Below are 104,337 nucleotides of genomic sequence, written 5' to 3'. Positions count from 1 at the left end.
CAACCGAAGACGGGCGGGTCATGGTGGAGAGATCTGACAGAATGTGGTCTACTGGAGGAGGGAATGGCAAACCATTTCAGTATTCTTGCCTTGAGAACCCCATGAACAGTATGAAAAGGCAAAATGATAGGATACTGAAAGAGGAACTCCCCAGGACATTAGGTTCCCAATATGCTACTGGAGATAAGAGTTGACTCACTGGAAAAGACTCTGATGCTGGGAGGGATTGGGGGCAGGAGGAGAAGGGGATGACAGAGGATGAGATGGCTGGATGGCATCACTGACTCGATGGACGTGAGTCTGAGTGAACTCCGGAGTTGGTGATGGACAGGGAGGCCTGGCGTGCTGCGATTCATGGGGTCGCAAAGAGTTGGACACGACTGAGTGACTGAACTGAACTGAACTGAACTGAACTGAAGAGTTTTAAAGCCAAGCAACAAAATGATAAGGCAATTGTTAATTCTAGGGAAAACAAAACTTTAGCAAAAAAAGTAGAGTCACAGTAAAATACCTGATTTTGCGGTGAATAAATCTAATGCTTTACATTTTGAGTACTTTGATCAAAGTTTTGAAAAAAATTGGGAGGTTGGAGCAAAAGGAGGAAAAAATGGTATGAAAAAAAACCCCTAAATCCTCATCTTTATAGGACTAAATCAATAAACAATATCTACAACTTTTAAATGAAGACATCAGAGTGTAATCATGTTACTCAGAAATATGGGGATAAGGACCTAAAGACATCTAGGAGTTGAACGGGACTCCATCAGTGTGGAGGGATAGAGCAGTAACTGATTTTTTACATAAACTATCTGACTTTTGGGTTTCCCTGGTGGCTCAATGATAAAGAACCTGCCCACCAATGTAGGAGATGTGGGTTCCACCCCTGAGTTGGGAGGATCCTCTAGAGAAGGAAATGACACCACCAGTATTCTTGCTGGGAAATACCATGGACAGAGGAACCTGGTGGGCTATAAAACAGCCCATGGGGTCGTAAAATGTGGGACAGGACTTAAAGACTAAAATAACTAAATAACAACAACATTTGACTTTTAAGGCTATTACATCTGTAACCCTGAAAAAAAAATTAAAAATTATGGATTAATAACCAGTTTGTTTTTTAAATGATCTATTTTAACTAGAGATGCAAATAAGCAAAAAAGAATGGGATATTTTCCAGTTTAGTATCTTCTGACAATTCTCCCTAGATGCTACTCGCCACCTCTCTTAGAAAATACTATGCACATTTTCACAAAAATAAATATATATATTTGGTCATCTTGATTTATATAATTGCTATGAATAAAAACTGATTCTGTTTTTATTATAGATAAGCTATTAAACTATGCATGTGAACATTTGAAACATATACTAATAAAAACTACAAGAGCAAGAAGGTTTAAGTAGCATTTTTGAAAAATGGTGAATGGTCATTATTTGAGATGCACTTTCAAGATTTTTAGCTCTACTGTGGTTTCTGGCCTGTAAAAATGATTCATCCATTTAATTTTTTCATGTAATACACTTTTATAAATATCCTTTTTATAATCAAGGCAGCATGCTAACTTCTGAATTTCCCAAAATCTGTAATATTCTCACTTGTACTTAATGATCTTAAATACTGTAAAGTGCTTAATCCAGCAACATATATCTTAATCTGTTAACATTTGCAATTCTTTTTCAGGGAAAGATTCTAATTTGAACGATAGTATTTATTGCTTATGGACTGACATGGAGACCAAAAACACACAAAAACTCCTAAATTCAATATTCTAAAGAAGCTTTCTATTCAGTTCAGTTCAGTTCAGTCGCTCAGTCATGTCCGACTTTTTGCGATCCCATGAATTGCAGCACGCCAGGCCTCCCTGTCCATTACCAACTCCCAGAGTTCACTCAAACTCACGTCCATCGAGTCGGTGATGCCATCTCACCTTCTGTCGTTCCCTTCTCCTCCTGCCCCCAATCCCTCCCAGCATCAGAGTCTTTTCCAATGAGTCAACTCTTCGCATGAGGTGGCCAAAGTACTGGAGTTTCAGCTTTAGCATCAGTCCTTCCAAAGAACACCCTGGACTGATCTCCTTTAGAATGGACTGGCTGGATCTCCTTGCAGTCCAAGGGACTCTCAGGAGTCTTCTCCAACACCACAGTTTAAAAGCATCAATTCTTCGGCGCTCAGCTTTTTTCACAATCCAACTCTCACATCCATACATGACGACTGGAAAAACCATAGTCTTGACTAGACGGACCTTTGTTGGCAAAGTAATGTCTCTGCTTTTTAATATGCTGTCTAGGTTGGTCATAACTTTCCTTCCAAGGAGTAAGCGTCTTTTAATTTCATGGCTGCAATCACCATCTGCAGTGATTTTGGAGCCCCCCAAAATAAAGTCTGACACTGTTTCCACTGTTTCCCCATCTATTTCCCATGAAGTAATGGGCTCTCTATTATCTCTTCTAATTTTCCTCTTTGGCAAGAGTTGGATAAGTATCATAATATTATGCCACTATAAAAAAGGTGGAAGGAACATCATTTCTGCAGGAAATAGTATTTCCCAAGCAAATATCAAAAACGTGGCAATAAGAAAAAACATTAGATAGTAAACAGCAAGAAGATGTGAACCCTTCTTCTTATTTACCAGGCATCCCTAGTGCCACAGAATTCAGCAATGTAATGGGTACTGAAATATGTTAAATGAGTGAATGAAACACTGCTTAGTAACTTTGTCTATCCTCTCTAATCAAGAGATACAGAAAGACCACATTCTGTTAGATACCAGGAACTGATACATCTGACTAGGAAGGAAGATATGTCTTGACATTTTCGGATCCCCATTACCTAAAGAATGTTGAAAGGCAAAAAAAGAAAAAAGCCCCTGTCAGGAACAGATCACAGATCAGAGTAGCACCAGCCTACTTTCCCCTCTCTGAAAACTGAATGTCCTTAAGAGGAGTAGACCCAATAGAAAATTGACTTTTTCTGACACAGGCACTTCCCACTCCATGCAAAATGAGGCCAAGTTAAAACCGCAAAGACTTGGCTAATGCAAGCACAAGTTAATTTATTATGATTGGCCCAAATCACCCACTTTTTTTTTTTTTGCCGCGCAGGCCAATATCCACAACCGCACTGACGCCTCATGTAGAGCGAACGTTTTCCCCAGTAGCTGATGAGGAGGAGGGTGTTTCTCAGCCAAAACCGAGAAAGACTGGAAATTGTGCAGTGTAGTGCACCTTGAGTGGATCCCAGCCTTTAAAATTTACATTTCGTAAGAAATTCCTTCAATTTTCCATATTACAAGCTGGGGAAACAAATCTGAGCTTTTCAGGGACGAGTTCTTTTCCAAATACTACAACTGCTGCCAATTCCCCATCTGTCAGCCCCAGGCTGAACCACACACGACTCAGGTCTAAATGGTCACACCCGAGCTGACCGCCTCCCCGCTGGCCTTTAAAGAAGCCGCGCGCGGTCTAGCTGCCCCGGAGTTCAACTTCCGGCCACAAAATGAGAGGATGTTTTTCTCCTGGCCACGCCCTCCTAGCCACGCCCTCCACGCCCCGCGCTGGCCAGAGCGCGCGGGCGCGCCGGCGAGGCGGAGCCCCGTGGGCGGTCGCTGTGAGTGTCCCTTTCACCCGGCGGCGCGCAGGCACGCGCAGGCACGCCCAGGGCCCACGGACAGCGCGGCGGCGCGCGCGCGCGCTCCCGGAGCCCTCCCCTGTGACGTGCCTGGCCGAGGCCGCGCAAGGGCGCTGTAGCTGCCAGTGCCGCTGTCATGGCGTCTGAGGCGCTGTCTGAGGAGATCCCGCCGTGGTCTCTTTAGAGCGAGGGGCGGGCGGCTGGGTATGGAGAGCGGCCCCGAGAGCCTGCAACCGCTAGAACACGGAGTGGCCGCCGGGCCAGCGCCAGGGACAGGTTCTCCGCAGGAAGGGCAACAAGAGACCAGGCTCGCCGCTGGGGATGGTCCTGGAGTATGGGCGGCGGAGAGCAGCGGCGGGAAGGGGCAGGGGGCGGCGGCCGGCGGGAGGAGCCTCTCGGACTCGGCTTCTCCCGCCGGCTCTCCTCAGGTTCTGGTACCCTGCAGCTCGCTTCCGAGGTTGGGCTTGAAGGAGAGCGATTTGGAGAGTCCTGCTGCCCAGAAGGAGCCTGTAAGAGGACAGCACAAGGTGACCGCCTCCCCGGAGACAGCCGAGGCCGGAGCTGACCATGGGCTGGGTCCAGAGGGAGATGGGGGCGCCCGGCCGGATCCCGCCGGCACCTGCCAGGAAGAGTCGGCGGCCGCGGGCTCTTCGGAGCCCAGCAGCGGCGGCGGCCTCAGCAGCAGTTGCAGCGACCCGAGCCCTCCTGGGGAATCGCCGAGCCTGGACTCCCTGGAGTCGTTCTCTAACCTACATTCTTTCCCCAGTAGCTCCGAGTTTAATAGTGAGGAAGGAGCTGAGAACAGGGTCCCCGAGGAGGAGGAGGGCGCGGCGGTGTTGCCCGGGGCTGTGCCCCTGTGTGGAGAGGAGGAGGTGGAGGAGGAGGAAGCCCAGGTGCTGGCGGCCTCCAAGGAACGCTTCCCGGGACAGTCTGTCTATCATATCAAGTGGATCCAGTGGAAGGAAGAGAACACACCTATCATCACCCAGAATGAGAATGGCCCCTGCCCTTTACTGGCCATCCTCAATGTTTTGCTTCTGGCCTGGAAGGTACATTCCGCAGCTTCTATTTCCTACAGCTTTTGGGGAGGGGTAAAAGAGGGGTGAGAGAGTTGCTGCATTGTCAGCTGATACCTTCCTTTCTTTCCTCATTCATCAATAATCCCCGTTTCTTCCTACACGAAACTCACTCTGAGATTGTCTTGTTTAAGGAATATTCCCATGTGTATGTCAGAAAGAACTGCCGGCAACCTAAGATCTCTCTTGTCGCTTTCAACAGCTGTGCCTGATGCACTTGAAAACAGCCAGGTCTTAGAGCATCCTAAATCTTTTGATTACTTTTTAACTATATTTTTCTGTTATTCCTTCTTACTGACTTTATCCTATATGCAAAAGCGTGAAGAACTGGACAAAATCATCTTCAGAAGTTATCATCAATCCATTATATCAGGGAGCAAGTTTTGATGGTTATGTTTATGCTCCATTTGGGTGTGGATACTTAAGGACGTGGTAATAGGGAAGATGTGGCCCCTTAGACAAATTCCATTTATGGAAAAGTAATGGTCTGAGACCTAATTACCATAACTTCTTGGTTTTCAAAGATTGTTTTTATTTTATGGATGGTTTTTATTTGCCTCATTTCTTTGACTCTTGTTAAATAGTCTAGCATTATTACCCATAACCACACAGAATGTGTTAAGAGAGCTAAAATTATAATAACAAATAAGAAAAGATATATTCAAGATAAAGGAGCAAAAGAGGAAAGGACCCTTCAAAAGTAACTGTACTGAGGACTCAGGAGTGAGTTACCTGTACATGAAGTGTCTTATTTAAGCTTGCAGTTTTAGAGTGCTGAGAAGATGCATTTTAGAGCACATATTTTAACTGTCAAATTGAGAGCTGTATCTATAGATAAAATGTTCCCTAGAAAAAAATAACCTGGATTATTGTGACCAGTTAGAAAGAAAATCAAGTAAAGGGAATAGTGTTTATGAAATTCCCTCATCTTGCTGTCTAGCAAGGGATAATGCAAAAGAAATAAGATTAGAAATCTTACCACTATCAAGTGCATAATGGCACTCAAATGTTTTTAGTGGAGATTGCTTGCTCTTGAAGAGCTGTTGAGCTATTTGGAACTGCAGCATTGACTCCTTGAAATTACTAAAGAACAATGCAAGACAATATACTGTAAATACTAGGTTATAGGAAGCAGATTGAAATGCATTAGACATCCCAAGAGGGGAAATTTTCCTTTAGTCTGGTGTAGTTCCAGAGAGCTTCATGAAATTTTTATATCTTGAAGGAAGCTTTTAAGGAAAAAGTAGGATTTAAAATAACAGAAAAATGGGAATCCTGAGAGAGGGAAGGATATAAACAAAAACGAATGAAAACAGAATGAATAATACATGTGTGTATGTGTTTTGGATGACAGGAGTGGAAAGTTCATATTGCAAGATAATAGAAAATAAGATTGAAAAGGTGAAGAGCCACTTGATGAAGGACCTTGAATGCTAGACTAAGAAGTTAGATTTCATCCTCTAAGCCAAAGTCTCCAATCTGTCTGAAGGAGTAACTGTTTCCTTTAGGCTTTTCTCACTTCCTAGTTTCTGCATAGTCCTGCAGAAGCTCAAAGGAAAGAGCAAGTGCTGTGGTCTCACATATTTGAGGATAGATGAGCATTGGATTGGTCTTTGAAAGACAGCTTCAAGTGAATGACCGTAACGTTTGGGTTCCCACTTTGTGTGAGATAATAGAATACAGAGATGAGTAAGATGCAAGAGTGCCCTCATGTAGCTTAGTATTGATTCAGAGACAGACATATAAACCATAACCCCAGTGCAGTGTGGAATTATGCTATGGAATTACAGAGAAAAGTGTAAGTGAGAGTGGAATGTGTCAAGGGAGAGCTTCATAGAAGAGGTAACCTATGTACTGGGTCTGATGGGTGAGTAAACGAAATTCCTTTCAGGCCGAGGGAGTAGTATATTCAAAGATGCTGAAGCAGAAAAAGGTTTGTTCTATTTGGGGATTCTAACCTTGGTTGGACTGCGGCGGAGGAGGAGAAGGAAATGGCAGTAGCAGGAAATAAAATTGATGTTAGGTCAGACTCTGAATGAGAAAGCATGTTAAAGAGCGTTAAGATTATTTTATAAGTCTTTGGTTCTTACCTTTTTTTTCTTTCTACCTTAAGGTTATTGATGCACACAAAAATTACTTAGTAATCGTCAGTGATAAGGAGATGTATTAAGAGAAGCAAGGTTGGATAGAGCAGTGTCCTAAAAGTGAGCCAGGGTTTCTGAGGTCAGTACTGTTCAGAATAGTACTTAGTTGTTTTTTGCCTTTTACACTATCATTCTTTCAGTGTTAATAGAGTTTTCCAAGCTGTATGATGTGTGATGACATCCTTGCCCTGACGGTTAATGGAATGTGTGGTCTGCATTCTTGTGTTTAAAATTTTTCCCAATTTTTATTTTTAGTATAGTAAATGTTGATAGAATCCATTTAAACTAGAGCTTTTTAGGATCCTCAGTGATTTTTTAGGACTGAAGAGGGTCTTGAGACCAAAAAGTTTGAGAAATGCAGTTGTAGAGAAAAATAGTAATTAGAGTATGAAAGTTTTCCCTGGTGGCTCAGTCAGTAAAGAGTCTGCCTGCTATGCGGGAGATCTGGGTTCCATCCCTGGGTTGGGAAGATCCCCTGGAGAAGGAAATGGCAACCCACTCCAGTATTCTTGCCTGGAGAATTCCATGGACAGAGGAGCCTGGTGGGCTAGAGTCCTTGGTCACAAAGAGTCGGGCATGACTGAGTGACTTAACTTTCTTTCAGTGTATGAAGGTAATTGTCAGATTTCAGAGGACCCATCACTAGGCTTGTTTAGACTTTATATATAGTTGATAATAGGAAGCTATTATAAATTATTGGATAAAGGAATGACATAATGAAAGAGATCTTTTCATTTGAGATTAAACTAGAAGTCAGACTGTAATGAGTGTAGCAACAGGAATTGATGAGATTAACTCTTTTGGATGGGGAATTCTTTACCCCTTTTCTTTTAAGAGGATAGTGCCACACAGCCTAAATGATGAATTGACTACTAACTGGATATAGGAAATTAAGGATGTGATACTTTTTCCAATTTGAGTAATAGAGAATTGCTTGGATCATTCAAAAGATAGAGAATGTGCTTTTGATGGGAAAGTTGATGCAACATTTGGTTGTGTCAGATTGGAATTGTCTTACTAACAGTAAGTCATAAAAATATAAATGTTTATTATACCTTCAGAAGAATAGAATGGGCCTCAGAAAAGAGGTCAAAATTATGGGAAAAATTGAGTTGGAGAATTATTGCATAGATTTAAGTATGGTATCTATGAGAATAAATTAATTCTCCATAGTAAATGGTGAACAGTAGTTCTCAGCTATTCGGGGAGGGACTTCCCTGGTTGTCCAGTGTCTAAGACTCTGCACTCTCAGTGCAGAGGAGCCCGAGTTCCATCACCGGTCAGAGAATTAGATCCCACATGCTGCAACTAAGAGTTTGAATGTCGCAACTAAACATACTGCATGCTGCAACTAAAGGTCCTGCATGCCTCAGTGAAGACCTAGCACAGACAAATAAATAAATATAAATAAATAAAGGCGGTGGGGAGAAGGGAATGTAAGCAGTAAAGATGAAAGAGTATAAAAGAAACCAGTATAGGCCCAATTTGAGATGTAGATGAGAACTAGAAATGGGACAATGTCATAACAGTTGTCTGGGAGAGAGACTCTTAATTTTTTTTTTTTTTAAGTGACTTATTGTCAAATGCAACAGCGTTAAGGAACTGGTGAAGTAGGAAAGATTGTTGCCAAAAAGGACAGGTTTGAGAATAGGGCATTACAAAGTTAGGATATTGTGGAATCCTCAGAGGTGGTAAAATTCTCTTCAGAGGAAAAGAACAACAATCTTTTTTTTTTTTTTTTTTTTGCCCTGAAGTAATGGAAAGAAGATACAAAGGCAAGGTTATGTTAATTAAAATGGAGAGAAAAGTGAAAATTGAGGCCTCATTCTCAGTTTTGGCAAAGTAACAGTTGATCTCATCAGTAGTAACTATTGAACTTGCCAGTAATTAAGAGGAGAGGTTGCAAAGCTTCAAAGTGTGATTTTGTGAGAATATTATGTTGTATTTTAAAGAAGTTCTCATCTCATTGGAAATTATGCCTAGGAATTGAGGCATAAGTAGAAAGTTGTAAGTGGCCCTGGCTAAATTGGCGTACTCTGAAAACTTCTAGTATGTCAGTTTTGCTCCTCCCCCCATTAGTTCTCTTATCTCTGGAAACAAGAGGGGGAAGAATGGCTGTTTAGGATTATCAAGTATTGGGTTTTTCAAGGGTTGATTCATTGTGAGTCAGTGGAGTTAAGGGTTGAAAGTAAAAGAGTTGATCATCTTTTTGGGGGGAGAATGAAGCAATGAGAAAAATCAATTTTTTAATTTTTCTGCTAGGGAATTCTCTAGCAGTCCAGTGGTTAGGGCTCTTCACTTCCACTGCAGAGGGCACAGGTTCTGTCCCTGGTTGGGAAACTTTAAAAAAAAGAAAGAAAGAAATCAATAAACTGAATACATTAGGAGGATTTGAGTGATTCAGAGGAAGGAAGTACCATGTTTCTGAGTGAGAGATGACAGGTAAAATTATCAAACATGATAAGTACTGATTTGGAAATGTTGGAGTTTTAATTAGATGTGTTGGTTTAGGACTGATGGAAAATAGATGATCATTAATAATCTGTAAAATAGTTGAGCTTTGATAATCCAGTAAATCAGGAAAGAAGGAAATCTGTTCATTAATTTAATTTGAGCTCAAATTTTCTAATTCTCTTAACTGACACCAGGTAAATTGACTCAAATTTATGTCTTAGAACAAATATTTTCATTTGCTTCTTTAAAAGAGACTGGTTTTGGTTGTTTTTAAATAATTTTTCTTTAGTCTTTCATTTTATCTATCAAAAACAATGCCATTTATAGGTTTACTTGAGGACTATGACCCAATGAATCAGTTATGTTTATAAAAATCAACAAGTCAGAAGAAATGTAAAATTTACTTTCTTATGATACTGGCCTATACTATAAATGTTGAATCTGAGTGATGGGTATTTGTCATTATGCTGTTATTTTTTTCTACTTTTGCATATGATTTAACTTTTGCATTATAAAACAGTTTTAAAAGCTTCTGCATTAATATTTTTATATCATGAGACATGTTTAATAACAGAGGGAGTCCCTCCTTTGTCACACTTTTGTTTTCTTATAGAAAGAATATAGGTTTAAGGCCCACATACTCAAATATATATGTATGTGTGTGTGTATATATATATATATATATACATAGACATAAGTGAAGTGAAAATCACTCAGTCGTGTCTGACTCTTTGCGACCCCATGGACTATACTGTCCATGGAATTCTCCATGCCAGAATACTGGAGTGGATAGCCTTTCCCGTCTCCAGAGAATCTTCCCAACCCAGGGATCAAACCCAGGTCTCCTGCATTACAGGTGGATTCTTTACCAGCTGAGCCACAAGGGAAGTCCATATAGACATATATGTATATGTAACTTATACTGTACTTGTAGTAGAGGACATATAGTATTGTAATACCTAATTGGTATGTAACATGTTAGTGGAAGCCTAAATGCACTATTCTGATTTAAGATGTGCTTCAATATCTTGTATTTAAGATGTGCACATATTCTCTCCTGCCTAGCCCTTTTGGGTGGAAAATTCTTTTCTTTTTGCTTAGCAGGAGCTGAAGTGATCTCCCACTCCACATCAAGGGAGGAACACCAGGATTCTTAAGTTTGTTTATATTAGGCGGGTTGCTTCTAGGTTTAGACATTAAATCTAGAAACTGTAAAAGAAGAATTGATATATTTGATTCAGTAAAAAAAGAAAAGAGCTTAAGGTTAAAAAATAGACAAAAATATACCCCTTCGCCCAAAAAACTTCACCAGGAACTAATTCAAAACACACACTACAAACTGAGGGAATTATCTGCGAGACTACTGTATGTGTCTAAGGGCTAATTTCTCAGTTTACAAAGAACCCATAAATTAGAAAAGGAACTTCCTTGGTGCCCCAGTAACTAACACTCCATGCTTTCAATGCAGTGGGTACAGGTTACATCCCTGGTCAGGGAACTAGATCCCACAATCTGCCAAATAAATAAATATTCAAAAATAAATAAATTAGAAAGAAAAAGATGAGCAACGCAATAGCAAAATGAGCAGAAGGCCATTGGCAGAAAATTCAGTGAAGTTCAAATGGACATATCCTCTGTCTCATTATCACCTGCAGAGGCTGTGCTTCTTCCCAGAAAGCTTTTGCTCTAGTTCTCCTTCTCTCCTGGTGACTTTTCTTTTCTTGGACCCTTTTCTTGCTTTTGACTAGGTTTTATTTTCTCTTTATTACTTCCTGACTTATAGGAATATTGTAGCCACACAAATATTCTCATATTCCACTTTTCCTAAAGAAGGTACAAAGCTCTTTTGAGAATTTCCAAGTGTTCAGTTCAGTTCAGTTGAGTCGCTCAGTCGTGTCCAACTCTGCCACCCCATGAACTGCAGCACGCCAGGCCTCCCTGTCCATCACCAATTCCCGGAGTCCACCCAAACCCATGTCCATTGAGTCCATGAGGCCATCCAGTCATCTCATCCTCTGTCGTCCCCTTCTCTTCCTGCTGTCAGTCTTTCCCAACATCAGGGTCTTTTCCAGTGAGTCACCTCTTTGCATCAGGTGGCCAAATTATTGGAGTTTCAGCTTCAACATCAGTCCTTCAAATGAACACCCAGGACTGATCTCCTTTAGGAAGGACTGGTTGGAGTTCCTCGCAGTCCAAGGGACTCTCAAGAGTCTTCTCCAACACCACAGTTCAAAAGCATCAATTCTTCGGACTTAGCTTTCTTTATAGTCCAACTCTCACATCCATACATGACTACTGGAAAAACCATAGCCTTTAAAAAATAAAAAAAAAATAAAAAAAATAAAGACTACCTAAAAAAAAAAAAAAAAAAGATATAAATACCCTCCCAGTAAAAACTGTCAAAGTATTCTTGTTATAATTACCACGTTTTTATATTTAGGTTGGTAAAAAAAAAAAAAAGAAAAACCATAGCCTTGACTAGACGGACCTTTGTTGGCAAAGTAATGTCTCTGCTTTTTAATATGCTGTCTAGGTTGGTCATAACTTTTCTTCCAAGGGGTAAGCATCTTTTAATTTCATGCTGCAATAACCATCTGCAGTGATTTTGGAGCCCAGAAAAATGAAGTCAGCCACTGTTTCCACTCTTTCCCCATCTATTTGCCATGAAGTGATGGGACCAGATGCCATAATCTTAGTTTTCTGAATGTTGAGCTTTAAGCCAACTTTTCCCCTCTCCTCTTTCACTTTCATCAAGAGGCTCTTTAGTTCTTCACTTTCTGCCATAAGAGTGGTGTCATCTGCATATCTGAGGTTATTGATATTTCTCCTGGCAATCTTGATGCCAGCTTGTGCTTCATCCAGCCCAGAGTTTCTCATAATGTACTCTGCATATAAGTAAAATAAGTAGAGTGACAATATACAGCCTTGACGTACTCCTTTTCCTATTTGGAACCAGTCTGTTGTTCCATGTCCAGTACTTACTCTTGCTTTCTGACCTGCATACAGATTTCTCAAGAGGCAGGTCAGGTAGTCTGGTATTCCAGTCTCTTTCAGAATTTTCCACAGTTTATTGTGATCCACAGAGTCAAAGACTTTGGCATAGTCAGTAAAGCAGAAATAGATGTTTTTCTGAAACTCGCTTGCTTTTTCCATGATCCAGCGGATGTTGGCAATTTGATCTCTGGTTCCTCTGCCTTTTCTGAAACTGGCTTGAACATCTATAAGTTCATGGTTCACATATGGCTGAAGCCTGGCTTGGAGAATTTTAAGCATTACTAGCATGTGAGATGAGTGCAATTGTGCGGTAGTTTGAGGATTCTTTGGGATTGGAATGAAAACTGACCTTTTCCAGTCCTATGGCCACTGCTGAGTTTTCCAAATTTGCTGGCTTATTGAGTGCAGTACTTTCACAACATCATCTTTCAGGATTTGAAATAGCTCATCTAGAATTCCATCACCTCCACTAGCTTTTCTCATAGTCATGCTTCCTAAGGCCCACTTGAGTTCACATTCCAGAATGTCTGGCTCTAGGTGAGTGATCGCACCATCGTGATTATCTGGGTCGTGAAGATGTTTTTGTACAGTTCTGTGTATTCTTGCCACCTCTTCTTAATATCTTCTGCTTCTGTTAAGTCCATACTATTTCTGTCCTTTATTGAGCCATCTTTGCATGAAATGTTCCCTTGGTATCTCTAATTTTCTTGAAGAGATCTCTAGTCTTTCCCATTCTATTGTCTTCCTCTGTTTCTTTGCATTGATCGCTGAGGAAGGCCTTCTTGTCTCTCCTTGCTATTCTTTGGAACTCCGCATTCAAATAGGTATGTCTTTCCTTTTCCCCTTTGCTTTTCGCTTCCCTTCTTTTCACAGCTATTTGAAAGGCCTCCTCAGACAGCCATTTTGCTTTTTTGCATTTCTTTTTCTTGGGGATGGTCTTGATTCCTGTCTCATGTACAATGTCACAAACTTCCGTCCATAGTTCATCAGGCACTCTGTCTATCAGATCTAGTCCCTTAAATCTATTTCTCACTTCCACTGTATAATCATAAGGGATTTGATTTAGGTCATACCTGAATGGTCTAGTGGTTTTCTCCATTTTCTTCAATTTCAGTCTGAATTTGGCAATAAGGAGTTCATGATCTGAGCCACAGTCGGCTCCTGGTCTTGTTTTAGCTGACTGTATAGAGCTTCTCTATCTTTGGCTGCAAAGAATATAGTCAATCTGATTTTGGTGTTGACTATCTGGTGGTGTCCGTATGTAGAGTCTTCTCTTGTGTTATTGGAAGAGGGTGTTTGCTATGATCAGTGTGTTCTCTTGGCAGAACTCTATTAGCCTTTGCCCTGCTTCATTCTTACTCCATGGCCAAATTTGCCTGTTACTCCAGGTGTTTCTTGACTTCCTACTTTTGCATTCCAGTCCCCTGTAATGAAAGGACATCTTTTTTGGGTGTTAGTTCTAAAAGGTCTTGTAGGTCTTCATAGAACTGTTCAACTTCAGCTTCTTCAGTGTTACTGGTTGGGGCATAGACTTGGATTACTATTATATTGAATGGTTTGCCTTGAAAACAAACAGAGATCATTCTGTCGTTTTTTGAGATTGCATCCAAGTACTGCATTTCGGACTCTCTTGTTGACTATCATGGCTACTCCATTTCTTCTAAGGGATTCCTGCCCACTGGTGCTGCTGCTGCTAAGTAACTTCAGTCGTGTCCAACTCTGTGCGACCCCATAGACGGCAGCCCACCAGGCTCCTCTGTCCCTGGGATTCTCCAGGCAAGAATACTGGAGTGGGTTGCCATTTCCTTCTCCAGTGCAGGAAAGTGAAAAGTGAAAGTGAAGTCGCTCAGTCATGTCCGACTCTTAGCGACCCCATGGACTGCAGCCTACCAGGCTCCTCCGTCCATGGGATTTTCCAGGCAAGAGTACTGGAGTAGGGTGCCGTTGCCTTCTCCGTCCTGCCCACAGTAGTAAATATAATGGTCATCTGAGTTAAATTCACCCATTCCAGTCCATCTTAGTTTGCTGATTCCTAGAATATTGATGTTCACTCTTGTCATCTCCTATTTGACCACTTCCAGTTTGCCTTGATTCATGGACCTCACGTTCCAGGTTCCTATGCAATACTGAACCTTGCTTCTATCACCAGTCCCATCCACAGCTGGGTGTTGTTTTTGCTTTGGCTCCATCCCTTCCTTCTTTCTGGAGTTATTTCTCCACTGATGTCCAGTGGCATATTGGGCACCTACCAACCTGGGGAGTTCATCTTTCAGTGTCCTATCTTTTTGCCTTTTATACTGTTCATGGGGTTCTCAAGGCAAGAATACTGAAGTGGTTTACCATTCCCTTCTTCAGTGGACCACATTCTGTCAGACCTCTCCACCATGACCCGTCTGTCCTGAGTGGCCCCACACAGTATGGCTTAGTTTCATTGTGTTAGACAAGGCTATGGTCCATGTGATCAGATTGGCTAGTTGTCTGTGATTGTGGTTTCAGTCTTTCTGCCCTCTGATGCCCTCTCTCAGTGCCTGCCTCTTACTTGGGTTTCTCTTACCTTGGATGTTGGGTAGCTCCTCCCGGCTGCTGCCCCTGACCTTGGGCGTGGGTAGCTCCTCCTGGCTGCTGCCCCTGACCTCGGACTTGGGGTAGCTCCTCTTGGCCAAGTTATTACTTATAAAAATGGAAAAACAGATGGTGAGCCAAAGATTCCATTTTAGCCTCTGCCCACCCTATTTGTTCTTAAATATAGATCCTTTAAGGAGAGATAAAAACTTCACACAGTGGTGGAGTTTGTTTACACAAAAGATGCAAGCAGCACTTCTGAAGTTTTCATTTCCAGTCAGTCCTAAAAATTAGGGTTGGTGTAATATCTCTGGATTTGTGAAATAAAGTGGAAATGGGCAGATGATATTATGAATACTCCCTGTGGTGGTTGTCCTGTTAGCGATGTCCTCATTTTTTCTTGTCCCTTTGCTATGAGTAGTCCTTCAGTGGAAAACTTTCCCATTTTCCTTCCGTCCTTGTTGATGTTGAGTCCCAGGTAGCATTTGCACACAGGTAGTATCATAATAACCCTAAGTACGCAATTATTTTTATGTCCAGATACTCTGCTAAGTATTTTATATGTATTGTATGCATTTTCTGTTTTAATTTTCTCAACCACATCATAAGATCCTTGTGTAGTTATTGTTCCTATTTTACATACAAAGAAAATTGAGGTACATAAAGTTCAAATAACTCACCCAAGGTAAGTTGATACCCACTCCAGAACCTGAGCTCTTAGTTCAGATATTTGGTTGGAAAGTTAAAGATAACACCTGGTGGACAATAGGCCTGGAACAAACCAGGGTGGAAGAAGAGCTAGTGCTAAAGTCAGAGAAGCAGAAACAGACATCATGAATCATGATTCCTTAGAACAAATCCTAGGGATCTACTCTTTGCACAGATTTGTTCTGTTTTCAGCCCCATATGTTTTATCCCATGTCCTGTGAATTCTCTGTCACTTCCAATTTCAGAGCCTTTCTTGAGTTCTGTGGTGAGTGAGCTTGCCTTAACCATGAAAGTTTATTGACTGTATTCTTTAATATTTTCAAAAATTAGTAAGTTTTCTCTGTCCTGCTACTCTCCTAATTCAAGCTACTTTCCATCTTCTGTACCTTCTAACTGGTCTCTTACCTTATCCTATTCTCATCTATCTTGCAAGCAATTAATATAAAAATTTCACTGTTACTTTTTCTTTAGTAGGTTTTTCAGCATTGATAAGCTTGCTGAGCTGCTTAAGTATAAGTCCAGTGAAATTTGAACTAAAGATGTCTTCTTTTACTCATGAATCTTTTACTGGGAAAATTCTCTGGAACAACATTCTTCACTGTTTTATAATCCTTTGAATTGCATATTAAATAGGACATTCTTGAAAATCTAATACATATGGATGCATCTATAATTTCTGATGTTAGGCATTTTTAAATAGGCCTTGATGTTGTGGGGTTTGAGTTATGATAAACATCTGTGGTAAAAGTGTTGCAAATTGCTAGAAGTTGAAGCTTGTCTCTTATTAAAAGTTCCTGATTTGAAATACTGATGGCAAGTAGAAAGTTAAATATTTAGTATTTTTAAGTACAGTAATTATTTTTAATAATAAATGAATATTACCTATAAGAAATTAGAATGTAAAACATGATTTACAGTAGCTTGTAATACATGTTTATTTGCTGGAACCAGAATTAAAAGCATGTTGAAAGGATCCTTAAGTTTTTTAGCTCTTATTTTGAAAAAAACCTACATTCTTCTCTTTGATTCCAGTTAACAGTACTTACAGTATAATTATTTTACAATTTGAACTTAAAAACTCATCAATACTGTATGATTTACTGCATATTCAAAATCAGTGAAACTTGAACTGAGAAAAAAAATTTTTTTTTTTAGCCACGCTGCATGGCTTGCAGGATCTTAGTCTCCCAACCAGGGATCTGACCTGTGCCTCCCTGTCCTGGAAGTGTGGCGCCCTCACCACTGGATCACCAGGGAATTTCCAAGAAATTGTATTATTTATGTATTATTTAGTGATCCATTTTACCATAAGTAATGAAAAATAGACTGCAGCATAGGAATCAAATAATTCATGGACAAATTAAAAATCTTTGTCTCCTGAGTTCCATCTCAACTTTCTGTTTGAATGTCAAACTAAATTTCACAGTTATGAAGCAGATATCATTTCTTATACAAACTTACCAAATTTTTTGTTTTCAATAGGTATAGGGATCTTAATTTTTGGAGTTTCCTAAACCTTAGAGTCAACTTTAGAGTTAATTTTTCTTTTCCCATTATCCTCCACTTTTCATTGGTCATAAAGTTCTGTCAATTCTTCATTTAAAATATATTTCAGATGATGTTTTATATAAAACTTCATTGAAAGTGTTACTGTTTTTGGAAGTCTGTATATTAATTTTGTATCCTGCAATTTTATCAAACTCATTGATGAGTTCTGGTGGTTTCTTGGTGTTTTTAGGATTTTCTGTGTATAGCATGTCATCTGCAAACATTGATAGTTTTACTTCCTCTTTTCCAATTTGGATTCCTTTTATTTCTTTTTCTGGCATGGTTGCTATGATTAGGACCTCCAATACTATGTTGAATAAAAGTGACGGAAATTCCCTGGAGGTCCAGAGGTTAGAACTTTGTACTTCCACTGTAGGGGACACAGGTTCAATCCCTGGCTGGGAAACTAAGGTCCCAGAGCCACATGGTACAGCCAAAAAAAAATGTGTGAGGGAGCATCCTTGTCTTCTTCCTGATCTGAGAAGAAATGGTGAAGTGCTTTTCACCACTGAGATGATGTTAGCTGTGGACTTGTCATAAGTGGTCTTTATTATGTTGAGGTGTGTTTTCTCTATACCCAATTTGTTGAGAACTTTTATCATAAATTAATACTGAATTTTGTCAAAAGTTTTTTGTGCATCTGTTGAGATGAACATACAATTTTTATTCATCAGTTTGTTAATGTGATGTATCACATTGATTGATTTGCAGATATTGAACTGAACCATCCTTGCATCCCTGGGATAAATTCCACTTGATCATGGTGTGTAATCCTTTTTATGTATTGTTGAATTCGGTTTGCTGATATTTTGCTAAGGATTTTTGCATCTATGTTCATCAGTGATATTGACCTATAATTTTCATTTTTGTGTGATATCTTTGGTTTTGGTATCAAAGTGATAACTTGCCTCGTAGAATGAGTTCAGAAGCATTTTTTTGTGTGCGATATTTGAAATAGTTTGAAAAGAATAGGTATTAACTCTTTTCTAAATGTTTGTTAGAATTCATCCTATTTTTTTAATAATTATTATTGTACTAAACATCAATAGGCTTGGAAACAAAGCTGTAAAACAACAGACAACACACACACAATTGTTTGCTACCGATGCATGGTTGACCAATGTCCTACCTAATCAATAGGTTTTTTTTGTTTTGTTTTGTTGGGTCTTCGCTGCTGTGTGGGCTTTTCTCCAGTTTTGGAGAGCGAGGGCTACTTTCTAGTTGCAGTGTGCTGGCTTCTCATTGGAGTGGCTTTTCTTGTGAAGCACAGGCTCACAACTGTGAGCGCTTGGGCTCACAATAGTTATGTCATGTAGGCTCAGTAGTTGTGGCTCCCAGGCTCTACAGCTTAGGCTCAATAATTGAGGCACACGGGCATAACTGCTCTGTGACATGTGGGATCTTCCTGGATCAAGGACAGAACCTGTGTCTCCTGCATTTGCAGGCAGATTCTTGACCACTGAGCTACTAGGGAGCCTGATCTTGGACTTTTATTTGTTGGGAGTTTTTTAAATTACTGATTCAGTTTCATTACAGGTAATTAATCTGTTCATATTTTATTTTTTTTCCTGGTTCAGTCTTGAGACATTATACATTTCCAGAAATTTGTGCATTTCTTCTAAGGTTGTCTGTTTTATTGGAGTATAATTGTTGGTGTGTGCTTAGTCACTTCAGTCGTGGCTGACTGACTGTGACCCTATGGACTACAGCCCACCAGTCTCCTCTGTCCATGGAATTTTCCAGGCAAGAATACTGTAGTGGGTTGCCATTTCCTCCTCCAGGGGATCTTCCTGACCCAGGGATTGAACTTGTGTCTCTTGTGTCTCCTGCATGGGCAGGCAGGTTCTTTACCGCTAGTGCCACCTGAGAAGCGTAATTGTTGGTGGTACTCTCTTATGATCCTTTGTATTTCTGTGGTGATAATTGTACCTTCTTTTTCATTTTTATTTTTATTGATTTGGGCCCCCTCTCTTTTTTTCTTGATGAGTCTGGCTAAAGGTTTATCAGTTTTGTTATATCTTCTCAAAGAACTAGCTCTTAGTTTCATTGATTTTTTTTTCCCCCCCTGTATTCTTGGCTAGCTTTCCCATAACATGTTTTTGTGTGTGTGTTTTTTTTCCTTTAATAAACTCTAAAGAGACAATGGAAAGAAAGTCTTAGGATCATTAACAAAATCTTTGGCATTTGCTTTTGTGGTGATGGTGGTAGAGGGAAGCAAAAAGAGAAGGAGCTTGCAGGAAGATCCTTTTGTGGTTAAAAAAAATTAAAATCTGTTGATGGTTCCTAAGTATTGGTGGGAAGCAAGTATTTCTTCACTGTTGTACTCTTTAATCTCTAGCTTTAGTGAACATCCAGGATTTTTAGCTGGCTAAGATTCAGGAACTGAATATACTACTGAGTATACTTGGGAATAGTCAGTTAAAATATTTACATATTTGTTGTCGCACGTCTAAAATCTATATAAAGATTGTCATATCCTGTTTCAAATACTTGAAGCAAGATGTGGTAGGCGGTTGTTATTATTTGGAAATTGCAAGACTAAAACCTGAAATCATCTATTTGCAGAAATCTAGGATTATAGAATGTATTTCCCAAATACATACACTTGTTAGTACTTTGCTTTTTTATTTTGACAATTTTATAGTAAGATCACTACATTGACCAAAAGAGGATAAGCTGTTTGTTTATGGGATTTTCTAGTAAAATATATATATTTATTTTACTTTTGGCTATTCTGGGTCTTTGTTGCTCTGCAGGGGCATTCTCTAGTTGTGGTACACAGTCTTCTCATTATGGTGGCTTCTCTTACTGCAGAGCACAGGCTCTGGAGTGTGTGGGCTTCAGTAGTTGTGGCTTGCAGGCTCTGGAGCACAGGCTCAATAGTTGTGGCTCACAGGCCTGTGTGCTCCACAGCATATGGGATCTTTCCAGACCAGGGATTGAACCCGCCGTGTCCCTTGCATTGGCAGGTAGACTCTTCACCACTGGACCACCAGGGAAGCCCTCTAGTGAATCTGTTTCTGTACTGGATTTGTCTGGAATAAAAGAATGTATAGGTCTTATTTTTTTCAAAAAGCATTGTTAGGTGTAAATGGGACTTTCAGATTGGTCTGACAATTATTCAGAATGTAAATATTCACAGTGTATGTAAACTACTAGTTTAAATATCAGACCTTCAAAGTGGTACTGAAACACCTTGATGAAATATTACCTAAAAGCAGTTAAAATCATCTCAAGCAGTATTCTGCATACTTTTCCTGTAAAGGTACGTGCGTGCTAAGTTGCTTCAGTTGTGTCCAACTTCTGTGCGACCCTATGGACTGTAGCTTGCCAGGCTCCTCTGTCCATGGGATTCTCCAGCAAGAATACTGGAGTGGGCTGCCATGCCCTCCTCCAGGGGATTTTCCTGACTCAGGGATCGGAACCACGTCTCTTACATCTGCTGTATTGGCAGGCCAGTTCTCTACCACTAGTGCCACCTGGGAAGGCCTCCTGTAAAGGACCAAATAGTAAATATTTTTAGGCTTTATGGGCTGTACCTGGTCTCTGCTGCAAAGATTCAACTTTGCTATTATAGTGCAAAGCAGCCAGAGACAGTACATAAACAAATGAGAGTGACACCCAATAAAACTTTATTTAGAAAAGCAGGGGACTTTAACTTGCCAATGAATTTCAACTTAAAAAATAATATTTATGGGAACTCTCAGTACTTTCTGCTCAGCTTTTCTGTAAACCTAAAACTGCTCCAAAAAAAGTCTATTACAGTTTCTGGGACTTCCTTGGCAGTCCAGTGGTTAAGACTCTGTACTTCCTCTATAGGGGGCATTGGTTCAATCCCTGGTCAGAGAACTAAGATCCCACATGCCACATGGTGCAGCCAAAAAAAAAAAAAAGTTTATTACAATTTTTCTAAATGTCCTAGAAAATAAAAATTATTTAGAATGATCAAAACCTCCATGACATCTGTTGGTTTTCACTGAGTGATAAAGCCCCCGGGTGACTAACTCATCCGTTTCAACTGTCAGGTATGCTTTCAGAGGGTCTAAAACCATCCTGTTTTACAAGGATTTTTTTTAAGACTTAAAAGCAAACAAAGAGGTAGAGGTGTCACATACTGTTACTACATTTGATAGCATAAATACTCAGAGCACTTTCCTCAACACTTGTTGGAGGAATTGCTGATTTAAATGATTTCCTTGGTTGAACAGAAAATAATTGCTAAAATATTAATTCTTGAAGATTTTTGAATTGTGCTGCTATTCTATCATTGATATGTTAATTACTTTGAGTTTGCATCCTATAGTATTTATTTTTCTTCTATAAATATACCAGGGAGTATCCTTTTTAGTAAATCAGCTAAAATATTTACAATCATTGGCTGTAATATCTGTATAACTCAGCTGATAATTCATTTGAAAAATTTAGACTTTGTTGCAGCTGAATTAACTTTTGAAATTTAGATGTGACTATAACATATATATGTACTTTTAAACTTTTTATCGTGACATGTAGCACAGAAAATACATAAAACAGAGATGTCCAGTTTAACAGACTAATTATAAACCAAACAGTGGAACTACCATGCAAGTCAAAATATAAAGCATTGCCAGCACCCCAGAAGCCTCTTGTATGTCTCATTCTAACTATAACCCCTTCCCTTATTCCTAGGGTTAACTACAGTCCTGATTTTTATAGTATCCATTTTCTTTTTTTAGTACATGTGCAGCTCTAAATAGTGTAGTTTGTTTTGCCTGTTTTTTAAAATTTTACAGATGGGCTCATATAGTATGAATACTTCGGTTTATGACCAGTCCTTTATACTGTATTCATTTTAGCTATTCAACGACAACAATAAAAAATGGTCAAGGTAGACTGAAGTGATGGGATATTGAGCTGTGTTCCAGCCTGTCTTCAGAAAAATTGCTTCATGGGTGATCTGTGAAAACATGTTTGGTGCCACTTCCTGCCCTTTAACTGCATTTTCTGTCACGCAGGACACTGTTGCATGTGCCTAATGACAATCAGGATGGGTGATGAAAGGCATAGCGCTTGTTTTTGAAAACAGATTTCTCAGTGACTCTGTGAGATCTTGAATTTTATGGTGATAGGATTGTGTTAAACTAATCTTTAATACAACAAAGCTATTGTTGTATTAAAGATTAGTTAAAGTGAGTATGGTATACATATAGTAGATACATATAATATAGATACATACTTGTGTTTCTGACTGAAGAAACACTTTAATTACCTAAAACATTTGATTTTATAGAAAAAATACTTTGTTTTTCAGGTGAAACTTCCACCGATGATGGAAATCATAACTGCTGAACAGCTGATGGAATATTTAGGTTAGTGTTGAAAAGTGAATGGTTTTTATATCTCTTTCAAGATAAAACAAAGTTTTCAAAGCTAATATTATTACCAGATTTCACCTTTTTGAAGCTATTTTTAATCTCGTAACTAAATAATTTTATTAGTGTGTTTCTGTTCTTGGATGTTACAGACTTCTTTCTAACCAGCGTTAAAATTTTTTAATGTAAATAAAGAGACTAGTGACATCTAGAAAACAACAAGGTATATATTAATTCCAATAAATTACAGAATGGGAAATGGCACAGAAACTCTTAACACTGCATGTAGAGAGTGTTTAAAAATATTGAATAGACTTGAATTAAAATCCAGGAAGTGATTTAGAGCAGTGCTACCCAAAATATGGTTCACGAACCTATGCCAGTCAATAAAATGTTAGACCAGTCTGCAGTGAAATAGAGGGTTGTACTAGCGTATAAAACATTTACTTTAGGAAGCACACTGTTTAGTCCATCTGAAATATTTTTATAGCGAGTTTTTCTTGATGAAGGAAGGAGCATATTGAGTTGCATTCTTATGCAAGCTTCTTATTTTAAAACAGAGCGTAATACACAGTTTGCAGATCAGCTGCATTCAGTAGAACTTGTTTACAGAGCAGGTAGTTATTTATTACACTGAGGTCTTTTACAACTTAACAAATAAGAAGTTATATATTTGCACTGTTACCAAATGAGAAATCTTAATCCATATTCTTATTTTTAGTAATTAAATTTCTATTAAAAAGATCTTATTAGCTGATTAGTTTGTCTGTGCTCTTCCAGACAACTAGCTAACTGATTTTTTTGTGAGATGTAAGTTTAGTGAAATAATTGAGATTACAGCTTTTGGAAGACCTTTTTACTTATATAATTAATATAATTTAATCTTATTCACTGGCTAGGGAACCTCATCATTAAATGTAGATTACTTCACTATCTAGATATCTGAAAATAAAGTTTCTGTTTATACCTCTTTTTACTCTAGCTTGGTGATTCTTAAACTTTGTGATTTCTAAATTATATTTCATAGAAAAAGGCTGAAATATGCTTAGTGTTTTTGAGGAACAGCCAGAAGGACTGCCCAGGACTGCAAAGGGAAAGTGTCAGGAGATGAGGTTAGAGACAATGGAATCATATCATATGGAGTATCCTAGGCCTTTATAGCAACTTTGACTTTTGCTGTGGGTGATCTGAGAAGCCATTAAAGTATTTTGAACCGAGGACTGACATGATCTGACTTTAAGATTCTTTAACAAGAATTCTCTGGCTTCAAACAGGGTAACAGAAGTGAGATTATAAAATATGGTCAGATTCTGAGTATAGAGCAGACAGAATTTGCTGATTAGTTGAATGTGGAGTTAGAGTGAAGTCAGGAGTTACCCAGTGATTTTTGGCTTGAACAACTGGAAGGATGGCATTAACATCAACTGAAACGGGAACAAATGGAAGGAGTATGTTTACGGAAGAATATCAGGATTTTGGTTTGGGGATGTTTATTACTCCTTGGAAGGAAAGTTATGACCAACCTAGATAGCATATTCAAAAGCAGAGACATTACTTTGCCAACAAAGGTCCGTCTAGTCAAGGCTATGGTTTTTCCAGTAGTCATGTATGGATGTGAGAGTTGGACTGTGAAGAAGGCTGAGCGCCGAAGAACTGATGCTTTTGAACTGTGGTGTTGGAGAAGACTCTTGAGAGTCCCTTGGACTGCAAGGAGATCCAACCAGTCCATGCTGAAGGAGATCAGCCCTGGGATTTCTTTGGGAGGAATGACGCTAAAGCTGAAACTCCAGTACTTTGGCCACCTCATGCGAAGAGTTGACTCATTGGAAAAGACTCTGATGCTGGGAGGGATTGGGGGCAGGAGGAGAAGGGGACGACAGAGGATGAGATGGCTGGATGGCATCACTGACTCGATGGACGTGAGTCTCAGTGAACTCTGGGAGTTGGTGATGGACAGGGAGGCCTGGCATGCTGCAATTCATGGGGTCGCAAAGAGTTGGACACGACTGAGCAACTGATCTGATCTGATCTGATTGACTTTCCAGTGGAGATATCAGGGAGGCAGTGGGATATATAAATCTAGAGCCTAGAAGACAGGTCTAGATCAGCACTGTACAGTGAACCTTTGTGTGTTGATGGAAATGTTCTTTATCTGTGCTGTCCATTTTCTTAGCCACTAACCACATATGGCTCTTGATGTAGCGAATATTCAGCTACATTTTAAATTGTAGGAAAATTGAATATTTAATTTTAATTTAAATTAATGTAGCCACATGTCACTACTGGCTGTCGTGTTGGACAGTGCATATCTAGCCTGTAAATACCCATTTGGGAACAGTAACTATCATATAAAGGATCATTACACTGAGTCACAAATAATATATCCGTAGACAGAGAAGACATCAGTGGACTGAATCTGGGACATGCCAGTGATTAGAAGCTGGAGAAGAGGAAGAATAGATAGAAACTCAGCTATGTAGAAGAAAAACTGGAGACTGATTTCCTAGAATCTAAATGAAGAGTTTCAGTAAAGAATGAGAGACTATCTGAGTCAAATGTTGCTAATAGGCCTTGCAGGGTTAAGACTAAAAATTAACCACTGATTGAAGCCATACAGAGGTACTTGGTAACTTCAGTAAGTCCACAGGATGAAAACCTGACTGGAGTAGGCACAAGAGAAAATCAGAAGTCCTAAGACATAACCAATAGGAATGGAACATAATTCAGCCACTGTGGAAAACAGTTTGTTAGTTCCTTAAATAGCTAATATAGAATTACCATATAACCCTATAGCTTCCCCCAAGAGGAGTAAAGACATATGTCCATACAAAAACTTGTATAGGAACATTCATAGCAGCATTACTCATATATGCCAAAAAATTGGAAACAATCCAGATAGCCATCAACTGATGAATAAACCAACTATGGTATATCCATATAATGAAACATTATTCAGCCATAAAAGGAAATGTACTGATGTATTCTGTAATATAAACCTTAAAGATGTTGTGCTAAGTCAAAGAAGCCAAGTCATGAAAGACCACTTATTATGTGATTCCATTTATATGAAATGTTCAAAATAGGCAAATTTAGAGACAGAAAGTAGGCTTCATGGTTGCTTAGGACTGGGGATTATAGGGGGGAAATAGAGATTGACTGCTAAAGGGTATAGAACTTCTTTTGGGGGAGCCAAAATGTTCCAAAATTAGATCATGATGATAATTTCACAATCCTGTTAATATAGTTCAAAAACATTGAACTGTACACATTAAATGGGTTAATTTTATGGTATGTGAGTTATGTTTCAATAAAGCTGGTTTTAACAAGAGAAAGTTGGAGGAAAGGAATTGAAAAATACACTTTAGATAAATGAAGAATTAGTCTTAGGTATACAGGTAGTTCATCCTTAGCAATAGAAGAGAAGATAGACTGTTAAAAATAGGTGCAGGTTGGAATTCCTTAGTGGTCTAGTGGTTAAGAATATGCCGCCAATGCAGGGGACATGGGTTTGTTCCATGGCCTGGGAGGATCCCACATGCCACAGAGCATGTGTGCCACAACTATTGACCTTCCTACACCACAGCTACTGAAGCCTGAATGCTCTAGGGCCTGAGCTCTACAACAAGAAAAGCCATCACAATGAGAAGCCCACACACTGCAACTGGAGAGTAGCCCTCGCTTACTGCAACTAAAGAAAGCCCACAGGCAGCAGCAAAGACTCAGCGCAGCCAAAAATAAATAAATACAAAAATTTTTTTAAAGATACAGGTAGATGGGTAGATGTGGGTATGGTAGCTTGTAGAAGGTCTTTTAAGTACTTTTATTTTCTCAATAAATGGGAAATCAGGTCATCAGCTGAGAGTGAGAATGAAGGAGGAGTTATTGAAGATGAGAAGGAAGGTATAAAATAGTTGCTTAGATAAGTGGGAGAGTGAATGAGGAGATGCAATATGATTCCTGAGTTTTACCCTGGGGTTAGTGAGACCAGCCAGCATTGGTGGTATGATTTCTGTAGTCACATTCTGCTGCATGAGTATAGGCCTGAATAGTGGAGAAGCAGGGTTTAACCAGAGCTGGGTTTTTGCCAAGTGAGTATGTTGAAGAGAGTCTAGGGAATTGAAGTTATGTGTAGATATACCTGTGATATAATAATGAGCCATAATATTTAAGTTACATGAAGAGGAGATGCGGATATAAATACATTGAAGAAAAATGTGACAGGATTTAGTGGATTGTAGGCCCTAATACAATCAAAGAATTTTTGGAACCTGGTAGTAACAAAATTGTATGATCATAGGGAATGAGTTTCTGACATAAGGTGGAATATATGATTTTTGTTGGAAAAGAGGTCAAGGAACAGAAAGGCCAGAATATTAGGTGGGTCATCTCTATGAGCATTAAAATTATCAAAAATTACAGCAGGATTTGTATCAGAGAGAGATAGTGAGCTAGGAATGAGAGAGATTGACCTAAAAGTTTGTAGAGAACTATAACCAGGTGGGTGAATAATGGGTAGTAGTATATCATGGCATAGGTTTTAAAACAGTTTTAGGGAGGATGGGGGGAAAGAATGATCGTAAGGAACAAGTAGATATCTGCTACCAGCAGACTCACTGGTAAAGAAGTATAAGCGAGAAAGGAGCTATCACTTAAAAGGACTGCAGTGTCATCAAGGCAGAGCCAAATTTCATTTAGGCAGAAGGCGAAGGAAACATTAAGAAAAAACATTTAGCAGCTTTGTTGAGAGACCATGAGTTCCAGAAGACGTTGAAATTCAAAATAGGAATTTAGAAGTCATGGATGGGAAGATCCCCTGGAGAAGAAAATGGAAACCCACTCCAGTATTATTGCCTGGAAGATTTCATGACAGAGCCTAGTAGGCTACAGTCCATGGGGTCGCAAAGTGTTGGACATAACTGAGTGAATGAGCACACACAAGTCTAAAGATTATATTTAAATCTGTGGAAACATGAGATCATTAAGAGAGAAAGAATAAAGAGAGAAGTGGGTGCAGGATTGTCTCCTGAAGTTTCCCAGCATGCCCAAATTGGGTAGAACAGTGTTTCTCAACCTTTTTTTTCAGTATTGTCCCCATAAGCCTTTGAAGACATCTTTGTCCTAATCACTCCAGGAAATTTTAATACCACAGACATACTGTGTGTCTCTTCGTGCTCTATGGCCCTTTGAAGGCCACAAGCGTTTATAATATCTAAGATATTTTTGCCCCTACCCTCCCAGAATCAGTTTTTGCCCTCTTGTGGGGGCAGCATCACCCCTACTGAAATATATAGGTTAGAGGACAGAATGGTAAGGGAAGAAGTAGCCACTAAGAAAGGAGAAAAGCCAGAAGAGGGTGATTCAGTGAAGCCAAGAAGAGAAGAGTGCTAGGAGGGAGAATAAGAGAGTATTGAATACTGGAGAATATTCTCTACATAATTTGGCAACATGGAAGTTATTGTAACCTTCACAGAAACAATGTCAATAGAGTGACGGGATGGAAATGAAATAGTGAGTTGAGGAGCATCTAAGAGATAAGTAAGTGAAGACTCAAATGCAGATAACTTCTGAGAAGTTTGTCTATGGATGGGTATGAGAAGTAGGTGAAAAGTAGGAAAAGGTTTAGTAGAGAACATGTGACTTATCTTGGTTTTGTGGTATACTTAGAATCCTGGTAAAGAAGGTGGTATACTTAGATCCCTTGTGAAAAAGGAGGAAGATCGTTTTAGGGCTAGGTGTAAACTATTTTAAGCTCAAGCTCAAGGTAAAAAAATGTAAGGCATTTTTTTTACCTTAATTTTATTTATTTTTTGGGGTGGGGCTGTGTGTGTCTTTGTTGCTGTGCAGGGTTTTCTCTAGTTGTGGTGAGTGGAAGCTATTCTCTAGCTGTGGTGAGTGGGCTTCTCATTGCAGTGGCTTCTCTTGTGGGGCATAAGCTCTGGGGCATGCAGGCTTCAGTAGTTGTGGCACATGGGCTCAGTAGCACAGGCTTAGTAGTTTTGAGGCATGGCAACTTCCCAAATCAGGGCTCGAACCCCTGTCTCCCACATTGGCAGGCAAATTCTTTACCACTGAGCCACCAGGGAAACCCCTGTAAGACATATTTGGAAGAAGGGTGATTTGAGTACAATTTGACTGTGGTTGGTAACTCTGCATGTTACAGAAAGTTGGATTGGAGATTGGATTAGTAGGCTACAGCTAAACTGAGGAGTTTTGGAAGCCAGGCAGAGAAGTTTACTATGGTAGGCTGCTTCATGTATTTTAGTTCAAGAGGAGTAAACAACATGTTAAGTGTAGTTTTTAGGATTGTCTGGTTGAGACCGATTAGGAAATAGTAATAGCAACTCAGATGTGGTCAAATATCAATAGATTTTTGAATGCCTAATATATATAGAAAACATGTATTTTTGAGCCCAGTTTCCTATCCATTTCTTCCATATCCAACCACTATCCGTCCTACTTTCTTTGTTCTCATATCATGACTAGAATCACCTAAACCTACACCACCTGGCATAGTAGCCACTGGCCACAGGTGGCTTTTGAGCACTTGAAATATTGCCAGAGTGAACTGAGATTTTCTGTAAGTGTAAAATATATACTGGATTTCAAAGATTTAGCTCAAAAAAGAATATAACATATCAGTAATTTTTATAATGATTATGTGTTTAAATGATAATATTTTTAATATACTGCACTAAATATATTATTAAAATTACTTTTACCTAATTCTGGGACTTCCTGGTGGCTCACTGACTAAGACTCTGCACTCCCAATGTAGGGGGCCATGGTTCGATTCCTGGTCAGGGAATTAGATCCCACATGCCACAACTAAAGATCCTGTATGCCACAACAAAGATCAAAGATCTCAAGTGCTACAACTAAAACCCGGCACAGCCAAATAAATATTTTTAAAAATTTTTTACCTATTTCTTTTTACTTTTTAAAAATATGGCTACTAAAAATTTGAGGTTGCATATGGCTTACATTATATTTCTATTGGACAGTGCTAACCTAAACTGTGATACGTCTCCACAGCGTCTTATTTCATCCTGGCTCTGCTCTCTGTGCTACGATAGACTGATATTGTTTACCTAACCTGTTCCTGCTGTTATTACCATCAGTCTACTTGCCTTTTTCTGTTCTGTCTTCTGGGACAAAATAAGCTCTTTTGCTGTTGGTTCCCGTAGCTAAAGAATGCAGTTGTAATGGCAGAGACCCGTGAGCAGAAGCAGAAGGCATATGAATGGACGTAGGAAAAGATAAGACTGAAGTAGCAATAAAAGCATCATAAATTATAGTACCTCTGGATTTTATAGATGAGGTAACCAAAGCTCAGAAAGGTTAAATAATACGTGCTCTCTACCTGGGCACCTTCTAGTATTATTTTTTAAATGCTGAAAGGCTAGTATTCTCAAAAGTGTATCTCTTCTCCCTTTCTACCACTCAGGTGTGTATTTTAAATTTGTACTACTTGTTTCTATCTTCCTTTTTCTTTTTTCTTACCCAGCAAATATTTACTGATCACGTACTATGGACACATTGTTTGGAGTTGTCAACAATACAGTCAGTGTAACTGCACAAATGTATTCCACTGAGAAAATGTTAACATGGTATTTTTCTTGGAAAGAAAATAATTAGTACATCTCGGTATTTTAAATTTATCCAACTGCTATGTTTTAAAAAGTCCTAAAGAAGCAGGACATAGAGATTTTTTTAAATTATAGGGAAAAGAAAAATTGATGAAGAAATGTTTAGATCTGGGGTAGGTGAAGAGGTTTGGAAGTCCTGGGTGAGGCTGGGTGAGGGTACTCATCTACTAGGAATAGCATGAAAGTAATATGATCCTAATGGGAGGTGGGGGAGAAGTGAGCAAGAGTGATGTGAGACGAGAGCTTCTGGAAACTCTGCCTTGCCAAAAATAAAATTTATTCAAGGCCATTTCTGCCAGAACTAACTGTTTAGTTTTCTAAGCTATTTGGATTTTGTTCTCTTGAGATGACTGAAGTTCTCTGGAGGAACCAGAGACATTTTGCATAAATAAGCAAGCACTAGTAGAAATATAATAAAAGAAAACATTGAAGACTTTCCTGTACCCAGATGAAGAACCATGGGGAATGGGAATTTTGACCTGTGGGTCAGGAATCTGACTGTGGCTGAGTGACTCTCGTTTAAGGTCTCTTACACAGTTGCAGTCAGTGTGTCAGTTGGGGCTGCAGTCTTATCTCCAGGCCCAGCTGAGGAGGATCTCCTTCTAAGCTTACTTACTTGGTTGTTGACAGGATTCAGTTCCTCACAGGTCGTTGGACTGAGGTCCTCAGTTTCTCACTGACTGTGGCCAGAGGCCTCCTTCAGTTGCTTGCCATGGCCTCTCCCATAAGGCAGCTCAGAACATGACACGTGGCATTTTTCAGAGTGAGCAAGTGAGAGAGCACCATAATGAAAGACACAGTATTTTCTTTTCTAATTTTGTAAGTGACATTTTATTAATTCTGTTGTATTTTATTCACTGGAAGTGAGTCCAGTCCACAGTCAAGGGAGGGGATTATACAGAGGTATGAATACCAGGCAGTAGGGTCCATCAAAGAGGCTGCCTCCCTTAGTGAGGCCATTCTTTTCTTGTCAAAATCTTTTCTGACCTCAGGAAAAGAGAAGTTGCTTATCTGAGTCTTTCCCAATAATTATTATACTCTTAACAAAAAAGCTTTAATCTATGATAGCATACCTAGGGTCATTTAGTATTGAATTATATAATATTCTGCATCCTGACCCTGCTAAAATGTTAGAAAAACACACACTACAGTGTTTTATCAGGATAATTACAGAACTTACATGAAATATAGGATCAAAGTATAGCAAATATGGTCTCAATTATTTGCGTAAATAATGTATAAAATTTACTCAATGTAGTTTTCAGTTAAGTGCTATATTAAAATTTCAACATGTAAATATACAGTGTGCCAGTTATAGTAAGGTTTCAAAAATATTTGTTAAATATACTTGCTTATATATTTCTGTGAATGAATGAATTTAGTATTTTTGGAGTTCCTTTACCTATGGTGGAATAAAATTGTTATTAGATTTTGCTGTCTTAAAATTTTAAATAAACCCACAGATAATAATATATTGATGTTTATAGGAATTCTTTGATTATCAAAATTGGAGAGATTGAAAGAGTACTGGCTACAGTCTTTGGAAGTTTATTTTGAATTTGAAAATAAAAGTTATATAAAAGCAATTTATCAACTTGTTAGTGGTTTGGGAGGCTGAGAAGCTGGTTATATCACTGTTTATATAAAAATTAATTCCAGATAACGTAAAGACTTAAACATAAAAAAAAAAAACATAAAATTACATGAAGAAAGTATATGTGAATGTTCGTATACTCTGAAGAGGTGAAAATCTTTCTAAACATAACGTCAAGCTCAGAAGCTGTAATAGAAGACTGTGACTATATTAAAATTAAATATTTCTATGCAGTGAAAAATAGGCAAAAAACACCATCATAAAGTCAGAAGCCAATATGGGGAAAAAAATAATGTACCACACATTTAACAGGAAATGTTCTCATTTCTCTAATTGAAAAAGAGCTTTTATAATTCAACAGTTCAGTTCAGTTCGGTCGCTTAGTCATGTCCGACTCTTTGCAGCCCCATGGATTGCAACACACCAGGCCTCCCTGTCCATCACCAACTCCCAGAGTTCACTGGACTCACGTCCATCGAGTTGGTGATGCCATCCAGCCATCTCATCCTCTGTCGTCCCCTTCTCTTCCTGCCCCCAATCCTTCCCAGCATCAGAGTCTTTTCCAATGAGTCAACTCTTCACATGAGGTGGCCAGAGTACTGGAGTTTCAGCTTTAGCATCATTCCTTCCAAAGAAATCCCAGGGCTGATCTCCTTCAGCATGGACTGGTTGGATCTCCTTGCAGTCCAAGGGACTCTCAAGAGTCTTCTCCAACACCACAGTTCAAAAGCATCAACTTTTTGGCGCTCAGCTTTCTTCACAGCCCAACTCTCACATCCATACATGACTACTGGAAAAACCATAGCCTTGACTAGACAGACCTTTGTTGGCAAAGTAATGTCTCTGCTTTTGAATATGCTATCTAGGTTGGTCAACTTCCAAGGAGTAAGCGTCTTTTAATTTCATGGCTGCACCATCTGCAGTGATTTTGGCGTATAGGCAGGCAATTTGAAGAAAAGTATATATAACTAATATATATTTTAAAAAGCAAAACATAGATCAAAAGGTACTGCATATATTAAAATGATGCTACATATATTTTAAAAGTGTCACGTATACTAAAAGTCATTTATATATTAAAAAGGTGATACCAAATAAAAATACATATATAAAAAGATATCAATTTGGAGGGGTGAATAGTTGGTTTACAACAGTTTCAGATGTACAGCCTAGTGATTTGGTATCTTTACAGATTATACTCCACTTAAAATTATACAATAGTGGCTATAATTCCCTGTGCTATACAATATATGCTTGTTGCTTATCTATTTTATACATAGTACTTTGTATCTCAATTCCATACCACTTTCTTGCCTTTCTCCTTTCCCTCTCCCTACTAGTAATCACTAATATATCAATTTCTTAAACGCAAAAAAGTTTTTGTTTACTTCTAAGAAAAACAACATTCAGAAGACTGATAACACCCATTCTTGGAAAGGTATTGGGGTAACAATTATATTGCTGATATCCGTGAAACTTTGTAAAGCCTTTTAGAGTTTTATTGTAGTGATGTGGAAAGATGCTCATGAAGGAAGAAAAATAAATTCAAAACATAGGATGTACACTGAGAAAAATATAAGATCTTAGCTAACAGTTAACATTGATTTTCTCTGATAATCTTCTCTGAATAGAATTGGGTGGGGGCTCTTTTTTATGTTACTTATTGTTACAGTTTATAATTTAAATACATTACCTTTATAATTAGAAAAAAAGTGATGTTTTTAAAAGGCAACTTTACAATTTCTTTTTACAGGAGATTACATGCTTGATACAAAGCCAAAAGAAATTTCAGAAATTCAGCGTTTAAACTATGAGCAGGTAACAACCCAATTTTTGTTATATTAAAATAGGTAATTTGCCCTTATGCATATATTCATTGGTCACTATCAATGGCTTTTCAGGCATATTCTTTGTTTTCTTTTTTTTTTACGCACTTTTAAAAATGTAAAAACCATTTTCAGCCCATAGCCATATTTGACCCACAGGCCATACTTTGCTGATCTCTCTTTTATATGAACCTATATACAGTCCATGGGGTCACAAAAGTTGAACACGACTTGGTGACTAAACCATATAACATGAAGAAAGAAATATGGACACCATTCTACACACCTATGAAGAATCATGACTTAGTATTTTCCTTGAAAAAATTGACTTTCAAGTGAATTTGTTATTGATGCATCTTCCCTCATTTGTTTATATTTTACAATTAAGTTATATTTTGGAAATCATCCAGCAAATGATGTCTAGAGTATGCCATTAGGACTAAATCTTCTATTTCATAGTTTCAGTGTGTTTGCATTGTTTGGCACATTCTTTTGAGATACTATTCTGTAATATAGGTGGGGACCACTGGGCTCAAAATTATTGGAGCTGGAAGAAAGCAAGAAGAGCTTCATTTTCTTCAGTATTCTTCCTTTGTTTGACAAAAGAAGGCAAGAAGAACACAGGTTCTTGCAGTGGAAGAAGTATCAGCCAGGGAAGAAACATATCATTGGAACTTTTGTTTGACTGTGTTTAAGTTGTTTGGCATGTTCTTTGGAGATACTATTCTGTAATACATGAGGGGACCACTAGGCTCAAAATTACTGGAGCTGGAAGTAAGCAAGCAGAGCTTCATTTTCTTCAGTATGATTCCTTTGTTTGACAGTAGAAGGCAAGAAGAACACAGGTTCTTACAGTGGAAGACGTATCAGCTAGGGAAGAAACATATCACTGGAACCTTTATATAAGTTCACTTTCAAAGTAACCCTTATTACATACTTTCACCAGTGTCCAGATAGCAAAAAGAAAACTCATTTCAATATTGCAAAATTTCTTGAATTTGAATGTTAGATAATCTAGTTCTAATAAGATCGAAAAGCTAGTATGTTACATTGAATCACTGTGTAAGGTAGGAAATCTGTGTGTGTGTTAAGTCGCCTCAGTTGTATCCTACTCTCTGCAACCCCATGGACTATAACCTGCCAGGCTTCTCTGCCCATGGGATTCTCCAGGCAAGAATACTGGGGTGGGGTGCCATGCTCTCCTCCAGGAAATCTGTAGTTAAAGCCAAATAGGTATACTAAGTCATTTCAGTTCTATTGGAATTCGTTACTTAAAGCAAGGATTTCCAAACATTTTTCACAGTAGAAACTTGTTTTCAAATGAAATCTTATGTTAACCTTCAATTTATAAAGCCAGTGAATATTTTATAAGTGTAAAGTGATATGGTTAAACTTGTATCATTTATCAAGTTTGTATCAGTTCTTATTGAAATCGGTAAGGCTATTGTAATTAATACAAAAACTTGAAATTAGAAATTACAGATCATAGTTGCAGTTTCATATCAACCTCAAAATTTAGTTCATTTCTGTTGCACAGACTTGAGAAAATCTTGAGTGCAAAGTATTTGCAAATAATACCAGCACTTTGTTTCAAGTCTTGTCTTGCAGTCTCAGGATGTGCTTCCATTGAGATGATCTAGACTCTTGAAAAATGACTGGAAGTTTTGTTTCAAAGTTGAAACAAACACTGACAGCCACTTGGATTTCTTATCAACATGTCAGACAAAAAGTACCGTGTTTAAAATAAGTTCTAAAACTATAAGGTATTGTGATTGAATTACCATTCATTTTGAGAATAGTATGTTCAGTTCAGTTCAGTTCAGTTGCTCATTCATGTCCAACTCTTTGCGACTCCGTGAACCACAGGACACCAGGCCTCCCTGTCCATCGCCACCTCCCGGAGTCCACCTAAACCCATGTCCATTGAGTCAGTGATGCCATCCAACCATCTTATCCTCTGTCGTCCCCTTTTCTTCCTGCCCTCAATCTTTCCCAGCATCAGGGTTAGTGCCAAGATGATAAAATTGAGTCTAAGCTGGTATTTAATGCTCCACAGGTATGATGTAACAATAATCTTTTTGTATAATTTTGTGTGAGCAGAAATGTTCAAGCCTAAATTTTAAAAGACCAGTGCAGAACTTCAGTCTTCCTGATTTAAAATCCTTACCAGAAGTTGCAATATAAACAAAATACTGTGTGTTTATGACAGATTTTTATATGACTGCAAATATATTTTTTAAATATATCTTATGTTTAAATTTAAAATTTCACCACATTAACAGTACGTTTAAGAAAAATTCTAAGAAGCAGTTGAACTATTGGCTTTAAAGAAGTAGTGATCCTTTTATCAGCACCCTTCCCTAATTTATATTTTATGTTAATTATCATAATATGAATTTAGGAACAAAATGGCAAAATACTCTTTCAAACTCTTTGTTTATAGATTTATTTATATCAGTTTTATTCTTTATGGAGATTATTAGTTATATTAATTTAGTGATTTTAATATTATATAATCTATTTTAAATGTAGAAGATATATATAGGTATAAACTTGAAATTATACTCCCCCTTGAAGAAAATTGGGTGATTGGCAACCAAGAATTTAACAAATAGCAGAAAAAATCAGTAGTAGTAAAACTGCAGTCCTACAGTGGCTCATATTCATTCATATTTTCCCACATTCATCATTGTTATGGCTTTAGGCAAAGTTTTAAAACACAGAAAGGAAAAAAATGTGAGGTGATTGTTTTCAAAGGTTCAACTTTAGGGAAGACTGAGAAAATAAGTGTTTCAGGGTATTACAATTGTTAGAAAAAACCCAAAAACTCTATGATAGTGCTATCCTGTTGTAAATTCCTCACTCATAAATTTAAAACATTTGATTAATTTCTGTTTTTAGTCTGTGTTGTCTCTTATGATAGAATTTTGTAAGTTAACTGGTAAAACTTTTCTTATGACCTAAATTTGTCCTTTCCAGATTTCAGAGAGTCCCTAATTGTAATATAAAAGGGTTTATTTCACGTTCAGCCATTCTACTATAAGCCCTCCAGTAGGCTATAGTCTATAGCCTATTTTATATCTTTAGTATGTAGCACAGTATCTGATTAACAGTATAGATCTAATAAAATTTTATCAGATTTTCTATATTGAATTTTATTTGTTCCATCAAATATACCCTCTATACTTCTGTCCATATTTAATATATTAAAATGTTTCAGTTCAGTTCAGTTCAGTTCAGCCGCTCAGTCGTGTCCGACTCTTTGTGACCCCATGAATCACAGCACACCAGGCCTCCTTGTCCATCACCAGCTCCTGGAGTTCACCCAGACTCACGTCCATCGAGTCAGCGATGCCATCCAGCCATCTCATCCTCTGTTGTCCCCTTCTCCTCCTGCCCCCAATCCCTCCCAGCATCAGAGTCTTTTCCAATGATGGCACCCCACTCCAGCACTCTTGCCTGGAAAATCCCATGGATGGAGGAGCCTGGTGGGCCGCAGCCCGTGGGGTCGCTAAGAGTCGTACAAGACTCAGCAACTTCACTTTCACTTTTCACTTTCCTGCATTGGAGAAGGAAATGGCAACCCACTCCAGTGTTCTTGCCTGGAGAATCCCAGGGACGGGGGAGCCTTGTGGGCTGCCGTCTATGGGGTCGCACAGAGTCGGAAATGACTGAAGCGACTTAGCAGCAGTAGCAGCAACTCTTCACATGAAGTGGCCAAAGTACTGGAGTTTCAGCCTTAGCATCTTTCCTTCCAAAGAAATCCCAGGGCTGATCTCCTTCAGAATGGACTGGTTGGATCTCCTTGCAGTCCAAGGGACCATCAAGAGTCTTCTCCAACACCACAGTTCAAAAGAAAAACATGTTTTAAAATAGTCTTCATTACACACTTACATGACCATGTTTAATGAGAAACCTGGTGTGGACAGAATGACTCTGATTTGACCAATAAGCCTTTGTGATTGAGCCTTTTTTTCACAGACTTCACCTCCCACCGTTTACACTGATACAGAATTATTACCCAAAGTCCATAGTTTACATTAGGGTTCACTCTTGGTGTTTATACATTCTTTGAAAGTGTCTCAGTCATGTCCGACTCTTTACATCCCCAGTGGACTATATAGTCCATGGAATTCTCCAGGCCAGAATACTGGAGTGGGTGGCTGTTCCGTTCTCCAGGGGATCTTCCCATACATTCTTTGGGTTTTGACAAATATATAATGACGTGTATCACCATTATAGTATCATACAGAATAGTTTCTCTGCCCTAAAAATCCTCAGTGCTTTGCCACTACATCCCTCCCTCTTCCACTGATCTTTTTACTGTCTCCATCGTTTTGCCTTTTCCCATTGTTTTGTGTCATGTGGAATCATACAATACATTTCATATTGGCTTCTTTCACTTTGTAATGTACATTTAAATTTTTTCCATGTCTGTTCATGGCTTGATAGCTGATTTCTTTTTCTTTCTTTTGTTTAAATTGTGGTTAAAAAAACATAAAATTTACTCTCTTAACCATTTTTTTTCTCTTAACCATTAAGTGTAATGTTAACTGTATTTATATTCTTGTGTAACAGATCTCTAAAATAGTTTCATCTTGTAAAACTAAAATTCTGTAATAATTGAACAATTCCCCAGATCTCCCTCCAGCCCCTGACAACTACCATTTTACTTTCTATTTCCATAATTTTGACTACTCTAGATATCTCATCTAAGTGGAGTCACATAATATTTGTTCTTTTCAGTGGCTTATTTCACTCAGCCTAATGTCCTCAAGTTTCATCCATGTTGTAACATGTAATAAAATTTGCTTCTTTATTCCATTGTGTGTGTGTGTGTGTGTGTGTGTATATATAAATAAAACATGTTTCCTTTATCCATTTTTCTGCCTAATGGACATTTGAGCTACATGCACCTCTTGGCTTTTGTGAATACTGCTGCAGTGAATATAGGTGTACACCTATCTCTTTAAGATGATGCTTTTGATTCTTTTAGGAATATACCTGGAAATAGGAGAGGCCTTTCTCTTTGACTAGAAACTTTTGTCTTTGAACTTCCTGGTCTAAACATAGATCCCTCTCCCCTCTCACTCTGTATATCTTTATCCTATCCAATTCTTCTTACTAATACTTAACTTTATATTATAATTTATGTATTTTTCTCTCAGTAGTAGACTGTTAGTTCCATGAGATTAAGAACTTTGTTTTATCCACTGTTTTATCTTTAGAACTCATATTTAATGCCTGTAACATAGTTCAGTGCAATCGCTCAGTCCTGTCCAACTCTTTGCAACCCACGGACTGCAGCATGCCAGGCTTCCCTGTCCATCACCAACTTCCGGAGCTTACTCAAACTCATGTCCATCCAGTTGGTGATACTATCCAACCATCTCCTCCTCTGTTGTCCTCTTCTCCTCCTGCCTTCAATCTTTCCCAGAATAGGGGTTTTTCAAATGAGTCAGCTCTTCACATCAGGGGACCAAAGTATTGGAGTTTCAGCTTCAGCATCAGTCCTTCCAATGAATATTCAGGACTGATTTCCTTTAGGATGGACAGGTTTGATCTCCTTGCAGTCCAAGGGACTCTCAAGAGTCTTCTCCAACACCACAGTTCAAATGCAAAAGCGTCAATTCTTCAGCTCTCAACTTTTCTTTATAGTCCAACTCTCACATCCATACATGACTACTGGAAAAACCATAGCTTTGGCTACACAGACCTTTGTCAGCAAAGCAATGTCTCTGCTTTTTAATATGCTGTCTGGGTTGGTCGTAGCTTTTCTTCCAAGGAGCAAGCGTCTTTTAATTTCATGGCTGCAGTCACCATCTGCAGTGATTTTGAAGCCCAAGGAAATAAAGTCTCTCACTGTTGCCATTGTTTCCCATCTATTTGCCGTGAACTCATAATCTTAGTTTTTTGAATGTTGAGTTTTAAGCCAACTTTTTCCCTCTCCTCTTTCACTTTCGTCAAGAGGCTAGTTCTTCTTCACTTTCTGCCATGAGGGTGGTGTCATCTGCATATTTGAGGTTATTGATATTTCTCCTGGAAATCTTGATTCCAGCTTGTGCTTCATCCAGCCCTGCATTTCACATGATGTACTCTGCACGTGAGTTAAACAGGATGGCAATATACATCCTTGACGTATTCCTTTGCCAATTTGGAATCAATCTGTTATTCCATGTCCATGTCTAACTGTTTCTTCTTGACCTGCATACAGGTTTCTCAGGAGGCAGGTAAGGTGGTCTGGTATTCTCATCTCTCTAAGAAATTTTCACAGTTTGTTGTGATCCACAGTCAAAGGCTTTGGCATAGTCAAACCAGGAATCAAACCTGGGTCTCCCACACTGTGGGCAGACTCTTTACCATCTGAGCCACCAGGGAAGCCCCTTAAACATAGTAGGTACTTCATAATAAAAATGGAAAAGATGAATAAATTGGATAAAGTGGAAAATTTATAGTAAATGTGCCTGTATTTAAATATCTTTTTTTGTCGTTGTTTTTCTCATTTTTTTCTCTTCCCCTTTCTATTTTCAGAATATGAGTGATGCTATGGCAGTGTTGCACAAACTACAGACAGGCTTGGATGTAAATGTAAAATTCACTGGTGTTCGAGTGTTTGAATATACACCAGAATGCATAGTATTTGATCTTCTTGATATTCCTTTGTATCATGGATGGTTAGTGGACCCTCAGGTAAGTACAAAATCTTAAATTATATGAACACAAATATAGTAAAAATTTATTAATTTGGCAAAGGAATCTAGGTTTACATTTTCTGATATTTATATTTTTGTGTTTTTACATGGAATTAGCCACATTGTGAGGTTAAGAGCACAGTCCCCTAGACTGCTAAATCTGCTCAAGACTTCTGACTATAATTTCATGGAGTTAGAGGCCAGCTACAGAGCTGAGTGCACATCCTCAGCAACACCTGTTATTGTCTATGTTTTTGATTATAGCCATCCTAGTAGGTGTAAATTGTCTCTCACTTGTGGATTTGTTTGCATTTCTCTAATGATTAATGTTGTTGATTATCTTTCCATGTGCTTATTAGCCATTTGTATATCTTTAGAGAAATATCTGCAAGTCTCTTGGCCATTTTTAATTGGGCTATTTGTCTTTTTGTTACTGGGTTCTAAGAGTTTTTTCTGTATTTATAATATATAAAGTATGTAAGTATAAAGTATATACTTTTAGTGCTTACATTTAGGAGTTTGATACATTTTGAGTTGATTTGTGTATGTGGTTTGGGGAAGGAATCCAACATTCTTTGGCATGTGGATGTTCAGTTGTCTCAGTCTCATTTGTTGAAAAGATTATTCTTCCCCACAGTGAATTGTCTTGGCACTCAGAATGATCTTTGTGAAATAAACCCTCCCCTTTATCCCTGCACCCTACTCCTTTCATCAGAAGCCTCCATTGTAACTAGAATAAGATACAAAATCTTTTTTTTTTTTTTCAATTTTTATTAGAGTATAGTTGATTTACAGTCTTGTGTTAGTTTCAGGTTTACAGGGATGTGTAGTCAGTTATACGTATATCTGCTCCTTGTTAGATTCTTTTCCCATATAGGCCATTATAGAGTACTGAATAGAGTTCTTTATACTATACAGCAGGCCCTTATTACTAATTTATTTATATAAAGTAGTGTACATATGTCAGTCTCTCAGTCTCCCTATTAATCCCTCCTTCCCCTTCCAGCCCTGGTAATCATGAGTTTGTTTCCTACATCTGTGACTCTCTTTCTGTTTTGTAAATAAGTCAATTTGCACCATTTTTTTTTAGATTCCATGTATAAGTGATATCATATATCTTTCTCTATCTGACTTACTTCACTTAATATGGCAATCTCTGGGTTCATTCATGTTGCTGCAGATGGCATTATTTCATTCTTTATATAAGATATAAAATCTTTATTAGAATTTTTATGATACACTGCATAATCTAAACTCTGCCTCATGTCCAACTTCGCCTCTTATATAATTCTCTCACCTCTTTACTGGCCTCCAACAACACCAGCTGCCTTGCTATTTTTGAGATATACAGAGTCGTTTCTAGCTCAGGTTTTTGTACTAGCTGATTGCCCACTGTGGAACACTGTTTTCCTGCCCTAACACATTGTTCTCCCAGATCTTTCCATTTCTGGTCTCATTATCCAGGTCTTAGATCAAATATCATCTTGTTAGAGAGGCCTTCCCTTGTTGAAGTTAGTCACCCTCCTTTTCCCAATTCATTATCTAGAACTGTTTATTTACTTGATTGACTGTCATCTCCCAGTAAAGTGTATGTTTTGTGAAGGCTAGGCTCTTATTGTTAAGAACAGTGCCTGGCACATAGTAGATTCTCAGTAAATATTAACTGATGAAACATTCATGCTTGTACTACCTACAGAGACAGAGAGATCATATAGCAAAGATTTGGTAGTGTTTCTTCATCCCTGTCCTTTGGTAAAGATAACTGGTATTTCTGAGCAGTGAAAGGCTTGCTGTAAGCAGACATCTGTTTATTTATTTTGGCACTCTGACTCTTGAGAACATCACTGAAAAGTCTAAACATGTCCAGCATCTGAATCCTCCAAGGTAAATCATGTCCTGGCAAATGGCAGTGCCAGGTAGCCTAGATTCTTGACAAAAATGAACTTAGGGCCTAAGGAACTTAATCAACTGGATTCAAATCATCCCTCTGACTGTATAGCTGCATATTGTCTGGCAAACAGTTGAATTCATATGCTTAAAGAAAAGTATACTCTAAAAAAAAAAAAAAGAAAAGTATACTCTAATGTAGGATACAAATTGTTCATCAGATTTTTCTGGTCTGCACAAAGCTGTGCTTTTTATCTATTTTTACTTACTTGTTTCATGACTGAAGGATTCTAATGCTGAGAAAGAAAAAAGAACAAGGTAAAAGCTTAAAATCCATAGGCTTCTGTGAAATATCTCTTCGCACTGGCTGATTCTTTCTATTCTTTGAATATGTGTACTGCAAATAATTATCTTGCAATAAATGTGATTCTCTGGATGGTTCAGTTCAGTCGCTCAGCCGTGTCCGACTCTTTTTGACCGCATAAATTGAGCACGCCAGGCTTCCCTGTCCATCACCAGCTCCCGGAGTTTACCCAAACTCAACTGCATCGAGTTGGTGATGCCATCCAGCCTACTCGTCCTCTGTCGTCCCCTTCTCCTCCTGCCCCCAATCCCTCCCAGCATCAGGGTCTTCTCCAATGAGTCAACTCTTTGCATGAGGTAGCCAAAGTACTGGAGTTTCAGCTTTAGCATCAGGCCTTCCAAAGAACATCCAGGACTGATCTCCTTTAGGATGGACTGGTTGGACCTCCTTGCAGTCCAAGGGACTCTCAAGAGTCTTCTCCAACACCACAGTTCAAAAGCATCAATTCTTCGGCATTCAGCTTTCTTCACAGTCCAATTCTCACATCCATACATGACCACTGAAAAACCATAGCCTTGACTAGATGGACCTTTATTGGCAAAGTAATGTCTCTATTTTTTGGTTGGTCATAACCTTCCTTCCAAGGAGTAAGCGTCTTTTAATTTCATGGCTGTAATCACCATCTGCAGTGATTTTGAAGCCCCCCAAAACAAAGTCTTTCACTGTTTCCCCGTCTATTTCCCATGGAGTGTTGGGACCAGATGCCATGATCTTAGTTTTCTGAATGTTGAGCTTTAAGCCAACTTTTTCACTCTCCACTTTCACTTGCATCAAGAGGCTTTTTAGTTCCTCTTCACTTTCTGCCATAAGGGTGGTGTCATCTGCATATCTGAGGTTATTGATATTTCTCCTGGAAATCTTGATTCCAGCTTGTGTTTCCTCCAGCCCAGCATTTCTCATGATGTACTCTGCATATAAGTTAAATAAGCAGGGTGACAGTATACAGCCTTGATGTACTCCTTTTCCTATTTGGAACCAGTCTGTTGTTCCATGTCCAGTTCTAACTGGTGCTTCCTGTCAGGAGGTCAGGTGGTCTGGTATTCCCATCTCTTTCAGAATTTTCCACAGTTTCTTGTGATCCACACAGTCAAAGGCTTTGGCATAGTCAATAAAGCAGAAATAGATGTTTTTCTGGAACTCTCTGGCTTTTTCCATGATCCAGCGGATGTTGGCAATTTCATCTCTGGTGCCTCTGCCTTTTCTGAAAACAGCTTGAACATCTGGAAGTTCACGGTTCACGTATTGCTGAAGCCTGGCTTGGAGAATTTTGAGCACTACTTTACTAGCGTGTGAGATGAGTGCAATTGTGCAGTAGTTTGAGCATTCTTTGGCATTGCCTTTCTTTGGGATTGGAATGAAAACTGACCTTTTCCAGTCCTGTGGCCACTGCTGAGTTTTCCAAATTTGCTGGCATATTGAGTGCATCACTTTCACAGCATCATCTTTCAGGATTTGAAATAGCTCAACTGAAATTCCGTCACCTCCACTAGCTTTGTTCGTGGTGATGCTTCCTAAGGCCCACTTGACTTCACATTCCAGGATGTCTGGCTCTAGGTGAGTGATCACACCATCATGATTATCTGGGTCATGAAGCTCTTTTTTCTACAGTTCTTCTGTGTATTCTTGCCACCTGTTCTTAATATCTTCTGCTTCTGTTAGGTCCATACCATTTCTGTCCTTTATCGATCCCATCTTTGCATGAAATGTTCCCTTGGTATATTTAATTTTCTTGAAGAGATCTCTAGTCTTTCCCATTCTGTTGTTTTCCTCTATTTCTTTGCATTGATCGCTGAGGAAGGCTTTCTTATCTCTCCTTGCTATTCTTTGGAACTCTGCATTCGAATGGAAATATCTTTCCTTTTCTCCTTTGCTTTTCGCTTCTCTTCTTTTCACAGCTATTTGCAAGGCCTCCTCAGACAGCCATTTTGCTTTTTTGCATTTCTTTTCCATGGGGATGGTCTTGATCCCTGTCTCCTGTACAATGTCATGAACCTTCGTCCATACTTCATCAGGCACTCTGTCTATCAGATCTAGTCCCTTAAATCTATTTCTCACTTCCACTGTATAATCATAAGGGATTTGATTTAGGTCATACCTGAATGGTCTAGTGGTTTTCTCCATTTTCTTCAATTTCAGTCTGAATTTGGCAATAAGGAGTTCATGATCTGAGCCACAGTCAGCTCCTGGTCTTGTTTTTGTTGACTGTGTAGAGCTTCTCCATCTTTGGCTGCAAAGAATATAATCAGTCTGATTTTGGTGTTGACCATCTGGTGATGTCTATGTGTAGAGTCTTCTCTTGTGTTGTTGGAAGAGGGTGTTTGCTATGACCAGTGCATTCTCTTGGCAAAACTCTATTAGCCTTTGTTTGCCCTGCTTCATTCCGTACTCCAAGGCCAAATTTGCCTTTTACTCCAGGTGTTTCTTGACTTCCTACTTTTGCATTCCAGTCCCTTGTAATGAAAAGGACATCTTTTTTGGGTGTTAGTTCTAAAAGGTCTTGTAGGTCTTCATAGAACTGTGCAGCTTCTTCAGCGTTACTGGTTGGGGCATAGGCTTGGATCACTGTGATATTAATGGTTTGCCTTGGAAACGAAAAGAGATCGTTCTGTTGTTTTTGAGATTGCGTCCAGGTACTGCATTTCAGACTCTTTTGTTGACCATGATGGCTACTCTATTTCTTCTAAGGGATTCCTGCCCACGGTAGTAGATATAATGGTCATCTGAGTTAAATTCACCCATTCCAGTCCATTTTAGTCCCCTGATTCCTAGAATGTCGATGTTCACTCTTGCTGTCTCCTGTTTGACCACTTGCAATTTGCCTTGGTTCATGGACCTAACATTCTAGGTTCCTATGCAATATTGCTCTTTACAGCATCGGACCTTGCTTCTATCACCAGTCACAGCCACAGCTGGGTATTGTTTTTGCTTTGGCTCCATCCCTTCCTTCTTTCTGGAGTTATTTCTCCATTGATCTCCAGTAGCATATTGACACCTGCCAACCTGGGGAGTTTATCTTTCAGTGTCCTATCTTTCTGCCTTCTCATACTGTTCATGGGGTTCTCAAGGCAAGAATACTGAAGTGGTTTGCCATTCCCTTCTCCAGTGGACCACATTATGTCAGACCTCTCCACCATGACCTGACTGTCTTGGGTGGCCCCACATGGCATGGCTTAGTTTCATTGAGTTAGACAGGCTGTGGTCCGTGTGATCAGATTGGCTAGTTTTCTGTGATTATGGTTTCAGTGTCTGCCCTCTAATGCCCTCTCGCAACACCTAACCTCTTACTTGGGTTTTTCTTACCTTGGATGTGGGGTATCTCTTCACGGCTGCTCCAGCAAAGCGCAGCTGCCGCTCCTTACCTTGGACAAGGGGTATCTCCTCTCAGCCGCTGCCCCTGACCTTGGGCGTGGGGTAGCTTGTCTCAGTCGCTCCTGCGCAGTCGCAGCTTGGCGCTCTCGGTCACTGCCCCAGATGGACACTAATTCAGCCACTGAGAAGGTATTTCTCCATTACTGATAATTAATTCTTTAAATGCAACATTGGAAGCCAGATGATAGTGAAAATCATACATTCAGTGTGCTGAAAGAAGGCAAATGCTAGCCTATTTCCTGTTCCCAGAAAAATTATCTCTCAAGAATGGAGAGAAATAAAATCATTTTTAAGATTGGCTTCATCTTTTTAAAAAAAAAATTATTTATTTATTTGTCTGTGCCAAGTCTTAGATGTGGGATCTTTAGTTGCATCATGCGAACTCTTAATTGCAGCACATGGGATCTAGTTCCCTGACCAGGGATCTAACCTGGGCTCCCTTGTGTTGAGTTGCATTCTTAGCCACTGAACCACCCGGGAAGTCCCTAAAGTCATTTTTAGATTAATTGAATTAAGATAGTTTCCTGCCAGTAGACCATTATTTATGGAAATTCTGAACAAGGATTTTGAAAAGAGAGAAAGTTATCCCAGATGGAAGAGTGAGTGGAGAGAAAATAACATGATAAATTAAAATCATTGTTGATTATATTAAATAATATCATCTTTTACAGTTTAAAAACATTAGCATATGCAAAAATAATAATATAAGCTGGGAGAAGGGTAAAGTTTTCTAAAGGCCTAGAATTAATTGATCAAGAAGAGAATATTAAGTTCTAAGTTTGATATGATAAGGGTCGATATTATAGTTCTTATAACTTCTCTGTCCAATATGGTAGCCAAATATGGCTAGTTAAATTTAATTAAATATTTACTTCCTAAGTTTCGCTAGACACACTTTAAATTGCTCAGTAGCCACCTGTGACTAGTGGATTTCTTACTGGGCAACAAAGATTTAGAATATTTCCATTATTACAGCATGTGCTGATGGATAATGCTCCTTTAGAGTAACCATGAAAAGAATAGAAAACATAGTACGTAACTTCTGGATTAGTAAAAGGGGGAAGTTAAATCCAAAAAGAAGAAAGGAGAGGTAAAGAAATGTAGAGCTGATGGGAAAGAGAGAACGGTAGATTTAATATATTCAAATATATGAATAATTGTAATATCAATAGGACTAAATGCTCTAGTTAAAAGTCAATGATTCTGAGGTCAGATTAAAATATATATATTTGCTGTTACAAGAGACATATATAAAATAGTCTGAAGTTACACAGAATAATTGCAAATAAAAAAGAGATAAAAGAGATGCCATACATTGCTAATCTAAAGAAAACTGATGTACCGATAGTAATATCAGAAAGAATAGACTTTTGAGTCAAAAAGTATTACTATTGACAGAATGTTTAATTTGCTAAGAAGATATAATCATTTCAAATGTGTATGTGTCTGGAGACACCTGGAAAATAAATACTCTGATTGACTATTCCTTGAACTCAGTGGGAATCGCCACAGAGAGTAAAGGTCAGTTTTTAACAATGGAAAACAGAATTTGTATGCAACTAATAACATAAGCTCCAAGTACATAAAGCAGAATTTAATAAGAAGAAATAAATTTGTCATACTGGAAGCTTTTACAATACTTTTTACTGTAATTGATAGAAGCAGAAAAGATAACCTAATAAACATATATTCTTTTCAAAGAATTAATGAACTTTTTATTTTTGACTAATTCTAGGTTTACAGGAAAGTTGAAAAGATAGTATTCAGAATTCCCATACATTCTTCACCCAATTTCTCCTACTCTTACATGACCATAATACATGTGTCAAAACGTAGAGATTTAATGTTGATACATTACTATTAACTATATTACAGTTCTCACATTTCACTAATTTTTTCACTAATTTTTTTTGTGTTCCAGAATCCAATCCAGGGTATTATATTGCATTTTAATCATTGTATCTTCATAGTCTCCCCTTGTCTATGCTGCTTTCTCAGCCTTTCCTTGTTTTCTATGAACCTGACTATCCATTCTTTTTATGTACTAATGAAATTTATAAAACTTGACCTAATGCTGTTATAAAGCCAAGTTTCAACAAATTTATAAGGATTTAAAATAAACAAAATGTAAAATAGTCTCTGACCACAATGTAATTAATCTAGAAATCAGTAGAGAAAATCAGTAGAGACTGTTTGAGTCAAAAACTCATAATGAAACAAAGTGTATTTTAAACTACACAGCAGCTAAATCTTTATCAAAATTTGTGAGATTTAGCTAAAACAGTTTTTAAAGCCCTAAAAGTCATATATTAAGGAATAGTAAAAGACTGAAAATTAATGAGCTATATATCTATCTTAAGAGCAAAAGTATTAAAATAGAAAATATATAATAAAGAAGACTAGCAAAGCTAAAATTCTTCAAAACCGGCTTGAAGAAACACTTCAAAAAATGGATACCCAAATGACCAGTGAACATATGAACTAGTCATCAGGGAAATGCAAATTAAAATCAAAATACACACATCAGAATGACTAACATTTAGAAGTCTGACAATACTAAATGTTGGAGAAGATATGCAATATAGAGAATTTTCATTGCATGCTAATGATAATATAAACTGACTACCTCCTTTGGAAAGCAGTTGGGAGTTATCTAGTAAAGTTGAGGATAAGACTCGGGAATTTGACAAGGCAAATTTGCTAGAGAAAATCTAGATTTGTGAAACAGGATAAATGTACAAAGAACGTTCATAGCAGTGTTATTTGTCATCACCCCAAACTGAAAGCAACTTGAATATCCATCAAAAGATGAATGAATAACTGTTATATTCATACTATGGAATGCTATAGTACAATGAAAACAAAGAACAGCTTCTTATCACTATATACGATTACTTAGTATATTATATATTTGCTAAACCATCTATTTTATTCACTGCTTAGTCTTCAGTTTCTCTAATAGCACCTGGTACATAGTAGTACATAAAAGACATCCAAATGAGTTAATTGATAAAATACTAATTAATGTAGAGATTCTGCCTATGAAAAGTTGAAATCTTTGTATTGTTCATCACTAGTCTATAGAAGTACAACTGATTTTTATATATTGATCATGTATTATTCTAGGTGTATTTTTGTGGATTTCTTAGGATTGAAAATTCAGTACTTTGGAAAGACTTAATGAAGTTGAATACTAAAGATATTTGCTGTAATTAGTAAAGATGTTCCAAAAAATAATGAAAATCTAAAGAGATTATACTCTCAAACTGCTTCTTAAGGGCCTAGGTTTTCATTTTAAATAAATTAAAACTGGAAGGCATATTCTTGTGTTGTTTATATAGAATCATAGCCAAAAGAGCCACTTTCAAAGAAACAGCCTTATTTTGGCTCTGCGTCAGAAGGTTGACAAGTGAATACAGTTGTGTTTTAAGTTAACGTGAAATGTTTAAGATATGTATATAACATTTTCACAGTTCTCTGCTTTAACTTATTCAATTAACTTATCTTCAGCCAACCATTAGTACACTTGCATGATTAAGAGGCTTTTACCACCCTTAAATTTTGCAGAAATAGAGGAAATAAATTATAGCCTAAAGAAGTTGTTCTCAAACTTTGCTATACAGCAAAGGAATGAAAACTTAGATACAGCAGTGGAATGAAAACTTAGATACTTGAAAAACAACTTGAGTCTCGTAATCTTTTAACTTTTTAAAACACTCTGTTTAAAAACCACTATTCTTACTGTTACTTGTGCAAATCTGTCGGTTCTTGGTGATATTCAAGAAGATCATTTGGATATGGAAAGAAAATATTGCCCCTGTTATTTTTTATTTCATTGTATAAATTTATGTTAATATATTAATTAAGTACATGTAAATAACTTACAAATATATTTTAGGAATGGGAGTGAAATCAAAGTAAGTTGTTTAGACAGCAGAAATCTGTTTTTCTTCAATAGTCAGAGCAAAGTATAATGGAAGGAGAGTAGCAATGCCCAGTTTTATTGTTCTGTACTTTAAAACTTTGAATTTATTTTTCTGCTGTACCTTCACAGACAAAATAAGAATCATGAGGCAAATATTTTCCCTTAAGAATGTATATTAACTTTCCTTTAAGGAAGTAACATTAGTTATGTTTACTTGTATCTCCAGTATACTTTGCTAGGAACTAAGTAATAAAATGGGAAAGCCTTATTAACCCATAAATTAACATCTTTTAGATTTGCCTTGCTTTAAATACAAAACATTTGTTTTTTCAATTAAAAAAAATGAGATTTTCTTAATTCTCTTCCTGAAATAGATTACTTTTAAAATTTTAATCACTTAAATACATCTTTACAATCTTTAGAAATAAAGTTGTATATAATAATTCCATTTTATAATTTTTTGCATAATTGAAATATAGCTAAGCAGTATTTTTCATACTATGCTATAGTGAGCTATAAACAAATTTGAAAACTGTTGGGTGTTGATTTTAGTGATGATTTTTTTTCATCAGTAATAGTTTTTAATTTAGTATTGTATTAGAATAAAACTCTCAAGAGTGATGTAAGTTTTTTTGTAACTGTTTTTATAATAACTTTATCATGATTAGTGAGACAGTCATTTGTTTTCTAGATTGATGACATTGTAAAAGCTGTTGGTAACTGCAGCTACAACCAGCTAGTGGAGAAGATCATCTCTTGTAAGCAGTCAGAAAATAGTGAGCTGGTTAGTGAAGGTGGGTGAGTGCTGCTAATACCTGATTTATTCTTGGCAGAATAACTTGTCTTATAATTTAATATCTTTTAAATGTCTTAAATACAACTTCTAAAAATAAAAGTGATGCTACCTGTGGGAATTAAAAGAAGTAATTATTTAAAAAAGAGAAGTAATTATTCATAAAGGTGCCAGTGAAAGGTTTTTTCTAGAACGCTTTTTACTTGCCTTGTAAAATCAGGCCTGGATTCTAATAAAAGTCTTTGGAATCACTTGGCTATCTTTGATATGGCCAATTACCAGGGGTTACTGATAATTGCTCTTTTAAAAAAGGGTTAATATTTGGGAGTACTGAGGGAACTTTATAATTCATCCTGAACACTTTAGTTGACTGAGTGAGATGTGTGTTATGGTACTCATGTTCATTTTGGTAGAGCTCTGCCTTATATTTCAGTACAATATAGTATGTTAAAGTTCTGTTCTGGATCAGAGTACACTTTTGATCATCAGTTTTCCTAATTCTTAACTAAAAGTAAGTATTGTTAAATTCATCAATATAGAAATGATTTATTTTTTCTTTTTTAAAAACTGTGTTCCAGTCAGTGAAGGGAAGAGCAGATTTGAAACCAAAATGCTGTCAGGAACCATAGCATTTGGTATAATTTCCCCAACACCCACTTCAGTTTTTCATAAATATACACAAATACTAAGTCTCCTATTCTCGGGTTGAAGGATTAACAGAAGAAAGAGAAATAGTGAAAAGTAGGTGATAAGCTTCATCTTTCTGTCTCAGACACAGTTCTTTCACATGAAGTATAATAAAAATCTATTATAATCACTACATGTTAAAAAATTAAAGCCAAGTGACTACAAGAGTACCTAACAACATATGAAAGAAGATATGTAAGTGAATCTCAAACTATATTGGTTAATAAGAACCCAACTAATTATTGCTAAATTATCTAGGCATAAATATTCAGGGATATTGATGATTGATTTGTGTGACACCTCTTTCACTACAGCCTAAGGCAGCAAAGTTTAAATTTTAGGAGAGAGAGGAGCAAGAAAAGTTGTCACAAAAAATGTCTTCCCTTAGTTAACAAAATTCCACTCACTAGAAGATTCCATTCTTTATCCATGCTCTGTAAATATTCTTAGAAAGCAGGCTACAAAGAAATTATCTCTGTGGATTCCTACTTTCTCAGTAACTTTCAGTATGTTATTCAATAATAATTGAGAGAACAATTGGATCTAGAAAGTGTTAACAGATACAATGATAGCCAATAAGTGATATTTGGATGAATATATTTATGAGGTAAGAAACTATAGGAAACACTATTAATGGCATTTTCACCAAGTGAGGCTGCATTGTAACATGGGTACCACTTATTACACTTGCAGAATGAACAGCAACTGAAAAACAGTCCTTCATCACTAAAGTGGTTTTACAACTATTCAATATTATTATTTCTCTAGCATTGATTTCTGGGATATTGAAAAAGGTAGCTAATTTGTATAATATTGATAACTTGAGAAGAACATCTTGGTAAAAATAAAAAGGAATCTTCCTCTTTAGCAGTACAGAATTTCCAGGTAATATATACCAACCTGATTAATTCCTTGATATATAAATTTTGTAATGGTGAAATTGTGCTTATCAGATTTCCATTTCAAAGAAAAATTGTATATGGAATTCAGTACAATTAAAAAGCTCAACTAGTTTTTTGTTTATAAGAAATTACAAATATGTAGTCTGATTGAAATAAGTATTCAATCCCAATGGCTGCATGTATAAAGGCACTATAACATCAGTAATGAAATGAAAGACCACGATGGACCTTTTTACTTATTTAATGTAGCAGTTAGCTTTTTTCCATTTTCTTCACCATATTTTCTTGGGTATGTTATTCAGCTGAAGAAGTCTGCTTTCTTTTTCTATTTAGCCTTACAACTGTAACTTTCCTTCTGAATCATAAATTATCCCAAAATGTTTTATTATTTCTAATCCTGTATTAAAAATTATTGAACTTTGGCCTTAGATGGTAACTGCTTATTTTTTTTTAATTCAAAAGTTTCATTTCCATAAGATGCAGAATACAAGAAATGCTTTTACTATCATTCTTTTTTGATGAAAAAGAAATATTATTTAGTGATTGGTCAAATAGAATTAGACATTCTTTCAACTTCTTTTGGAAAATATTTGTTTTCTTCTGATGGCAGTATCTCATAAGTAAAAGTTCAGAACTTTTCGTGTACATAGAATATTTGTTATTTGCTGCCTCTTTTGGATGTTAATATTTTTTTGATTCAAGTTATAATGATGGGTTGTAGCATGGCAGCAAAAATCAGCAAGGAAAAAACTAACTCAGTACTAGCTGCCAAACTCCACAGAGTTTGTCATTAATTCCAGGTGCTCTCTCAGGAATAATTTCTTTAACAACTGTTTCTAGATTAAAAAAAAAAAAAAAAGCTTAAAGGAAATTTTTCTAGCATATTCACTTAGCCAAGTACCTATTGAGCCCTTATTATGTGCCATAAACACTGAAGGTTATAGTTTGAGTTCATATTATTTTTGATTAAATAATATTGATTTCCTTTTGTTTTTCTTTCTCTTTCGTTTTGAAAAAACTCCAACCCATGAAGTTGGAAGAGCACAATGAATATGTGCATATGTACATACATATATATGTTTCATCTAAATTCACAAATTACTAATATATTCAAGTTTTACTTTCTTTCTGTATTCACACACACACACAATTTCTTTCCTAAATCATGTAATAATTAATTGCAAATATTATAAAACTATCCATTAGCTCCCCAGTATTTGTCTTCTAAGAACAGAGAATGTTCCTCTGTAATCACAATACAGTTATCTCAGGAAATTTAGCATTGATACACTACCAGTATCTAACTTACTATTTATTTTCAAAATTCCCCAGTTATCCCAATAATGCCCCTTATAACTTTTAAGATTTTTCAATATAGGCTTCAATCAGGTATCATTTAATTATCATACCAACTTAGTCTCCTGTAATTTAGAACAGATCTCTATTTTTCTTTTTGGTCTTTTGTGGTATTTAATTTTCTTTATAATCCAGCCTAACTGTTTTATAAAATAGTCCTCAATTTTGATTCATTTGATTGTTTCCTCCTAAGTAGACTTGTGTTAAATATTTTCAGTGGGGTTACCACATAGGTGACATTGTGTCTTTCCTAGTACCTCAAATCGAGTGGCACATCATGTCTGACTATCCCATTGTTGGTGATGTTCAAATTTAATTAAGGTGATATTTACCAGATTTTTTTATTGAAAAGATGCCCTTTGCCATTTGTAATTAATAAATAATCGCTGATATTATGCTTTGAAACTCCATAAGTTGTTTAGCTATGAAAAGTTAAAACTAGATTAAGCTTTTGAATATGTCACTGTTTGTAAGTTGGTAGAAGAATTAGGAAACATTTATCTAAATCTAAATTAAGCTATGCTCTGTGGTTCAGGGAGAAATAAAGTTCAGTTTACATTTATAATGCAATAAATTTGCATTTATAATGCAGTAAATTTTTTAACTTAATACCAGTTAAGTTCCAGTCTTCACCTTGCCATAACTAGTTTTATGTCCTTAAGCAAATTGCTTCTCTCTAAATCCATGTCCTGATTGCTAGAAACAAATAGCTGAGAAAGACTATTCTAGGGTTAAATTTTGGAATTTCATATATGAAAGTAATGTTGTGCTATAGCTCCACTGAATTTTTGTATCTTTTTGAAACGGTTTTATAGAGAGGATGTTGTGTGAGTGTGGTAATGGAAGGGACATTTAGAAACATCTTTCTGAAAGAAGTGTTTAATTACATGGATATTCTAACAGCAATGGTACTTCTCAGAGATATATACTTACATTATAAATGTTAGATAATAGTAAGTGCTTTAGTATATGACTAATACGTTTCACTCAGTAACTTAGTACTTAGCAAAGTAATGATAATAATTAAGGGGAATCTTATTTCTAAATGTATAAAACCCAAGAAGTTGCAGATGTGCTATAAGTTTCCTTTGGCTGTGGCTTTCTGTATAACTTTTTGCACTTCCCCTCCTACCTTACCAATTCCTTGGAATAGCATGGTATATTGATTACTTTTTACAACCGGTTTGTAGCTGGAAGTGCTATGGTTTGACGCTGAAAATGAGGGACGGGCCCTGTCAACTATAAATTGACACTTGCCTGTCAACTACAAATTGGCACTTGCTGAGAGCATTTGCCAGCAAGTGAAGAACAACAACAAGGGCATTTGCCATCTGTCTGTGCTGCTGCAGCTGCTGACCTTTGACACTCCCTGAAGGGAATTCATTGTGGAGAGTGAGGCACTCTGTGCTCCAGGAAACTGGTGTAACAGGTCTTTAGATAGTAAGATATTTTCAGGAATGATTTCATGATCCCAATCTTTGCATCTCCTCATATCTAGAAAAGCACTAAATCCCTTCATGGTGACATCAGCTCCTTGTGACTAGCAGAAAACCTTTTGTAAAATGAGTGCTTGATTGCATTGAACTCCCCCTTCACCAAAATATTATTACCTTCCTCCACTAGCTCTTTGGACCAGTCACTCAGAGCTATCTGAGGTGCTGTCTCTTGGGCTGCAGTCCTCATTTTGCCCCAAATAAAACTTAACTCAAAATTCTAAAAAGTAAATAAAAGTAAGGGATGATAAGGGAGTGGAATAAACCTATATTATACAGCTGCCTCTGGCCCTACCAAGTTTCTACCAACTTTTTTTTCAATTTTTTGTTGAGGTGTCAGTTTCTTAACACAGATTCATCTTTACTCCCAGTATCTGCACTTCCCTGCTCACTTATAAAACTTTTTAGAGCATTCTCTTCCCCTCCATTCCTTTTTAAAGAAAGGGAGCAAAGAAGAAAGGAAGAAAAAGAAGGAAAGAGAGAAATACAGGCTTTTAAAATATTTATACAATTGACTTTCATTATTACTGAAAGTTATGTCCTGTAAAGTTGCTGTGAACACTGAATTAGCCAATACCAAACCACTACTCTCAAACAAAACAGAAGATTAGGTAGCTGTGAGCTTCTGGTCACATTTTCATCAGCTTGTCAAGAGATAACCTTGTTTTTTGTGTGTGTTTCTGTTTCGAGACACCTCTGTTGACTCATAAACATTAAACTCATAGCCAACAGCCTTGTAACTCTTGCCTGACCGAAGCTGTAAAAAATATGTATTGTCTTCATAAGGCACATCACAACCTTTGTGTGCTTAGGAACACTAACTTCAACATTATACTTAGGAACCATTTTACACATTAAAAATCACCCCAAAAAGCACAAAAATTTCACAAAATGTGAAAAGTGTGGCATTAAATAGAACATGAAAATGACACTTCTTCACAGTATGAGAGCTGAAACAAGAAGGCATAGTGTTGCTTATTTTGTCTTCAGTGGGGAATGTGCATATTGGGTAACTCAATTTTTTTGATATTTTGTACATACTTAGGGATGCAATAAGTATTTATTTTTGGAGTTATAAATTTTAGATAGACAAATTTGCAGATATGAACCCATGTGAATAATGAGGATCAACTGTACATACATATCTTTTAAATTAAACCCCAGAAAGCTTCTTTGTATTTCATTATGTTTGAAAAGAAAAGAGATTATTTCTATTTCTGATCTTGATATATCTATATAATGAGTGGCATATGTTGAAGAATAGGATAAAAATGTCATTGGTTACCCCACTGTTTTCTGTTAGGTTTTATGCCTACTTTTAGTTTTAAGGCAAGAATTGAACAGTTTGTGAATTGAAAATTATCTGAAATCTTTGTCAAAATCTTAAGCAACTCAGTTTCTTGAAGCTGCTTTTAATTTCTAAACACCTGTCCTTTGGGGAAGTGGTTGTTAACACACAACTTTTGCTCCTACCCACTTTTTAAATTGCTAACCCTTGCCTTCTCATTTGTTATATTGGGTTTTAATTTTATTGTGTCTCTTTCTTTTATTGAAATTCTTTGCAAAAGTAGGTGTGGTATAAGTAAATGCATTTATTAATAAAAAGAATTTCAGATAATTATTTCTTTAGCCTGGAAATGTCAGATACATCTTCCATAGCAGAATAAGAAAGAAGAATCTCCAGTTTGGCACCATCATGTTATAATAGAAAAGTCTTATTTTCATTGGCCTTTCTTCATACTTGGAACACAGTGTAAATAGAAAAACTTTTAAATTTTGAAATTATTCTTCCATTTAATATTATGCATTGGTTCCTAGGCTTTGTAGCTGAGCAGTTTCTAAATAACACAGCCACTCAACTGACATACCATGGATTATGTGAACTAACTTCAACGGTTCAGGAAGGAGAACTTTGTGTTTTCTTTCGGAATAATCATTTTAGCACCATGACCAAATACAAGGTATGATATAGAAATAGCTATTGTTATTCTGAACTAAAGGAGCTTGATTTAGAGGTGTCTTATGATCTGCTTCAAAATAAAAAAAAAAAAATTAGCATGATATTCTTTAACCATCAAATTACAAGGTAATTATTAATTCTTTAGAGTGGAAATCAGTTTTTTGTATTTATGTAGGTCTCAATTCCCTTTGCACAGATTATTGCATTAAAATGTATGTATTTTCTTTCTAAGGAAAAAGAAGATAAACCCTAGAGATAGAACTAGGATGACTGCTGATGATGGATATTTACATTTGAGATCTAAAGGACTTTAGAGGAAAGAATCAAGATTTGTTTGCATGATAGTGTTTTCTATTATTATAGTTATCAGTGTGACTTTAAATTCTTTTTATTGTGCCATTTATGGCTTTGCCAAAAAAAACTTACTGATTCATCCCTCTTGTTATCTCTTCAGCTGTTCCATTTTTAGAGCTGCCACTTAATTCAGGAGTTTATCAACTTATCTCTAGACTTCTGTGCAGAATATTGCTCTGATCATGTCAATAATGTAGCAAAAATGTTCAGTAGAACACAGTTCCTAGAGGATAAAAATGCAAGATATTTTCTACTGTCCCGTTGTGCCAACACTTTGCTTCAGCCATAATGATCTGTCTACTCATTAATAACCCTTCATCCCCTTATACACTTTATGTTTTCCCATTTATGCACTTTTATTGCCATTTCTTACTCGTTAATCCCTTTGTTTACATTCTCACCCCTCTTTTCTTTAGAAGATTTATTGATTTTTTAAAGATTCAATACTTTGTTTATTTCTATTTTAGCTGTCCTGAGTCTTTGTTGCTGCACATGGGCCTTCTTTAGTTACAGCGAGCAGGGGCTACTCTCTGGTTGTGGTGCTCAGGCTTCTCATGGCAGTGCCTTCTCTTGCTGCTGAGCACAGGCTCCAGAGCGCCATCTCAGTAGTTGTGGTGCATGGGCTTAAGTTGCTCCACAGCATGTAGGATCTTCCCAAACCACGGATCAAATCCATGGCCCTGCATTTACAGGTTGATTCTTTACAACTGAACCACCAAGGAAGCCCCCATTCTCACCCGTTTTTGCCTATCCAGTTTTCACCTATTGTTTAAGAAGCATTTCAAATACTAACTCTTCAGTAAGCTACTTCTTTTCTCCTTAAACCAGTGGTTCTCAACCCAGATTGTATACTAGAACTGCCTAGCATACAGTTTTAAGGGAACTCTTAAAAAAGTCCCAATGCCCAGATCCCAGCATGATCTCAATTAAATCAGAATCTGTAGAGGTGGGACTTGGTGCTGCAGCTGCTGCTAAGTCGCTTCAGTCATGTCCAACTCTGTGCGACCCCATAGATGGTTGAGTATTTTTAAAAATGCTTTCCAGGTGATTTTTTTTTTAAGTTTTAAAAGTTTATTTTTGGTTGTGCTGGGTCTTCATTGCTGCCCATGGGCTTTCTTTAGTTGTAGCGAGTGGTGGCTACTCTTCCTTGTGGTCATGGGCTTCTCATTGCAGTGGTTTCTCTTGTTGCAGACCATAAGCTCTAGGTGCTCAGGCTTCAGTAGTTGTAGTGCATGGGCTCAGTAGTTGTGGCATGCAGCCTCAGTAGTTGAGGCATGCAGGCTTATTGAAGTCAAGAATCTGACTTCATGTTTCCTTCAACACATTAATCAGTGAACTGCAAAAAGCAGTATAAAATAATTATTTGTTTGCTTATATAGGAATAGCTTGTATAGTCCTAGCTTTCTTACTCTGCTGTTTGTTATAGCAAGGGTTTATTTGTATTATTGTCTTATTTAAGCTAGATATGTGATAGGTATGGACCCAGATTTATCCATATTCCTCAGAAATCTAAGGCCAAAGAACTACAAAATCAGAATTATTGCTACATAATAAATACTGCTAGGTCATCTTGCTTTATTTTACCTTATCTCCTCAAGTCCACATTTTGTTAATTCATTTAATCAAATATCTATTGGGCATGATTATGACTGAGTGCTCAGCTAAGTACTAGGACTGCAGCCTGAGCAAGGCAGCTCCTGATTTGGCAAGGGAAGCACGTTAAATAATTGCACAAGTAGTTATCATTTCTACTGAGATTTACTCTGTAAAGGCTGCATACGACATGCTGTGAGTACTTTTATTAGACTTATAACCTATTTGAGAATGTCAGGAAAAAGGGGGGTTGCAGTTAACTAAGCAGGTAGAGCATGTGTGCAATGCCCTGAGGAGGGAAATAACCTAACTTTGTAAGGAATTCAAAGAAGGCCTATGCCAAAGACTAAAGCATAGAAAATAGGAGGCATGATGTAAGGCTCAAGAAATAGATACCAGATCTTATAGAGTTCTCAGTTAAAAGGAAAAATAGGGAATTCCCTGGTGGTCCAGTGGTTGGGACTTGGCACTTTCACTGCCAGGGCCTGGATTCAATCCCTGGTTGGGGAACTAAGATCCTATAAGCCACAGTTCAGTTCAGTTGCTCAGTCATGTCTGACTCTTTGCCGACGCCATGGACTGCAGCTCACTAGGCTTCCTTGTCCATCACCAACTCCCAGAGCTTACTCAAACTCATGTCCATCAAGTCGGTGATGCCATCCAAAAAGAAAAGGAGAAGTAGACCTTGGTATCCTAATGGCCTAATGATTCCTTTTGTTTTTTTTCTCTCTCTTTTTTCCTTTTGCTTATTAGCAGGGGTGAGATACTTCAGTTGAGAAAACAAGGTCTCTGGTGTTGTTGGTGATTGTTTTACAACTTCCCAAAATTGAACTTTAGATGTTACCTTTTTTTTTTTTTTAATCAAGGCCATACCCCCAACCTATAGGTCCTTTAAATGTCATCTAGGTATTTGCAGTTTTCCTATGTGGTTGGAGAAAGTGTCCCTCTCCTAGAACTCATTGTACATTAGGTCTGTTTCTGGATTGAGTATGCATTTCTGTGAGATAATGGTAGCTGAGGGAATGTGTGCATCCTGCTATTTCTCTACTTCTAAGTTTTCTCAGTGAACCTTATTTCATGGCTGAACAGTATATCAGAAGTGGTGATACACCTGCCCCTTATATAACATTAACACATTATTGACTGAAAACCTATTAATGCCATAGGCATTAGTTTCTGCAAAAATCCCCTGGTCAATAATGTGTTGAGATGCTTTGGACTTCAAGGCAAGAGTGGACATGTATTTAGTTAGGAGACTATTGTAGGAAGGCAAGTAAGAGATTGTAATAACTTAAACTAAGATTGTAAAGAAATAGAGAGTAGACAGATTCCATAGACATTTAGGAGATATAGTCAACCAGATTTAGTGATTAAGATGGATAGAAATTATTTCAAGCATTTTTTCCGACCACAATGGTATGAAACTAAAAATCAGCCAAAGGAAGAAAAATGAGGGGAAAAAATTACATGGAGGCTAAACAATATGCTACTAAAAAACCAGTGAGTAACAATGAAATCAAAAAGGAAATTACAAAACACCTTGAGACAAATGACAATGAAAACAACTTACAAAATCTATGGGATGCAGCAAAAGCAGTTCTAAGAAGGAATTTTATAGTAATACAGGCTTCCTCAAAAACAAGAAAAATATCAGACTACTGAACCTTCCACCTAAGAGAAGAAAAAGAAGAACAAATAAAATCTGAAGTCAGCAGAAGGAATAAAATAATAGTGATCAAAGAGGAAATAAAACAGAAATTTTAAAAAATAGAAAAAAAATCAGTGAAACCAAGAGCTGATTGTTTGAAAGTATAAACAGCAAAATTGACACCTCTAGCCAGGCTCACCAAGAAGAAAAGAGAGAGGACCAAAATAAAATAAGAAATGAAGGAGGAAAAATAACATCCAATATGGTAGAAATTTTAAAAACTCATAAATTCTGTGAATATATGCCAGCAAACCTAGAAAAAAATGGATGCTGCTGCTGCTGCTAAGTCACTTCAGTCGTGTCCAACTCTGTGTGACCCCATAGACGGCAGCCACCAGGCTCCCCCATCCCTGGGGTTCTCCAGGCAGGAACACTGGAGTGGGTTGCCATTTCCTTCTCCAATGCAGGAAAGTGAAAAGTGAAAGTGAAGTCGCTCAGTTGTGTCTGACTCTTCATGACCCCATGGACTGCAGCCTACCAGGCTCCTCCGTCCGTGGGATTTCCCAGGCAAGAGTACTGGAGTGGGGTGCCATTGCCTTCTCCAAGGAAAAAAAATGGATAAGTTTCTGTAAACAAGTTTGTCAAAACTGAGTCAAAATGAAACAGGTAATTTGAAAAGAATGATCACTAGAAATGAAATAGAATCTATAATCAAATAAACAAACAAACCCCCAAACCAAAAACTGGCAAACAAAAGTCCAGGACCAGATGGCTTTACTGGAGAATTATACCAAACATACAAAGAAAAACTTATCCCTCTCAAAGTATTCCAAAATATTGAAGAGGAAGAAACACTACCAAAGTCATATTGTGAAACCACCCCTGATAGCAAAACCAGACGAAGATACCACAAAAAAAGAAAATTACAGGCCAGTATTTTTGATGAATATAGTTGCAGAAATTCTCAATGAAATATTATCAAACTGTATCCAACTATACATAAAAAGGATCATATACCATGATCAAGTTGTATTCATTCCAGAATTGCAAGGATGGTTCAAGATATGCAAATCAATCGAGATGACAGCCACCTGATCGTCTAAATAGGTGCAGAGAAAGCATTTGATAAAATTCAACACACATTTCTGATAAAACCTATCACTAGGAGCTTACCTGGTGGCTCAGTGGTAAAAAATCTGCCTGCCTATGTAGGAAATATAGGTTCGATCCCTGATCTGGGAAGATCCCACTTGCTGTGGAACAGCTAAGCCCAAGCAACAGAACTGTTGAGCCTGTCCTCTAGAACCTGGGAACCACAACTGCCAAGCCCACATACCACAGCTGAGCCTGTGTGCGCTAGAGCCTGTGCACCACAAGAGAAGCCCATGCACTGTAGCAAACAGTAGCCCCTGCTTGCCACAGCTGGAGAAAAACCTGCGTAGCAACAAAGATCTAGCACAGCCAAAAATAAATAAATAAAATTATTTTTTAAAAAATCTCAACAAAGTGAGTATAGAGGAAACATATCTCAACATGATAAAAGCCATTTTTGACAAACCCATAGCCAATATAGTACTCAATGGTGAAAAGCTGAAAACCTTCCTGCTGAATTCAGGAACAAAGCAAGGCTGCCTGCTCTCATCACTTCCATTCAACATAGTATTGGAAGTTCTAGCCACAGCAAACAGATAAGAAAAGTAAATAAATGGTATCCAAATTGGAAGGAAAGAGGTAAAACTGTCATCCTATGCAGATGACATGATTCTTTATACAGAAAACCCTGAAGCCTCCACACAAAAACTATTAGATCTAATAAATAAGTTCAGTAAGGTAGTAGGATACCATATTAATATACAGAAATGTGTTGAATTTCTTTAAACCAACAAGTATCAGAAATATTTTTTTAAAAGTCCTGTTCAAAATTTTATGGAGAAACCCCTCCAAACAAACAAACCTAGAAATAAACCTAACCAAGAAAGTGAAAGACCTGTATACTGAGAACTATAAAACATTGGTAAAGCAAATTGAAGCCAATTCAAAGAAATGGAAAGATATCCTGTGCTCTTGGATGGAAGAATTCATATTATTGAAATGGACATACTACCCAAAGCAATCTACAGATTTAATGCAATCCCTTTCAAATAACCCATGACATTTTCTGCAGAATTAGAACAAACATTCCTAAAATTTCTTTAGGACCACAAAAGACTCAGAATTGCCAAAGCAACACTGAAGAAAAAGAAGAACTGTAGGCATAATCCTCCCAGACTTTAGAATACCACAAAGCTACAGTCATCAAAAAGCATGGGGGGCGGGGGGAAGCATCGAATTGGCACAAAAACAGATATATGGATCCAGATATGGACAAGATAAAGAACCCACGAATAAACTCACACACCTCTGGCACAAAAACAGATATATGGATCCAGATATGGACAAGATAAAGAACCCACGAATAAACTCACACACCTATGGCCAATTAATCTTCAACAAAGGAAACAAGAATAGACAATGGAGAAAAGGCAGTTTTTTTAGGAAGCAGTGTTGGGAAGGTCGGACAGATGGCATGTAAATCAATGAAGTTAGAACATTCCCTCACACCATATACAAAAATAAACTCAAAATGACTTAAAGACTTAAATGTTAGACATGTCGCCACCAAATTGGGACAACCTTGAAAAAATGGACAAGTTTTTATAAACCTACTGCTTGCTAAAACTGAGTAAGAAGAAACATACTTTGAACAGACTGATCACTAGAAGTAAAACAGAATCTGTTAAAAAAAAAAATTTTTTTTTAAACAATGACAACACCAAAAAACTCCCCAGAAGCCCAGACTAGACAGTTTTACTGAAGAATTCCACCAAACATACAAAGAACTTAATCTTTCTCAAACTATTCCAGAAGACTGAAGAGGAGGGAACATTACCAAATTCATTCTACGAGGCCATTACCTAGAAGAACACATAGGCAAAACATTCTTTGATATATCACAGCAGTATTTTCTTAGATCAGTCTCCCAAGACAAAAGAAATAAAAGCAAAGATAAACAAATGGAACCTAATCAAATTTAAAAGCTTTTGCACAGTGTAGGAAGTCAACAACTAAAAGGCAACCCACTAAATGTGAGAAAACATTTGCAGATGTTGTGTCATATAAGGGGTTAATTTCCAAAATATACAGAGAACTCATACAACTCAATTAAAAAAAAATAGCCCAATCAAAAATTAGCAGAAGACCTAAATAGACATTTCTCCACAAAGACATGGCCAACAGGCATATGAAAAGATGCTCAAAACTGCTAAATATTAGGGAAGTGCAAATGAAAACCACAATGAGATATTACTCACACTGGTCAGAATGGCCGTCATCAAAAAGCTTACAAATAATAAATGCTAGAGAGGGTGTGGAGAAAAGGGTAAACTGTGGGTGGGAAAGTAAATTGGTGTAGCTACTATGGAAAACAGTATGAAGATCCCTCAAAAAACTAAGAATAGAATTACCATATGATCCAACAATTCCACTTCTGGGTGTGTACCCAGAAAAGACGAAAACCCTAGTTGAAAAAGGTACATGTACCCCTGTGTTCAAAGCAGCACTATTTATAATAGCCAAGACATGAAGCAGCGTAAGTGTACATCAACAGATAAATAGATAAGGAAGATGAGAAAGGATAGACATTTTCATAGGTGAAAGGGATTGACTTCTGATTTAAAAAGAGACCTCTTCATCATAAAGAAGGGAAAGAATAGACTATGAGTATGACTATAGGTTCCTCTGCCTTTTCTAAATCCAGCTTGTATATTTGGAAGTTCTCGGTTCATATACTGTTAAAGCCTAGCTTGAAGGATTTTGAGCATTGCCTTGCTAGCATATGACATGAGTGCAGTTATATGGTAGTTTGGACATTCTTTGAGGGATCAAAGCGCCAGCATTCATTGGATCATAGAGAAAGCAAAGGAATTCCAAAAATACATCTACTTCTGCTTCATTGACTATACTAAAGCCTTTGACTGTGTGGATCACACAAAAAAATGAAAAATTCTTAAAGAGGTGGGAATACCAGACCACCTTACCTGTCTCCTGAGAACCTGTATGCAGGACAGAAAGCAACAGTTAGAACCTTACATGGAACAACTGTCCAAAACTGGGAAAGAAGTATGTCAAGGTTGTATATTGTCACCCTGCTTATTTAACTTATATACAAAGTACATCATGCAAAATGTCAGGCTGGTTGACTCATAAGCTGGAATCAAGATTGCTGGAAGAAATATCAACAACATCAGATATGCAGGTGTTACCACCCTAGTGACAGAAAGCGAAGAGCTAAAAAGCCTCTTGATGAGGGTGAAAGATGAGAGTGAAAAAGCTGGGTTAAAACTCAACATTCAGAAAACTTAAGATCATGGCATCCAGTCCCATCACTTCATGGCAAGTAGATGGGGAAACAATGGAAACAGTGACATTTTATTTTCCTGGGCTCCAGATTCACTGTGGATGGTGACTGCAGCCATGAAATTAAAAGACTTGCTCCTTGGAAGAAAAGCAGTGACATCGCTTTGCCTGCAAAGGTCCATATAGTCAAAGTAGTCACATATACATGTGAGAGTTGAACTGTAAAGAAGGCTGCACACTGAAGAATTGATCCTATGGTGCTGGAGAAGACTTTTGAGAGTCCCTTAGACTACAAGATCAAATCAGTCAATCCTAAAGGAAATCAACCCTGAATATTCATTGGAAGCACTGATGCTGAAGTTGAAGCTCCAGTATTTGGCCACCTGAATGCGAAGAGCTGATGCATTGGAAAAGACCCTGAAGCTGGGAAAAATTGAAGGCAGGAAGAGAAGGGGGCGACAGAGGATGAGATGGCTGGATGGCATCACCAACTTAATGCACTTGAGTTTGAGTGAACTCTGGGAGATAGTGAAGGACAGGGAAGTCTATGGTGCTGTAGTTCATGGGTTTGCAAAGAGTCAGATACGACTGAGCGACTGAACAACAAATAACAACAATGGCTATAGGTAGGTTTATAGATTTGATGACAGGAAATAGAGAAAGTTACTGTTTCAAAGTTACTTCTATTTTCTATAACGTGGAAGGCAAGATCATTTACTGAATAGGAAAAGGAAGGTTTCTAACATTTCACTTTTGAAGGACCCTGAGATTTTTAGGGCCATTTGCATTTGTATTTAATGATCACTTTATTTTGTATCTTCCTGCTTCTGTAAACTCTTTAGAACACCTAGAGTAGAAACACAGTTCACTCCATGGAATTCTAGATACACTTTCAACAAAAAATAAATTTAATATCTGGATAGAATATTTTCTCAACACTGTATAGATAAATGGTATCTATAACTAGGGACCTATAATAATAATAAACTACCAGTCTATAATAAATTGGCAGTCAGTCAAAAGTATCTGTAAGTGTATTATTCCATTAATGGGGCTTATTTTTACTGTGATTTGTAGAAAAGATTTTTATGTTTTCTGGTACCCATATCATTATCTCATTTAATTTTCACAACTCCCCTGTGAGGAGTGGATATTATTATTCCCACTTTACATCTGAGAGACCAGGCTTTAAGTAATTCAAATCCAACCTAGTTAACCAGGACTAGCAGTGCTTTCCTCTGTACTTTAAAGGCTGGAATTACTTAACTTTTGTATTACAGTATTATTAGATTTTCTTCTGTTTTGCCAATTTACAAAATGTGATGGCTTTATGTATATTGTTAATACAAATAATATATACTCTGTATGAAATTATTAGAGTATTTTACATAGAATAGATTTTTGTTGAGTCTTTAATAGTTAAAATTGCCCATTAAAAAAAATAATATATTTTCACATAATAAAATGTACATTTTATATATTAATCTATGAATTTAATAATATATGTATTTTGTATTTTTTGATGAATTTAATATTTTAGAGACTGGTGAGTGAGATTAGGAAAAAGATTTAAGGTTAGGGAAGCAAACTTTGGCTAGACAATATAACAGCAGTGCTGGAATACAAAAGCAAGAAATTTTTTTTTCCTTTTTAGCCACAGCACATGGTTTGCAGGATCTTAGTTCCCAAACCAGGGATTTAACTCAGGCCACAATAGTGAAACATTGCTTCCTAACCACTGGACGGCCAGGGAATTCCCAAGAAATATTCTTAGTGGTGATCTAATTGTAGACTGTCAGGAACAAATGAACCTAAAGTATTCAGTACAGCATGGATACATGCTTTGCTATTTTACACTGCAGTTATGTCAAGGAACTGTTAAGTAATAACCAGCATTATTGTCAGTGGACCAATTATAGACTTTTTTGATAAATGTCAACATCTAAAAGAGGAAGAAATTGAGGCTGGTGTCCATAAGAAGATAGGTTAGATATGCAAGAAATGACTACCCTTTTAATTAAAACTTTTAAATATTCATGTGCTATGGATAGTAATAGCTTTCATAAAAACCCTCCTAGAATTTACCTTTCCTAAAGAGTCATTTGGAGAAAAATTATTGATAAGATTATAGTTCCTTCCCAACAAACAGCCAATCTAATAATATATGACCTACATAGAATAAATTGTAAAACTTATATATTGTATAATATGTTGAAATGCATTGTGATAAGTATTAAACAAAAGGTCAGACTTGTTCCGTGGAAAATTAAGTTTTTGCTCTTAAATTTTCCTAGAACAAGGTAGACCCCAACTGGGTATTAAAAATATGTTAGGTCAAGCTTGAAATGTATTAGTAGAGATAAGTAAGTAAACAGACAATGATAATTCAGTGTATGAAGTGCTGTAATAGTGTTAAGTCCAGAATTCTGTGGAATCACAGAAAAGGAGAAGCTAATACCAGAGTAAGGTGGGATCATTACTATCCATGATATGAATCCTCAATCACTTAGCATAGTGCTGAGTATATAGCAGGCACTCAGTATTTGATAAATTGGAACATACCTGATTTTTAAAAAAATGATCCTGGACTTAATTTTTGCTTAAAATAGTATCTTTAAACTTTATACCAAAATGCTTTTCTTTATAAATACTTTTCATGTTGCTGTAGACATTTCAGTGACCTTATAAATTAATCAATGTCTACAGCTGATTCTTGAATGTAACTGCTACTAGACAATAGGAAAGACTGTACTCTAGGAAGAGCTGTGTCTCACAGTGCTGGACACATAGTAAATGTTCAAGAGTAACTACTTAGTTTTTTTTTAAAGCTTCAGAATTTATTCAGTAATTTTGCTACTTGTACCACAAGTCTTTAAAAGAATTTCTTATTATTAATTATTAAGATTGTGTATAAGTGAAAACTTGAAAAGTATGATTCTTGTGCAATTATAAACACTATATTAACCAGTGGGAATTCTAAGTAATTGAAAGTCTTGTCCTTGGCAAATCTGAAGAAAAAATTGCTTACAAGCATTATACTAGGGACCCTTTACATATGATTGGAATTAGAACTGATGCATATGAACAGTTAGAGATCAATGCTAAATTCTATGATAATGACTATAAATACATTATGAATACATTGATTCAATAAATATTAGACTCCAGCTTTATGATACAGCCTACAGTAGGCCAAGAGATAGACTATATAGTCTGGAGAACAAGGAGGAAAACATAATCATTGCATAGCATGATTCGGTGCTACAATAAGAAAAGTACAAAATACCATTGGTGTATAAATTAAGAGCAGCAAATTGATATGGATTGGATTAGTGATATAGGCTTAATTTTTTTTAAGAAATACGCAATATTATATAATTTTTTTGTACTATGTCTTGTTATTGGATGTATTTTTTACGGACTTATTGTCTAGTATTTTTGTATTTTGTGAAAGGAGATTAAAAAACCCCAAGGGGCTGTTTATAAGTTATGAATTAGTTGAGACGCCAAGAGCTCCTAATTCTCATTATACTATGGTGTAGCAATTACAAACTATATTCAAAGTCAAGTGGATATAACTCAGGGAGAAAGTTATCTACTTGGTCTACTATTTATTATGTCATACAGTAGGATGACATAACAGGAAATTAGTAGGAATAATTATATTTTAAACAGATTATAGAATTTCTTTTAAATTATAAATTTTTTAAACTAGTTTTAATCAACAGTCCTTTTTCTTATTTCTTATTAAGGGTCTACTATATTTGTTGGTAACAGACCAAGGATTTCTCACTGAAGAAAAAGTTGTTTGGGAAAGCCTACACAATGTTGATGGTGATGGAAATTTCTGTGACTCAGAATTTCATCTTCGGCCTCCTTCAGATCCTGAAACTGTATACAGAGGACAACAAGATCAGATAGATCAGGTAAATATGTTTTATCTTCATATAGTTTTATTGATAAATGCTCATTCCTTTCAAATATGAATTTAGTTATTCAGAATTTTGAACTAAAGATTTGTTAATTAATATATCAATACTTGTGAAATTCTATTACTTCCTAAATAGGGAAATGATTATTCTACATTAATTGTACACTTTGGTTCAGAAGGTCTGATTATATTTAACTGTGAAGGTCATGGTAAAGAGTTTGAATATTATTCTAATTGTAGGAGGGAAGATATGCCAGATATTAAACATGGAAGTGACAATGATCTACTTTATCTTTTTTTATTATTATTTTTTTTTTACTTTATCTTTTTTTAAAGTGAGGTAACATTAGTTTATAACATTATATGTTTCATATGTACAACAGTAGATTTCTACTTCTGTAAAAAATATGGAATGCTTCACAAATGTATATGTCATCCTTGAATAGGGGCCATGTTATTCTTCTCTGTGTCATTCCAATTTTAGTATATATGCTGCCGAAGGAAGTACTGCTTTACCTTTTTAAAAACCTGCTACGTGGCAAATGCATAGGAAGGACACTGGTATAAGCAAAGTAGCAATTTGTTTAGCTTTAGTGGTAGAGATGAAGAGATGAGTACATATTTGAGATCTATTTTGGTTAGTCAGAAAAAAGAACAGAGGGAGTCTTCAAGATTGCATGCTCTGGGTAAAGAGTAGGGGCTGTTCTAAGCCTTAGAATCCAAGGTAAGGAGGACAGACACTTTTACAGCGGGAGCTGCACTGCTGGTAGAATTCTTATTTAGAACTGAGATAGGTGAAATTTTTGCTTGTTGGTGGGTAGGCTTAGAGCCACAATTGTGTTTATTACTAGAAGTCTAAGAGTGATGTGACATTTTCTTTAACTTAGGCGGAAATATGATTATGTTAAACAGTTGGCACATGTTTTGCTGATAACAATTTAAGTGCATAGAGACTGTGTTCATTTAGCCAGTATTCACTGAGCAGTTGTATTGAACACTGTAACTAGGTCCTGGGGACACAAAGATAAATCATTCTGTCCTGTTCTCAGAGATTTGGCAGTCAGTTGGGGAGGCAGGTGTTTTACCAACTAATATATAAGTTCTGTAACGGCAGTTTGAATAGCAAGCTGTGAATGGACAAAAGAATACTTGATTCAAACAAATGCTAATCTTTCTAGGACTCTCAACTTTGCTTTGACAGCCATAGTAATCCATACTCATTTTCCTCCAGAAGGTATACAGGGGCATTTAAGAGAAATATACAAGATTTTTAAACCACTGTATATAAAAAATATTGGCACAGAGGGATTGTAGTAAAGCAGTAGATTGCCACAGTAATCTAGTCATAAGATCTTGAGAATATACGTATGATATTGTTTGCAAAGTAACAAAGAAGGGAGTCTTTGCTGATGGTCCAGTGGCTAAGATTTCACGGTCCCAAGGCAGGGGGCCCAGGTTCAATCCCTGCTTAGGGGACTAGATCACACATGCTGCTACTAAGAGTTCACATGCCACAACTGAAAAATGATCCTGCATGTCAGATCAAAGATCCCATGTGCGTCAACTAAAGATCTCCCTTGCCACAACTAGGACCCAGTGCAGCCAAATAAGTGAATAATTTTTAAAGTATCAAAGACTTGGCAAAGAGTGGAGTTTGAAGAATCGAGGAGAAAAATTTGAAGGACAATTTCTTGATGCCTCTAAGATGATCGATAGTATAAGGTGTTCACAGGCAACAACCTTTTACATACCTTCTGTGATTATTTATAATTCTCTTACCTTGAGAGTGTGCTGGGGGAGGTGCACAGAATAGTCAAGTTTCATTCAGCACTAATTTGTAATAAAAGTGGATAACTTTTGAAATTAAAAGACGCTTACTCCTTGGAAGGAAAGTTATGACTAACCTAGATAGCATATTCAAAAGCAGAGACATTACTTTGCCAACAAAGGTTTGTTTAGTCAAGGCTATGTTTTTCCTGTGGTCATGTATGGATGTGAGAGTTGGACTGTGAAGAAGGCTGAGCGCCAAAGAATTGATGCTTTTGAACTGTGGTGTTGGAGAAGACTCTTGAGAGTCCCTTGGACTACAAGGAGATCCAACCAGTCCATTCTGAAGGAGATCAGCCCTGGGATTTCTTTGCAAGGAATGATGCTAAAGCTGAAACTCCAGTACTTTGGCCACCTCAGGCGAAGAGTTGACTCATTGGAAAAGACTCTGATGCTGGGAGGGATTGGAGGCAAGAGGAGAAGGGGACGACAGAGGATGAGATGGCTGGATGGCATCACTGACTCGATGGACGTGAGTCTCAGTGAACTCTGGGAGTTGGTGATGGACGGGGAGGCCTGGCGTGCTGCGATTCATGGGGTCGCAAAGAGTCGGACACGACTCAGCGACTGATCTGATCTGATAACTTTTGACCAAAGATGCATCACTTTATCTCATAGGAAATAATCTGAGTATGTGTATAGGAGGAGGAAGAGCATGATTAAGTAATTGAATATGATTGTTTGATGGATAGCTACGTTGGCTTTAAAAATTGTCTTTGGAAGACTATTTAATAATTTGGATCTGTGTTTATGATTTTTTTAAAACAGAAGACTCTTATGACATTAAATAGAAAAGAAAACAGATTATGATAGTTTCAGGAATTGGAAGATGTGTTTGAATCCGTATGTGAATATAGAGAAAACCAAGATGAATTATGTATTAATTGTTAACAGTAGTTGACTCTGTGATGATGATATGGTAATCTTAACTTTCCTATTTATGCTTTTTTATTTTGTATCAATTTTCTATAGACATGTGCTTCTCTCTTTTATAAACTTTCTTGAATGCCTTATATACTGCTGCTAGAGAGAATTTTGAATGAATTTTTAAAATATTGGTAACAATGGCAGTATTGCTGAAATTACACTATTTCTCAAACAAATAGTAAACTTTTATTTTTATATTTAACATCTAGTATGTTTTTAAAAATCCATTTTCATAGATTTGTAGATATAATCTCTGTATTTATACACATTAGTTCTTGGGTAAAATCTCACAGCTAAAGATGGTTGTCATTTAATTTCTTAGGACTATCTTATGGCTTTATCTTTACAACAAGAACAGCAGAGCCAAGAGATCAATTGGGAACAAATACCTGAAGGAATCAGTGATTTGGAACTAGCAAAGAAACTCCAAGAAGAAGAGGATCGACGAGCTTCTCAGTATTACCAGGAACAGGAACAAGCTGCAGCAGCTGCTGCTTCTGCTTCTGCTTCTGCTTCTGCTTCTGCTTCTGCTTCTACACAGGCCCCGGTAAAGACTAGTGTTCTGACTCTTAAATATACGGATCATTTTAGCAATAAAGAAATGTGTGCTGAGATTAAAACTTTTAAGTTAGGTATTGACTCTGTTAGCATTTTAGCATCCATGGGTTTTATGACACAGTCCTAAGTTTGTGATTATCTTAATATATTTCTAATTTAGTTAAATTAATTTTTTTCTGAGGTTTTGATGGCAAGATTTTCTAAATTAAATTCTTAATAGCTTCATACAATATAAACCAATTTGAACAAATCTTTCCTATCAATTAGAAGGCAGTATGAGGTACTGCTGGAAAGAATGTGGACTTTGGAGCCAGATAAATGTGGATTTGCATTTTCTGCTTCTGTCTCCCCTTACTAGGTACACCATGGACAAAGTCCTCTACCTCTCTTAGCCTCGTTTTCCCTATTTGTAAAGTAGAAGATAATACTTAACTCTTAGGTTTGTGGTTAACAGCAAATAATGTTAGCACTTAATCCAGTGTCTAACATGTGCTGAGTATTCAACAAAGGTTATTAGCACCTTTCCACTTTTCCCTTTTCCCAGTTAAATGTTGTAAGCACTGGAAATGTGACTAGGGTGTTTCTATTAGTTAAATCTCATTAAATGAGAAAAATATTCTCCTTCTTTTATGTTTAACAGTACCATGTTATAACTGTTCCTTTGATTTAGGTGTACTAGGAAGCATGATGTCTTTTAAGTTATGATGAAACTTTAAATATAGAGGTCTCTATTAACATAGGTATAACATTTCTATTTCTAGCTCAAATATTGATAACTCCAAGCTTAAAAGTTGAAACCTACCATCTTATGGTTAGCTTTTCACTGAAGTTCTCTCATTTCACAGAATACACATTTCACACCGAGTCCTCAGGTTCTTTTTCCCTCCTTTTAAAATCTGTTTGTTATAGTATGTGTAATAAAATCTTGGATAACTACTATAGTTTGCCTAAAAGGTGTCACTTTCTTTAACTTTCCCAAGCTTTAACATAAATTGTCTTCAATTTGAGTCTTCAGGCAGTATAATGCTACATGTTATTTATTGTTTATTTACTTACAATAATGGATACATTAATTATATCTATTCTGAATGATAGAGGCAATTATGCAGGTACCATATAACATTAAAAATTTATATACCAGTAGCCTTTTTTCCTGGAGAAGGCAATGGCACCCCACTCCAGTACTCTTGCCTGGAAAATCCCATGGACGGAGGAGCCTGGTGGGCTGTAGTCCATAGGGTCGCTAAGAGTCGGACACAACTGAGCGACCTCACTTTCACTTTTCACTTTCATACATTGGAGGAGGAAATGGCAACCCACTCCAGTATTCTTGTGTGGAGAATCCCAGGGACAGGGGAGCCTGGTGGGCTGCCGTCTATGGGGTTGCACAGAGTTGGACATGACTGAAGCGACTTAGCAGCAGCAGTCATTTTTCCATTAATGATTCCTTTCACTCTCATGGTTTTTCTTTTTAGGTAACTCTGCTTAAGCATCTTAGAAAAATTGTGATAATTTCTTCCTGTTTATTTTCCTTAAAGCAAAGCCAGCCAGTGCAAGCTTCTCCATCAAGTGGCAGACAATCTGGAAACAGTGAACGTAAACGAAAGGAACCACGAGAAAAAGATAAAGAAAAGGAAAAGGAGAAAAATAGTTGTGTCATTTTATAACAAGTGTGGGTTCTGTTGGAGCCATCTGTATGTCTTCAAAAACAACCATAGGAGGAAAGGAAGAAAAACCGATAAATACCGTCTGTGCCTGATTTACCAATGGATTTTGTTCATGTTTATCAGGGGAAAGGTTGTTACTTAATTACAATCAGACTTTTAAAAATCACAGAGTACACTCTTTATGAGCTGGAGTTTCATGTTACAAGTTGGAAATGCTGTGTTGTTATTCATGAAAAATAATGCACTTGTAGCCAAATAAGTAAATAACAGCAAATTTTGTGTCATAGTGACATTCATAACTCATATCAGTTAGTAAGCTATTTCATCTTCTGTTCTAACAATGAATAGAGATAATTGATTTTGTCTGATTCCTTCCTCAAATCTAAGTATTAGCACAATAGTTTCTGAAATTAATTTTTACAATGTTAAATTATGATCTGATCCATGAGAAACCAGGGGTTTAATATAGATTTAAAAAGAAAAAAAAAAGACAAAAATAATAAGAATAAATAACCCTCAGTTGTATATTGGACTAGTTCAGCCCTTGAACAGCTTTACCTTTGTTTAGGAATGTACATTTTAGATATACCTTGAGAAACTGATAATGGAACTTGGATTTAATTTAGATAGGAAAAAAAATATAGATTTGTATTTCTTTTCCAGTAGCAAAATTATGTAACACTAATACTCATCAAAATCAGATCTTAATAACTTTGTAGTGTTGTAAAATTTTGAGGAGTTTTAAAATCTTTAATATAGGTTACTTGGACCACAGTTACTATTTATTCAGTGTGACAAGTGAGTATAAAGAGGAAACCACAGTGGATGCTAGCCCTTGTAAATATAGGGATGTACAAAAAGAGATAGTTCAGTGTCTACCTTTTTCTATAATTACCTTGAACCTTAAAATTTAAATCATGTTTATTTTGTAGAAAATTAAGTATACTTATTAAATCAAAAAAAAGCACATTTCTGAAGGGATGTTAGACAGAGATAATCTCTGAGTCTAGTAGAAAAGCATTATTAAAAATCTGTTTGATGATAGATAAGAATTTGGAGGAATTTATGTAGAAACAATCAGATTTTTCTAACTTATAAGAACCAAATAACCTATAACATCTTATAGTGTTTCTAGGATTCAGAAAGAATATTTATTGAACTTTATTATGAGGCAACACATATTTTCCTGTATTTCTATAGTTTGGAAAACTATCCTTGATAGTCCTTTTTATATGCTTTATATTTAAAAGTTTGTTTTAGTCATTTTTGAAAAGACTATTGCTGCTGTAAGTAGTTACATGATTTACATTCTAAGCCTCAGTAAATTTGTCTGTTCAAGAGCATCTTAATTTAACCTGAGCATCCACTTAGAGAATGCTTTTTGTGGTCTGGGGGACGAAAGACTACAAAAAAACCCGTCGTCTTGATTTCTTAAGCTATGTCCTTCACATTCTCTGTGATCCAAGACCAGTTGTAGGATAAATCTATATATAAAAAGTAAAGTCTTATTTATGGATGAAGTTATTCTAAGAAATATTCAGGGTCAAGCTGTATCTTTTGTGTCTGCCTGTATCGCATGTTTCTTTATGTTATACCATTTGTTATTCCTTCAAATTTCACATGCTAGCATGATAAGTCATCAGAGAACCTATTTGGCTTATAAAACTTTCATACAAAATATTTGGTGAGCCTCTTGACCGTTACCCAAAATATGCAAATATTGCTCAAGTAATCAGATATAAGATGTGCTACACAGTTCTCTGTTAGCTCAAACAAGTTGAGTTTTAGGCCAAGTTTATTCTTCATATCACTCTGTTGGTTAAAGGAGGAAACACAGTGTCGGTGCATTATATTTTATTAGGAAACAAAACAATAAATCCTGAGAAATTTTTAAAAATGTATTTGAGGCATACTTTTCCATAATTATATTCTTAACTATTCATTGCCCTTGAAAAACATATGTGTAGAAGTTATTCCTCTGTTAGTTGTTACTGTCTTCTTAATTTATTCCAAAGACAACACTGCCATTCTGCATTCCCATTGAAGGAAAAAAAATTTACTCAAAACCAGCAGTACTGCTATCAGATAAGTAAATGTCAATGTATACTTATAAGAAATAAGTAAGAAATATAATGTGTTTGTTAATTCAGCCTTTTTCTATGTAATATTTCCCAGTTGGGCTTTCTTACATTCCTGGAATTCAGTTTGGTATACCAAGAGTAATAATGATAAAATGTTTACTTTGAATACTGTGGGGGAAAATTAAATGTTCTGTTAAAAAAATTTCTTAGAGATCTGGTTTTGCATCCTTGAAAGTAAAAAAGAATTTAGAGCAATTATGTTTTTATTTTGCTCAAGTCAACAAATTACATATTCAGACGTTTCATTGTTGGTTTGGGTATATTGGAATTTGATAGTGGTGTATTAGTCTTTCCTTCACAGTATTTTGTAATGCTTGAAAATTGTTACATGTATAAGACTAGCAGAAATTAGAACTTAAACATTTTTGTTTTTAAGATTTATAGGCTAGATTAGAGGCACATTTGCATCAACCAGTCACCATTAGAGCTAGCAAAAGAGGCAGATGAATGAATGGATATGGTCATTGAACTTTCTCGTACTTTCAAAGACTATTCCTTAATGTTAGTGATCAGTCTTTATTAACAGTAGGAAAATTTTCTCATGCCAATCCCATTGAATCGAAAATGTTCTCATACCAATCCCATTGAATCAACAGTGCTGTGATTTACAGTGTTATCAACACTTAAAAATTGTTTTGTGTGTGTGTGTGTGTGTGTTTCTGAAGCAAGGATCTATGACTTCTAATAGATTCTCAAGGGAATCTGGGAATGTTCCTCAAATTTAAGAATCATCATTGTAAGCATACACATACCAAGCTATTTGAGACAGTTAAAACTGGGATTTGGCTGCTTCCTGTAAAATGCTAGTTCAGTGTGCATAGGTAAAGTAACTTACTTCATGTTTCAAGGTGTCCAGTAAGTAGTTGAATGAGACATAGATTTAAGTATTAGAATTAGGCTTTGGAATATATTTTTTGTCTTACATCTCTAGTATTTGACTACTTATCCCACATTATGTTTTGAATTCTTCCCCATACTTCTTGATCTTAGCTTAATTAACAAGCAGTTTACTATCAGATTGATTGAATCCAACATTAACCATTTTATACTTTCACAAAACCGTAACATTTTGTTTTCAATGAATAACCAGCTCAGTTCACTGAGCAAAACATCTCAAGAGGAAAGAGGACTAGAAGTCAAATATATATTTAAGAAGAGAACTATATTAATGTTGGCCTCTCAAGCAGATACTTATAAAATTCTACTGGACAAAAATCAAGGCAAGAATTTCTAGAGCTGTCCTAAAACAAATCATTTGTTTTTTTTAAAAAAGCAAATTGATGGCATTTCATTTAACTTTCCTATTAAATGAAGTTATAGTAAAACATGATGGAAAGGCTTTTACCTATCACAAAATATTTGGACATACAACTTAAACCCTAATAATAAATTTACTAAAATTTGATTAAAATAAGATGGCATTAAAGATAGCATATAATTTGTATTTTAAGGAATGGGAAATGTGAAATTCTGAAGCATTTTGTCTGAAAACCTGGCTTTTATCCTGCCTTCAGCAAATTTACTGTGCCTCAGTTTAAGTATCTAAAGAGTGCTCATTTTTAGTGCTTTGCACCTTCGAATATAGGGCATAGTATAAGCACAGGGTATTATTGAAATAATTATAAATATTACACATCTTTTGCTCTTGAATATGTAGATTTTTTTTCCCCAATGGCAATATTTCTACAGCCAGTCTTTTTCTGAATACTGTTAAAGTGTGGAGAGTCGTCTTGTGTTTAAGTATGGTATCATCTCCTCCCCAAGTGTGTGTTTTGTTTTGCTGCACTGCACAGTATGTGGGATCTTAATTCCCAAACCAGGGATCACACCCGTGCCCCCTGCAGTGGAAGTGCTGAATCTTAACCACTGGATGCCAGGGAATTCCCTCTTCCACAAATGTAGAATTTTACAGTTGCTTTTGTGTTCTGTAGGGCTACAGAATCAAAACCAAGAGTACTTAGGAGTATAAAAGGATTGAAAATCTATTTTTTCCAGTATCTTTAATATATCTAAATATTTAGATTCTGTTCCTTCATGGAATAAAGTACAGTGGGATCAGATTACTGATACATATATGTAAACTTTTTTGCTGGATGAAATTCATTTAGATCTCTTATGTGCTGTCCTTTTTAGGATTATTTATTTTTTTTTAACTATAAAATGTTATTTGATAATATACAGTTAAATTTCTATTAGAAAGTAACCAAAAATAGTAAAAGAACTAACTGGAACCAGAGTTCAGTTCTTAGGTCCTCTAGTTATTGAGTGTCATTTTTACAGATGTCCGACACTCTTGAGAAAACATGAAAAATTGTGGTTACTCTTTTGGAGTGACACTTTAAAACTAAAATTATAATCAAAGGCTTCTTGAATAAAATATACTGTAATACAGAGATAATGCAGTCTAAAGGGACAAATTGCAGGACCCTGTTAATTTATTTTGAAGATTTATCTAAATTTTAGCTCATGCATGTCTCTTTCTTAATCCCATTGTTTCTACTGTTAGAAATTAGAGTTTAGTAAATTGTGATATGCATATATGTATTTTACATGATGGATTCTAATGTCTAACTTTCCTTTTCTGATCTCAAAAAAAAAATTCAACTCATAATGCAGGGCAAAAGTGTTCAACTGTTCCCTCAAGCTTAGCTTTATACTGTTGACCTGAGAAAGAGTGAGATTTAGACTTGTCTACTTATAAAAATTTTTTTACAGCATAGGACTGTCCCAGAAAAGGTGTTAAAATACCATGGCAGAAACATAAAACCTAAGCTTTAAACCACTGTAGATTTAAAGATCAAAAAGTTGTAGTACTATGTTACAATGTCTCTACTTAGTCTGATATTAATTCTAAGAATTCCTTCAAACCACTTAATAATTTGTCACAATTAACTTTAAGGATTTTGTATCTATCCTCACTGCAATATCCTGACAGGCAGAGGCACCTCCTAGATTAGATGGTAGACAAAGCAAAATTTTTCTGAAGGTGATCCTGGCTTCTTCAGCGCTAATGTACTTATAGCTTTAAATAAGAATTCAGGAAACTGAAATACCTATTTAAATTCTCAAATCAAAGACCTGTCCAAATGAGCATTATAACTGAAATACCCTGCAGAACAGTTCTAACTAATGAAATGCGTTTTAAGACTAAGATTGGCATTTAATCTGTCCTATATGTTTCTCAATTTTGTCTGTTTTTGTTGTTTTTTACATGGTAGTTGAATGAAATAGCCATTTTTTTCCAGGGTATATAGGATATCCTAGAGCTTTGCAGATTTTTAAAGATGAGAATTTGAAAAGCTTCCAGTGGTTTTTGTTAAAATGCTATTTTCTTAATAAAATGATAACTATTATTTTCACAGATCTGCACATTACAAATAGGATAATATGATCGGAGATTGATGTGTGCTTGCTACCCAACAGTCAGCAAAAGGGATAATCATCACTTGTGAAACTTCAGAGGTACCCTGAAAGTCATTTCCTCAAGTTAGTGCGTGTGTCTTTTTTCCTTGAATTGTGCAGAATAATTGGAATGTCGCACGTATTTGGGGGCCTAGCAAGTGAAATGGTGTAACGACCACAGAGAAAGTGATCTTGAAATACAACAAGAAAAAAGGTTTTCTTCTTCTTCCACTTTATTGTCCAGCTATTTGGGTCCGGAGGTTGCTATGATAGATCTCTGTACCAGGCCAAGACTGGCCAACTGAAATAGAGTTCTCAAAAAGTTTAAATACATAGACTGTGTATGAGTGCCTATTTTTTTCTCCTTCTTTCCTTTACTATCTTAATGCCCTTTCTGCTTCTGAAATAATTTATCAGTTTTACTTTATGACCAGCTTGAATTCCATTTGTAGAATAATAGCAGCCCTAGAGGTTGATAGAAAAGAGCATTGAAATACAGTTTTTGAATGAAAACACCTAAAAGCATCTCCCCAGCTTAGGGTTGAACTGAATTTTTAAGAAAATTATTGTTTTATATGCTAATTATGCTAAAACTATTTGAATTTAAAAACTAAGTCTTAAGTTTCAGAAGTTTCACTTTTGGAGGATACTCCTATAAGGGGCATATTGAACAAAGATGAGAAAGTATAAAATATTTCTGAAGGAATTATTCAGTATTATTCAACTTTTAATTTCATGTTTGTTATTGTACCACAAAGATAGTGTCATTTTTGGATTAAAATGCTAGATTTTTGTTAATACACTTAAATCTGTAACCAGTGGTAACACTATTAGTATTTTTTATTATAGATTATATTTTATTTCAATAAACTTTGATATTTAGACCCAAAAGTATTTCTGCTATGTATATTCATCTCATTAAGCTACTTCTTATAAACTTAAAATAAGTGGGAAAATGGGGAATTAACATTAATTCACATTTACCTAGGATTGTTACCTCTTAACATACTTGGACCAACTCTTTTTTTTAAACTTTTTTTTTTTAAATCTTTTCCAATGTGTCTCTTTTTGTGCCAGTACCATACTGTGTTGCTTACTATGGTTTTGTAGTATAGTTTGAAATCTGGAAGGGGAATACCTCCACCTTGTTCTTTTTTCTCTGGATTGCTTTGGTTAATCAGGGTGTTAGGATTGTTTTCCTGTTTCTGTGAAGAATGTCATTGGCATATTGGTGGGTAATGCATTGAATCTGTGAATGGCTTTGGGTAGTATGGCCATTTTAACAGTATTAATTCTTCCAATCTGTAAGCATGGGTTATCATTTCATTTGTTTGTCTTCTTCAATTTCTGTGAAGTTTTGTTTTTTTTTTTCTGTGAAGTTTTATAGTTTTCATTATACAGATATTTCACTTACTTGGTTAAATTTCTTCCTAAGTACTTTACTGGTTTTGATGCCATTTTAAATGAGATAAGTTCATTTCTTCCTCAAATACTTCATTGATTTTGTATGTTGATATTTAGCATAGCAAGGCAGCCATGCTCATTACTATATACCAGTGCTGCACTGTATATTGATTTATATATCCTGCCACTTTACTGAAATTATTGACTAATTCCAAGATTTTTGAATTAGTTGGGAATTTTGAATTCTTGAGATTTTCTATATATAGGATCATAATCCTATATGACATTTTAACTTCTTTCTTTCTGATTTGGATGCCTTTTATTTCTTTATCTTGACTAGTTGCTCTAGTGAGGATTTCCAGAACTGTATTGAAAAGGTGTGATGAAACTGGGCATCTTTGGCTTATTCCTGATCTTAGGGAAACATTTTCACTTTCTCTCCATTCTGTATAATATTAGCTGTGGGTTTGTTGTATATGGCCTTTATTATGTTGAGGCATGTTCCTTCTATATCCAGTATGCAGTATCATAAAATGATAAAATGCTTTTATCAAATGCTTTTTCTGCATCTATTGAGATGAGCAGGTGATTTTTACCTTTCATTTTATTGGTGTCATGTATTACAGAGGTCCTAAATCTTTTTGGCACCAGGGACCAGTTTCATGGAATACAGGCTTTTCATGGTCCAGTGTGGGGGAGGATGGTTGCCAGATGATTAAAGCACATTACATTTATTGTGTACTTTATTTCTATTATTACACTGTGATATACAATGAAATAATTATACAAATCACCATAATGCAGAATCAGTGGGAGCCCTGAGCTTGTTTTTCTGCAACTAGACAGTTCCCTGTGGGAGTGATGGGAGACAGTGACACCTAAATTATATTGCTTATGTCCAGTCTACTCTGTAATCTCATTTGGTCACTGTCACTACAGAAAACCCTGCTTTATAAAGATGGGATGTGCGGAAATGGAAGGATTTTCGGTGCTTTTGTGGCAATATCAGGATATTCTGCCTTGACTTTAATCCAAAATGTATGGAGAGCTGAAGTTGTCACAAATGTAATTTTAAGGCCACGGTCATTTGCATTCTCAAGCAGTGGATCCTCTTCTAGCACAAAGTTGATTCACCTGGCTTAATAAAAAAATGGGCCACAGATCCAGTCTTTCCCAGTTTGGGGGTCTTTTGTAGTTGGAAAGTAATGCTCAAACTCTTTTGAAAGCTGAGATGGGTGATCATGCACCAGCTGGGAGAAAGAAGGCCCTGGCTCAGTCTCTTTCTAAATCTCTGGTGATGTTTGAAATGTCAAAAATCCCAATGTTCATTTGTCTCCTCCACAGTTCCAGTTTGGCTTTGAATGTACCTTGAAAAAAGTTGTTGCTCTCCCCTAAAGTGACAGATTGAGTTTGTTGAGCAGGTTGAATATGTCACACAAGTAAGCAGGTTTTGTGACCTATTATATGTCACTGAAATGTGCTGTCAGTGGTAACTGGTTTTCTAGAAGAAATCTCTGGAGAGGCTCTTGTAACTCAAAAACTCTGGCCAGTGATCTACCTTTAGAAAGCCATCTCACTGCTGTGTATAAGAAATGTATGTGTCCATCTCCTTTTAGAGCTGTGCAAACAGACATGGGTTAAAGGCATGTACTTTCATATGGTTGACAATTTTAGTCACATCCTGAAAAACACTGTTACGTTCAGGTGACATTTTTCAGCTTGCTAGCATTTCTCTGTGGATGACACAGTGTGTAGATTCACATTCTGAAGTAGTGAAACCAGAAAGCCATCCAGTCATGGCAGCCGCTCCATCTGTGCATATACCGATACAAAATGACCAATTCAATTTTCCTGATATGTAATCATTCAAAGACTAGAATAGTTCTACAACTGTGATGTTGGTTGGCAACAGAAGTGCACACACCTATTCTCATGCACATCCTTCTGAAAATAGATCACACAAAAACCAGCCTTGTTGCCTCCTTGTCAACATTGAGACACTCATCAACCTGGATTGCACACCACAGTGACTCATTAGTCTTTCTAACTATTGTGTCTCAATATCCTCTGCTGTTTTATCAGTTTGTCTAGTTACTGTGCTGGCCAAAAGAGGAACATGTGCCACCGTTTCAACTGCAACGTCTTCTAAAAATTCATAACAAATGTCCTTAGCAGCAGGCAGGATCAACTCTTCAATAGTAAAGGGCTTCTTAGCTTTACCAATGCGGTTAGCCACTAAGAAGGATGCTTTTGGCAGACACATTTGATGAAGTGGTGGCCTTCAATAATTGCTTCCATTCTTTGTGTTCACAGTTTTTTTCTTTTGGAAAACTCCAAGGGCTTATCTTTTGATGGAGAGTGCTTGGTCTCCATGTGGTGAAGCAGTTTTAAAGGTTTCATGGCTTTGTTCAATAGCTGGTCACCACAGATTATACAAAGCAGACTTGGAGAAGTGAATCACCTGTTGCAGTGAGCCCATAATTTAAGTAGGACTCTTAGTATTTTCTTTTAAATGTAGCTTTCTTTTTGTTGGCAGTCTTAGAGTCTTCTGCTGTCTCATCATTGGGTCTTTCCACCTTTTCAAAGAAGCTCTTCAGCAACATTAGTTTTTCATTCATTTTCGCTAGGGTTAGCTTGTGGGCTTCGATTTCCCAGGTAGCTCAAATGGTAAAGAATCTGCCTGCAGTACGGAGGACCTGGGTTTGCTCCCTGGGTTGGGAAGGTCATGGCAACCTACTCCAGTATCGTTGCCTGGAGAATTCCATGGACAGAGGAGCCTGGTGGGCTACAATCCATGGGGTTGCAAAGAGTCAGAGACGACTGAGTGACTAACACACTCGCACAGCTTTTGGACTTAGCAATACTGTGGCTGAGACAAGTATGCAGTGCAGGAAAGAGGCACAGACTGAAGTGGCAAACAGAATAATGGGAGGGCCATGCATGGACTAAAATAATTGTTGGATCTGATTTCAAGTCAGGATCATCATCTGCCTGTCACCAGATACAGCTGTACAGTTGAAGTACATCAACTCAGTTGCCACTATAAAGCCTGCCTACCAGATATAATTTAATTGTCACTTGTCACTTACTGATAGGATTTTGATATGAGTCTGCAAACAGTTCATTTATTATGGTCTCTGTGCAGTCAAACTTTTCTGCTAATGATAATCTGTATTTGCTAATGATAATCTGAATTTCCAACTTCAGGGTAAATTTTAATGCCATTTATAATTTAGTTGCTTAGTATATAGTTACATTATCACTCTAGCTCTGAGATTTTATTTATATGCTGAGATACATATCAATCAAATTGATAAAAATTTTTAAAAAATATTAAAAGCAACAATAGAAAAGCAACAAATAACATCAAAGGGACTCTTGATAAGGTTATCAGCTGATTTTTCACCAGAAAAAGCTCAAGCTCAATAGATACAGATAAAGCTTTTGATAAAATTCACTATCATTTATAATAAAAACTCACTGGAAAGTGTAACCTACCTTAACACAATAATGGACATATATGACAAACCAACAGCTAACATATTCAGTGGTAAAAAGCTCAAAGCATTTCCTCTAAAATCCGAAACAAGGCAAGGATGTCCTCTCTCTACTTTTACCCAACATAGTTTTGGAAGTCCTAGCCACAACATTCAGAGAAGAAAAAGAAATAAAAGGAATCCAAACCGAAAAAAGAAGAAGTAAAACTAACTGTTTTTAGGAAATCTTAAAGACACTACCAGAAAAGTACTAGAGCTCATCAATGAGTTCAGTAAAGTTGCAGGATACAAAATTAATACACAGAAATTCCTTCCATTTCTATTCACTAACAATAAAAGATCAGAAACAGAAATTAAGGCAACAATCCCATTTTCCATTGCATCAAAAATAGTAAAAATAACCTACCTAAGGAGGCTAAAGACCTGTACTCTGAAAACTGTAAGACACTGATGAAAGAAATCAAAGATAACACAAAGAGATGGAAAGATATACCAAGTTCTTGGATTGGAAGAATCAGTATTGTCAAATGAATATACTACTCAAGACAATCTATAGATTCAGTGTAATCCCTATTAAATTACCAGTGCAGTTCCCTCCCATACCCACTCCCTCTAGTCACTGTGATTTCTCTTTTTTTTCTTTTTTGCTGTGATCTCTCTTTGGTGAGAGCAGCTAGTCACTAGAGCCACTCACCCACTCACTGCCTTCAACCTCCTCCTCCTCTGATCCCCAGTGAACCAACTTCTACCTTCTCTGCCATAACCACCTCTGCCACTGCTGGCTCCACCACTACTTCCCTCACTCTGCGGCCTCCCCTCTATTCCAGTCCACTCACTTTCATGCACACACATGGATGGATCTCTCAGATGTCCTGCTATGCAGTGGTTTTTTTTCATGGATATCCAATTTGTGGTTTAGAGGGTAAAGCGTCTGCCTGCTGTGTGGGAGACTTGGGTTTAATCCTTGAGTCAGGAAGATCCCCTGGAGAAGGAAATGGCAACCCACTGCAGTACTCTTGCCTGGAAAATTCCATGGACAGAGGAGCCTGATAAGCTATAGTCCATGGGATTGTAGAAGTCACACACGACTGAACAACTTCACTTCAAAAGGGAAGGAAAAAGGGAACAACTCACACTGCCATGAGGCTGACTTCCCTCAAGTTAATTTTTCTATGTGGTGTGAAGTAAAAATCAAGTTATTTTTTGCATACAACCATTCCATTATTTCAGCCTTTCTTGTGGAAAAGATTATCCTTTCCCCATTTTCTTGTATTGGTACCTTTGTCAAAATCATTAACCATGAATGTTTGAAGTTTTATTTTCTTGATCCCATTAATCTATTATTCTATCTTTATGTAAATATCATAACATCTTGATTTGGCTATACAAAAAGTCTTGAAATCAGGTAGCAGGTGTAATTGAATTTTTCTCTGCCATTTTCAGGTTGTTCTGACCTTTATAGATTCTATATAGTTGCATTTTTATATAATTTTAAAAATCATTTAAAATCAATCTGCCAATTTCTACAAAAAAAAAGCTCTATAGAATTTTTATTTGTATTGTATTGAATCCATAGAATAATTTCTGAAGCAGTGACATCTTAATATTTAATCTCTTAGTCTGTAGACATCATTGTAAATAAATTAGACTTCATCGAAATTTAAAACGTTTGCTAGGGTTACTTAAGAAAAAGCAAGTGAAATACTGAAAGAAAATATTTTCAAAGCATATACTGTCAAAGACTTGGATTAATACATAAACTTCTACAACTCAAGAGAAGGCAAAAAAATTTTTTACGTTGGCAAAAGTTTGAATAGACACTTCACAAAAGAAAAGAAACAGATGGCAAATAAGTACATAAAGAGACTCAACATCTTTAGTCATAAGAAATTTCAAGTTAAATTATAATGAGATACAACTACACACCCACTAGAATGGGTCAAATTAAATAGACTGATAATACCAAGTGTTCATAAAGATGTGAAACAATTAGAACTCTTAGACTGCTTGTATGAATATAAAACAGTATCACATTGGAAAAAAGTTCGGCAGTTTCTTAAAACATTAAAAATATACCTACCATGCAACCTACCTATTTCACTCTTAACAAAGAGAAGTGAAAGCATATGTGCACATAAAGATTTGTACACCGATATTCAGAATAACTTCATTTGAAAGAGCATAAAATTAAAAATAACCCAGATGCCCATTACCAGCTGAATGCATAAACAATGTCATTCATCCATACAATGAAGCACTGCTCATCACCATAAAGGAATGAACCATTGATACATGCAACAATGTGAATGAATCTCTAAGTATGCTGAGTAAAAAAAGCTAAATAAAAGTCTAATTTGGTCTTATTAGACCTAAGTGATGAATGAGTTTTTATTCCTACTGATTCTCCATTTGACAGCCCAGTTTTTCCTTGTTCTTAAACCTAGAAAAAATCATGATGTCTCAGAGTGGCTTACAGCAGTCTTAATTCTTGTGATCCCATCCATTAAGGCCTGCATACCCAGTACTGAATATTACTTAAATTACTAATGCCATCCAGAGTGAGAAGGCAATGGCAACACACTCCAGTACTCTTGCGTGGAAAATCCCATGGGCGAAGCCTGGTAGGCTGCAGTCCATGGGGTCACTAAGAGTCGGACACGACTGAGTAACTTCACTTTCACTTTTCACTTTCATGCGTTGGAGAAGGAAATGGCAACCCACTCCAGTGTTCTTGCCTGGACAGTCCCAGGGACGGGGGAGCCTGATGGGCTGCGGTCTATGGGGTCGCACAGTCAGACATGACTGAAGCGACTTAGCAGCAGTAGCAATAGCAGCCATCCAGAGACTGGTAATTTAGCTACTAAAGATTTGACTAGCATGTTCTATTTGGTGCCTTTTTACACAGCTTCTCAACCACAATTCACCTTCACCTTTGAAGGAACATAATACACCTTTACTAGGCTACCCATGAGGTCTCTCAACATCTTTGCCATCATACAAAATCTTTTCAAACAACATCTTAACTGCATTCACCTTTCCCCAGGAGCATCAGTATTAAACACATTGATGAGGTCCTCCTTTCAGGAGTTTCACTTGATAGATTCATTAAGGACACACAAGTCCAACATCTTTTAGTCCCTTTAGAGAGCTCTAAAGACAATGTATTACTTAATTACAAATTTTACTTAATCTCACTGATGCCACTATTTATAAATCAGGCCATCTTAAATGGGGCTCCCTTCAACAAAAGTCCCTAAAATCTGTCCAAACTAAAATCAAGGGCACTTCCGTCAGTGCTTTTAGAGACTCATTTACTGTAGGGGCTTTGACAGCTCCCTACATGCACCCTGGAGTCTCTGGACCACCTATGATGACCATAAATTACCAACAGACTAACCTTCTCAGATCCATGCTATATATCATTAGAGCAGAAATTGCTGGTCACATACTGGGATATCCTGGAAATACCAGCTCTCACACACCCCAAGCCTGTGACCGTCTGTACCCATCTGCCAATTATGCCTTGAGCCTATGGAAGCAGCATGGCACAAGCCTGGCACTGCTACTGAGGCCTCCTTGATGCAGGGTGGAGCCAAACCTGGGCCGAAGGGTATGTTCTGCCTCAAAGAGAATTGGCCTCCTTTGCTCTTAGTTCCTTGCCAGATGTCACGACCCCTCCAGATCCCTTGACCCTCTGAGGAGCCATTTGAGATTAACTGAGTGAACAGCAGTAGGGGAGCTCATAGAGTTTACGGCATTGCCACCATCATAAGTGAAGGAGCTCAGGGCAGTGTTGCTGTTTTGTCTGAGATGTCCTTGATGAAGGATGGTACACAGGGGTCAGCAAAATTGGCCAAACTGCGGGTAGTTATCTTAGCACCAAATGCCCTAGTCAGCCAGTTGCCCCATCTGCACATTTTTATAAACATTTGTAGTCTTATTGAGCAAAGAACTATTGCAGGTGTCTTTTATAGTCTTCCAGGGAATTGAAATTTTTTTACATTAAGAGAATTTTGTAAAGACTAAAATAAATGGAAATCCAAAGGTGCAGTGTTTGGTGAGGATGATGGAGGAATCAGAACTTCCCAGCCAAGCTATAAGTTTTTGCCAGGTTATCAAAGAAACATGCAGTCTCCTGTTACCCTGATGGAAGACTGTGCATTTTCTGTTGACTAATTCCAGACGCTTTTCATGCTTTGACTTGGTCTAACTGAGAGCAAGACTTGTTGGAATTAATCATTTGGTTTTCCAGAAGGAGCTCATAATAGAAGACTCCATTCCAACCCTTCTATATACACATCACCTTCTTTGGATGAAGAATGGCCTTTGCTGTGGTTGGTTCATTTCACTTGCCCCATGATCTCTTCTGTTCCAAATTATTGTACGGTATCCACTCTTCATTGCTTATCACAGTTTGTTTTAAAAATGGGACATTTTTGTTAACATTTCAGTGGAGAATTACATGTGGGAATACAGTCAACGCTTATTTTGTTTTGCTTAACTTAAATGGAACCCAAACATCAAAACGATTCACATAACCAAGCTGGTACAAATGACTTTTAATGCTTGATTGGGATATTTTGAGTATGGTGGCTATCTCTTGTGTGGTATAATGTTGATTGTTCTCAATTAATGTCTCAGTTTGATCACTATCAACTTCAACTTGTCTACCCAGCTGTGGAGCATCGTCCAGCGAGGAATCTCTAGCATGAAACTTCGCAAACCACTTTTGACACATGCAATCAGTCACAGCACCTTTGCCATACACCACGCAAATCTTTTTTTGCATTTCAGTTGTGTTTTTTCCTTTCTTAAAGTAATAAAGTATAATATGCCCAAAATGTTACTTTTTCCTTCCATCTTCTATATTAAAATGGCTACACAAAAATCACCAATTTTGATAAGCTTTTTAAACAATGCACAGATATGACAGCTGTCACAATACAATCTAACAAAATTGTTTCAAATGAAGTTAAAGACAACTGAGTGCTACTGGAGCCATCTTAATGGAAAAAAGTGAACTTTCTGTCCAACTCAATAAATGATGTTATTTTCATTTTATTGTCTTATGTACTAAAGTAATAAAGTCCATTTTTTTCAAAACCTTGTATCATGTTAAATATCAAACTTTACTTAATGATTAAGTTCCTGCTGATCTTTTAAACAAAGAAATAAAAATATTTAACTGCTGCAAAGTCCTAACCACCATCTGAGCCTTCATTGAGTTGTAGTAGCAACATCAATTTCACTTTTCACTTTCATGCATTGGAGAAGGAAATGGCAACCCACTCCAGTGTTCTTGCCTGGAGAATCCCAGGGACAGAGGAGCCTGGTGGGCTGCCATCTATGGGGTCGCACAGAGTCAGACACAACTGAAGTGACTTAGCAACAGCAACATCAAAGATCATTCACCACAGATAACCATAACAAATATAATAATGAAAAAGTCTGAAATATTGTAAGAATTACCAAAATGTGATGGAGACAAAGTAAGCAAATGCTGTTGGAAAAATAGCAGCAACAGACTTGCTCAATGTACAGTTGCCATGAACCTTTAACCTGTAAAAAAGCAGTATCTATGAAGCATGATAAAATGAGGCATGCCTTATGTAATAAAAGTGTAAATATTATATCCCTGGAGAAGGAATTGGCATCCCATTCCAGCTTTCTTGCCTTGAAAATCTCATGCACAGAGGAACCTCATGGGCTGCAGTCTGTGGAGTTGCAAAAGAATTGGACACAACTTAGTGACCAAACAACAACAAATATATATGTTCCCACCAATTCCACTTCTACATATTTACTCCAGAGAAATGAAAACGTGCACAGAGAATTGTACACAAATATTCATACCAGTTTTATTCATAGTAGCCAAAATCTCAACTCAAATTTTCATCAATAGGTAGATGCATAAAAAATTATAGTACATCCATACAGTGCAATACTATACAGCAACAATAAGGAACTACAAAACAACATGGATGAATAGCAGAAACATTACACTGAACACAAGGAGCCAGATACAAAATTAGATATTATTGTGTGATTGTTTATATGAAACTCTAGGAAGCAAAATCTCCAGGTGACAGGAAGATCAATGACTGCGTAGGGCTGAAGATGTGACTTGTGATGACCAGAAAAGGGCACAAGGAAGACCTTTGGTGATGAAAATATTCTGCATCTTGACCATGGTAGTGGTTACTTGGGTGTATAATATGTCAAAACTCATTATACTGTACACTTAAAATGTGTGCATAGTATTATTTCTAAATTTTACTTTAAAATTAAAAAAAATATTATTTCTATGTACTAGCAACAAATGACTGAATATTGAAATTTTAAAATTCCATTTATAATATATCAAACATACTAAATATAAATTTGACAAAATATGTATAAGACCTATTCACTGAAAACATAACCTTGAGTTACCTCATTTCTGTCTTTGTCCATGTCCACCTTGAGATTTTAACATTTAAAGTTTTAAAGTTAGTTACACAGAGTGAGAATTGTAAAGTGTAATATTTTTGTTTCTTAAGTACAAATTTTAGTTACTGCAAAAAATATTGAACTGTAGTAATATAAATTAAAAATTCATTTTTAATCACTTTAAAAACTAAAGAATAAAGGAAATGCTTATTACAGAGAATAATTTTGTCATACAGAGAAGGAAGTGTTTAGAAATTATTTGCTTTGTGGTATCATATATATTACATATTAAGTCTTATCTCCCCTACATGGATGAAATGACTTGAACTGATCTTTTTTTTTTTTTTTAAACTTTACATAATTGTATTAGTTTTGCCAAGTATCAAAATGAATCCGCCACAGGTATACATGTGTTCCCCATCCTGAACCCTCCTCCCTCCTCCCTCCCCATACCATCCCTCTGGGTCGTCCCAGTGCACTAGCCCCAAGCATCCAGTATCGTGCATCGAACCTGGACTGGCATCTCATTTCATACATGATATTTTACATGTTTCAATGCCATTCTCCCAAATCTTCCCACCTTCTCCCTCTCCCACAGAGTCCATAAGACTGTTCTATACATCAGTGTCTCTTTTGCTGTCTCGTACACAGGGTTATTGTTACCGTCTTTCTAAATTCCATATATATGCGTTTGTATACTGAATTGGTGTTTTTCCTTCTGGCTTACTTCACTCTGTATAATAGGCTCCAGTTTCATCCACCTCATTAGAACTGATTCAAATGTATTCTTTTTAATGGCTGAGTAATACTCCATTGTGTATATGTACCATAGCTTAATTATCCATTCATCTGCTGATGGACATCTAGGTTGCTTCCATGTCCTGGCTATTATAAACAGTGCTGCGATGAACATTGGGGTACACGTGTCTCTTTCCCTTCTGGTTTCCTCAGTGTGTATGTCCAGCAGTGGGATTGCTGGATCATAAGGCAGTTCTATTTCCAGTTTTTTAAGGAATCTCCACACTGTTCTCCATAGTGGCTGTACTATCACAGCAGGATCCTCTATGACCCACCTCCCAGAATATTGGAAATCAAAGCAAAAATAAACAAATGGGACCTAATTAACCTTAAAAGGCTTCTGCACATCAAAGGAAACTATTAGCAAGGTGAAAAGACAGCCTTCAGAATGGGAGAAAATAATAGCAAATGAAGCAACTGACAAACAACTAATCTCAAAAATATACAAGCAACTCCTACAGCTCAACTCCAGAAAAATAAATGACCCAATCAAAAAATGGGCCAAAGAACTAAATAGACATTTCTCCAAAGAAGACATACAGATGGCTAACAAACACATGAAAAGATGCTCAACATCACTCATTATCAGAGAAATGCAAATCAAAACCACTGTGAGGTACCATTTCACACCAGTCAGAATGGCTGCGATCCAAAAGTCTACAAGCAATAAATGCTGGAGAGGGTGTGGAGAAAAGGGAACCCTCTTACACTGTTGGTGGGAATGCAAACTAGTACAGCCACTATGGAGAACAGTGTGGAGATTCCTTAAAAAACTGGAACTGATCTTCTTTTAAGTACGTGCCTATGTTTGAATCTTGGTTCTACCACTTGCTATCTTGGAAAAACTGTTCCTTAGCTTCCACACATTAAAATGGGAATAATATTAGTACCGACATCTAACTTATAAGCCTGTTTCTGGAAACTAAGTGAATTAATGCATGTTAATTAGGTCCATACCAGTTCTAAAATGTTATTGTGCCAGAAATTACATCTTTTGCAACTATTTGAGTTTATGGTGAAAATTTTGAGATGTCAACTTTAAAATGTATGTGGGGATTTGTAGTTTTTCAAAATCCTTTGTAAGCAGTTGAAGAGTCTGTAAACCACTGTCCTAGACTTCTGCATGTGTGTCTCCCTGAGTGATGTGCCCAGAACCACTGAAAGAGTTGATGGGGGGTGGGGTGGGGAGTGTGTAGTGAAGCAGCTAGAGCAGCTTCTGTCATTACCCTGAAGAATCTTGGGAAATAACTTAAAGGAAAATCAGAACTGGAGACTTTATAGGTTAAAAACATATGTGGAGCTCTCTGCATTTCCAAACGGATGAATGCTGAGATCTCCAGCTTCTTGATTCAGTAGTTTCCCACCCCCCAGAGTCTGTGGATGCCGAGTCAGTGGCTCCATTGCCATCTCAACTTGTCTTCTCCCTCTCCACTTTTTTTTTGGCCAAGCAGTGCAGCATGCAGGCTCTTAGTCCCCCGACCCAGGGACCACACCTGTGCCTGCTGCAGTGGAAGCTTGGAGTCCCGACTGATGGACCACTAGGGAATTCCCTCATCTCCCCTTTCATATTTACTTGGTTTTCTAAATATCATCTCCTCAAGTTCTAAGTGTTAGATTTACTCTGGGATCAACATAGCTATAGGGAAAAAAAAAAGCCAAAAACTCATTCTGCTTTACCAGGAAGTCATCGAGCCTTTCTCTTCTAGGGAACCAAATGAACATTCTAGTATAAGCTTCATGGTACATTGAGGATACAATACGAGCTGGGAGGTAGTTCTAAGACTGGGCTGATGGACTAGTTGCAGAAGTGAGGCAGTGAACAATGGCAACAAAAAACCTACCTGATGCAGGAAAAAGGTGCTTGGTAACTTACCCAAACTGATTTTCACAGTCCATCAAACTCATGAGCTGTAGCTTAATGTTTCCTCTTAGAAAACAATATTCTCTACTTCACAGGGATAAGCACAGTAGTTCTGTGATCTCTCTGGAATCTAGTCTTGCCAAGAGTGAGTTAAGAAAGCTGAAACAGGTTGTTAGAATGTAGTCTGATTGATAGCTCTTAAGTTGTAAAAGTGCTTCTCAAGACTGGTATAAGGACCACTTCACTTTTTCAGCGATTTTTTCCTCCAAATGTTGTTTATGCTAATAAGAGGCAAGGTAGGGAAAACTTTAATAAATAATGTTTCTTGCTCTATGAAATGTGATGAAAGTCACTCAGTTGTGTCCAGCTCTTTGTGACCCCATGGAATAAACAGTCCATGGAATTCTCCAGGTCAGAATGCTGGAGTCAGTAACCGTTCCCTTCTCCAGGGGATCTTCCCAACCCTGGGATCGAATCCACGTCTCCTGCCTTGCAGGCAGATTCTTTACCAGCTGAGCCACCAGGGAAGCCCAAGAATACTTGAGTGGGTAGCCTATCCCTTCTCCAGGGGATCTTCCTGACCCAGGAATTGATCTAGAGTCTCCTGCATTGCAGGCAGATTCACCAGCTGAGCTACCAGGAAAGCCCATTTCTTGCAATGATTCCTTCCAAAATTAGTTTATTTACTTATTTGGCTGTGCCGGGCTTTAGTTGTGGCATATGAACTCTTAGTTCTGGCACGTGGAATCTAGTTCAATGACCAGGAATTGAACCCAGGAACCCTGCCTTGGGAGTGCAGAGCCTTAACCACTGGACCATCACTTACAAGCTGTGAAGCTTGGCCAGTGCGGAGTAGTGCTGACACTTCCTCCTCACAGAACCGCTGTGAAGAATCAGCAAGGTCATGAGGACAAAGAGCCCAGGACAACGGGACACAGTAAATGGTGGTCAGTATTATCAGGATCATCACTCTCCTTTTGATTTGTAATTCGATTTCTAGATTGACTGCAGGAAAAAACCTTATGTAGAAGACTGATACAAGTCTTTGGGTTATTTTTTCTCTAGTTAGTCATGAGAAATTGATATTCTGGTTTCAAATCACTACTGATAATTTAGTTACTGAAATCATTTCATCTGTTTGATTAACTATTTGAATGTAAAACATTTATAAGCATAATCTCATTTAATTCACATAAAAACCTACGAATCAATCAAAACGAATACTATTAATTTTTTTCCCATTTAGGGAAGTGAAAAGGCACATGGAGAGATATTAAATAGCTCATTTTTACTTTCCATTTTTCTCTCTAGAAACTAAGTGCTCTAATCCCACTTCTATACACTAAAATGCCATGCATTCATGCAGCCCATTTTAAGCTTTCCTTTCCCCTTTTCAGAAGAAAAGAACTCCATCTTTTCTGACCTTCTCTAGCACTCAAAGGGTGAACCATATAATTTAGCACTGTATTCAGTTCAGTTCAGTCGCTCAGTGGTGTCCGACTCTGTGACCCCATGAATTGCAGCACGCCAGGCCTCCCTATCCATCACCAACTCCCAGAGGTCACCCAAACTCATGTCCATCAGTCCGTGATGCCATCCAGCCATCTCATCCTTTGTCGTCCCCTTCTCCTCCTGCCCCCAATCCCTCCAACATCAGAGTCTTTTCCAATGAGTCAACTCTTTGCAAGAGGTGGCCAAAGTACTGGAGTTTCAGCTTTAACATCAGTCCTTCCAAAGAACATCCAGGACTGATCTCCTTTAGAATGGACTGGTTGGATCTCCTTGCAGTCCAAGGGACTCTCAAGAGTCTTCTCCAACACCACAGTTCAAAAACATCAATTCTTCGGTGCTCAGCTTTCTTCACAGTCAAAATCTCACATCCATACATGACCACTGGAAAAACCATAGCCTTGACTAGACGGACCTTTGTTGGCAAAGAAATGTCTCTGCTTTTGAATATGCTATCTAGGTTGGTCATAACTTTTCTTCCAAGGAGTAAGCGTCTTTTAATTTCATGGCTGCAGTCACCATCTGCAGTGATTTTGGAGCCCCCCAAAATAAAGTCTGACACTGTTTCCACTGTTTCCCCATCTATTTCCCATGAAGTGATGGGACCAGATGCCATGATCTTCATTTTCTGAATGTTAGCTTTAAGACAACTTTTTCACTCTCCTCTTTCACCTTCATCAAGAGGCTTTTGAGTTCCTCTTCACTGTCTGCCATAAGGGTGGTGTCATCTGCATATCTGAGGTTATTGATATTTCTCCCGGCAATCTTGATTCCAGTTTGTCCTTCTTCCAGCCCAGCATTTCTCATGATGTACTCTGCATATAAGTTAGATAAGCAGGGTGACAATGTACAGCCTTGACGCACTCCTTTTCCTATTTGGAACCAGTCTGTTGTTCCATGTCCAGTTCTAACTGTTGCTTCCTGACCTGCATATAGGTTTCTCAAGAGGCAGGTCAGGTGGTCTGGTATTCCCATCTCTTTCAGAATTTTCCACAGTTTCTTGTGATCCACACAGTCAAAGGCTTTGGCATAGTCAATAAAGCAGAACTAGACGTTTTTTCTGGAACTCTTGCTTTTTTGATGATCCAGTGGATGTTGGCAATTTGATCTCTGGTTCTTCTGCCTTTTCTAAAACCAGCTTGAACATCTGGAAGTTCACGGTTCACATATTGCTAAAGCCTGGCTTGGAGCATTTGAGCATTACTTTACTAGCGTGTGAGATGAGTGCAATTGTGTGGTACTTTGAGCATTCTTTGGCATTGGCTTTCTTTGGGATTGGAATGAAAACTGACCTTTTCCAGTCCTGTGGCCACTGCTGAGTTTTCCAAATTTGCTGGACTATTGAGTGCAGCACTTTCACGACATCATCTTTCAGGATTTGAAATAGCTCCACTGGAATTCCATCACCTCCACTAGCTTTGTTCATAGTGATGCTTTCTAAGGCCCACTTGACTTCACATTCCAGGATGTCTGACTCTAGGTGAGTGATCACACCATAATGATTATCTGGGTCATGAACATCTTTGTACAGTTCTTCTGTGTATTCTTGCCACCTGTTCTTAATATCTTCTGCTTCTGTTAGGTCCATAACATTTCTGTCTTTTATCGAGCCCATCTTTGCATGAAACGTTCCCTTCCTATCTCTAATTTTCTTGAAGAGATCTCTTGAAAGTGAAGCCGCTCAGTCATGTCCGACTCTTTGCGACCCCATGGACTGTAGCCTACCAGTTTCCTCCGTCCATGGGATTTTCCAGGCAAGAATACTGGAGTGAGTTGCCATTCCCTTCTCCAGGAGATCTTCCTGACCCAGGGATTGAACCCGGGTCTCCCGCATTGTAGGCAGACGCTTTCCCATCTGAGCCACCAGGGAAGTCATGAACAGATTTCTCGTCTTTCCCATTCTGTTGTTTTTCTCTATTTCTTTGCATTGATCGCTGAGGAAGGCTTTCTTATCTCTTCTTGCTATTCTTTGGAACTCTGCATTCAGATGCTTATATCTTTCCTTTTCTCCTTTGCTTTTGCTTCTCTTCTTTCCACAGCTATTTGTAAGGCCTCTTCAGCCAGCCATTTTGGTTTTTTGCATTTTTTTCCCATGGGGATTGTCTTGATCCCTGTCTCCTGTACAATGTCATGAACCTCTGTCAATAGTTCATCAGGCATTCTATCTATCAGATTTAGTCCCTTAAATCTATTTCTCACTTTCACTGTATAATCATAAGGGATTTGATTTAGGTCATACCTGAATGGTCTAGTGGTTTTCCCTACTTTCTTCAATTTAAGTCTGAATTTGGAAATAAGGAATTCATGATCTGAGCCAGAGTCAGTCCCTGGTCTTGTTTTTGCTGACTGTATAGAGATTCTCCATTTTTGGCTGCAAAGAATATAATCAATCTGATTTTGGTGTTGACCATCTGGTGATGTCCATGTGTAGAGTCTTCTCTTGTGTTTCTGGAAGAGGGTGTTTGCTATGACCCGTGCATTCTCTTGCCAAAACTCTTATTAGCCTTTGCCCTGCTTCATTCCATATTCCAAGGCCAAATTTGCCTGTTACTCCAGGTGTTTCTTGACTTCCTACTTTTGCATTCCAGTCCCCTATAATGAAAAGGACATCTTTTTTGGGCGTTAGTTCTAAAAGGTCTTATAGGTCTTCATAGAACCATTCAACTTCAGCTTCTTCAGCGTTACTGGTTGGGGCATAGACTTGGATTACTGTGATATTGAATGGTTTGCCTTGGAAACGAACAGAGATCATTCTGTCGTTTTTGAGATTGCATCCAAGTACTGCATTTTGGACTCTTTTGTTTGCCATGATGGCTACTCCATTTCTTCTAAGGGATTCCTGCCCACAGTAGTAGATATAATGGTCATCTGAGTTAAATTCACCCATTCCAGTCCATTTTAGTTTGCTGATTCCTAGAATGTCGACGTTCACTCTTGCCATCTCCTATTTGACAACTTCCAATTTGCCTTGATTCATGGACCTAACATTCCAGGTTCCTATGCAATATTGCTCTTTACAGCATCGGACCTTGCTTCTATCACAGCTTTGTCTAATTCAATGAAACTAGCCATGCCATGTTGGGCAGGTCATGGTGGAGAGGTCTGACAGAATGTGGTCCACTGGAGAAGGGAATGGTAAACCACGTCAGTATTCTTGCCTTGAGAACCCCATGAACAGTATGAAAAGGCAAAATGATAGCATACTGAAAAAGAACTCCCCACGTTAGGTGCCCAATATGCTACTGGAGATCAGTGGAGAAATAACTCCAGAAAGAATGAAGGGATGGAGCCAAAGTGAAAACAACACCCAGTTGTGGATGTGACTGGTGATAGAGGCACTGTTTTACTTTCATTTCTTCCCAATGGTTTCTGTTTTTTGTTGTTGTTGTTTGTGTCATTGTGTGTGTGTGTGTGTGTGTGTGTGTGTGTGTGTGTGTGTGTGTGTGTGTGTATCTTTTTAATTTTAATTCAGGCCAGCAAGACAAGAAACCTGTCAAAGCTAGGAATCGTGGAACTTAAATACACTTTGGGTCTCACTGCCCAATTCCCTTCCCTTCACCCCTTCACACTCCTCAGCCTGGAACTGGACTCAGAGCAAGTGCCTGGTGCATATTTGATTGATTCACAGATAATTTCCCTGAAATGATGACCTAGAAAATCCATTGCAAGATAAAAATGGAGAATCACTCCTTGGGGACTGGCATCTAAGAAACAGGACAAAAATGCTCCTGCTGGGAAACTGAAATGCAAAAAGCAAACACAAGCAGCAAACACATCACTTTATACAACTTCTGGTTCTGATTCTGGCAATCCCCTTCATATCCCTCTAAGTTTATATGACCAGAACATGCCTTTAGTCACAGTGTCCCCTAGTCATAGCACTGTGACCGTGTGTAAGTGGGGACATCCTTCTTTGACTTTATGACACTCTGTTCTCCCTTCTGTGGTGATGAGAATCAACTCCATTGTCTATAGAAAAATTAAACAACTCTTAACCAAGGGAGGCTAAATAGCAACTGATATTTTTGGAGAGTCTCTTAAATTAGTACAGCTGAGTTTAATGGAAAAATAAACATGTTTCGTACTGAATATCTGTCGCATATTTGCCTGCTGAATATCAGCCTAGAGAGAATTTTCCCATTTGTTTCTTCCTTTTAATCACATGTCTTCCTGGTTGTTTATATGAGTTGTTATATAATCAAATAGATATTTCTTATAAATTCCAAATGTCAAGACATCAGTAGGATTCTTTTTGAACACAAAATTCTAGATTTTTTTCCAGTGGTTCCAATGACCAGGGTTCCTGCCTCTTGAACCACTGTTTCTTATCCAGGGAAAAAAACAAAGGTCTTCAAGAATCTGATTCTGATGGAGTCATGTTGCCAGACAAATGCTTCTCAGTGTTTGAGATACATGTGAGTCAACTGGGAATATTGTTAAGATGCAGATTCAGTTTCATAGGCATGTGGATTTCCATTATAACACAGAAATGGTGCTGGTGCTCCTGGTGCACAGACCCACTTTGGGTAGCAATGTCTAAATAGAGTTAGGTCTCTGTGGAGAGGCAGGTCCTTGAAAGCTTGACTGAAGTTTCTTGTGCGCAAGCAGATGTGGTCCCTATGATTGGAGGTCAGAAAGGTCCTTAAGTTTTAGATGGCCCAGTTTTTTCTTTTTTTTTAATTGCCATTAAAAAAAAAAGGAGTATAGCTGTTTTACACTGCTGTGTCACTTTCTGCTATACAGCAAAGTAAATCAGTCATACTTACATATTCCCTCTTCTGTGGATTTCCTTCCCATTTAAGGATAGCCCTGTACTGAAAGCAGAACAAGCTGAGGAAGACCTGAGTTTCTGAAGGAAAATGGGTAGCTTGTTCTTTAGGCAGAAATGCCTACTGGCTGGGAGCTCTCCCTGGTGCTGCTTGAGACTTCTCCCAAGTCTCCTTTCCTTGCAGGATCCCCTCCTGAATTTTAGCTCTTATCCAAAACATCAATCTAAATCCTTGTTTGCAAATGTGCCCTTCTTGGACTTTGATGCTTGACTATCCCTCGTGGCTAACATCTGGAGCCTTTGGTCCTGCCTGGGGAAAAAATATTGAGGTCTTTAAGCTCTTTCCTTGGGGATAGACTCTCTAAACCACGAAACCCTGATCATTTGTCTGTGTCTTGTCTATCTATCTTCTACTTATCCATCTATCTATCCATCCATCTATGTATCATCCACCTCTGCTTTAATTTGATGTTCTTGACCAAGAAAGGAAAAGAAAATTCTTTGTAGCTTCTCCAGGAGATCTTCCCGACCCAGGGATCAAACCTGGGTCTCCCTCATTGCAGGCAGATTCTTTACATCTGAGGCACCACCAGGGAAGCCCACATTGTGGCTATATTTTCATAAATAAAATAAGATAGAGGCACAGAGTATGTGCTTTGCACATAGCAGGTATTCATTGCACACTTTTTAAAAAATTGAGGTAAAATTCATGAAAATAAAATCAAGCATTTGCAAGTATGTGATTCATGTATTAAAGTGTACAGTATACACTCATGCCTGGTGCAACCACCTCTGTCTAGTCCCCAAAACAATTAACACTTACCTTTTGAAAGCTGTATGAAAGTAAAGATTACTTGGGTAATTCAGAAGAAATTTCTGTCATTTATTGAATTCATTAGGCAAATTATTAACTGAAAATTGTAAATATCTCAACTACATGAATATTTTTTCATTTTGTTTTTTATTTGCTTTGGTGGTAATGATGATATTAGCTGTTATTTATGGAATGCCTACTACATGCCAGACGCTTTTCATATAGCTTCTTATTTAAGCTCATAATAGCCTAATGAACTAGGTATTATCATGAACGATAGAAAATACCCCTGAAGCTCAGAGTTTAGTTAACGCATGTCAAGGCCACTCAGCTACCAAGTGGCAGTGCTGTGTGGTGCATAGTTGCTCAGTTGTGTCCAACTCTTTGTGACCCAAGGCACTGTAGCCGGCCAGGCTCCTCTTTCTACCAAGTGGCAGAGCTGAGGCTTAATCCAAGCCAATCTGACTCCAGGACTAGATCTCTTAATCACAACAAAATAATACCTCATGCGGACAGAGACTTATTATCTGTGACAAGTATGGATTATAAAGAAAGTTAAACTCTCAGAAAGCAAAAAAAACTAGATACGTGTAAACTCAAGTTTAAATGCTTAAAAACAAGGAATGAGAAAAAGCTAACAAAACACCAGAAATCATGCGTGCATGTGATTCCTCAGTCATGTCTGACTCTTTGCCACCCCTTTGGACTATAGCCCTCCAGGCTCCTCTGTCCATGGGAATTTTCAGGCAAGAATACTGGAGTGGTTTTCCATATCTTCCTCCAGGAGATCGGCCCAATCCAGAGATCAAACCTGAGTCTCCTGTGTCTCCTGCATTGCAGGTGGATTCTTTACCCAGTGAGACATCAGGGAAGCCCCAGACATCTTCATAGAACTCTTCAAAGTTAGCGAGTTTTGCTGGAAGTTTTTCATATAATTTAATGGACTTCTATTTAATTATTCAACTGTCAGGAATCTTTTTTTTTTTTTTTAACTTTTTTTTCATCAGGCACTCTGTCTATCAGATCTAGTCCCTTAAATCTATTTCTCACTTCCACTGTATAATCATAAGGGATTTGATTTAGGTCATACCTGAATGGTCTAGTGGTTTTCCCTACTTTCTTCAATTTAAGTCTGAATTTGGCAATAAGGAGTTCATGATCTGAGCAATGGCATCAAAATTTACTCGTCTGATCAGATTTGGAAAAAAAAAAACAAAAACTTTTTTTTTTTTTTTTTTTACTTCAGGATTAAATGATGGTTGCTTTTTGGAGGAAAAGCTATGACCAACCTATTAAAAAGCAGAGCCATTACTTTGCCAACAAAGGTCCGTCTAGTAAAAGCTATGGTTTTTCCAATAGTCATCTATGGATGTGAGAGTTGGAACATAAAGAAAGCTGAGCACTGAAGAATTGATGCTTTTGAACTGTGGTGCTGGAGAAGACTCTTGAGAGACCCTTGGACTGCAAGGAGATCCAACCAGTCCATCCTAAAGGAAATCTGTCCTGAATATTCATTGGGAGGACTGATGCTGAAGCTGAAACTCCAATACTTTGGTCACCTGATATGAAGAACTGACTCATTGAAAAAGACCCTGATGCTGGGAAAGATTGAATGCAGGAGAAGGGGCCGACAGAGGATGAGATGGTTGGATGGTATTACCGACTCGATGGACATGAGTTTAAGCAAGCTCTGGGAGTTTGTGATGGACAGGGAGGCCTGGCAGTCCATGGGGTCACAAAGAGACATGACTGAGTGACTGAACTGAATTGTTCTTTCCTTCATCCCTAACAAATTCATGATAAGTTTAACTCTATCTTTACATTATATTCCAAATCAGTACAATCCTATCTCCATTTCCCCTGCAACCATTGTAATCCACCCATCATCATACCTCATTACAATACACACAATAGCTTAAAACTAGTCTCTGCTTTCTCTTATGCCCTCCTGTAGTTCATTTTCAGAACAGCCATCAGAGCAAATCAGATCAGGTTATTCCCCTACTTAAAACCATCCTTTTTTTCTCTTCTCAGGTAAAACTCAAACTCTTTGCTGTGGCTTTCAAGCTCCTGCACACAATGCCCTCTGAATTCTTTCAGTAAGCAACCTTCCCTGTCCCCACCCCCATTCTGCATTTCAGCCACACCAAGCTTTCTCTTAGCCCCAAGCACACCAAGCCCCTTCTTGACTGGCTGTTCCTTCTGCCTGGAAATCTCTTCCCCTAGATCTTCACATAGCCAACTTTGGATCATCCAGGTGTCAAATACCAGCTTCTCAGAGAAGTCCATGCTAGCTCTCCTTTTAAAGTTGGCCGACATTGCTCCACATTGGTCACCATCCTATGGGTCTTTAAAAATATATAACTATATATTTGGGTGCACAAGGTCTTAGTCGCAGTATGTGGGATTTTTAGTTGTGGCATGTGGAATCTTTTTTTTTTTTTTTTTAGTTGAGGTACGTGGGATCTAGTTCCCTGACCTACATTAGGAGTGCAGTTTTAGACACTGGACTTCCAGGGAGGTCCCCCTATGGCTCTTTTAATTTTCTCCAGGAGCCCCATTACTCTAAAATTGCTTTGCTTGCTTAGTATCTTCCCCATTTAAAATATGAACTTCGTGAGGGCATAGACTACACATGACTACTGTACCCCCATGCTTAAAATAGTGCCTGTTACAGTCTAGGTTCTCAACAGATGAAGCAATTAAGAATCAAAAAAATTAAATGATGTGTCCAAAATCATCCAGTGAGTAAGAGATGAAGCCAAAATTTGAACCTAAGTCTTTCACATTGAATTCTCAAGCCCTTCTATTACATGATAATTCATGTAATATTCAGAACGCAATTATTTTCATTATCTGAGAAATAGAAAAAAGTCCCCTGGCTTTTTGTTATTTGTAAAGCTTATAAAAAGCTAACTAAAATAATTTTCTTCTTTTTCCTTGCTGTAAAACATTATTCACACACACACACACACACACACACACCCCTTTAATGAATACTCTTATGTATCTGGAAAATGTTTTTGTGTTAATAAAATAGGCCTTACCTTGACTATCCTATTTTTAATGGGCTAAAACTGATAGGAAAAGCCATATACTGATTTGTCAGAAAGTTATTAAAACAAATTTGGAATAATTTACTATGCAGTCAATGGGTTTATGTTCTTTTGAACAAAACTGGCTTTTAAATTAGTGTCTTATGTCCTCTGAAAAAGGTTTCATAATGCCATTCTCAAAGGGGAGAATTGTGGTTTGCTAACCACACATTTTGAGAGTGTCTGAAATAGAAATACAGAAATTATGTCCTAGGAAGAAAGGCGGTAATAAGACAAATAAATAACTGAGGATTTTCAAAATAATAGGTACATGTATTTTTAAAATACTCTATAATTTTCTCCTCATAACTCTGGATTTTTTCCTTTAACTTTTTTGCATCAAAGAAATATATGTACTTAGTTTATAAAGTCAAAGATGCTTCAGCAACATAAATGGACCTAGAGATTGTCAGGCTGGATGATATCGTAAATGGAATCTTTAAAAATGGTACAGATGAACTTACTTACGTAACAGAACAGAGTCACAGGTGTAGAAAACAATCTTTTGGTTACCAGGAGGGGAAGGGAGAGAGGGATAAATTGGGAGATTGGGATTGGTGTATACACACTGCTGTTGCTACTGCTGCTAAGTCGCTTCAGTCGTGTCTGACTCTGTGCAATCCCAGAGAGGGCAGCCCACCAGGCTCCCCTGTCCCTGGGATTTTCTAGGCAAGAACACTGGAGTGGGTTACCATTTCCTTCTCCAATGCATGAAAGTGAAAAGTCAAAGTGAAATCGCTGACTTGTGTCAGACTCTTAG

The 104,337-nt window shown here is 37.2% G+C and overlaps 1 protein-coding gene and 1 non-coding gene across 3 annotated transcripts; one reads left to right on the top strand and one right to left on the bottom strand.

Moving 5' to 3' along the window:
- The first annotated feature begins 3,699 nt into the window (after positions 1 to 3,699).
- On the top strand, positions 3,700 to 89,144 carry MINDY2 (MINDY lysine 48 deubiquitinase 2). 2 transcript variants are annotated; one of them, XM_019968759.2, is made up of 9 exons: positions 3,703 to 4,677; positions 22,405 to 22,462; positions 33,459 to 33,523; positions 40,063 to 40,221; positions 50,460 to 50,562; positions 56,818 to 56,960; positions 68,702 to 68,875; positions 71,957 to 72,181; positions 73,731 to 89,144. In XM_019968759.2, exons 1-9 carry the CDS (start codon positions 3,835 to 3,837, stop codon positions 73,857 to 73,859), a joined length of 1,899 nt encoding a protein of 632 aa, XP_019824318.2. In that variant the 5' UTR covers positions 3,703 to 3,834; the 3' UTR covers positions 73,860 to 89,144. The 2 variants fall into 2 exon arrangements, with proteins under 2 accessions (XP_070653590.1, XP_019824318.2); XM_070797489.1 differs by lacking the exons at positions 50,460 to 50,562; positions 56,818 to 56,960 and having other exon boundaries at positions 3,700 to 4,677.
- On the bottom strand, positions 69,282 to 69,388 carry LOC139185554 (U6 spliceosomal RNA). The gene has a single exon (XR_011569123.1). It is a non-coding gene; the product is annotated as a U6 spliceosomal RNA (small nuclear RNA).
- Positions 89,145 to 104,337: the final 15,193 nt, after the last annotated feature.

This window comes from Bos indicus, chromosome 10, assembly GCF_029378745.1.
Source record: "Bos indicus isolate NIAB-ARS_2022 breed Sahiwal x Tharparkar chromosome 10, NIAB-ARS_B.indTharparkar_mat_pri_1.0, whole genome shotgun sequence".
NCBI classification, from domain to species: Eukaryota; Metazoa; Chordata; class Mammalia; order Artiodactyla; family Bovidae; genus Bos; species Bos indicus.
The sequence above is the reverse complement of the archived record's forward strand: the minus strand, read 5'-3'. Positions and strand labels throughout refer to the sequence as shown.

Coding starts and splice junctions, on each gene's coding strand:
- MINDY2 (XM_019968759.2), top strand. CDS start 3,835: ATGGAGAGCGGCCCCGAGAGCCTGCAACCGCTAGAACACGGAGTGGCC. Junction 56,961..68,701: donor GCACCATGACCAAATACAAG/GTATGATATAGA, acceptor TTTCTTATTAAG/GGTCTACTATATTTGTTGGT. Junction 68,876..71,956: donor AACAAGATCAGATAGATCAG/GTAAATATGTTT, acceptor TTAATTTCTTAG/GACTATCTTATGGCTTTATC.